The sequence below is a fragment of the Phragmites australis genome, chromosome 2 (genome assembly GCF_958298935.1).
Source record: "Phragmites australis chromosome 2, lpPhrAust1.1, whole genome shotgun sequence".
NCBI classification, from domain to species: Eukaryota; Viridiplantae; Streptophyta; class Magnoliopsida; order Poales; family Poaceae; genus Phragmites; species Phragmites australis.
In genome coordinates, this window is record NC_084922.1 from 19608807 (window position 1) to 19752985 (window position 144179).

Consider the following 144179-nt stretch of genomic DNA (forward strand, 5'->3'; position numbering starts at 1 on the left):
AGGAAGTGACCTACATTTAATGCAACACAAGTGGAGGTCATCCTAACACCCCAGTGCAAGTGGAGGCTGTCAAGACATCTTGTGATAGATGCGCTGGTCCTGAACTTTCGACGAGAGGGGTAGATGTCGATTTAGGTAGAACAGACATTGACGATCTGACTACACCGTCCAAGAACACGGCGCCTTAGCGATCGATACACCAACTCCAGAAGTTGTTCGTGATCTTTCGGAGCACGATCAACCTAACCACGAGGGTATTTGTTCCTGCAAGCAATCAAAGAACAAGCAAGAACAAGATGAACAAGCAACTTAATTGCAAATATAGATGAAGAGCACAGTCTGAAAACAGAAGTGGCAGGGTTCCAAAAACAAGTAATCGGGCGGTCTAGCCGACATGCGCGTTTACAAGGTGAAGTAGCAAAAGCTAGACCTATTCTATCAAAACCCAAACCCTAGAAGAGGGTGCAACTGTCTATTTATGAGATAGAAGAGAAGTTTCGGCCAAAACACAGGAAGCCGAATTGGACTCTAATACAAGGGCCAAGTTTGATTCGGACTGGAAAACAGACGCGACTCTCTTTAACGATTCCTGATAGCTCAGGAGGAATTTCGAGATGAGGCCAGATCCATCTAAAAGTAGACGAAATTATCCAAACCAAACCAAATGCAACCAAACCGAATCTCTAGGTTCAAAAGTTAAAAGCTTCCTCCCTTTACTGCCAGTAAGTTTATACTTAGCATTCATGTGCTCTATGTTTTGTTTAGTGGTTTCATGAATTTTCAACATAAATTCAGCACGTTGTTCTGCATCAAAATTTAGATTTTCTGAAGATGGAAGAGATAACAAATCAATAGGAGCACTAGGAATAAAGCCATAGACAATTTGAAAAGGGCAAAGCTTTGTAGTAGAATGCATTGAACGATTATAAGCAAATTCAATATGAGGCAAGCATTCTTTCCACATCTTTATATTCTGTGTCAAAATAGCCCTAAACATGGTAGACAAAGTTCTATTAACAACTTCAGTTTGCCCATCAGTTTGGGGATGACAAGTAGTCGAGAATAAAAGTTTAGTCCCCAATTTTCCCCATAATGTTCTCCAAAAGTGGCTAAGGAACTTAGTGTCATGATCAGAAACAATTGTGTTTGGAACACCATGCAAGTGAACAATTTGACGAAAAAATAAATCAGCAATATGGGTAGCATCATCACTCTTATGACATGGTATAAAGTGTGCCATCTTAGAGAACCTATCCACAACAACAAAAATGTTGTCCCTCCCCTTCTTTGTCCTAGGTAATTCTAAAACAAAGTCCATAGAAATATCTTCCCAAGGGACATTAGGAACATGTAGGGGCATATACAAACCATGAGGATTAAGTCGTGACTTAGCCTTTTGACATGTAGTGCAGCGAGCAACGAATCGTTCCATATCTCTTCTCATCTTTAGCCAAAAGAAATGACCAGCAAGGATGTCCTCCGTTTTCTTCACACCAAAGTGTCCCATCAGCCCACTTTTGTGCGCTTCCTGTAACAACAACAAACGAACGGAGCTAGCTGGAATGCATAGCTTGTTAGCTCTAAACACAAAACCATCACTGATGACAAATTTATTTCATGTTTTTCCCTCTTTACAATTCAGCAACACATCCTTAAAATCAGCATCATGCTCATATCGCTCTTTAATCGTTTCTAATCCAAAAATTTTGAAGTCAAGTTGTGAAAGCATAGCATGTCGCCTATATAAAGCATCAGCAATAACATTCTCCTTTCCCTTTTTGTGTTTTATGACATAAGGAAAAGACTCAATGAACTCAATCAACTTCGCATGTCTACGGTTCAATTTTCCTTGACTGCGAATATGCTTTAAAGATTCGTGATCAGAGTATATGACAAATTCTTTGGGCCATAAATAATGTTGCCATGTCTCTAAAGTTCAAACTAGAGAATACAATTCCTTATCATAAGTATAATAGTTCAAACTAGACCCACTCAACTTCTCACTAAAATATGCAACATGTTTTCATTCTTGTAACAACACGCCACCCAAACTACTTCCACTAGCATCACATTCTAGTTCGAAAGTCTTTGAAAAATCTGGAAGTTAGAGTAGTGGTGCATGTGTTAACTTATCTTTCAACGTGTTGAAGGCGTTAACCTGTGCATCCCTCCAAGCAAACGGTACACCCTTTTTAGTGAGCTCATTCAATGGTGCAGCGATGGTGCTGAAATCCTTCACAAAGCGGCGATAGAATCCAACAAGTCCTAAAAAACTTCGCACTTGTGTGACTGTTGTAGGAATCGGCCAATTGTGTATTGCTTCAACCTTGGCTTGATCAACTTCAATTCCCTGTGGAGTAACAACATAGCCAAGAAAAGAGACTCGATCCGTGCAAAAGGTGCACTTCTCAAGGTTACCAAATAAGCATGCAACATGTAAAGCATAAAAAACAGCACGTAAATGGCCAAGATGTTCTTCTAATGATCTACTATATATCATAATGTCATCAAAATATACCACCAGGAATTTACCAATGAAAGTGCACAAAACCTCGTTTATTAATCTCATGAATGTGCTAGGAGCATTAGTTAAACCAAACGGCATTACTAACAACTCATATAGCCCAAACTTAGTTTTAAACATTGTTTTCCATTCATCTCCTAACTTCATGCAAATCTGGTAGTATCCACTACGCAAATCAATCTTTGAAAACACAATAGAACCACTTAATTCATCAAGCATATCATCTAACCTAGGGATAGGATGATGATATCTGATGGTAATGTTATTAATCGCTCTACAATCCACACACATGCGCCATGTTCCATCTTTCTTAGGCACTAAAAGGACCGGAACAGTACAAGGACTAAGAGACTCACGCACATACCCTTTATCAAGCAGTTTTTGCACTTGGCGTTGTATCTCCTTTGTTTCTTCCGGGTTTGTTCTGTACAGCACATGATTCGGTAAGGAGGCCCCGGGAATGAGGTCAATTTGATGCTCAATCCCACGGATTGGTGGCAGCCCCGGCGGCACTTCCTTTGGAAAGACGTCAGTGTATTCCTGCAAAAGATTAGCAATAGCAAGAGGCAAAGAAGAAGATATATCCTCAAGTGAAAACAAAGCTTCTTTGTAAACTAATGCATAGCAAACAGAAGTACTAGCATCCAATTCATTCATATCAGACTTGGTAGCAAGAAAACAAGAACCTTTCAATTTAATCTCATTTTTCTTCTCATGAACAGATTTAGGATTTCCCGTTTTATGTTGCTCAAATTCCTTTGCTACAATCTGACTGTCACTCTTAGCATGCTTTTGATTGTTCTCTTTACTAGCTCTAGCAACTTCATCCTTTAAAATAGCACTAGGAGACATAGGATGTAATACAATTTTCTTTTCTTTATGCACGAAAGAATATTGATTAGTTCGACCATGATGCAAAGAATCTTTATCATACTACCAGGGCCTACCTAACAACATAGAACATGCTTGCATAGGCACAACGTCGCAGTCAATAGAATCATGATATGAACCAATAGCAAAGTGTACTCTCACCAACCGTGTTACCTTTGTCTTGCCGTTGTTGTTGAACCATTGAATGTAATATGGTTGCGGGTGCGGTTTGATGTTCAATGTAAGCTTTTCAACCATCTTGGAGCTTGCTAAATTGTTGCAGCTTCCCCCATCAATGATGATGCGACATGAACATTCCTTGATCGCACACTTAGTGTGAAACAAAGTATGTCGCTGATTTTGTTCCGCCTTCTCCATTTGTGCAGTCAACACACGCTGCACAATGAGGCTCTGATAGCGGTCCGCATCTTCAGCACTAATGTGCTCTTCGTCTTGATCATGACTATCTCCACTCCCTGCATGGCCACCTGCAAGCATAGCATATGTATCTTCATCCAAATCACTAGCAGAAGAAAACTCACCATCATCCTGCACAATCAAGAAGCGCTTGCTTGGACATTCCCTCTTCACATGTCCAAAACCCTTGCATTGATCACATTGAATATCCCTCATTCGCCCTGTAGATGCAACAGAAGAAGCGTGCTCTTTGCTGGTGTTGGTGCAGCACTCTTTGTAGCCTCGATTGCCCTAGAGGCATAATTGGTTGTAGAAGAGTGTGGCTTGCTGTTGGTAGGAGAAGGCGTAGAAGCACGGCTGGTTGGAGCAGCACTTATGCGCGGCTGCCATGAACTTGCTCAACCTGCAGAAACATTAGTCCTAGCATTGCTGCGACATCCCTCTTTCAGCCTTACAAGCAAGATGAAATAATCGAGTGGCAGAATTGTATTCCTTGTAAGCTAAAATGTCCTGAATTTCACGATTCAAACCACCCATAAATCTAGACATAGCAGCCTCGTCTCCCTCCTCAAAACCACAATGCAACATACCTATTTGCAACTCTTGATAGTATTCTTCTACACTTTTACTACCTTGTCTCAATTGTTGCAATTTATGTAACAGATCACGCGCATAACATGAAGGAACAAATCTAGCTCGCATGATTCGTTTGAAAGCATCCCAAGTTTGTCATGTATTATTTGGATTCTTTCGACGATATTCACTCCACCAAACAGAAGCAAAATCAGTAAATTCACTAGTGGCAGCCCTAACCCTTTTACCTTCCGGAAAATCATGACAATCAAATTTTTTATCAACAGCTAGTTCCCTTGTGAGGTAAGCATCAGGATCATATTTCCCATCAAAATGTGGCATAGTGAATTTAATCTTTTCTAGTGATTCATCATTGTCACGTACCTCGCAGCATGGGAGTATAGGACCCATGCCGATGCGATAGAAACGTAATCGACGTCGATCACATGCATCCACATCATCATGCTCGGAGTCAGCGGCATAGTTATCATTGTTTGTTGCCATTAGTGGCCGCAATGGTGTCAGCCACTGGAGGGGCACGACCCATCTCTTCTAGGCGCTGCAAAATCCCTGCGAGAGAGGTGTTGATCTCTCCAACAAAAGTCTCCAATGTTGCAAGCTTGTTGTTTGTGTCAATTTGAGCGGCCTCCAACTGACCAAGTCATTCATTGGTCACTTGCACATCCTCATTCAGACCTTCAATATGCAGTCTAAGTTGGTGTTCAAAGTGTTGTATGATGCCTCTGGTACGAGGAGAATGTGGTGGCGTATCATTCTTCGGAGATCCTACCATTGCTAGTGAAAAACCACAAAAATAGCAAAACAATAAAATCACGAGAATATGCCCTATGAACTACTCGAATGTGGGTATGTCAATTCTCTCACTCTCAACCTGTTCAACCAAGCTCTGACTTGTTCTTACCAGCTAAACAGGAGGTGATAGCAGCCGAACAGATACGAACAACCTCCAACGAATGGTTGTATCGATGCTGCAGTCGCTAGTTCTTGTGAAGTAGTAGTCGTATTTGTGGAGCTCTAGGTAGGCTGAAAGTGTAGCAAGGAAAAACTAGAACCACGTAAGTTAAAACAAGTTGAATAGTCATTCAACGACGGTACCGTGCTGGTCCTAGGCTAGACCGTACTAGAGACACGAGCCTAGGCACAAACGAAGTCACCGATCAGTAGCGAAACAGAAAACACAAGCACAAGCTTCTGAATTATTTTTTTTCTTCTTCGTTGTCTTTTCTTTTTTTCACTTTTTTTCTTTCTCAGGAGCTTGAAATCCTCCACTAAGGCAAAAAGAACTCCCAAACAAACAACTCACAGCACAAAACCTTTTTTTTTACCAGGGGTATACTTCTGCTCTCTTTTTTTGTTTTTTCAAGGATCTCATACTTGCGGATTACAACTCAGTTTGTGAGCAGATGATGTAAATAAACACGGCGATGGTTCTGGTGGTGGTGGTGGAGAGGATTGCAGCAACGATGGTTCTGGTGGTGGTGGTTGCAGTGGTGACATAAACGTGACTAGAACTCGAAACTCTAAAGGACTAGACGCTAAGACCAGCAACTCAACATGACGATGCAACCGAAAACTCAACAAGCCTCGACTACGCAGAACTAGTAAAAGGCACAACGTGTTTTGGAACACGGGAAAAAAACTAATCTACTATTTTTTTTTTTTTGGTTTTTATGGACTGTAGGTAAAGCAAAAAGAAAAACTAGAAGTCTCTCACCGATCAACCTGAAATCTGATACCACTTGATAGATGCGCTGGTCCCGAACTTTTGATGAGATGGGTAGATGTCGATTTAGGTGGAATAGACGTTGACGATCTGACTACACCTTCCAAGAACGTTGCGCCTTAGCGATCGATACACCAACTCTAGAAGTTGTTCGTGATCTTTCGGAGCACGATCAACCTAACCACGAGGGTATTTGTTCCTGCAAGCAATAGAAGAACAAGCAAGAACAAGATGAACAAGCAACTTAATTGCGATTATAGATGAAGAGCACAATCTGAAAACAGAATTGGCGGGGTTCCTTCTATCACCTGTTCAGCGTGTTGTGTGGTAGGAGGAATGCGTGTATCCGTGGAAAGTATGTCCTCATCATCTTGGTAGTGTGGCACTGCGGTAAGCAACCGATTGTGCACCACATCCTAGCTACTTGCGATGTTGTATCACCGTAATAGAGAATATCTTCTGATTAGGAGCAAGTGCATCCCACCTAGACCCGTACCGTGTGATCCAACCGATTCTAGGCCGTACGATATTTATACCTCAATCTCTGTAGGGATATACATGGGCATTTTCACACCCTACTGGTGCTATAAATACAGACCCTTGGCCATCAAACCAAGGGACGAATCCTTTTTTACCATCACATATCTGGTGTTCCTCCCTCTCCACTTCTTCTCCAAGCTTGAGCACACTCCTGTGAGTATACTCTCACCGCACTTGTTCGCGCAAGATATATTCTTTCACCAACAAACGCTCTGTGCAGGATTTTGGTACTATTGCTGCCCCATTGAATAAGTTGTCAAAGAAATGAGTGGCGTTTAAATGAGGACATGAACAAGAAAAAGCATTCAAGTTGTTGAACGAGTGGGATTGGAATTAGAGGTGTGCAAATTCAAGAAGGTAAACCTTCTACATATTTCAGTGAGAAATTAAATGGGTCAAGTCTGAATTTTTCTACCTATGATAAAGAATTGTCAGCTTTAGTTCGTGTGCTTGAAACATGGGAATATTATCTATAGCCCAAAGAATTTATTATATATTCTAATAATGAATTATTGAAACATATTAGGAGTCAAGCTAAACTGAATAAATGACATGTTAAATGGGTAGAATTTATTAAGTCATTTCCATATGTCATAAAGCATAAGAAAGGTAAGGACAATGCGATTATTGATGCGCTTTCTAGGCGTTATACCATATTATCTCAACTTGATCATAAGATTTTTTGTTTAGAGACCATTAAGGACTTACATGTTGCTGATTTAGACTTTAAATAAGTGCTTGAACATTGTAAAGATGGGAAATATGGAATAAATATGTGTTGAATGATAGTTTGCTCTATCGTGCTAATAAGCTACGCATTCTAGGTAGCTTCATTCACCTTTTATTGTTGCAGGAGGTGCATGGAAAAGGATTGATGGCACATTTTGGAGCAAAGAATGCTAAAGATGTGCTGGCCGCTCACTTGTTTTGGCCAAAGATGAGATGCGATGGAGAATGTTACGTGTCATGCTACATTCCTTTCAACAAAGCTAAGTCCCACTTAAATCCACATGGTCTTTACATGCCTCTTCCTATTCCTAGAGGATATCTCTATATATTTTGTTTTAGGTTTGCCTAGGACAAAGAAGGGGAGGGATAGCATATTTGTAGTTGTCGAATGATTTTCTAAAATGACGCATTTTATACCTTGTCACAAGAGTGATGATGCTACAAACATAACTGATTTGTTTTTCAGAGAAAACGTTCATGCCACATCCCAAAACGCTAATTACATACTTAAGCATGCATAATCGTCGTGGTGTTATATTTTATGCGATTAATTATTATTTTAAATATTTTTTAGAGTAAAAATAGTTTAGGAAGAGATAAGAAGACCCTAAATACCTTGGAGAAAAGAAGAAAAGAAAGAAGAGAGAAAGGAGGGGCAAATTTAGGAAAACTCAGCAAAGGATCCCTCTTGCGGTCTGACCAACCCTTCCCATAGTCTGACTGCCACAACACAGAGGCTCCATATCACACCTGGTTTTAAGACCAAACCGAATGTAAACTACATGTATGCCAGGATCAAGTTACATATATGTAGTGACATCATTAGTAAGTAGCAGACACAATATCCAATATTACATCAATGACCCAAGGGTCTGAAAGAAGATTAGAAATAATGGAAATAAACTTAGTATGGCACCCAACTCCACAAGCAATCGATCAAAAAGTCGCCTACCTAGAACTCAACTCCATCTTCTATGAATTCCTCGCAGTCTTCACCTTCTGAGTAGCAACAAGATTATGGGGGAGAGAGCAAGTATAAATATATAGAATACTCAAAAAGTGTGGGAAAAATATGACATGTAGGCCAAAAGTCAAGATAGGCTAAACTCAAGGTTTATTTGCATAAATGCTATTTTAGTAGTAAAATAGTTATAAAAGCAACATGTTTCTATATGAATAATTCTTTAAGACAAGAGCCAAGGTTCCGACCACCTTGCTCCACATCCGAGGTTCCAACCACCTCTACACAAAGCTAACTAGAATCACTGTTCCGACCACTGTGATCCACCAGATCCAACCCAAAACCAACCCAACTAATAATGTGAGGAGTCCATGCCGCTCATGACCGTGAGCACGACTGATATATCAATTTTCACTCTACAGAGGTTGTACACTTTAACCACAAGACATGTCCTCCTTTTTGCCCGTGTCGATCAAACACTTGCACACTTCCAAGGTCTACTACAAAGCCTATCCAACGCCTCTCTCAGCACATGTTGACCCGTTGAGGTTTCACCACCGTACGTAAGTGGAGTACACCCTCCACCCCAGAAGCCCCCTCTTGCGCCTTATGGTTCCAAAAAATACACCCTTCCATTCTCGTACCACCAAATAATCTTCACAATGCTGAGAGAAAAGCAAATTACTAAGCTAGGCCTGTCCCATACTAGGCTTGTAGTTGTACTATTTTCATGGGTGGTTGCTCCACGAACCGGTCCTTAACATGGTCTGGGTAAGACCGCCATCATCCAACACAGGGAGATAAACAATTATCCAAAAAGCCAACATTCTTGCCTGGAACATATCGACAGGCCAACCATCATGCCAAACTTGCCAAGACACTACCTTATACTAAGCACATTTACCAAAGTTCACCACTATTATCCAAACATAATTTGCCTATGCTACCCATGAGCCAGCACAACAAGGAAGATTGAGGAAAACTAGTAAACCCTAACAGTGGGATATCATGTTTGACGAGCATGCAATTTGTAAAACAAAACTTTAAAAAAATAGGCTCAAAACATTCAAGGACACTTGCCTTCTCCGTTGAGTTGCTCGAAATCCCTGAAGTCCTGATCCTGGATACTCTCGAACGCCTCCGGAATAAACTCCTCTACAGGCGAGCAAACAAGCACCACTAAAAACAAACACTAAGAAAAGCAAACACATAAAACAAAAACTAGAGAAAGCTAGAGCATGATTTCGGAAAGATTTAGGCGCAAGAACCATCCAAATCGGAGCAACAAAGCAAAAACTACGGCTAACAAAATTTCTAAGCGACTAAAACGACAAAAACTATTTTTTTGGATATAAACCTAATTTTTAAAAGGCCTAAAACATAAACATTTATTCAAAATTTCTAGAATTATTTTATAGCATAAAATTGATTAAAACAATTTTATGAAATTTATTTGCATTTTTTCTGGAAATAAAAGTAATTTTTATATTCATAAAACCAAATTAAAAACATTTATTCTAAGATTAAAACTATTTCAAAAATAAAGAAGAATTAAAAACATATTAAAACATTTATATAAACCATTTTCTATTTTCTGGAATTTTCTAAACATAAAAACCTATTTTTCGAAATATTCGGATTACTGCACAAGCAATGACATCATCAGCTGACTAGGTCGCCGACTCGGAGAGAGAGCACTGACTGGATCTAACATGTTGGACAAAACAACGCCGTGGTTGCACACGAGGCACGCTGACTAGGGCACTTCATTAAATTGGAGCCGTTGATCTCGGATCGGATGGCTGAGATCGCCTAACGCGAAGGCGTATGCTTCCTCTAATCCTTGCTGAACACTTGAGATTGAACTGCGGAGAGACCATCTACCTCGGTTCCGGTTGAACAGAGGCGACGGCGATGGCTTCCATGGTGGTCGACGGCCGAAGAAGACTCGGGGTGGCATTGGGGTGCTCGAGAGGCGACGACGAGGAGTGGAGCATGACCGATTGATGATGGCAAGCTCGTTTGACGAGGTTGCGAGCGTTAGGGAAGACCAAAGAGGCTTAGCGACAATGGGGCTTCAACGGCGAGCTTCGGCGGCCTCTGGAGCTCAGCTATGGCGGCAAAACTTGACAGCGAAGGGTTGTGGATGACGAGGTACAGACGAAGGATGGCGTCGCGCACTCGGACAGCGTCAGGGAGGCTTAGAGAGGTCTGGCGATGATAGCAGGGTGTAGTGGAGCTTCGGCGGAGGCGCGGAAGCTCTCTAATGAGGGGAACTCGACGGGGAAAGGGGCTTTGAGCATGGCACGATGCAAGGAGGGTCGGCCAAGTGTTTGATTTGGGTTTTAAAGAGGGAAGAGGGCGATTCGAGCTGGCCGGTGAGGAATAATGGTAGCAGCGGAAAAATTGGGGCTCGGCTTCCTCTTCTCTCATCGTGCAATTGCTCCCAGCATGATGTTCCTCTTCAATGCGGCATCGGTTGCCATGCATAGGTGTGTCCCCTCCTTAATCGCGTGCGGAAAACGAAGAAAATCGAAACGAGTGTACACAGGAAAGGAAGGGGGAAAATTGGGAGGTGAGAGATGATTCTGATGGTTGGGCCCCACTTGGTAGTGAGAGAGAGATGAGGGAAAATTGAACTGTCACACTCCAGTTAAGGAAATCAGTCAACTCTCTCAAACTCTCACTCTTACTCACTCCTTCACCCACACCAAGAGAGAGAGACACCACCTCGAAGTCCACAATGATCGGAGATCGATGGAGGGAACTTCCTAGAGCTCCTGAAGGCTTCCTCGAGCTCATCCCCTTCATCCTCTTCGTCGGGGGGCTTCCTATTAGCATTTCCTCCACCTCAAGCCCCAAACCTCCCCGGAGCATGATCTCCAAATCAAAGCTTCCCCGAGTGATCCCCTCCAATAGAAGGCTTCCCTACACTAAGGTGGGACGTCCCCTACTATTTTTCCATCATTCTCGAGCTCCAATCGATTCCCATTTCATTTAGACCTAAGCTTAACCCTAGCCTAGGGCTTATCCATGGGGTATTTTGAGTTTAGCTTGGTGAATGTTATCTAAATCACTTTAGAAGCACTCCACTAGTCTCATAGGGCATTTTGGTACACTTCATGGTCGAAGGTTTTGTTGGAGCCTTCGCCAGCGACCTTGCAAAGTGGCGTCGGCAATGTCTCATTGTTTGACTACTACTCAGGTCGACCTGACCACCGGTAAGTTAGTTCAAATCATAGCAAAACCCATTGCCAGACAACAAAACCTTCTGTAGACCGATGGTCAGATCGCCACCTCCACGTCGGTCTAACCACCAGCCATTCAAGGTTGTATGTACTTAAGTTACCTTGTCTGAGGTTTCAAACTTTGAAACCCTAACCATTTGGCGGTCTTTTGCGAATGTTTTCAAACCACAACACTCTATTAATATTCAAGCATGCATCATATGCACATTTTTCCATCATTTTATTATTTATTCAATGCATTATTGATTTGTTTAGAGGGTGTTGTGTCGACAATCCAAGCAAGTGAAGGCACCGCCGAGATACCTGAGTTTTGTGAGTGCTATGCAGGCAATATCAGGCAACTGTCAAAGCAGTAAGGCAATCATCTAAGCATATTGTACCCTTTAGTTTGAATGGAATGGAGTCTAAATTGATAAGTTATCGCTTATGTAGGTTTGCATGTTTAACAATGTCGATATCGGGTTTATATGGGTAGAACCTATATTGATTTTCATTACCTCTACCTTGAGTTGTTTGATTATCCATATCCTTGTAGCCTTGATAACATTGTTGATGTCTAACTTATGAGTTATTCGAAATGCTTAGCAATGCTTAGATCCTCAGTAGAAGACGAGCAATGGTTCAACTATTGTTCGTGAGCTTAGGGCTTACTTATTGTTTACAAAACACAATGGCAATAATGTGGGTTGTATGAGATGTGAGGATGAGGCGAGATATGGGTGGGGCTAGGGGTAGGTCGGGAGAGGAGCTCGGATGCCGTAGACCACTTATATCATTTGAGTATCATTTGTCGGTGTCGTCGACTTTAGCACTTTTTGCACAACTACATATTCGGATAATGGATGAATGAGCTAAGTGTCATACGTCGTGCTGACGCTTGCCTTGCGGCCCTATTAAACGTAAGGAAAATAAAGAAGAAGCAAGGTGGCAGGGAGCCAGAGGTGGCAGGGACACACTCGCGGTAACCCCGGTGCCATAGGGACATGCGCAAGTCAGTAGTTCCGGTATGAGAAAGATTGTCTCGGGGGCCAAAAGGACTTGAGTCATGTGAGTAAAGTTATACCCCTACAAGATGTAAGAACAATTCGGATTGCTACGCTCTCGGTTATGAGCATGCTTCTGTTCATCTGCATCGGTCGTAGAGTTTTCGGATTTTGGTTGATTGGTATGATATGTCGGGTTTGGTTGTTGAGGATTATTGATTACATGAGATGGTTCCTTTTACATTTATGTGCAGGTTGATGTTGCATGGTAGCTATGCCTTGAGTTAAGTATAGATACTCACACATAGAAGTCTAGGTTGCTTACGTATATGAATTTACTTAATCTTGTGGCCTACTCCTTACTAAGGACTTAAATGCATAATTCTTGGAGTTGGGTTATTATATGTACCAATTATGGATTAAATCTTGAGAGTACCTTCGTACTTACACTGCTCTTTTAGGTTCTACCGGTGAGGAGGAGCTCATGTTTGGCTACTTCATGCCTGCCAATGTATGTTGTAGGAATGAGTAGTGCAAACGACTCGTGTGACGAGGCTTTTGGGTGGAGCCTAAGGGCATATGGCTTCACCTAGCTTTTGTTGGTTCATAGATGTTAATCTTCCGCTGCCTAGTTTCTAGTTTTGGTTAGGAGGTGAGCTTTTCTTTAGTCCTCCTAGCTTCTTTTTTATGTAATTTTTTATAAATGGTTAATAACATAGAACTTGTAATATAATTTAATTGCTCGTTCTTTCTTAAGCTTTGCTGTGATATTTACATTGGAAAGGCATGTGTTCTGATCTTGGGCACAAAAAATGTGTCGAGACTATCGGGGTGATATTTTGATAAATCATTGTAGTCATGATTGTGTAAATGACTGAATTAATGATTAATTAAAATATTATTTGGACGGTTCCTCACAGTTTGCCTATATGAAGTGCCTACCGGGGTGATATTGTTTCGGATCATGATGCAAAGTTTTTGAGCCACTTTTGAAGATCACTTTGGAACAAATTGGGAATGAAGCTGTCATTTTCTACTACATGTCATCCCCAAACTTATGGACAAACAAAGGTCATCAACCGCACATGATCCACCATGTTGTGGGCTATTTTAAAGAAAAAATTGAAGATGTGGGAAGAGTGTTTACCGTGTATCGAATTTGCTTACAACAGGTCGGTACACTCTACCCCTAAGGTAAGTCTATTTCAGGTAGTGTATGGACTTAATCCTCATGCTCCTATTGATTTAATACCTGTTGGGGGAAAATACCCTAGCCCGTAGATATTACTAAAAGTTCACCACCAAGAGCTCCATTGGAACCCTTAGGTTTCAACTCCATAGAAGAAAGCTCAGCTTCCAAAGACCGTGGATCCCTCCGAAAGTTATCCCCAAGACGGGAGAAGAAGCCGTCCTCTAGGGGAGAGTGGGGGTCATCTCTAAGGACCCTTATCACCCTCGGAGACACAGCCTCCCAGTGCCCTCAACACCCCCGGAGCCCCTATCTCCTGGAGCCCTCGATGTCCCCAAAGCCACAGCCTCTCGAAGCCCCAGTCTCCTGGAGCCCCTGTCTCCCGGAGCCCTCGACACTCCCGAAGCCATGGTCTTCTAGAGCCCCTGTCTCCTGGAGCCTGGGTAGGCTCCCCTAGTACCCGAAGGGAGGGGCCATTTGATCTTAGAGAAATATCAACTAGAGGGGGCCCACAAGCTGTCCTCCTCTAGTAAGGAAATGATTGGCATTCAATGAGATGCATGTGGGAGCCATCCTGACATCCTAAGTGCGAGTGGGGGCCGAACTAACACCTTGGACAGTTCGGCACCGCAATAGGCGGCCAGTTGGGTCTACATCCCTAGGGCCACTTGCACTATTGTATTGTCATGGTAGATAATATCTTCTGGTTAAGGGTAAAATACATCGTACCTAAACCCATGTCAAGTGATTCGACCAGCCCTAGGTCCCTCTGAGATAGCGATGGTTTGTATCGCTATCTCTGTAAGGGTATATTTATACATTTACACCATGCATGACACTATAAATACAAACTCTTAGCCATCAGACCAAGGGACCAATTCTTCTTGACCACCATATATCTGGTGTTCCTCCCTCTCCACTTCTTCTCCAAGCTTGAGCACACTCCTGTGAGTATACTCTCGCCGCACTTGTTTGTGCAAAACATATTCTTATGCCAAAAATACCTTTGCCTACTTCTAAAAAACTTAATTTTGATGCTAATAAGCATGCTGAATTTATTCTTAAGTTGCATGAAACAAATAGAGAGAATATATGGTGCATGATTGAAAAATATAGGGTTGCTGGAACTAAAGGTATGAAAGAAATGAAATTTGAACTGGGTGATTTAGTTTGATTGCATTTGAGAAATGATAGGTATCCATAATTAAGAAAATCAAAGTTGATACCTAGAGCTGATGGCCCATTTAAGATAATTGAGAAAATAAAAGACAATGCATACAAATACTACCTACCTGCAGATTTTGGGGTTAGTCCCACTTTTAACATTTCATATTTGAAGCCATACATGGGAGAAGAAGACGAGCTTGAGTCGAGGATGACTCCAATTTTAGAGGGGGAGGATGATGAGGACATCACTCCTTTGGATACGTGCAACACTACCCAAGATATACAAGGACCAATTACAAGAGCACGTGCGTGACAATTAAACCACCAGGTGAATTTGTTCCTCGCTATTCATGCTTTCTTGGATGGCTTACTACTAATTTCTTGTGATGTTTTGTTCCTTAGGAACATGGGAGAAGCACCACAACATCATCTTGATGTCACTCTCGAAGGCCAAGTCTACTAGGACTCAAAGTCAAGCTCTAGTCGGACTCCCAATTCTAATCAGAGTCTCAGGACAACATGTCAATAAAACGGGCATCACTTTCGCATGGAGTCCAATTGAGGCGTTCTTTGATTTGCTAAAAAGCTTATGATGAGAACTTTCCAATGGATCTGATCTCACCCTTAGATTCATTAGGATTAATCAGAGTCATTAAAATAAGGTGTTGTGTCATCATTTTTGGCCTTATTAGGACTTGTAAGCGTGTCAGGGTCAGAGTCCAAGTTGTGTACACCTCTCCCCATAGCCGTACAACCCTAGGTCTTCTTCTTCACGTCCCCCATATATATATAGTAGCCATAGGCTCAGGTTTTGCTTTGATTATTCTGTATTAGATAATTTCACTGCATGTTCAGTTTGTGGAACCCCAACACGTGTTCTTCATTGATAATTAGCAATATTTAGATTGTATCTACTGTGTTCTTACTTGTGTTCTCGATTCTCATGTAGGAAATGACTTCTTGGTGAGGTCAACCATGTTTTGGAATGGTTGATAACCACGGAGTAGTGGTGTAATAGTTGTGAGGGTTCTTGCTGTTCTGGTTGGAGCCTTTAGATCATCAACGTCGAAACTCCACCAAATCAATTTATCACATTACCTTTTGAAAAATCGGGAAACACCCCTATCATGAGTGGTGATTGATGAATGATGACCTTTGTTTTGTATTTGCAGCTATCAAACTCGAACCAGGAAGATCAAGAAGAAAATTCATTTGACAAGAACGATGATAGGTCTGATATGTCAATGCCACCAGAGGGAGAATCGATTGATATTTCTGATGAAGGTTCGATCCCTCCAAGACGTAAGAAATAAAGAGGGGTGAAGGTTGGCAAGCAGTCTCTATCTTGTTTAGAAGTTTGGAACAACTTTGAGAAGATCAAATTGCCATCAAAGACGGAGAAAGATGTGTTTGTTCTGAAGGCAAAGTGCTTATTCTGACATAAATTGTATTCTTACTGTGAGGAACCATCCAAATTGTATTTGGATTAATCATTAGGATGATCAATTAATAACATGAGAGGTAGCACACTTTCATCTTTCGACAAGCCACGTGCTAACCCATATTTCACCATTACGATCACGACCAACTACGATACCCGAATCCAATTTTGGTAGTCCTCACATGCCTTTTCTACCCAAGATCGGAACAGACACCTTTACAACAAGCTTCATCACATCAAGGCATAATAAAGAGTAAGTAATGTAAATATATAAAAAGTCTAGTTATTTAAAGTTTAACTATTTATAAAACAATGAACGCTAGGAGTACAAAATATAGCAGTTTCATCTCCTAGCCAGTTAGATTTACTACGCAGTGGAAATAAAGTTTATAAACAACAAAAGATACGTGGCGCCATTTGCCCTGAGGCACCACCGAAAATAACACGAGTAGCCCATACTACTCTTGCCCATCACTGACATCGACAGGCATAAAGTAACCATATACTACTTCTTCCTCACCTGCAAAACTCAACAAAAACAAGGTGAGTACGAATGTACTTGCAGGACTTATTCCATATTAGGTACATATAATAACCTGACTCCAAGGATTATGCATTTGTGATGCAAAGCAAGGAATCGAAAACAAGGTTAAATGAATTTATACACAAAAGTATTTTATCGACTCAAGAGTGTGAGCATTACAACTTAACGACTCGTACCTTACTATCATGAGATCGCAACTATAAACATATCTGTCACCTAATCATACTGTTTTCAACATAACCAACATTAGCCACTTCCCAACATACCACAACTATCCAAACATCAAAACTCTATGATTGATGCAGATTAACATAAGAATGCTCATAACTGAGAGCCCGACAATTCAAATTGATCCTACACCCTGTGGAGGGGTATATCTTTACCCACACGACTTGGGTCCATCCTCTTGACCTCCGAGACAAACTTTCTCATACCCAGAACTACCGACATGCACATGCCCCTATGGCACCAGGTTACCACGAGCATATCCCGGACACCTCTGGCTCTTCGCCACCTTGCTTCTCCTCATCATGAGTGAAAAGTCATTGGTCCTCTCTGAGCTCTAGTAGTCAGACCATGGCTAAGCCCAATCATGCTGCAGCACAATGGTAGTTGGACTGCCATCATGGTGGTTAGACCACCAATCAGACACTGAGTTTTTGGCTCTAGAGGACTCTCACGGTCAGACCGTGAGTCTAAGCGGTTAGACTGCCTAGGAACAAAGACAAAAATTGGTATTGCACGCCTCTGATGGTTAGACCGGTAGGGGTGCAGTAGGATAGCAAGGAGGGTATTTTCCTAGCTGAAATGGTTTATAAGTGTGTTCCTTTGCGAAGAAATCTTTGACTCACAAGATGATGAACTATAAATATGTGATATGTCCAAAATATGCAGAAATGGAATAATACTTACAAGTTGCAAAAAGATCAGGGAATGCAGATTGGATTCAATCCTCACACTCCCAAGTAACTTCATCCTCCATGTGGTTACTCCATTACACCTTGACAAATTTGATGGAATGGGTTCAAATCTTATGCTCAGCTTCATCCAATATCCGAATTGGTTGCTCCCAATAGGATAGGTCAGGTTGCAAGTCTTGGTTTGCAATTTCAATGTCTTTGGTTGGGACTCAAAGGCATTTCTTTAATTGCGAGATATGGAACACATTGTGAACGACGGAGAGGGATGAAGGGCCTACATAGTGAGGTGCTAACTTTCCTTTGGCTTGAAAACATTGTGTTCCCTTGAGAGGAGACACCTTGAGATAGACAAAATCTCTAATGGTGAATACTAGCTCTCGTCGGTGACGATCTGCATAGCTTTTCTGATGGGATTCAGCCGTGAGTAGACACTTGCAAATGGTCTTGACATGCGCTTCTGCCTCTTTGACCAAGTTTGGGCCTAAGAAGGATCGTTCACCAAACTCAGACCAATTCAACAGCATTCAACATCTTTTTCCATAGAGCACTTCGAAAAGAGACATTTGGATGCCAGATTGATAACTGTTGTTATAGGAAAACTCTGCAAATAGTAAGCGAAACTCCTATCTCTTCCCATATGAGCACACAAGCCCTCAACATACCTTCAAGGATCTAATTAACTCTCTCAGTTTGGCCTCTGATTTAGGGATGGAAAGCGGTACTGTGGAACAATTTGGTTCCCATAGCTTCGTGGAGGATTCTCCAAAAATGAGAGGTGAACTGAGTGCCTTAATCAGAGACGATCTTCAGAATTCCATGAAGACAAACAATTTGTGAGAGATATAACTCGGCATAGTCCTTTGCACTATATCGAGTCTTCACAGGGAGAAAGTATGCAGACTTCATAAATTGATCCACAATGACCCAAATGGAGTCATAGCCTTAGGAGGTTTTGGGTAAACCAACAACAAAATCCATGCCGACCTCCTCCCATTTCTGTGAAGGAATAGGCAATGGTTGCAACATACTAGCTAATTTGAGATGACCAATTTTCACCCATTGACAAACATCACATTCCGACACATATCGAGCAATTTCCCACTTCATGCAAAGATTTTGGTGCTTCCGGTGATGAGGACATCACTCTTTCGGATACACACACACTGAGTATTCCTCCAACAATAGGTCCATTGACACGAGCTCGTGCACGTCAACTAAATCATGAGGTGAGCTCGTTCCTTAGTGTTCCTTTATATTTTGATGAGGATGGGATGCTACTGAATAATTGTGATGTATTACTACTTAGGAACACGGGAGAAGAACAGCAAGGACGCCCAAGCCAAGGTGGAGGTCCAATCCAGTTCGAGTCCGTTTCGGAGTCCAGGACCAGTCCGCACTAAAATCGTCACCCAGGACGCATACGGACTCCGTTTCCGACGTTCTACACATGGTTGGAAAGCTAAGGCGATAAGCTTTCCAACGGGACTGGTCCCATATCCAAATTCTTTCTGAGTCAACGGGAATCATCGAAACAAGTGGACGTCCAGAATCTGTCAGGGTGCTGCGCCACCATCTTTTGGGCCGTTGGCCCGTGTATCGTGTTGGAGTCCATTAGGGACGCGTCCAGGGGTCCTTGGCCAACCCTAATCCTTTATATACAGTAGCCGCCGCCCTAATTAGGGTTGGGTTTTGCTTAGATATTGATCTACACACGGTTGTGAGATTTTCGCTCTTGTTCCGGACCGACTAGGCCGTCGCAAGTGTTTGTGGAACCCCAACTTCGAGTGCTTGAATTCAATTCGCAATATTTCAGATTGCATCTTCTACGTTCTTGCTCGTGTTCTCGGTACGCTTGCAGGGATTGAGCCTTCTTGGCGAGGTCAACCGTGCGACACGGTTGATAACCAACGGAGCTGTGTTGTAGTGATTGCAAGGGAGACGATCTGTTCGGGTCGAAGCCTTTGGATCATCAACGTCGAGTTCTCCACCCACCGACTTATCGCTACCTATCGGAAGATCAGGCCAACAATACTCATCAACTGGTATCAGATTTTCAGGTTGCCCGTTAGGTAATTTCGTTATCCCCTTTAGATTAGTCTGTTTTTCATTACCAAGAGTCCAGAAAAAGCCAAAAAATTTCCGTCAATTTCCGCTACCCTAGAACCCTTTGTGCCTTTGCAATTTTTGTTTTCAGTTGCGCGTTGTTGAGTTTGTGTCCGTGGTCGAGTCTTGTTGCTGGTTTTAGAGTCGTGTTCTTGGTTTTTAGTCAACGCTCCGTGCTGTTTTGATCACGCCGCTATCCCATCGCCACCATCCCCACCAACAAGTCGAGCCACCACATTACTCGATTTGCCACCGCGAGCCGCCCTGTGTTACTTTCCGCCACGCCAACCCTAGCTAGGTCTCAAGCCGCCTTGTAACAATTGCCCTGCCACCGCTGCCATCCTTGTTCATCTCGCGATCCTATTGCTTGCAATACCTTAAAGAGGTCAATTTCTGCAAGAGTTGCTTGAAAAAAAAAACCCTAACTCGACAGGGGTTCAGTAAAACGGCCATAACTTTCTCATACGGACTCGGAATCAGGCAAAAAAAAATTTCACGGACATCTACAGAAAAAGTTACATCCGTTGCTCCCCCGCTTTGTCGGGTTCCGCCGATTTTTTTTTCCCAAAATCGGCTCGGAAGATTGAGTATTCGAGCCGCGAAGTTTCCGCACGCTTTTCAGAGAACGTGCTTGATTTTCTATAGGCCACATCTTGCATCTGTTTGAGCTGAAAATTTCTGTGGTTGTTGCTTGTGTGCTCCTAGTTCAGAAAAAAAATATCAGAAAAATACGAAGAAAAAAAATTTCGTGATTCCTACTAGTGCTAAAAGACAAAAAAGAGGAGCACATAGAGAACACCCAGATCATTGTGCTATTTGCTGTGTCTTTCTCTGATCATCCTTTTTAGCTTTGTTTCAGCTGTTGTGCTAGGACTAGGGACACGTGATAGACCAGCAACTGTGATTCATACTTTGGACACTTATTTAGCTTTGCTCTTCTGATTACAATTATTGCTAATCCTTGCTACCATATTGTGCCTTCCAAGCTCCACCTCCTTTGATCCGAACAGGTTCACTCTTGCAATCATCCCACGCTTCCACGGTTGTTCCTCCTTACTGCGTTGGTAAGAACATTTGTAAGACCGTGGTAAGACGCTTGAGTGTGTGTGATTCCACCTTCCACAACCTAGTAGTTGATAGGGATAATATTTGTTGTCCTTTGTTTTCTACTAACCATGTCAGGTGATGGCTCTCCGTCGGATTTTAAGGATTGTGTGTCCAAGGAAGAACTCAACAAAGCCTTGCAGGATCATACTAGGCTATTGACAGACATTAGAACAAGCATTGCTAGCCTCGTCACGCAAGTCAACGACCTTGAGTTGCGACAGCCACCACAGGATGATGACCATTCACATGATGTTGATGATGATGATACTAATGATGGTGACCAAGAAGATGGTGAGGTTTTTGTTGGGCAAGATGCGCGTGCTGAGCAACGTCCTCATGCTGAACAATTACGTCGTGGCCAACAACAACGTCGTCAAGGTAATGGAGGTAATAATGTTAATCGCAACGGTCGCGATGATCCTTATTCTAAGATTAAGTTTTCAATGCCTCCTTTTGATGGTGCATATGATGCTGATGCTTATTTGAATTGGAAAATGACGGTTGATCAAAAGTATAGTTCTCATATGGTTCCTGAAATGCATAGAGTTAGACTAGCCACTTGTGAGTTCACGAATTATGCTATTATTTGGTGGAATGGTCTAGTTTCTAGTGGCTTAGAACCTGAATCATGGCCTAGACTAAAGCGTGCCATGCGCAATAGATTTATTCCTCCTGATTATACACGTGAATTGAAAAAGAAATTGCAGCGCTTAAATCAAGGTTCTAAATCTGTGCATGATTACTATCAAGAGCTTCAAATTGCTATGCTTCGTTGTAGTATACAAGAGGATGATGAGGATACCATGATTCGTTTTTACTCCGGGTTGAGACGTGAAATTCAGGACCTTGTTGATTATAAAGATTACAATACTACCAATAGGTTGTTCCATTTTGCTATCTTGGCAGAAAAAGAACTGCAGGGTCGACAACAGGTGCAGAAATTGCGGAACAATTTTGGGAGTACATCTACTTCACGAGTACCACCGGGACAAGCAACAACATTCCCTTCTACATCTACACGATCTGCTGCCCCCTCCTCCAACACTCGGGCGCGTTCAGCAGGAGCACCACAACCATCACGTGAGGTGAGTAAATCTACTGTTTCGCAGGATCCAATGCCACGCTCTTCTTCAGGTGTAGCTACCACGGGTCGTACAACGGGCATTGTGTGCCGTCGCTGCCAAGGTATTGGCCACGTCATGAAGGATTGCCCAAGCCAGCGAGCATACTCCGCAACAGCAGATGGTGGATATGTTAGTCATAGTGATGTCGAGGAAGAATATGCATTTGAAGCTAATCTTGCAGCCGATCATGACATGGATAGTGAGGGGGAGGAGATTAGTGGTACCGCTGCCACGGAGAGTTATGCAGCACGCACCTTCATTGTGAAGCGAGTTTTGAGTTCTCAAATGGGGCAAGCGGAGCAGCTACAATGCCATAATCTATTCCAGACATTCCTCATTGTCAAAGATGCACGTGTTCGTACCATAATTGATGGCGGGAGTTGCAACAACCTCTTGAGCTCCGATCTTGTGAAGAATCTTTCTTTTCCAACACGTGCACATCCTCATCCATACTACATTCAGTGGTTCAATAACTACGGTAAGGTTAAGGTAACACAATCTGCGAGAGTACATTTTTCTATTGGTTTCTACCATGATTATACTGATTTTGATATAGTGCCTATGTAAGCATGTTCACTTTTGTTAGGCCGTCCTTGGGAATTTGATACCGATGCTACACACCATGGTAGAAGTAATAAATACTCTCTCATGCACAAGGGAAAGAAAATCTCTTTGCTTCCTTTGACACCTGCTGAAATTGTGCAATGTGATAAAGCTTTAGCTGAAAAAGAAAAGAAAGAACGTGTTTTGGAATCTGAAAATCAGCAAGTAGCTCAATCTGTTTTTCCACCTAAGAAAGAGAAGAACACAACTAGGTCCGAAGGCATTAAGTTAAAGGGTGGTGTTATGCTTGCTACTAAATCTGACCTTGCTGAAATTCAAGATAATGATACTTTATGCTATGCTTTCGTATGCAAAGAGGTTTTATTTTCAATTAATGATATACCTAGCTCTTTGCCTGCTACTGTCACTAACCTTTTGCAGGAGTATAAGGATATCTTTCCAGCTGAGATACCCCCGGGGCTACCACCATTGAGAGGGATAGAGCACCAAATAGATTTGATCCCGGGAGCGACTTTGCCAAACCGCGCTGCATATAGGACCAATCCAGAGGAGACTAAGGAAATTCAGCGACAAGTCCAAGACCTTTTGGACCGTGGGTACGTACGAGAGAGCCTTAGTCCTTGTGCTGTTCCTGTTCTTTTGGTTCCTAAGAAAGATGGCACATGGCGCATGTGTGTTGATTGTAGAGCCATTAATAATATCACAATAAGGTATCGTGAACCTATTCCTAGGCTAGACGACATGCTTGATGAGTTGAGTGGTTCTATTATTTTCACAAAGATTGACTTGCGTAGTGGTTATCACCAAATAAGAATAAAATTGGGAGATGAATGGAAAACTGCTTTCAAAACTAAGTTCGGTCTATATGAGTGGTTAGTGATGCCTTTTGGTTTAACTAATGCACCTAGCACTTTCATAAGATTGATGAATGAGGTTTTACGTACTTTCATAGGAAGATTTGTGGTGGTGTACTTTGATGATATTTTAATCTATAGCAAGTCACATAAAGAACACATTGATCATCTACGTGTTGTTTTTACTGCTTTGAGAGAGGCACGTTTGTTTGCTAACCTTGACAAGTGCATCTTTTGCACGAATAGAGTTGCTTTTCTTGGCTATGTTGTTACTCCACAGGGAATTGAAGTGGATGAAGCTAAAATTGAAGCCATCAAGAGCTGGCCGACCCCTGGGACTATCACACAAGTGAGAAGCTTTCATGGCCTTGCAGGGTTCTATCGGCATTTTGTGAGAGATTTCAGCACCATTGCTGCCCCACTCAATGAGTTGACAAAGAAGGGCATTCCGTTCCAATGGGGGCCAGCACAAGAACAAGCTTTTAATACGCTGAAAGATAAGCTTACGCATGCACCTCTACTCCAACTTCCGGACTTTGGTAAGACTTTTGAGTTAGAATGTGATGCTAGCGGCATTGGAATTGGAGGAGTGCTACTACAAGGAGGTAAACCCGTTGCTTATTTTAGTGAGAAATTGAATGGGCCATCTCTTAATTATTCGACTTATGATAAGGAGTTGTATGCTTTAGTGCGAGTTTTAGAAACATGGCAACATTATCTTTGGCCTAAGGAGTTTATTATTCATTCTGATCATGAAGCTTTGAAACATATTAGAAGCCAAGCCAAACTGAACAAACGTCATGCTAAATGGGTTGAATTTATAGAGTCATTTCCTTATATCATTAAACACAAGAAAGGAAAAGACAATGTCATTGCAGATGCGTTATCTAGACATTATACCATGCTGTCCCAACTCGATCATAAGATTTTTGGTTTAGAAACAATTAAAGGATTATATGCTACTGATTTGGACTTTAAAGATGCTTTTGAACATTGTAAAGAAGGAAGAACTTGGAATAAATATGTGCTGAATGATGGATTACTATACCGTGCTAACAGGCTATGCATCCCAGCTAGCTCTATTCGCCTATTGTTCTTGCAGGAAGCGCATGGAGGTGGTTTGATGGGACATTTCGGAGTGAAGAAGACCGAGGATGTACTGGCTACTCACTTCTTTTGGCCTAAGATGAGGCGCGACGTCGAGCGCTACGTGGCACGCTGCACTACTTGCAATAAAGCTAAGTCTCGCTTGAACCCACATGGACTTTATATGCCTCTTCCTGTTCCTAGTGTGCCTTGAGAGGATATTTCTATGGATTTTGTTTTAGGATTGCCTAGGACCAAGAGGGGGAGGGATAGTATATTTGTCGTTGTGGATCGTTTTTCAAAAATGGCACATTTTATACCTTGTCACAAGAGCGATGATGCTACACACATAGCTGATTTGTTTTTCAGGGACATCATTCGCTTACATGGAGTGCCTAACACCATTGTTTCGGATCGTGATGCAAAATTTTTGAGCCACTTCTGGAGGATACTTTGGAATAAACTTGGGAAAAAGCTGTTGTTTTCGACGACATGTCACCCTCAAACCGACGGACAAACGGAGGTTGTGAACCGCACATTATCCACCATGTTGCGGGTTGTTTTGAAGAAAAATTTGAGGATGTGGGAAGAGTGTCTACCCCATATTGAGTTCGCTTACAACAGATCAGTTCACTCCACCACCAAGGTAAGTCCGTTTCAGGTAGTGTATGGTTTTAACCCCCGTGCCCCTATTGATTTACTTCCTTTACCAACATCCGAGAAATTGAATTTTGATGCTAAGACACGTGCTGATTTGATTCTGAAAATGCATGAGTTGACTAAGCAAAATATTGAAAAGATGAATGAGAAGTATAGAACTTATGGTAGCCAAGGTCGGAAACATATTACTTTTGAAATTGGTGATCTTGTGTGGTTACATTTGCGCAAAGATAGGTTTCCTGAATTGAGAAAGTCTAAATTGCTGCCTCGAGCTGATGGTCCTTTTAAAATTGTGGAAAAGATCAATGATAATGCATATAAGCTTGAGTTGTCTGCAGATTATGGGATTAGTCCCACATTTAATATTTCAGATTTAAAGCCTTACTTGGGAGAAGAAGATGACATTGCGTCGAGGATGACTCCAATTCAAAAGGGGAGGATGATGAGGATATCACTCTTTCGGATACACACACATTGAGTATTCCTCCAACAATAGGTCCATTGACACGAGCTCGTGCACGTCAACTAAATCATGAGGTGAGCTCGTTCCTTAGTGTTCTTTTATATTTTGATGAGGATAGGATGCTACTGAATAATTGTGATGTATTGCTACTTAGGAACACGGGAGAAGAACAGCAAGGACGCCCAAGCCAAGGTGGAGGTCCAATCCAGTTCGAGTCCGCTTCGGAGTCCAGGACCAATCCGCACTAAAATCGTCGCCCATGACGCATACGGACTCCGTTTCCGACGTTCTACACATGGTTGGAAAGCTAAGGAGATAAGCTTTCCAACGGGACTGGTCCCATGTCCAAATTCTTTCTGAGTCAACGGGAATCGTCGAAACAAGTGGACATCCAGAATCTGTCAGGGTGCTGCGCCACCATCTTTTGGGCCGTTGGCCCGTGTATCGTGTTGGAGTCCATTAGGGACGCGTTCAGGGGTCCTTGGCCGACCCTAATCCTTTATATATAGTAGCCGCCGCCCTAATTAGGGTTGGGTTTTGCTTAGATACTGATTTACACACGGTTGTGAGATTTTCGCTCTTGTTCCGGACCGACTAGGCCGCCGCAAGTGTTTGTGGAACCCCAACTTCGAGTGCTTGAATTCAATTTGCAATATTTCAGATTGCATCTTCTACGTTCTTGCTCGTGTTCTCGGTACGCTTGCAGGGATTGAGCCTTCTTGGCGAGGTCAACCGCGCGACACGGTTGATAACCAACGGAGCTGTGGTGTAGTGATTGCAAGGGAGACGATCTGTTCGGGTCGAAGTCTTTGGATCATCAACGTCGAGTTCTCCACCCACCGACTTATCGCTACCTATCGGAAGATCAGGCCAACAATACTCATCATCCGGGGTGAATGGACAAAAGAGAATTGTGATTTTTCCTTATCAGCTTTGGGACTTTAGGGACCACTAGTTGTTTTCTGAACCACGAAGTACCTTGATCATCCATGCAAAAACATCTAGCTTGCCCCTCCTTAATCCTGTCATGAATTCTTCTCATGTCGTTGTCCTCTTTCTGGGCTTCCTTAATGTGGTCGAGGAGAGTGGATTTTATTTTAAGGTTGGAAAGAAATCCCTCGAACCATCTCGAGTCCAAGCTTTCAGAAATCATCACAAAGCATGGTAACTCCAGGCTTGAGCGAGAGACAACTACATCAAGTCTTTTGACTCAAGGCATCAACGATGACGTTCGCCTTGTCGGGATGATAATGAACTTCTAATTCATAGTTTTTTTATCATTTCAAGCCATCTCCTCTGTCTCATATTTAGATCGGCTTGGGTGAAAATGTATTTGAGACTTTTATGATCAGTGTAGATACGACAAAGATTGCCTAGGAGATAATGGTGCTAAATTTTTAGAGCGTGCACAACTGCCGCAAGCTCTAAGTCATGAGTTGGATAATTCTCTTTATGCCACTTCAATTAGCATGAAGAGTAGGCAACAACTCAACCTTCTTGCATGAGAACACATCCGAGACCTATGCAGAAAGCATCACAATAAACATCAAAATTGTTGCTCATTTCTGGTTGAGCAAGAACGGGAGTGGTAGTGAGCAGATTCTTCAAAGCTTGGAAATATCCCTCATTTCCATCAGACAACTTGAATTTATTTCTTTTCTTCAATAGCTTAGTCATGGGTTCGAAAATTTTGAAGAAGTTATCGATGAACTGGCAGTAGTAACCCACAAGTCCAAGGAAACTCCGAACGTTGGAGATACTTTTGGATTTAACATAATTGAGAACCTCTCGCACTTGCTTGGGCCAATGGCAACTCTGTTTTTAGAAAGGACATGACCAAGGAAAGCAACTTTTTTGAGCTAAAACTCGTATTTCCTAAACTTAGCATAGAGATGGTGATCTCGAAGTTATCCAAGAACAATTCAAAGATGCTCTGCATGTTCTTCTTTAGTCTTGGAATAGATAAGAATATCATTGATGAAGATTACAACAAAAGAATCTAGCTCTTCCATGAAAACCGTGTTCATCAAGTACATAAAGTAGGCTTGTGCATTGGTTAGACCAAACGACATGATGGTGTACTTGTATAGTCCATAATGAGTAGAGAAAACCATCTTATAAACGTCCTCCAATCGGATCTTGATTTGATGATAACCCAACCTCAAGTCAATCTTGCAGGAGAAACATGCACCGATCAATTGGTCAAACAAGATGTCAATACGAGGAAGGGGATACTTGTTCTTGACAGTGACAGTGTTGAGTGGACGATAGTCAATGCACATCTGTAAGGTGTCATCCTTCTTCTTGATAAAGAGAACCGGGCTTCTCCAAGATGAGGAGCTCAGTCGGGTAAATCCTTTCTCAAGCAATTTCTTCAACTGCTTCTTCAATTCCAGTAACTCATTGGGAGGCATCCGATAAGGTTGCTTGGTTATTAGGGCTATTCTGGGCATGAGCTCAATAACGAATTCAATATCCTGGTCTAGTGGCATTTTTGGCAATTCTTCCGAAAAAAATCAGGGCACTCGTATACTATAGGAATGTTCTGGAGATCCATGGTTGTGACACTTATCAAGGAATATAGATGGGGACCACCCTCTCTAAGGTGAAGGAGGATCTACACACCACTTAGATTTTTTAGAGAGACGACTCTTTTAGCGCAATCAATAAGAGCACTATGTTTGGTTAGCCAATTAATTCCTAAGATGGCATCTACTCCTATAGTATCGATCACGATCAAGTTTGCGGAAAACAAAACGTCTTCAATGAAGATCTTGGCCATAGGAATGACTTGATTGCCTTGTAGCTTGGTACTGGATGCATCGATGTGAAAGAAAGAAGGTAGTGTCTTGGTGATGATGCAAGACATAATCTTCCTTGATGAATAAATGAGATGCTCTAGAATAGAAAAGTACGATCGCATGATGAGAATTCACGAGTAGCGTACTAACGAGCATGCTATCATCATTTCGAGCTTCTTCGGTGATGATGTGGTTCACTCGGCCATACTTGCGAAATTGTGTAGTCTTGGAGACTGGACGAGGGGGTTACATGGGTAGTGGTGGTCTTAGAGTAGTCACCACACCTCCTATCTTCGAGAAATGGTGATCTCACGCGAAGTGTCCGATACGTGCACAATTGAAGCATGGGCCTCCAGGGCCGCCAATCACACTCCCTTAGATTATGGTGTGTCTTCAAGTTTGTCCTTGCGATATGGGGCATGGACATTGCACCACCCACATTAGTCGTGGGGTAGCCAAAGTTGAAACACGTGGAGGAGGATGATTTTTCGTGCGCCGACGTTGAGAGCTCCCACCCACAGAAGGCAACGGGACCTTTTTTCGCTTCTTCTCTGCAATGCTAGACTTGTTATTTTGTTGCTGCAATGCTACTGGAAATTGGAATATGCTCTTGCTTTGGAAGTTTTGTAGCACATGTGTGTATTTATGTATATGTTTGTGTGCAGACTATGTGGAATATGCAATTGCTGGAAATTTCCTTTGCGGGTAGACCAACTGATGTCAGCATGTGGCTCAGCTCACGAGCCAGTTGAGCTGGCTCAAACATTTGACAAGCCCAAACTGAGCCTATTTTTAGCTCGAAATTTTGACGGGCTCGGCTTGCACAAAAGCGAGCTCATGGCTAGACTCGGCTTCTTTCTAGGACGTTGTACAACCGGTTTTAGGAAAAAATCTAAAATTAGACATCATATATAAGCATATTTGCTGAGATGAATAATATATTGTCGTATTTACAAATTTAGTATCCGTATTCGGTGCATCTTTTACCGAAAATAGATTTTTGGTACACCGTACGCTGAAAAACCAGTATTCGGCACACCGTATACCGAATATCAACCTTATTTTGCACACGCACACGGTGTGCTAAATATGGTCGTATGCCGAATTAGTAACCGCACAGCAGGCAAAGACCGTATTCGACATATCGTGTGCCGAATACGGCACTGTAGCCCATATTCGACACACGATGTGCCGAATACGGTTGATATTCAGCGTATGGTGTGCCGAATATGGGCTACAGTGCCATATTCGGCACACGGTATACCGAATATGACTAGGTCCATGGTTTTTCAGTGTACGGTGTATCAAAATTTCATTTTTAGTAAATGATATGCCGAATACGAATGTTAAAATTATAAATACGATAACATGTTATATATTTCAGTAAATACGCTCATATAAATTATCTAATTTTGGATTTTTTTTCCCTGGTTAGATCGAGTGCCACACGAGATTGAGTCGGACATTGTACGATCGGTTATAGAGTCCAAGACCTGGTGGGTACTGTAGCGACAGAGGGAGACACAGTAGCCGCTTGAGATTAGAAGAGAAACTATTGAGAAAAATTAAGATTTTACGAGGAATTTTGAAGACACGTCTTGTAACCTATCCATGCAATAAAGTGTAAATTTCATCTTTTTTTGGTGCTTTCTGTGTTTGTCGTTTTCGTGGTGATTTTCAGTGGATTTCTTGTTGGTTGAGATTTTTCTTGGTTTGATTCATCCAAAATCATCATCAAGTATCATGGTAATACTCTGAGAAATTTGGTTGATTGAATTTTAGTAATTCTTACATTGTTTACGTTTGATCTATATTTTTGTCACAGTCTACTTGCGAATTTCATATCTTTAAATCCATATATCTAATTGATTTGATTTTTATAGTAATAGTTTTGTATGATTATCTAGTTTATACAATAAAAAATTGAGAGCAATCCAACGGTTAGATTTTTCTGGACATCATTTTTATGATATGATTGCTATCTGTCTTGAACTAATTTTTTGAATAAATTGAATATTTAATTAGGGTGATTGAAATTTTAAATTTAACTTTCGCTATCATTCACCCCTCTAATTAGGTATTTTATGCATATTAAATCCTACATACTGCAAGAAAATAATATATCCTAAGGGTGCATTTGCACATATACACGTATTAGACAGCTGTCCTCTCCACTTCTCCAAATGCAAGCAATATATGGGGGTTCATAGGTTCATGAGAACACAAGAAAGAAGAAACGCAAACTAAAATAAAAAACCAACAGCCCTAATTAATTTGCATTAATAGATACACAATGCCTCCTCCTTTGCTCTCAAAAGTATTATCATGGTACACTGCCCATCGCGGACGTCTAGTTAGATTCGAGCTGCGCGTACCAGATCCCCTGGATCTTAACATCCTTGGGCACCTTGGCCCCAAGGTCGGTGTCCGACGGTTGCACGCTCTCGAAGACGCCAATGACCTCGCTGGTGTCCGGATTGCTCTTGATCACGCTCAACGTGATGTTGCCCGTCGACGAGGCGGCGTTCTTGATGTTCTCCTTCACGAGCTCCTCCTCGTCACCTCTGCCTCCGGCGGGGAGCGCCACCGCGTTGTCGTACCCAGTGGAGCCACCACGGCCCTTGGGGTCGAGGAAGGACGACCCACGGTAGCTGGGCACGAGGAAGGACCCGCCAAAGCTCTCCGGCTTGCCGGTGGCGACGAGCTGCTTGACGGTGAAGAGGAACGGCACGCGCTCGCCTCCTGGGAGCTGCACGGTGACGGCGGCGTAGTCGATGCCGTCCTTCTCCTCGAACTTGATGGTGCCGTCGGAGCTGACCTCGAGCTGGCCCTCGATCTCGTCGAGGGTGTAGGTGAGGCGGGTCATGAGCTTGGTCTTCTGGAACTCGGGCGGGGCGTTCTTGGCGATGCCCTCGGCCTTGACGGTGAAGGACGTCGGCTCCAGACAGAACTTCTTCATCTGGTACTTGCCGGGCTTGAAGGGGAAGGAGTCGACGCCGCCGTCGATGGTCGGGCACTGGTTCGCAGTGCCTGTCCCCTTCACCTCTAGATATGTCTTGCTCTGGATCTCTTCGTAGGTCAACCTCTTGGGCGTGCCCTCCGCGCTCGCGCCCTGCACCGCGCACACGTCATCAACTCATCATCACCTTGAGCAGCTAGCAGCAGCTGCGCCGGCTACAAACCGTGCATGCTCGCTTACCGAGACGAGGAGCGCCGAGGTGGCGAGCGCCAAGCCGGCAAGCTTGGCGGCATCGACGCACTTGCTCGCGACCTCCTTGAAGTCGGACTGCAGAGAGCACGTGACCCTGGCCGCGCCGGTGTCGACGCCGAACGCCCTGGAGACATGCGATGACGGGCGGGACGGCATCGAGGCGGAGGAGGCCCGGCCGCCGATCTTGGCAGGCTGCATCAGGGTGGCCGCGGCTTGGAGCGACGCTGCCATTGTCGTCGCTGCGCCTGCGCTCTCCAGGGACCTTGCCTCAGTGGTGTGTGTCGTGAAGGGCGTTTTGTGAGGGCGGGAGAGTGTTATCTATGCGCAGCTAAGGGCCAGTGGAGGATAAGAGGAGTGGATAAGGGGTGGAATCCCATTGGTGGCTTGAGGCTATGGTGATGCCGACGTGGAGGCTCACGTAGCATGGCTAGGTGCCACTCGTTCCAGGGAGTGTGGTGGTGGCTGGTTTTGGTTTGTGGGGACTGGCTCACTCGCAGCGTAAGGATCTTGATTTCAGCCAACGGGCATCATTAGACATAATGGAAGAAACAATGCATCTGTTTCTTGTGTAAACCAGTCCTCAAGGACACCGAAGAGACGATTTCGAATCAATGCAGGGTGATGAAAATAGAAGGAAAAGGACAGAATCTGAACGACAATTAAGTCCATTTGTCAGATCATGGCATCGAAGATTGAATGAACTCGTCGAAATAACGTTGTATACAAATCTTGGAGGGTAAGTGAAAGTATTTATTAAACTTTAGCGCACGGAAATGGAGAAGGTATGAGTTTTCTTTTTTTTTTTTAAACGAGAAAGCAAAAGGTGATAGTAAAACTAAAACCACTACACCTTAGGGTCTATTTATTAGGCTGAGACTTTTTAACTATTGGCTGAAAAGTTATTGTATGATTTTTGACTTCTGTCTTCTAAGTGTTGATTTTTTGTTATTAGCTTTTATAATAAAATTTTATTTTCTCAGCACATCAAAAAACCAAAAAAGTTTATCTCAATCAACTTCTTAGCTTTTAGTTTATCTTCTCATAAGACAGCTTTTCACCTTTCTAAAAATCAACTCAATAGCTGGACTGTTTAGTTCGATGAAGCTAGAAATTAGAAAAGCCGAACTAAACACAATCTTACTAGTGCGCACAATCCTAGTAACAAACATGAGCAGAAGTGCATCTAACCTGAACTATAACTACTTTGACCACTGAGAATCAAGTCTTTGCTAAGATGGCTAGTGAAAATTGTTGTACTCCTATGCACTAAAGATCAAACTCAATATTTGCTCATTGGAATTTTCTTTCAATGATAACCAACGTATCAATTAACAACAAGACGTTTGTAGTAACTTTATCAGTTTATAAGTTCTATATCTCTAATCTTTAATAGGTATTACATAAATAAATACTGAAGTTTACGAATTATACTGTGTTTTAAAAAACTACTCCGACCACTTGTGGCTTCATCACCCCATGGGTCCACTGCCACCTCATAGCCATATAGGCATCTTCTTACATTCCCAACTCAAGTAACCGTGGCACTGACTTGGAGAGAGCTAAAAGAGATGTATTGAGGGGAGAGAAGACGGGCAAGGTGGTTGCGAATGAAATCAATAAATTGGTGGCGAAATAGGAAAGTGAATTCAAACGGGTTTAGGGGATTTAAAGGTTTATCTGAGAGGTGGAAGTTGAAAAAAGATTATTTAGCATTCAAAGTTTACTTCAGTAGAGTCTATCTCAATTAGTTAGGATTCTTATAGTGGAATCTATCCGCTCAAATTTGAGTTATAACTCGATATGGATGCTTACATTTATAAAATAATTATATATGTCATTGATGTTAGGTTGATATAGAGATCGAAAGTTAAACTTTTGTTTCTTACCTGAGTTGTGTCAGTGATGGAGTCGCTAAGGTGGTGACCAGTTTTTTTATGAGAGAGTTTATTTAATACACGCACAACCGATACATACTTGAATCAATACGCGCATACGTGTATGCACTCCTTACATACTTTAAAAATAGATTGAAATACTTTAAACCTTTAACATGTGAAAAATACATAGTACTGCTGAACGCACGCATGTGTCCCGGTAACCTACCCCGATCCAATCCAGCTCTCGCTCGATCTGAAGGCGGCGAGCAGTTGGTACGCGACTGGTATGTCTGTGTGATTTTAAGGCCAGGAACGGGCCGTGCTGATCATGGGCTCAATTTAGGGAACTTTGAGATACAGATACAACCCAACTAAATGGACTCGACCAAAAAAGGCTACGTAGATTTTCGAGTTTTTTTATTTTTATATTTTTTTAGTTAAAATTTAAATAAATAGATTTCCGATGAAATTTTTTGCAAAACTAGGCGCCCGCAGCCCTCTCAGGAGGTTGCAGCCCTCTGGGAGGGCGGCTACGGGTCGTAACCGCCCCCTGAGAGGGCGGTAGGCCTAACCGCCCCCTCAAAGGGCGGCAAGAGGTGCTAACCGCCCTCTCAGGGGGCGGTTAGGCCCTGAGGGGCGGTTAGCCCTAGCCGCCCTCTGGTTAGGGCCATTTTCTCGTGTAAAATTAATTTATTTTCCATTTTATCCTCTAAAAATGTATAATTTTTGTAATTAAAGAAATAAAAAAGGAAAGGGTGTAAGGAAATTAAGAAATTAAATTTGGAGTAGGTTATGTAATAATGGGAGAAAAAAATAAGTAGTTAGTAGTTGCAGCATTTTACGTGGGTATGGGGTGGGAACGAGGACAAACATAGTATTGAACACATGGTGAAAACATTACAAAACACTGTAACCGCGACAACACGATGAGGAAACAAAGGTGACATGTACGGTTCGTACTAAGACCTACTTATTAGTGCGTCGATCCTAATCATAACATACCTTAGGGAAGGAAAGTATGTCGGGTTACATTAGGTACTCTCTACTGCGTGCATCTAGGATACTTTCCCTTTCGGAGGGCATCGGGACCTGCCGCCTTAGCACGGCAGGCTCTCTCCCGCTTCCTTTCCCTCTCAGCCTCTCGAGCTTGAGCCACGGTACGGTCGTGCGCCGCCTTCCTCATACGCTCTTCTTCCTCCCGCTTGAGGCGAAGTTCCTCTTGCTGTTGTTCGTACTCCCAACGTGCGTAGGCTTCCCTTCTCCACCTCATGTTCATGTCGACCCACAGCTTCTGTGAGTCATTTTGCTCATTGTCAAACCACTGAATAAAATCACAGAGCGGTGGAGGGGACTGAACAAATGGAACAAGATGAGCGGTTAGTAAAAGAGGGTGCGTAGTCGGAAGAGATGATGCGGATATTTGTTACCGTACCGGTCGATAACCGGTTGTTGCATGGCGAGGCTTGTCATACTCGTAGTTGGCACACATGAAGAAGCGCAGTCCATAGGTGTATGAGATATCCTGCGACTCGCGAAGCTTACAAAGGTCACCACAGAAGCACATTGGTGGTTCGAGACCTTCAGGTATGGTAGTCCCCCAATGTTTCTTTGGTGGGCTCGATGGAGCTGAGGAAGACATTGCACTTGAGAGATATGAGAAATGAGCGATGCTTCACCGTAAGGAGGTTCGACTATTTATAGTTGGGGGAGGCAGGAGCATTGGATTCGCTCTTGAAGAAAGGAGTGAGGGCATGGGCATAGCTGGTGGGAGGAGCATCGGATTTCATCTTGAAGAATGGGAAAGTTTTGTCATTGTCCATGGTCAGAGATTCCACGTTTATTGGTACCCGTATTGTCATTTACTGATTTGAAAAAGCTGGATAGTGTTGTCACATCTTGTTTAAAGCCTGCGGCAGGAGGCATGTGTTGTCAAGTCATTGTTAAAGTTTAGTGTTGTGGTCACTTCTTCATTGAACGTGTCTGAATATGGAATGCATTTACGAAATGCTAAGTCGACCATACAAAGTAAACATGTCTTAATACATAGGAGTACATCACGAAGCGAATATGCATATGTTAGTTACATAAAATGTAAAATGCTACTCATGCCTCCCTCGTTGCAGTCGCTCGTGCGCCCCATCGTGGTCCCGATGCCGCTGGTTAACCCTCACGTGACCCCTGGAGTAGGTGAGGGGGTCTGGTGGGCCGACGTGTCTGGTAGGCCTAGTAGGGACTACCGGTGTCGAGGGCTCGTCGTGCGTGGGCTGTGTCCGAAGCGGTGCATTGGAAACCTGGGACCGCTGAAGGACGTCGTAGTCAGGTGTGCCCCCGAAGAAGTCACGGACGATGTCGTATGCGGTGTCGGGGCCAGCCTCATCCTCCTGACTAGGGTAGGAGGACTATGAAGGCTCGGCAGGCGTCCATGTGTACTGGCTGGAGGGGCCTGTGAACAACTAATCACATTAGGTACGAACAATATGATTTTGATAGTAGTAAAAAATGTATAATTGTACCTGCGTGGTACGACGGTGCAGCAGAAGAAGGCCACGCTGACGTGCCGTAGTACGTTGCGAGGGGGGGTAGGGCGTGGGGCTGCCGAAGACGGACCGACCTCGTCACCGAAGTAACCTGAGCACAGTACTAACTTATTTTGCTGAAAGTATTAGAAATTAGGAAGAAGAGTTCCCAGAGTACCTGACTGTGGACGCACAGGGCTCGATCTGCGAGGCTGCGTCGAGACTTGTAGTGCTTGGGCCCATGTTGCCACGTAAGGGGCCAAGCGGTCCGCCCAGAGGTTGCCAGCTGACTGGCCTTTCCGCGTGTACCTGCATTCATACCACGGCAAATGTAAGTCAAACTGAAACGAAGGTTGCTCAAACTATAATTTTGCAAGTGTACCTGTGGACTTGCAAGGGGACGGTACGGATGGGGACCAGCGGGAATGCCTGGTGACGGCCAAACTGCCGCATGACGCGGTGCGGTGAGTACTCTTCGACGTAGATGTCGAAGACAAGGGGCGCCTTGGTGAGCCAGTACTCCTCGTCGCGGGTGCACAAGGGGGACAAACCCAACCCTGCCCGTGTATGCACGGACCGAACGCTGTTTGTTTAAGAGTCAGTTCATCAAGTCTTGCCTATAATGCGTTGAACTTACGTTGCTGGTTCTGACTGCACAACTTCTTGAAGAGCTTCAATAATTCTTTGTTTTCAAACTGTCTGTAGAAGTTCGCACCCATATGGCGCATGCACCACCTGCTTTTGAGATCTGGCCACTGTACTGGTACACCCCGTCGCACGCTACCGTGTTGCATATCCAGCAAAGCCTGCAACAATCCTGCATGTCTATCATGAATGAGACACATATCTGGTTGGTCAAGAACAATTGCATGTTTCACCCGCTCTAGGAACCAATACCAGCTGTCCCCGTTCTCACTCTCCACGAACGCAAACTCTAGTGGCAGGACTTGGTTATTACCGTCGACCCCTATTGCAGACAAAATTTGCCCTTTGTACTTCCCAGTCAGGAATGTTCCATCTAGGCATATGATGGGTCAGCAATATCTAAATGCTTTGATAGTTGCACCGAATGCAAAGAAAGTACGCTGCAACACTCTTTTTCCGCTATACTCCACATCAGTAGAGGGGTAATACTTGATATCATAGTAGCTGCCTGGATTTCTTGCACAAATTGTGGCTAATTGACGAGGTAGATTGTGATACAAATCTTCATATGTATCGAACCTCATCTCAATAGCCTTTTGTTTCGCCCTCCATGCCTTCGCATAGTTTATTGTGTACTGGAACTTTTGCTCAATAGCACGGATTATTGATCGTGGCTCATACCTTAGGTTGTCCACAATCTCTTTGTACATAACATTTGCAATGAAAGCAGAAGACAGGTTCCGATGGGCGAACTCTATTTCCTCAATGTGACAATTATGTTCCTTAACTATTGAGCATTGCCAGTAGTCTGCCCATTTCCCTCTGAATGCGTGCACCCGCCAAGGGCACTGAGGAACCAAGCACTTCACATCATACTCTCTTTTACTTGATTTCACAACCTTGAATTGCCTACGAAGAGACAACGACCAGAATTTCACTGCATCAATAACTGCCTCTTTTGTAGGGTACATAGCACCCTGTGACACCTCATTCTCATAGTACTGCCACGGTGTCTGGTCAGCCTCGCTAACCACCAACTTCGAAACTTCTTGATCCCGCCACTCTGCAGGAACTGGAGCATTAGCCTCCTCATCAGACGAATCCCCATCGGCAAGGCCTTCCTCCAACTCTTCAGCCTCCAAATCCATATCTTCAATGATGCTAGGGATGTGCTCCCCTTCATCAGCTACACCCATCGGCTGCAGCTCTGGAACATCACCAACCTCCTCCCTGGACCCTACATTAGCCGTCTCTGACTCATCTTCCACTGCCTCACTTGGTCCTGCTACTGCTTCTGCAGAGTTCACCTCATTTTGATCTTTCAAGTACGCCTCAGCTAATAAAACAAGCCGCAGGCCACGTTCACAGCATATATCTACATACTGCCTCCAAATTGATGTGGCTTCGATGGAAACAAGCTCACCAAAGTATCCCTGACTAGCACAGCTCAGAACAGCTTTTAACTTCAGCTCATATTGCTGCGGATCCAGTTGGAAAAACCGCATGAGCCATTTGCATACACCCACAATAGTCCTCTCATTAGCCTTACTAAGTCCCTTCATGACATGACGAAATCCAGAGAGATCTACACCGTTGGGACCGTACCTAATTTCATCCTCACCATAATATATCTGAAAAATTAATTTATCTGCCATCCCTGGAAACACCCGCAAATATAACCCATGTAAAGACAACAAACTATATTCCTGATTATCGGATAAAATAGTTTTTAAATGCTACACTTTGTTCGCAAATTATTATCTAATGTTGCCTCATACGTCCGCAGGTACAAATAATATACTAAAAACTATATACTACAAGTAACATACTGAAAATAATATACTAAAAATAATATTCTATATTTAACTGCTATCGTACCATTTTCTAACTAAATTTGACAATTTTCTAAACCCTAGGTCATAAATGTCTAAAATTTATGTCATATACTACTACTAAACTAATTAACAAAAATTAAAAGGAAAAAAAAATTACCTGAACTTTTTCTTCAAATCCACAACCCAAATGCAACAGGGCTTCGCCGACCTCTCTTCCTCCCCTCTCCTCTCCTCTCTACTTCCCTCTCTTCTCAAATTTCATTTTTTTTTTCCAAATTTTATGAGTTTTTTTCTCATTTTTTGGGCTATTTATAGCCGAGAGGGCGCGAGGGGCTGGTGCGGCGTGACGGGTAGGCGGAGCCCCTACCGCCCCCTGAGAGGACGGTAAGGAGCTCTACCCGCCCCCTCAGGGGGCGGTAAGCTCGTGGGCTGGGCGGCAAGGCCCCAGCCGCCCTCTGAGGGGGTGGTTAGGCCTACCGCTCTCTCAGGGGGCGGTTAGGACCCGTAACCGTCCCCTCAGAGGGCTGCGGGCGCTTAGTTTTGTAAATATTTTCACCGAGAACCTATTTATTTAAATTTTTTAAAAAATATAAAAAAAAAACTCTAGATTTTCATGGCTGCAACTCGACACCGAAGCGTGTCACTGCACCACACTGCCGCTGCTCACTTGTGTCGTGTCATCGTGTGGCCCTTGTGGCCCTCGAAGCCGCGCAACCACAACACGAGAATTGGCGAGGAGAGCAGCGAAGCGCGACACCAACACCAGCAAACACGCAGCAGCGGACAATTATCATCATCCACCTCCCTGATTCAAGCGAACCTGCGGCAACAAGTAGACGGGGAGTGATGGGAAGCGCGGGGCCCCTGCTCTCGCACCCGCCACCGCAGCTCCAGCTCGGCAGCGTCCTCCTCCGCCGCATCCCCCGCCCGCGCGTCCTGCCGCCGCTCCTCCCCTCAGCTGCCGCGGCTCCCGGGCCCCTCCGCGGCCGCCGCCGGCGCCTCCGTTGCTCCACTTTTGACGGGGACGGCGGGCCCCGCGAGCCGGGGTCGCCGCCGCATAGGGAGGAGTCTCCGTCCAGCGGCATCGGCGCCGCCCTCGAGGACCCGCCTCCTGGACCCGGTACGCGTCTGAGTATGCCTTTTTCGTACCGCTCCTCTAGTGTTTCGCTGGAGCTTGAGAGGTTGTGGTCTCAACTGTTCGCTAAATGTTTAGTCGTGTGCCCAATATGAGCTGAACTCTTGGTCATTGCTTGTCGTCACGACCAATTCCAGTGGGTGCAACCGTGCAACGCTGGGATTTAGTGGTGAATCGCGAAGTTTAAGAGGTTGTCACGATGCTACTTGCTAAACGTTATGAAAAATTGTTCATCTAAAAAACAAATTGACTGTGAAATGTCAAGATTCTGGCATGCAATTAATACAAAGCCACCGATGCCATGCTCATCTACATCTCAATACACTTGCCCACGAGCTGTTATATTAAAAGAAGGGAAATTTGAAACCATTAAATTAAGCTTTAATTATCAATTGTCACCTTGTTGCCTCCGTGTCGAGTGTGAACCATTACTCCATTAGTAAATGCAGACCTCTAAAGTTAGAATTTTATCATAGAAATTTGAAATAACAAAGCTATAAATTTGAATTTTGGAAAGTGCTTCCTTTGTTTCAAATTATAAGGCGCAGTTTGACTCAGGTCAGTCTCCAACACACTTTGATCGTTGTTTTCTCCTACAATATTACATTCATAACAACAAAATTATGATCATGAAGTGTAGTCTCAAATATGAACGGAATGGTACCATTTATGTATGACAAAATCTACATATTGTTAGGCTAATTGTCAGTAAAAAAAAGGAAGCTTCAATTTTGAAATGTGTGCGTGCCTTGTAACAAAAAGCAAAGGGAGTAAATTCAAAGCTCATTAAAAGAAGTGTAGGATGTTCACATTTAAGGTGTTGTTCTGGCTCATTAGTGTTAACTAGTTGAATAAAGGAAATAAATAAGTTAAAGGTCAACTTGCTAGACAAGTACTTTAGCGAATTCCGTTTCATACTTATCGAAGATTAGTTCCTGATAATATATTTGTAATTAAACTGGGGTACCTTCGAGATCAGGGTTGAGCAGGAAACAAGACACACGACGTATAAAATTCGGGCCTCCGATGTGGAGTAATACTCTACATTCTATGTGGATGATGCTATATATAGATTGTCTCCAATACAAGCAAGATGGCTAAACCTATTACAATGAAATAGATCAAATCTAAACTAATTTAGGGTTGAAGTCATCGAGTATCTCCAAAGTTAGGGTCTGGGTGCTTGCATCGAGTTGTTTAGGCGTTGATGTGAGTTGCTCTTTCTCCTCTGTTGGGGTCTAGGTCCCCACCTTATATAGGGGTCTTGGCGCCACCCCTGAGTCCATCGTAGTCGATAGGGAGTCCGTCTTGTCGGCCAAGGCAAGGCAGCCGAATCCAACTTGAATACTAGTATAGGCTTTCGTAATCTGCGAGTATATCAGGTTTCGTAGATTCGGATCCGCAATAACCGGAGTTGTCCATTAGGTGTACGATGTACCCTATCCATGTATGGTATACTCCTTATACGAATATACCTTTTAGTTAGATATTCAACAGTCGCTCCCTAACTCTATTCAGTATGGAGGATTTTCACAAGCGCCTACTCGAGTACCGACAAGTCGAAGCTTGGTCGAGTAAGTTAGATCAAGCTTGCAATCGAAACAATCGAGCAAAGAATATCCTGTTCTGAATATCGAGTGAAAACACTATTAGGTCAAACGCCCTGCTATTGTCCGCATTCGAGACTCAAGAAAGGTTTAAAAGGTTGACTTCTCGACATCCGTATCTGAGTAGAGTTAAAAAGAAATCTCCGAAATTTGAATCGTTGGGTATAGATGCATTTAATGCATTCGAACGGGTGTGCGAAGATTTGCACGATGGAATCATCTCGTCTTACATACCGGACGAGGCGCCATACTAACGGGGGTGATTACAAAAAAGACGTTTAGTACCAGACTATTTATCTGTACCAACCTGTACTTTATGTATTCTTCATCCTCTCACCGCCAATCTCCTGCTTCAAGCTCTCGCCTTTCTCCGTCCAAGCATGCGCAATCGCATAGAAATCTCACCCCATGGTCTCCAGCCCTTCTGTGAATGCCACTTTTCCTTCCTCGCCTGAGAAAGAATCCAACTTGAAGGTTGCCGACATCTCTTCCAAGCAACTGAACGAGATGAAGCTCCTAACCGAGGCCTGGGCGACTCGACGATGCAAGAATCGAAGCTCCAAGAACTTGAATGTGATGGAATCATTCCTCCTTGCTGAAGAGGCGCAACCATGTCCTGTTTGTCCCTACTCCCTCAAGAATCCTTGACCACTGGTGAGAATTTGCTTGGATTAAGAAAATAATACTTATTGCTTGTTTTGATCTGACTCATCTTTTTGATTCCAGGTTACAGCCTTCCATCAAGAGGACACCTCTTCCTCTGGTGCTAGCGACAAGGGGAAGCACCAACTGGTCAAGAGGCTGAAGGGTCTTTTGGATCCAAGAGATCGTCCTCGTCATCCGACCCACTGCCCCTCAAGCGTATGCAGAGAAAAAGTCAATTGATACTGAAATCGAACCTTAGATGATCGTTTATTTAGCTGCCATTCCGATTATCGAGCATATTCCAACTAACGCCTGGTCTGTATGGAGGGCTTTACTATAGGGATCGACTGGTGCATCCCCACAATTGCCTCCTCGAGAAACCACCGCACCTGATGACTCAGTAAGAGACGTAACTTGTATCAAGTTGGCCTCCTTATATTGGTCGTTCCTCTGAGAATTTACTCGATAAGTCCAGAATGATGACAAGTCATCGTGAACTAATTTTCTACACACAATGGCTTCTTTAACTTCATTGGATTCCCTGGTCATCCCTTCAACACAACTAGCTCTAGCTGCTGGTATGATGAAGAAAGTAACCATCAAGAGACAAAAGTCGAACATCGTTTTGTGCATTCCAACGGCCAAGAAGTTTGACTCGAATACTTATCTTGGCTTGTGGCCTTCCTTTTTCTCCTCACCCTATTAATTGTAGACCGTCCTCTCCGAAGAAGTCAAAAGAGTAGACGATGAGCAGTCCAACCAACCAGCTGACTACATCCTCCCTAGTGACGTCGCCTTCACTTTCTCGAATAGAGAAACCTCTCATGGACGCACCTGAAACAAGCATGCAAGCCAACAAAGCTGAGAACCTGGCATCAACCTTAACTGATGATCCTTGTGTGGCATTAGAGGATCTCCTCAAGGCTGCAAGTGTCCAGGTAGCTGCTACCAAGGCTCGGTATTCGAATGTCGACCACAACAACTATAAAAAAGAACAAGATACGTTGCTTGCTGCTAGCTTGGAAAGAATTAACAGTTAGTCCACATAACGATCACTGGTGTGTGTCAAATATCAGACAACTGATGATAATTGACTTTTGTTTGCTTTTCCAGTCCTCGAGTCCTTCCTAACGAGCAAATGAAAACCATTGTGAACAAGGATATATATCTGGAAAAACTCAGAAGTGATTCGAAGAAGGCGAAAGATGACCGGAAAGACATACCTACCGAACGAAACACTACAGCTACCGAATAGGATACCATGGCCACTGCGCTGCAAAAGCTGAAAGACTAGGCCCTCGATTGCATGAACCAGTCGGCCTTTGTAAGCACCGAAACAATGCTTAGTTTCCTCAAAAGCTATAACCCCGACATCGACACATCAGTAGTAACGGACAGGTTCGACTATTCAGAAGAGGAGGCAGCAAATATCGTTTACAGCGTCAAGCCTCTGGTCCCTGCCTTCGTCAAGTCCTCAGGGCTCAGGCTGCCTGATGACAAAAGCGAAGATAGTCTTTCTAGCTGATTGTCCGTGGTCCTTGACTCGAAACACTTTGAACTTGATCCTTGGTTTAGGGATGTTTGTAAACATTACTATTGTTTTGCTTCCCCATTATGCTTTAGCCATTATTTCCTTGTTGATGAAATAGAGTCAGCATAAGTAGATGCAAAAACTGATTAGTACATGCTAAAATCATCCTTAAAACATATTTATCAAATATCCATCGATACATGAAAGCTCAACTAGACATATTATTAGATGCATTGGACTTCGAGTAAGCACTCGAAGTAGCTGAAATAGTAAGGAAAAGAAAACTAGTACGAAACTAAGAAAAAGAAACAACATGATGGTTTTTTGCAAACTTTTAGCCGACTTGCGTATTTGACCAGCGTGTGAACACGAACTTGAAGAGAATACATATGGGACCGACTAGAACATTAGAACCTTGTTGGCTGTTAAGTGTTAGATGGCTAATAATCTCTTGTGCTGTTATGCCTTATGAGGTGTAGTTATTCGTCATCAACCCAACACATGCCTCTATTACGTATAACATCCCTATTATGTATAACATCCTTAAAAAGGTATTTATGCCTTATGGGCAATTCGTCTAGTAGCCTTCCTATTATGTATAATATCCTTCAGTGGATACGTCGTTACAACAATGATCTTGTGCGCTTGAAAATTATGTCGTAGCTTCCGGGAAGTCATCAGGACTGCATACAACAACTTCTGAACTTGGTGGTATCGTAGCTTAGCATCATATAGGACTTTGCCTATGTATAAACCGGCTTCTGGATCTTGGCCTTCTTCTCGGGACATTCCTGCTCGACCATCAGGATCGTGCTCACAACTTTTGAGGTGGCTGCAATGTACAAAAAGAGCTTTTCTTTTTCGTTAGGCGGGGTTAGAATTAATAGAGACAATAAATACCTTTTTAAGTCGTGAAAAGCCTTCTCCGCTTCCTCCGTCTACTCGAATCGGTCTTGTTTCTTTAGCAGCTTGAAGAAGGGCATCTCTCGTTCGCCCATCTTAGAGATGAATCGACTAAGCTCTGCTATGTATCTTGTCAACTTTTGAACTTCCTTCAGTGTCCAAGGTGACCACATCTGATCGAGAGCCTCGATTTTGCCTGGATTAGTCTCAATGCCTCGACTTGACACTAGTAAACCGAGAAGCTTACCGGATGGGACGCCGAACGTGCACTTCTCGGGGTTAAGCATCATACAATCCTTCCTAAGGTTCCAACATTAAGCCTATTCTGGAGGTCCTTCCTAGTGTTCTTTGAGGTCGTCAATCAATGCATTTTGGTTCTAGATTTGACTACAATATCGTCGACACATGCTTCAACATTAAGCCTATTTTAGGGCTGTAAACAATTCTGAATACACCGTTGATACGTAGCACCAACACTCTTCAAACCGAAATGTATCTTTACATAGCAAAATTCCTCAAAGGGAGTAATAAAAGCTATTTTTTCTTCATCCTCTATCTCCATGTTAATTTGGTGATACTCTGAATAGGCATATAAAAAAATAGCAATTCATAACCTATCGTAGAGTCGACTATCTGGTTGATGTGAAGAAGATGAAAAGGATCTTTGGGATAAGCTTTGTTGAGGTTGGTGAAGTCGACACATTCTCCACTTGCCGTTGGTTTTCTTCAAGAGGATTGGATTTGCGAGCCATGTGGCTTGACAAACCTCTCAGATGAAGCCCTCCTTTAGGAGTTTGTCGACCTCCACCTAGATGGGTTGCTTCTTGTCCTCCGCGAATCTTCGCTATTTTTACACCATAGGTTTGGCGCCGAGTTTCACAACTAGTCGATGCTCGATCACCTTCCTAAGAACTCCGGGCATATTTGATGGTTACCATGCAAACACATCTTGGTTTTCCCGGAGAAAAGTAATGAGCTCGAGTTCCTATTTAGGATCAAGGTCGACCCCTATCTTGACTGTCTTGGCCGGTTTAGACGGGTCGAGGGGCACTGCCTTGATGCCACAACTAGCCTTCTTATTCTTAGCACCGTTGTTGTTCTCACCTTTGGCGACGGCATCGGACCTAGAGGTATCAGCAAGGCTCACGAGCTTGGTGTCCTTGACCTTGGTAGTGGCCTATTGCTTCTGGCGCTTAGACTCCACGCCTCTTGAGGTAGTTGCCATTCAGCAGAAGTGTTCAACCATATCTAGGCTTTGCTTGTCACATTTGATCGTTGCACGTTGATCTCCCTTGACGGTTATGATCTCATTAGGGCCTGGGATCTCACTACGTCTATGAACCTGCCTAGCATTGAGCGACCTACGATCACGTTGTAGGCCGTCTCAAAATCCACATCATCGAATGTCAGTTTCTCTGTATGGAAGTTGTCAGGCTCGCCGAAGGTGATAGACAACTCAATCTGGCCAAGGGATATGGTCGATGAGTTTGGAGTTATATCGTGAAAAGGCTCAGTTCCTGTCTTGTGCTTCGACCTTTGGATCCTTATCTTATATAACGTCTTAGCGAAGATGAGGTTGAGCAAGCTACCCCCATCAACCAAGGTCCTAAAGACTTTGATATCGAGGATAGTAGGCTGGACCACAACCGGATACTGACCCGAGTGTAGAACCGCAGCTGGGTGGTCAGCTTGATCGAAGGTGATCGGGACTTCCGACCACTTAAAGTACCTGGGAGGCCCGGCTAGAGCCAGATTGACCTCCCTTTCGACCGCCTTGTACTGCCTTTTGGACTCGTATGAGGCGAACCCTCAGAAGATGTGTGCTAGGCTTTGGTCGGTCCCACGGAATTCGGGCTCATCGTCCTTGATGTCTAACTTGGCCTGTTTGTTATGGTAATCAGCAATAGCAACCTTAATCTTATCGTCGAGCTACTTTTTGATAACATGACATGTCAAAGTCATGATGGTTGGTCCGATGGACAGGACACCATTTCCCACCTCCACGGCTCAGGCCCTTATTATCCCTGGTGTTGTGTGATTGCTCCTATTGACCGCAGCTATGGTCATGTCCGGACCCTTGTGTTTGTTACCAGGTTTGTTCTTCTTCCCCTCATTTTTTTAGGACTTGGGCTTATCCTTGCCAGACTGAGGATTTTTGGCGTGTGCCTGAGCTTCGACACGCTTTGCACACTTATTTGTCACCTCGAAGAGTTCTTTTACTGTATTGATCTTTTGGGTAGCCAACTTCCCGATTAGATCTTTGTCCTTAACGCGTCGCTTAAAGGCGATGATGATCGAGCTTGGTTCAGCTGGTGAAGATCGTCTTCTGTTCCTGGGTGCTCGAACGTTCCTTGAAAGTTGGCAATGAATTGAGCCTTCTGCTCGACCCACGATTGGATCGAGTTGGGCGACATGTTTAGTAACCAAGACCTTGCAGATCCATCGAGGGCGGTCAATAGGTAATTGGCCATTACCCTGTTGTTGCCGCCAGCTGCTCAAATAAAAGTGGTGTAGACCTGCAACCACTTATTGGGATTGAGCTTCCTGTCGTATTTCTTGATCGGATCTGCTTTGAACTTCTCAAGCCATCGTATCAATCGGAGCTTGGGTGCTTCACGGCCTTCGTCGAATTTCTCAGGTGGAGATGGAGGATGACTATCACGCCTGTTCCTTCGAACAGGGGAGTCATGTCAACCATCCCGTCTCGGAGATATGCAATCGTTATAATGATGATCATCTTCACGGTATTCCTCACGGTGGTTGCCTATCACTCTTCGTAGATCGTGCCTGTTGTGAGGGATGCGATTCCTCAGGTTTTCCTGGTTCATGTGTTTATGGATGGGGCAATTACAGTTTGGCCCGCAGGACTGTGCTCAAGCTTGAGCATCCGAGCTTTCCATTTGGGATCCCTTGACTCGGGGATGCTCGCGTTCGTAACTTCTCGAACCAACACCTTGTTAGCTGGGGTGCCTAGAGACGCTAGGGTTATTCACTCAAGCCACCTGGATCTGAGCCGCATCAAGCAGAGTCTTGAGCGGATTGACCATCGGGGTTAGAGGATTCGTCGGATCCAACTCGGGGAAGGATCTCAGAATCATATGAGCACCTTGGACATTAGCTTTCAGAGTACTAAAAACACAGCTACCCAGACTTAGCTGTGGTCGAGCCGATATAGCTCCGTGATCGCTATGTTGAGGTAGTTCGTTCCTCGATCTTGGAATCGTTGTGGGTGGAGGCATTACCTGAACCGTAGGCATACCTAGGACAAGTCGACGTTGAATATCAAGGTTCCTTTGATTTTCCGCCGCCCGTCGATGATGGGCGGCATCGGGGGCCTGCATCGCCCCAGCTGTGGACGCCCCTGGTGGAAATCCCCTAGCAACACCATTGCCTTGGGCGACGGCTACCGCTGTTGGATCGTCAAGGATTCCTTCACCATCATTTATCACGGTGTCCGAATCCTCCATGTTTTGCTCGATGGGTGTGCCGTTAGCTCCGACCATAAACACGAATCAATCTGTTCGGCTACTCTAGCCGTCGATGAAGTCGTCGTCACCACTTTCCTGATTCCCACCTTCTCTGTCGGTGTCCATTAACTGATGAACATTAGGCTCCTTGGGATCCCACTCGAGGTGTCCCATCTCACGGTATGCGTCTAATGGGTTGGACTCGACAATACCGGTGTGGATCTGTTCACCTTGATCGTCCCAGCTGTATGCCATTATTTGAAGGTGAACTCTGAACCGGTAGGAGGCGATGCGACGATGACCGCCGCTGACTCCAAGTGCTCGTAGAAGCCGATGTCAGAGAATCCAACACGAACGCACACTTGAGACATGATTGATCCTGAAAAATAGATAAAGGCCCCTACCTGGTGTGCCAACTGTCGAATGTTAGTTCTTGATAATATATCCATAATTGAATTGGGGTACCTTTGGGACCAGGGGTCGAGCAGGAAATAAGACACGATGTATACAAGTTCGGGTATCCGTTGTGGAGTAATACACTATGTCCTGTGTAGATGATGCTATATATGGATCGTCTCGAATACAAGCAATGTGCCTAAACCTATTAAAATAGAGTAGATCAGATCTAAACTAATCTAGGGTTAAAGTTGCCGAGTTATATAGGGATCCTGGCACTACCTTGAGTCCGCCGTAGTCGATAGGGACTCTTCCGTCCTGTCGGCCAAGACAAAACAGCCAAATCGAACTTGGATACTAGTCATACTCGAGTTGCTTAACTCGATCGAGACCTTCCTAGTATAGGCTTTCATGATCTCCGAGTATATCAGATCCTGCAGATTCGGATTCGCAATATCCGGAGTTATCCATCATATGTACAATGTACCCTATCCATGTACAGTGCCTTATACGTATATACTCTATAGTTAGATATTCGACAATACTTCACCATTTTGTATTCAACAATGCAATGTACCCTATCCATGTACATTTTTTTTTCTTGTTACCTGATGACTTATCATTTTATTTACTTGATTATACGTTCGAGTTTTCTTTCTTTTGTATGTGACATAGCTGCACCAAGAATATTTATTTGACTTGCTTACGGCTCAAATCCCTTATACAGTGGAAAATCGTTCCTTAGGAGGCCTCTCACAGGAAGAACAGAGTGCTCTTTATAATTTTCTTTATCCAAGCAAAGAGTTACTTCCTGATGATAAGGAGATGAGTATATTTGATCACCTAGAGGAACTTCGTGAGAGGATATTCATCTCAGTTTTGGCTGTTGGAGCTGCAATACTTGGCTGTTTTGCTTTCTCCAAAGATTTGATTCTGCTTTTAGAGGCGCCAGTTAGTGTTCAGGGCGTTCGTTTTTTGCAGCTCTCCCCTGGGGAATTTTTCTTTACAACATTAAAGGTGAGTCTCCGGTAATCTGAATGAACACATTCTTCATTTGAAATTTGTCTTACAAGATTCTTATCATTTCTGCTCCCTGTCCTGCCCCTCCCTGTTAGGATAATCATCCGCCGGGAGGATAGCAGGACGACATCGGTTACTTGGAAAGGATTAGATCATAGATTGGAAAGACAGAATATTAGAAGAGACTAGATTAATTCTTCTTTGCTTGATTTGATCCAGACACAATGCCACATATATATATAGCCAGCTAGCGAGTATCCCAGCCGGCCTATAAGTCCCAGTTCAAACTCACTTCTATCTCTGAATCATCAGTCCGGTTTAGAGATAAGAGTCCGGTTTGGTTTAAATCAATTCGGTTAGGAGATAAGATAGGAATAGTTTGTTTAAATCAGGATAAGGATTAGAGATAGAAGTAGGTTTAAATTGGGACTTGTAGGCAGGCTAGGATACTCCCTAGCCAGCTATATATATGTGGCATTGTGCCTGGATCAAATCAAGCAAAAAAAAATAATCTAGTCTCCCCTAATATTCTGTCTCCCTAATCTATGATCTAATTCTTCCCCTAGCAGCTGATACCATCCGGCTATCCTCCCTGTGGATGATTATCCTAACACTTGCCCAATTCTTTGTAGATCAGGTCACCTTTTTTTATTTGAATGTTGTAGCAACATGCAATGCACTGGAACACGCCACCTTTCTTATTTTATGGTTCTAGCAATGTGTTATGCATTCTGGAGTTGATCACGGTCCCACATGGTGCGTAGTGGCTAGTGGGTACACATATCTGAGTCAGGTTGTGTGACTATCACATTTGCACAATCTACATTCTCCAGTAGAATCGTAGAGAACAAACAGATGAAAATTCTTTCACACTGATGGAAAGCTTAAATACAAGTTGCACACCTGGGTGCTCGTTTTCACCTCCCTCCCTACTATTTTAATGCGAAGTTACAGGTACCTAGAATCGCATATGTCCATACACAAAATTTGAGACCATTGCGCATATTAGCGGAGCTAGTGCAGGGAAGTTTCTCGCTACTTAGTGAGGTAGGCAGCAAGGTAAGTGTGCAGGGGAAAGGAATGTAAGGTTAAATTTCTAAAATGAGCATACTAGGCTCATTGGTGCAAATATAATTTTTGAATCAGTTACTCATGTTGTATATGCTTCACTTGTGAACACAGTCACAAAATTAATATCATAAACTAGAGCATCATTTTACTTAGCTTTTGGATGCACGTTAGTTAAATATCTATGGATAGTTCATGCGGAAGTAAATAATATTCAAACTTAATGTTACTTAGCAGCTGTTTGATAACAGATCTGCAGCATATTTGTTCATTGTTCTATGTTTTTATTATTTCATCCATGAAACGTTGGATAACCATGGACACACTGCTCCTTACACTGGTCCACAAAGTGCTCTCAAGACCACTAAATTTCCTCTGCGTTGGTAGTCTATATGAGAAAAGTTTAAAGTGAATGCTGTTTTCATATTATCAGTCTTGTGTGCATGCAATTCCCATAATGTACATCAGTTTTGTTAGAGCTCATTAAGCAATTGAACTGTTGATTATCTCACTATTCTCAATTCCATGCAGGTCTCTGGTTATTGTGGTCTTTTACTTGGAAGTCCTGTCATTTTGTATGAGATCATAGCATTTGTTCTCCCAGGTTTAACAAGGGAGGAGAGGAAATTCCTAGGGCCTATTGTTTTGGGTTCTTCCATTCTATTCTACCTTGGCATTTTCTTCTCCTACACGGTTCTTAGCCCTGCAGCATTGAACTTCTTCGTGAACTATGCAGACGGGGCAGTAGAATCATTGTGGTCAATAGACCAGTACTTTGAATTCATACTTATACTGATGTTCAGCACAGGATTATCCTTTCAGGTAAACAAATGCCCTTGTATGTTTCACTCCTATGTTTTGTAACCGGATATCAGGGTTAGTTGTAGGAATGTGTTTCTTTTTTATTTAATTGTTAGGAAAGTAACCAGACACTGCCAAACTTTTCATGCCAAAGCATGGCTATAGCACCCAGATTGGTCACCACAGCGAAAATAAATTTTATCAAGAGTTTGTGCGTATGACAGGCTTGTCGGAGTGTTGGGGGAAATGGAAATGTGGCACGGCACAATTATGGCTGCAAGCTAAACAGTTGCCAAAAAGCCGAACATCACGACTGATTTAAGTTTTGCAGCTTCATTCCATTGGTGTAGTTTTTGAACCTCATTATAGTGCTCTTGACTCATACCATTAAATATGCAATTATAGTACTCGACTCATACCATTAAATATGCACTAAGTTGGTAAATCTGAAAGGATCTTATCATGTATGTTCCGCACTGAAGCTGATTGGTGATAAGTTTCAGAATTCGAACTTTGTGTGTTTTAGTAAATTATTATGTGAATTATCCCACTGTGGCAGTGTTGATTGCTATCCTTCCGTTTGGTATTTTAACCTAATGATCAAATGACTCATATGAATGCTGCTTTTGATGCTAGTGAGCACCTTTTTGAGTTACCATATGACTGCACCAAAAAACTTATTTCACCATACAAGGGTACAGATCCAGCGAACTATGAGAACTACAGAATCTCATAAAGAAGAGGCATATATTGAATTGTTACAATTTTCATGGTATTCTGTTCCAGGTCCCTGTTATCCAGCTACTGCTCGGACAAATTGGATTAGTTTCTAGTGATCAAATGCTTTCGATCTGGAGATATGTTGTTGTCGGTGCTGTTGTTGCTGCCGCTGTGCTTACACCCTCGACGGATCCTTTCACACAGATGCTCTTGGCGGGTCCATTGCTTGGTTTGTACTTGGGTGGTGCATGGATGGTCAAGCTAATTGGGCGATAACTGGTCTATGTATTTCAGAGAATCCTTTATTAATGAGTGTAGCTGCAGCATAGACAAGGTGGTTGTTCTCCGGAAAGCACAGTCCCCGCTGTAACAATTTTGTATAAAATGAATTCGCTCTCTTTGCTCATCTTAAAATCGTACTGTCACCATTTCAGTTTCTAAAGATCGAATAGCGTGGACGATTGGTTAACCGACCGTCTTATGAATTTATAGAAAGGATATGGATGCTTTAAATAGACAAATTAAAGAAATACATATGGGTTTTTAGATAGGTTCTGACTCCTTTAGAATAATAACCTTATGTCATGTATTGTTCTTTAAGACTATTACAAGGGGTGCATGGCTAGTTTAAATAGATCTAATCTAGTCGAGCAGCTAATAATAATCTGTAATTATCTATCGCTTGTCCCCCTAAGATCCTCAGGTTTCATATATATAGGGGGTATTGTATATCCTTTGAAGTCTTTCTTTTTATTCTTGAAGATAAACATCTTTGTTTATAGGAAACCTTATGTACCAGTTTTCATTTATCCAGGGATCTTATTTTTGAAATAGAGATATGCCCTAATAATTACGGGAAACCCTGAGGTACCCAGATACAGTAGTCACGTCAAGCCTCTGCTAGTATGTGAAATGAGGTTTCGACGGGTCAAACACTTGGTTAGCAACGATAAGCATTTTGACCGACCATATCATCGAGTAAAACTCGAGTCCCCGATTAGGCTGATGCATCCAATCGGGTTCTCGGGGTCCGCAGATCATCTATTCAGGGTTCCGAACGCCTCCAAGTTCTCAAGTGATTCCTTAGGAAGATATTTCATCCAAGTAGGATTTCTGGTTAGCCCAAAAATATCGCCCCATCCCCACGAAAGGACATGGAGAAGACTTGTCACTGGTTGGCTCGAAAGTTGGACCGTCGTAGCGGAGATTTCAGGCAGTGGTGAGAATCTTTTACCTGACAGGAGATCATGATTACGATAGGAAAATGCATGTGCATGACGGCGTGGTGCGCTGGGTTCCCTGGGTTCCTGCTCTCACATGCGTCGAGCATTAAATACGACATGACGGTAAAGTAGGAGATCATGGCCTCGAGTCGTGTCACGGTGTCAATCGAAGAGCTGTTTTTGAGAGCTGCCGCCATGTATAAAAGAAGAAGGGGAGCCAACTTTAACGTTCACCCTTCCGTCATCGTCTACCTCCAGTCATCTCTTCTTGCTTCTTGCACGTTTGCCTCCAAAAACCCTCCTCTAACTCCGCTGACGTCATGGGCTGAAAGAAGATCGAGAAGGTGGAGAGAGCTCCATCGCCTGTGAGATGGTGAGCGTGATTCCGACCTGGTAGGAGTCTGGCATCAAGGAGGAGGTCTTGGACAAGGCAGAGCACGACGACATGATTCCTTCTTAGGCCCTAATCGCCTGCGCACCAGCGGTAGAGCAGACAATCTCAAGTCCAGACACCCCTGGACGGTGATCCACCAAAATTAGGACGTTCCTCTGAAAGTAATGAAGATGTTGTTTACTCTTATGCTTCTGTTCATCTCCTTCTACTTTCCCTTTCTCGGCTCCCATGCCAATTTGCAAGTTTTTCGGTTTTTGTGGTGATTTTTGTTTTTGTTGAAGAGCTGCAATTGTCAATTGTGTTGGAGTTGTTCTTCTTGTTGCTAGAGGGATACAAATCATATTTGAGTTGGTCTTGAACCATCCCTCACCTCTAGAACCATCAACTTAGAGAGTTTCTTCACATAGTGCCTAGATCCTAAGATTTAAGTGTTTCTTCCTCAAGTTGCAAGACTTTGTGAGAATGACATTTGGATTGGCTTTCAATAGAACCTAGTGTTCAGATCCATCAAGTGGAGCAATGTTCTTCTTAGAGATGTTTTAGTGTAACATGGATTCTCTTGAGTTTTTGCTGTATCTTGTGTACATGAATATGAATACCAATTAAACTTAGATGCAATCGGTGTGAAGATTAAATGATTGAGTTTACCTGTTTAGCATGTCGATGAGGTCTTGGTAGGTTTACTTATATATCTGTTGTGAGTCCAAGCCAATAATCTTACTTAAGTCTGGGTGGATGACACTATAGTGATATGTTACCATAGTAAATGAGTACTCGAATCAAGTTGCCCATAAAAGTAGAACGTCCTGGCACGCAAACACGTACTCAAAGCTATAGGGTATGAGTACAAAGGTCTTGTATTGGTGGATCTCAAGGTGGGTCTATTCAACATCATGTTCTCTGATAAAAATGTCCACATTATTGACCTGATCTCTATACCTATGATCCATAAAATGTGATCATCAATCAATACATGTGCTGGTCTTATGTATCATCACAATGATATGCAACTAGGGATCGATTAAGAATAACATCATGATATAAACAAAGAGTTTCATGAATAAGTCACATACTTGCCAATCAATGTAAACGATAATCATTCTTGGAATAACATATTATTCGATAGTAAATGAATATAGACGTGTGATACAATCATCTCTATGATTGCCTCTAGGGCATATCACCTTCAGATAAATATTTCTAAGCGAAGCCATTGCAAAAGTTCACGTTGGACCATAATGTTGAAACAGATAAATATTAGTAAGTCCAGATCATCATAAATTTTTTTTGAAAAGAAACCTCGCTAACAGAAGGATGCAACTATCAAGAGATGTTAGCACGATGTGGCTACTACTCAAGCAGCATTGTCCTCTTCTTGATCCATCTAGCCTCCCCTCTTCTTTGTCACACCCAACATCTCCTCGTCCCCCTTTTAAAATAAAAAATGGACAAAGGCGCTGCCCTAGCAACACTGCCTCTTGCAGACGGCAGCACCACGTTGCTAGACCCTCTTGCCGTCTAGCGGGTCTCCTACCTAGTTCCTATAGCCAAGGGGTGAGAAAACCCACCCCATAACCCTAAAACCTGGCAATCAAAGTCGTCATTCTCCAAGCCACTGGCTCGAAGAAGTTAGCAACTAGTTGTGGAATAAACTCATTGTTAAGAAAAAGAGAAGTTTAAAATGGAAAACAAGCTAGATAAAGAGCGGATGAAATGAAATGAAGGCTAGGCAGATACTGCAGATTTTTTATGTTTATATTTTTAAAATTAAAAGTTAGCAAATTTAGGTACCTAGTTCAAAATTGCATTAATAGCCCTTTCATCGTCTGTTGGAAGGGCAACAACTACCTGTTGCCCATCCATCCAATGGGTGACAGGTGCTGAGGCCCATAGGTCAACAGCCAAATATTAAATATACGCGTTGATGTGGCTACCACGGCAACATGTCACCTATTGTAAGGGCGACAACCCATTTGTTACCCTTCCAACTGGTGATAGGAGTGTTTGTGTGCACCGGGGCCCATTGGAAAATGTGTCATCCGTTGGAAGGGCGATACTTTTTCTTATATAAAGGGCTGCGCTGCCTGGGAGATCTCACACCCCTCATTTTCTTTGCTTGTGCTAGCCACCAAGAGTGAGAGAGAGAGCAAAGAGGAAGGGGAGGAGGAGAGGAGAGGGGAGGGGATGGAAGGGGAGGGGAGGGGAGGGGAGGGAGAAGGAAGCGGCAAAGCCCTACCGAAACCCATATCCCATGAAGCTAATTGTTTTCCTTTGTTTTTTTTTACAAACCACATATGTTAGCCACCAGATTTAGATTTAGACATAGTTTAGCAATCAGATTTAGGTTTAGGCATAGGTTAGCAATTATATCTAGTATTTAGATATAGTTTAGCAATGAGATGTAGTTAGACATAGCTTAGCAATTAGATATAGGATTAGTGATATTAGACGTAGTGTTGCTAGATCTAATTTTTTAGTAATGTACAGAAAATGATAGGCCTAATTTAAGGATTATTGCACATTTAGACGTAGGTTTGCAGAGTAGCATTACATATGTGTATGTTAGATAAATAGCAATTCATGATTTTTTATGGAGAAAGTGACATTTTTTATAGTCTGGAGGGGTAGTTCTATCAGTGTTTGAGTCAATGGAAAAGGGTATATAGAGACCATGTATTAGAGTGTTAGGCATTTGTACAATTGGTTAAAATGGGGTTTCAAAATAGATCCAAGCTTCAAGAGATGACTAGTAGCAGTCAACTGTAGGACTAATGGTGTCTACTCGGAGGTGTACCTGGTTAGGAAAAACTAGGTTTGAAGGAAGTACCTACATGATGTAGTTGATATATGTCACGTCCCAAAATGTTAATTAGGTAATTAGACATGTTGAATCATGATTGCATTATATTTTGTGCGATTGATTATCCATTTGAGTTTAAATGCGTTCCAAAAGTTATGCATTTTGAACCTTCACGTATTTCTCCCACATGCACTTGAGTATTTGAGAGTGAAAATAGCTTAGAAGCTAATTAGGAGAAACCCCATAGATATTAGAAAAGAAAAAGAATAAGAGAAAAGGAAAAAAAAAGATTTTCAGCACCAAACCGCTTCCTCGGCCTGACCGAGCTTCCCATAGTCTGACCATCATACACATAGCGACAATTAAGAGGATTGATCACACTCTCTCACACACTCTCTCACACTCTCTCATTCTCTCCCTCACTCAAGCGCTAGAGAGAGAAGAAGAGATCACCTCGATGGCTTCAACGATCGAAGATCGATAGAGGGGACTCCCTCGAGCTTCCCGGAGGTTTCCTAGAGATCATCCCCTTCATCCTCTTCGTTGGGGAGTCCCTATGCGAGTTGATCCAACCGCAAGCCCATATGCCACCCCAAAGCCTGATCTCCAAATCGAAGCTTCTCCAGAGTGGATTGATCTGCTAGAAAGCTTACCTAGATTAAGGTGAGACATCTCCTACCATTTCCCTGTCATTCCCGAGCTTGAATCGGTCCTAATTCCATTTAGACCTAAGTTTAACCCTAGCCTAGAGCTTCTCCATGGGGTGTTTTGAGTTTAACCTAGCGAATATTGTCCAAATCACCCTAGAAGCACTCCACTAGTCTTGTAGAGTGTTTCGGTACCCTTCATGGTCGAAGGCACCATCGGAACCTTTGCCGGTGACCCCGCATATGTGCTGCCAGTAGGTTCTGATGGTTTACCAACCACGACGGTTGGTGTGACCGCCAGATGCCGAAACCTTCTACAAGTTGCTGGTCAGACCACCACTTTCATGTCGATCTGACCACAAAGCCTCGTGGTCTAACCGTCGGTCGGTCCGGTCTGACCACCAGAGGCTAAAACCTTCTACACGCCGACGATCTGACCACCACTTCAACACCGGTCTGACCGCTAGCCACTTAAAGCTATATGCACTTAGGTTGTCTTATCTAATGTTTCAAACTTTGGAACCCTAATTATTTGGTGGTCCTTTGCAAATGTTTTCGAAACATGATGCTATATTAATATGCAAACATGCATCATATGCATACTTTTCCATTATTTGATTATTTATTCAACGCGTTCTTGATTCGTTTAGAGAGCGTTACGTCGGCAATCCAAGCGAGTGAAGGTGCCACCAATCTACTAGAGTTCTGTGAGTGTTGCGCTGAGAGTATCAGGCAACCATAAGAGCAGCAAAGAAAGCATGTAACCATATTGACCTTTTAGTTGGAATAATGTGGAGTCTAAAATGATGAGTTGATGCTTATATACGTTTGCATGTTTAGCGAGTCGATGTCGGGCTTATATGGGTAGAACCTATGTGAGTGAATTACTCCTACCTTGAGTTGTTGTTTATCTATATCCCTGTAGCCTTGATAACATTGTTGATGTCTAACTTAAAAGCTTTGAAATGCTTATCAATGCTTAGGTCCTCAGTAGAAGATAAGTAATGGTTTGACCATTGTTCGCGAGCTTAGGGCTTACTTATTGTTTACAAACACAATGACAATGATGTGGGTTGTATGAGAGGAGAGAATGAGGCGAGATGTGGGTGGTGTTAGGGGTATCTTCTACACCGGTGGAGTTCCTCGGTGTAGTTCAGGAGAGGAGCCCGGATGCCATAGACCGCTTGCATCATTTAAGCATCGTCCGTTGGTGCAATCGGCTTTAGCACTTTTCGTACTAACGATATGTTGTTCTAATGTTAAGATAAGCTAAATACCTCTGTAGCTATGATCATTTGGGTCTATACATCAACGGTGTGAGCGGACGGGCTTGTAGAAGCACTTGTGGTTGCTCCGGGAGTTAACCTAAGTGGGCTCTGCATTGAGCAATGCCTGATTCAAATGGTTGGGGCTTATTGGAAAAGGTTGACACGAGTACCCCCTTCGGTGGGCTTGTATGGTCACTCAAGCCGTATGGTCCTCAAATCGTGTAGGTAAAGTTGTACCCCTGTAGGGTGTAAAAACAATTTGAATTGCCGTGCTCTCGATCATGAGCATGCTTTTGTCCATTTGCATTGGTTGTAGAGTTACGAATGTGAGATCATATCTTGTGGTATGTTGGTATGGGTTTGAGACGGTTCAACTTATAGTTTTGTTCATGAGATGGTTCCATTTATATTTATATGCAAATTGATGGTTCCATTGATATGTTCCTATATGTTGGAAAGGCATGTGTTCTGATCTTGGGCATAAAATACGTCAGGATTACCGGGATAGTATTCTTGAATCGTCGTGGTAGTGATTAAGCAAATGATCGTCCTTATAATTAATTAGAATACTATTTGGACAGTTCCTCACAACGTTAATATCAGAGCCTAGTTTAATGAAGTAGCCTAAAAATACTTAAGATGTGGGTTAGTAGGGTGTCAACATCATTAAACAACTTACCAGTTTCTTTTGTACCTCCTCTTGCTAATATGCCTAAATTTGCAACCCCTTAGCCTTTAGTCACGGCGAGGCTCTGGAGGTAAGGTCCCTCGGAGTCCTGCGGTAGTTGACAGAGATGGAGCCGACTATGGGGCCGAGGGAGGTGGTATGCAACCTGCTTGGCCTTTAGCCACGGTAAGGCTCCAGAGGCAAGGCCATCCGGAGTCCCAAGGCGGCTGCCAGAGGTCGAGCCGACAATGGGGCCGAGGGAGGTGGTCCGCAATTCGCTTAGCCTTTAGCCGCGGTGAGGCTCTAGAGGCAAGGCCATCTGGAGTGCCGTGGCGCTTACTGGAGGTGAATCTGAAGATGGGGTCGAGGAAGGCGGTCAACGACCCCCTTGGCCATTAGCTGCGGTGAGGCTCCAGAGGCAAGGTCACCTTGAGTTCTGTGGCGGTTGCTAGAGGTGGAGTCGATGATGGGGCCGACGATCACCGCGGTGAGGCTCCGGAGGCAAGGTCATCCGGAGTCCCGTGACAGTTTCCTGAAGAGGCCATGTCTCACTTCGGCATATAGCAATGCCGGAAGAGGTCTGCTCCTCTCCGGGTATGTAGCAATGCCGGAGAGGCAGTGTCACCCCAGCACAAAAATATGCCGGAGGGGGTCCACACCACTCCCGCATGTAGCAATGCCAGAAGAGGTCCGCTCCTCTCTGGGCATGTAGTAGTGCTAGAGAGGCCATGTCACCTCAACATAAAAATATGCAAGAGGCGGTCCACGCCACTCCGGCATGTAGCAATGTCGGAAGGGGTCCGCTCCTCTCCGGGCATATAGCAATGCCGGAGAGGCCGTGTCACCCCAGCATAAAAATATGCCAGAGTGAGTCCACACCACTCCGGCTGTAGCAACATTGGAAGGGGTCCGCTCCTCTCCGGGCATGTAGCAATGCCAGAGAGGCTGTGTTTCCACGGCATAAAAATATACTGGAGGGGGTCCACACCACTCCGGCATGTAGTAATGCCGGAAGGGGTCCGCTCCTCTCCGAGCATGTAGCAATGTCGGAGAGGTTATGTCACCCCAGCATAAAAATATGCCATAGGGAGTCCACACCACTTTGGCGTGTAGCAACACTGGAAGGGGTCCGCTCCTCTCCGGGCATGTAGGAATGCCGGAGAGGTTGTGTCTCCATGGCATAAAAATATATCGGAGGGGGTCCACACCACTCTGCCATATAGCAATGCCAGAAGGGGTCCGCTCCTCTCTGGGCATGTAGCAATATCGGAGAGGCTGTGTCACCCTAGCATAAAAATATGCTGGAGGGGGTCCACACCACTCCGGCATGTAGCAATACCGAAAGGGGTCTGCTCCTCTCTGAGCATGTAGCAGTGCCAGAGAGGCCGTGTCACCCCAGCATAAAAATATACTGGAGGGGGTCCACACCACTCCGGGCATGCAACAGTGCTGGAGAGGCCATGTCTCCTACCTAGACAATGCCTTCATGTGAAAATATATATTTTAAATTCTATCGTCTACTATTTGAATAGAGGTGTAACCCAAGATAGGTCTGGTACCTTACTATTTATCGGCAACTAGCTAATTGGTAGTATAAGTCATGACTTGGTTGAACGGATATTCTTTAGCACATGTCGGACAAAGGCATGGCTTAGGTTCTACTACCTACTACTGGACAGATATATAACCTTAGATTTAAGTTTTTGTAACTTTGGCATCGAGGCTTACATCATCGACCCGCCGGTGGGGTCTTTCCTGCTGCACACTAGATGGTATTTTCGGGCAAGGGTACAACTTTTAAGCTTTTCATAATTTACTGTTGAACTATGATAAAGATTAAGTAAAGCTGCCTACTGCTGGGTAGAGGCGCGACATAGGTTTCATAGTACCTTACTGATGCCTATTAGTTATCTATCGCAAAGACTTCCTAATGCTAGGCTAGCTATTATCAAGGTATGCTGACTTTAATATATAAATATAAACTAGCTGGATAAGCTATTGCTAGGTGCTTGTAGACGGGCGTACCTTCGCAAAAATGGAGCCTCCGCCACAAGGTTGGGGGCTAGGGAGCTCTCGCAGCCTAAAGGCGCTAGAAGGGTTGGCTCCCCTGGCCAGGGTTGTTTGTTGGAAGGTCTGGGCTACACGGGAGTCCCAATTATCTGGATTCCCATTGCCGGAGCTTGGCACTCCTTTGGTATAGGTAACCTCTCAAATGTCAAACCCGTCCCAGGAGGCCAGTGGGGGTCCCCACCCCTCAGGAGGCCCAAGTGGGGCTGCTTATGCGTCTTAGTCCCCATTGCTAGGGAATTGCACCATTGGTGGTGGAGCCGAAGGCGACCTTATGGGCTGAGTTGGGTTTGGTAAGATCCGACCTCTTGCAAGTTGGCCTGCTGCATCTTCATGACCACCGAATCGTCTGTTGCCAGCTTTTCCTTTTCTGGGGTATTGTCGATATTTGTATTGCATACTCGGAAAAAGCTTGCACATGAAGTATAAGATCTTCATTGAGACTACTGTCAAATTGATTTTGTTGCACTAAACTTATCAAAGCAGGTTTGATCTCAAAGTTATTAGCAGTGATCGTAAGATGAGCTATTGTCGATATTTGTGTGGCATTTGGTGGATTAGAGAAAGATCTAAGCTTAGAATTAGCGTCTCCCATCCTAGCTTTCCGCAGCAAACCTTGGGGCAACGTGCTATCAGGTAGACGCGCAGGGCTACGAAGAGTACTCTGGTAGCTAGCTCCTCGCCAGAGATGGCAGGAAGTGGCGACGGGAACTCGCCGTTATTGGGCAGCAGATCTATGTTGCGGGAGGGTTAAAACTCGGGTTTGTGTACGTGAGGCTCGGCGGTGGCCGGAATTAGGGGAGACGAGGATTTCTCCCAGTCTAGGCCATATCGACCGTCGAAATGTGGCTCGGAATGGAGGAAATGGAATAGGAGAGGGAGACAAAGGCTCGGGACTTGATTATATAAAGGGGGAGAGACGGTTTCCATGCGGTGGCTCACCGGCATTGCATTGCCCGGTTTGGGCCCGAGAGAGAGGCTCGAGCAAGTTCAAGAAGGCTCGAAGGCATAACACCGTTGAATTTGTGGCCTATGGTATGGACACGGCATTGATCGAGGGATATGCTCGGTCGTGGGTTGGCGCGCCGGCAGCGCACGGGAGCACTGTGCAGTGAAGGTTTTGTGGCTTGGCACGCCATGGCCGTCAAGGCAAAAGGAGGGCACAGTGTGAACACGAGACGTAGTGAGAGAGCGGGAGCAGAGTGGCGACACGTGGCTCGGGCGTGCAGTTCGGTCACAGGGGCCGGTGCCTGGACGAAGCAGGGTGGCAGGCTGGAGGTGGAAGAAGGGCTGGCAGCCATTGGCTGGGCCGAGATGGGCCAGGGAAAGGAGAGGAGTGGGCCTGCAATAGGAAAAGGATGGGAGTTTTTTATATTTTTTTAATTAAAAATTTAAATAAATAGATTCCTCATGGAAAAAATTGTAAAATTAAGCGCCTGCAGCCCCCTGAGAGGGAGGGCTTCATACCTCTGAGAAGACGATTAGGCCTGCTTACCGCCCCTGGGAGGGCAGGTGGCCTAACCACCCCCCTCAGAGGGCGGCAAGGGTGCTAACTGCCCTCTCAGGGGACGGGTAGAGCCTAGGAGGGCGGTTAGCAGCCTAGCCGCCCTCTGAGGGGGCGGTAATGGCATATTTTTTGCCGAAAATTACAAAATTTTGTGTTTTTCGTCAAAATTTAAAATAGGGGAATTTACAAAATTTGGAATTAAAAAGGTTGAAGAGTAGTGAAAATGGTATACTAAGGAAGCGAGAATTTGGAGTAGGTTACGTAATTATCGGAGAATAAAAAATCAGTATTTGTGAACAAATTGTATATGTGAAGCACTCGCAGCATATTACGCGGGTATGAGGTTGCGAACGGCGACAAACATAATATTAAACATACGGTGGAAAACATTACATGAGACTGTAACCACGACGACACGATGAGGAAAAGAAGGTGGCTTATACGGTTCGCACTAAGACCTACTTATTAGTGCGCCGCTCCTAATCATAACATGCCTTAGGGAGTGGAAGTATGTCGGGTTACATTAGATACTCTCTACTGAGTGCATCTAAGATATTTTTCCTTTTAGAGGGCATCGGGACCTGCTGCCTTAGCACGGCGGGCTCTCTCCCGCTTCCTTACCCTCTTAGCCTCCCGAGCTTGTGCCACGGTATGGTCGTGCGCCTCCTTCCTCATGCTCTCTTCTTCCTACCACTTTAAGCGAAGTTTCTCTTGCTGTTGCTCGTACTCCCGACATGCGTAAGCTTCCCTTCTCCACCTCATGTTCATGTCGACCAGTTTATGTTCCTCATTTTGCTCATTGTCGAGCCATTGAATAAAATTACAGAGCGATGGAGGGGACTGAAGAAATAGAATAAGATGAGCGGTTAGTAAAACAGGGTGCGAAATCGGCAAAGATGTGGCTGATATTTGTTGCTATATCGGTGGATACTCATATGTTCCATGTTGAGGCTTGTCATATTCGTAGTTGGCACACATGAAGAATCGCAGCCCATAGGTGTATGAGATGTCCTGCGACTCGCGGAGCCTGCAACAGTCACCACAGAAGCACATCGGTGGTTTGATACCTTGAGGGATGAAAATCCCCCAATGTTTCTTTGGTGGGTTTGATAGAGCTGAGGAAGACATTACACTTGAGAGATATGAGAAATGAGTGGTGCATCAACGTATGGAGGTTCGGCTATTTATGGTGGGGGAAGTTAGGAGCATTAAATTCGCTCTTGAAGAAATGAGTGAGTGGAAGGGCTCAGATGGTGGCAGGAGCATTGGATTCCATCTTGAAGAATGGGAAAGTTGTGTCATTGATGATGGTAAAAGCTTACCTGTGTTGTCATTTATTGTGTGGTAAAAGCTGTCCGGTGTTGTCACTTCTTGTTTAAAGCCTGCGCAAGGAGACATGTGTTGTTATTTCATGGTTAAAGTTCAGTAGTGTGGTCACTTCATGATTAAAGTTACACTCCCGATAGAGTAAGCGAGCAGTCACTTCGTGTATAAGTAGCTTTGTAAGATATACTTTTCTAGGTCTATCGTGAACGGTTCATACATGGGTGAGGACGATAGAATGTAGCATGTGGTCATGTCGGATTAAGAAATGCAACTAGCATGCCATCACATTGGAATAAGAAATGCAGTTACGACATGCTAAGTGGACCATAAAGATTACACCCGTCTGAATACGTAAGATTACATCACGAATCGAATATGCATATGTAAGTTACAAAAACAAATGTAAAATCCTACTGCTGTCTCCCCCGCTGCCGTTGGCCATACCCCCCATCGTGGTCCCGATGCCGTTGGTTCATCCTCACGTGGCCCCTGGAGTAGGTGAGGGGGTCGGGTGGACTGACCTGTTTGGTCGGCCTAGTAGGGAGCACCGGTGTCAAGGCCTCATCCTGCGTGGGCTGTGTCCAAAGTGGAGCACTGGGTACCTGAGACCGTTGGAGAACGTCGTAGTTAGGTGTGCCCCCAAAGAAGTCCCGAATAAGGTCGTACGTGGGGTCCGGGCTAGCCTCATCCTCCTGACTAGGGTACGAGGACTGTGAAGGATCTGCTGGTGTCTATGTGTATTGGCTGGAGGGGCCTACGAACAAATAATTATATTAGATATGGACAATGTGGAAATGAAAGTAGTAGTAAAAAATGCACAATTGTACCTGCGTGGTATGTCGGTGCAGTAGAAGATGGCCAAGCGGGCGTGGCGTAGTATGGCTCGAACGGTGCTGGTGGGATAGGGCGTGGGGCAGCTGAAGATGGGCCGGCCTCATCACCGAAATAACCCGTGGACAACATTAGATGAATTGCTGAATAAATTGAATACGGGGATGAAGTGGTGCCCAATACCTAAGGGTGGACGCACAGGGCTCGGTCTACGAGGTTGCATCGAGGCTTGTGTAGGTGCACCTAATATTTGTTTAATAATCATTACACCAGTAAGAAACAAATATATTTCAACGCCGTGCGAATTAAAAATGCGTACCTATTTGCTCCGAGCCTGCATGACGTGGTAAAAGGGGTCATGTGGGTGCCGACACCGATGAACGGTGGTGCACATCTGACCTCCGGGACAACTCGGCGTGGACCCCACTAGACCTGGGAGGCGCTCCAGCTACATCTGTGGTGGACCGGCATGAGGTAAGCTTCAAGGCTTGCACGGTCTTGTCGAAAACCCGCTTGACAAAGCCCGCGACATCCGACGCACTGAGGTGCACCCCTTGCCTGAGGCGGTCCATGGTACCAGCTGCATCCTTATGGACATCGTAAATGATATTGGCCTGCAGATACAAACAAGAAAAAAACAATTTAAATCTACAGTTTTTGTTCCTTGAGTATAGACTACTGACTTGTAAGTAAAACATACCGTCAATGTAGCGTCCTCGTCCCAATGGACCGGGTACAGCTCCGTAGTCGACGCGACATGAGGCCGAACACACTCAGGGGTGTAGGTGACCCGTGTGCGTGTACGTGGAATGTACCACCGTAGGTAGTTGTTGAAGCTCCGCTCGTTGAAGGGACGCGTCTCCTCCACGACATCCTGTAGCACTTGGGCCCATGCTGAGACGTATGGGGCCAAGCGATCTACCTAGAGGTTACCAGCCGACTGGCCTTTGCGTGTGTACCTGGAAGTGAACCATGTTAAATATAATTCACAGTAAGATGAATGTTACGAAAATTTTAATTCTACATATGTACATGTGGAAGTGCACGGGAACAATACGAATGTGAACGAGAGGGAATGCCTAGTAACGACCAAACTGCCGCATGACGCGGTGCGGTGAGTACTCCTCGACGTAGATGTCGAAGATAAGCGGTGCCTTCGTAAGCTAGTACTCCTCGTCTCGGGTACACAACGGCAACAAACCCAAACCCGCACGGCTTTGGACAGCCAAGAAGCTGTACGGCTGCCAGACCACGTCGTCCGGATGCAGCTTGTCGAACTGCAACAAAAAATACTCGTAAGCGCGCGAGGCTGCTCATGCGCCCAGTGTGACTGTGTGACAAACATCGTTAGAATTCATTAGAAATAACATGCGTGCCAATGAAAAGTACGTACCCGACGACGACACCAAAGCGAGGCCATGGTAGGCGCGTCCTCCTCGGGCTCGCCGTACCATTCCTCTGGGTACGGGGAGCGGTCCACCACTGGCCAGCCTATGGCGAACCACTCGTAGGACCATAACTGCAGAAGAAGTGGGCACCTAGCAAAAGTGGCAAGTGGCTCCTTCTTTGTGCACGCATCGTAGAGCGCCTGATACGTCGCAGCAAGGACAGTAGATGCCCAATTGAACTGCGGTACCTCCTCGCCATCAACATCCGCTATCAACCTGGCGTACGGCACAATGGTCCTCACAACCAAGTGACCTTGGCTGCTGGTGAACATAACCCACACAAACAGCCAAAGTAGATAGGCCTCCAAATACCTGGAAACCGAGTTTGCGTTGGCCTGCAGGTGCATGTACGTCGGCTGCAAATATGACAGGTGCCAATAATGATCATAACTAGATACTCAAATAGTAAATGAGAGGTATTGTACTGAACCTGGAACTGTAGGATCCACTTCTTCGTTGGCCCTCATGCATCGGACAAGAACTCAGGCACGTAGGGGGGTGCGTCGGCCTTCTGCTACACTGGGCCAAAGCTCTGATGCATGACGTTGATCCAGTGAGCATCCATATCGATGACCCCAACTGCAGCTCCCGCGCAAGGTAAGCCTAAGAGGTAGGCTACGTCCTGCAAGGTATATAGGGGAGGTGGAACGTATGTGTCTCCGGCCTCCATCGGTCAACCAGTGCTGCTATCAGCAACCGGTCAAAATAGAAACGACGCGCCGCTACCTCAGGGTTCTCCGTCGATCGGGCCTCAACGAAATGGCAAAGTGGTAGAAGTCCCGCCGCTACCAACCTGAAAGTATCGAAGTACATCAATGATATGGCAATACATCAATGATATGGCAATTTCGTATGAAAGTATTGAAGTATATGTGCTTCCACCGATCATCGATCGTAAGAAGCTCTCCAGGACCACGTGGTCGGAACACTCCTAACTCTGTCTGGTGCTCGACGGACAAGAAGTTGTGGTGCCTCTTGTCCACTGCAGGGTCCAGAAGCTCGGGGGTCGCAGGGTCCACCATATCTGCATTTGAAAGACATATACATTAATACATTAATACATTGCAACATGTAGACAGGAACAATATACATTGAATGCAAATTCACTTTACAACTATATGCAACATGAATATATTGCGACATGTACTTAAAAATGAAGGTTCAAATGCTAGAAAGCGAAGTACAATTAAGACAGCAAGCTACGCTAAATACAATCACACTAGAACATGTCATAATACTCACCTAGACAACAGGTGCATTTTTAGGATAATACTTGTACGTGTGACCTGTTTCATTGCACTGACTGCATCGCTTGACCCTAGGACCCGCCTCGGATTCATCCATATCGTTGCGAATCCGGCGAGTTTGTCGGCCGCCAGGTGCGTTCTTCATCTTTTCCAAATCAGGTACATAGATTCGTGAAGGCCCTGGATTACTTGTAAAAGTGTCAACAATGCCGTAACCATACAACTCATAGTTCCAGGTGTTCAGTATTTGATCCTTCATGAAGTACTTTGAAACATATTGTCTGGGAAGCATATTGTGCTCCACACATGCAGCTATGATGTATGTACAAGGTTTGTGGAGTAATTGTGGCTTCTAGCAAGTACAAATGCATGTTCCACTCCTTAGCATGCACTCTTGAACATGCCGCTCACGTCTTCCACCCCTCCGACCCTTATCCTGGCACAGGACACTGAACCTGTGCTCTGCAGTCCCCTCTTGATTTGCGCGATGCATGTGGGCCTTCTCCATATACTCACATAGCATCCGTCCATACAGCATATGATTGTCCTCCATTACATTTTTAGCAGCTGCGTACCGATCAATAAAGTACTTATAAGTCCCATGCAAAATGCCTTCTACAATTCCAACAAGTGGGAGTGACCTCATTCCTCGTATGACCTAGTTATAAACCTCAGCAAGATTTGTTGTCATTACTTCATACCTTGCCCCACCGTACAGCAAAGCCTATTTTTCATTTGGCTCATTACGTATCCACTGTGAAAAGCTCCTAATAGCTGACCCTGACCTCCTTACTATCTGCGGAGTATCTATTGGGAGAGGTCCAAGAGCTATCGGTTCATCACCAGTTGGTGCAGCCTCAGTTGTTTGTTTTAGAGTTAGCTCGTCCAGTCTTGCCCATAGGGCATTGAACTTCCGTTGCTGGTTTTGACTGCACAACTTTTTGAAAATCTTCATCAACTCTTTCTTTTTAAACTGTCTATAGAAGTTCGCACCCATATGGCGCATGCACCACCTGCTCTTCAGGTCGGGCTACTGTGCTACTACACCCCGTCGAACACTACCATGTTGCATATCCAGCAAAGCCTGCAACAACCTTGCATGTCTATCATGAATCAGACACACATCTGGCTGGTCAAGAACAATAGCATGTTTCACCTGCTCAAGGAACCAATACCAGCTGTCCCCGTTCTCACTCTCCATGAAAGCAAACCCCAGTGGCAAGACTTGGTTGTTACCGTCGACCCCAATTGCAGACAATATCTGTCCTTTGTACTTCCCAGTCAAGAATGTTCCATCCAGGCATATGATGGGTCGACAATACCGAAATGCTTTGATGGTTGCAGCGAATGCAAAGAAAGCACGCTGCAATACTCATTTCCCGCTATACTCCGCATCAGTCGAGGGGTAATGCTTGATATCATAGTAGCTGCATGGGTTCCTTCCACAAATTGTGGCTAATTGACGAGGTAGATTGTGATATGAATCTTCATATGTTCCGAACCTCATCTCAATAGCCTTCTGTTTCGCCCTCGATGCCTTCGCACAGTTTATTGTGTACTGGAACCTTTGCTCAATAGCACGGATTATTGATCGTGACTCATACCTTAGGTTGTCCACAATCTCCCCGTACATAACATTAACAATAAAGGCAGATGACAGATTCCGGTGGGCGAACTCTGTTTCCTCAATGTGAAAATTATGTTCCTTGACTATTGAGCACTGCCAGTAGTCTACCCATTTCCCTCTGAATGCGTGCACCCGCCAAGGACATTGATGCACCAAACACTTCACATCATACTCCATTTTACTGGATTTAACAACCTTGAACTGCCTCCGAAGAGACAACGACTAGAATTTAACTGCATCAATAACTGCTTTCTTTGTAGGGTACATAGCACCCTGAGACACCTCGTTCTCATGGTACTGCCACGGTGTCCGATCAGCCTCGCTAACCACCAGCTTTGAAAATTCATAATCTCTCCACTCTACAGGCACTGGAGCATTACCCTCCTCGTCAGATGAATCCTCATCGGCAAGGTCTTCCTCCAACTCTTGATCCTCTAACTCCATCTCTTTAATGATACTAGGGATATGCTCCCGTTCATCGGCTACACCCATCGGTTGCATCTCAGGAATATCTCCAACATCTGCCCTGGTCCCGACATTAACCAGGTCTAATTCATCTTCTACTGCCTCACTTGGTCCCGCTACTGCTTCCGCAGAGTTTACCTCCGTTTGATCTTTCAGGTATGCCTCAGCTAACAAAACCAGAGGCAGGCCACGTTCACAAAATATATCTATATACTGCCGCCAAGTTGATGTGGCTTCGATCAGAACAAGCTCGTCAAAGTATCCATGACTAGCACGACTGAGGACAGCTTTCAGCTTCAGCTCATGTTGCTGCGGATCCAGTTGGAAAAACCGCATGAGCCATTTCCACACACCCGCAATGGTCCTCTCGTTAGCTTTACTAAGACTATTCATGACATGACGAAATCCAGACAGATCTACACCGTTAGGACCGTACCTAATTTCACCCTCACCATAATATATCTGAAAAATTAATTTATCTGTTATCCCTGGAAACATCCACAAATATAACCAATGTTAAGACCGACGAACTATATTTCTCAGTATCAGAGATAAAAAATTTACCGACACCGATTCATACATAACAATAGGTTTTCAATAATACCCCTACCCAAACTTACCTACAAATATTACTCTATACAATCTACATTTAATAGCTATCCTACCATGTCAGAATTAATATTCACAGTATACTACCATTTTCTAAACGCTACATCCTAGGTTATACTATTATCATACAGTGCTAGCTCCTCTATCACACAATACTACCCTACAATTATTACTCTATACAATCTACATATTCAAAACTAACATACTACAAATAATATTCTATATTTCACTGCTATCCTACCATGTCTTAAGTAAAATTGACAATTTTCTACTAAACATAGCATTTTCTAAACACTAGGTCATACATATCTAAAACCTGTGTCATATACTACTACTGTACTAATTAACAACAATAAAAATATAGAGAAATTTACCGAAAAGTGATCTTCAAATCCGCGGATCAAATACAGTAGGGCTCACCGCGCTCTCTTCCTCTCCTCTCCTCTCCTCCCTCTTCAGAGTTTTTTATTTTTTTGGAATAAAATATGAATTTTACCTCATTTTAGGGTTTTTTATAGAAGAGGGAGCAAGGGGTGGAGGCGAGCGAGCGCGGGCGGCCAGCCCCCTCACCGCCCCCTAAGAGGGCGGCAAGGAGCCATACCCGTCCTCTTAGGGAGCGGTAAGGCGTTAGCTCGGGCGAGCACCCCTTTGCCGCCCTCTGAGAGGGCAGTTAGGCCTGCTTACCGTCTCGCCCTCTCAGAGGGCTGCAACTCTTTCAAGGGGCTGCAGGCGCCTAGTTTTGTAATTTTTTTCACGAGAAATCTATTTATTTAAATTTTTAATCGAAAAAATATAAAAATAAAAATAAAAACTCAAAAGGATGGACTGGCAGAATGGAATAAGAAAGTGATCTCAGGCCAAATTAAAAAAGGTTTAGGCCCACGAAGCAATATACTGTTTTCCAATTTCTAGAAAACGGAGGCAAAAAAGGAATTTTCTACCCGAGCCGGTGTGCTCCAAATTTTATGAACTTTTTATAGAGTACTAGAGGCTATGTAGACGTTATGATAAATTTTTGGGAATTTTTGGCTTAGAAATTCCCCTGAATAATTAATAGCATATGCTATGCACATGAAATGATATGACATGCATGATTTTTCAGATTATAAGCAAGCACAATTAGGGTTTTAACTACATTATTATTAGCCTCTAATTTTTCAGGATGTCACGGGAACACTGGCCAAATCAAACTTAAAAGTTAAAATGTTGGAAAATTGCATATGGCCCCTTAAAAGTTAGTTTTAGCAGTCAATATTTACGTATAAGTTAAATAGTTGCATGTAGCACCCTTTCACTTCTCACGGTGGATAATGCGGATATGGCTTGCTCATCAGTTACAGGAATGGCTAGGATGGTCCCACTGCCACGCTTTGACGTTGATTTCTCAAGTTAGTGATAGGGTATTATGGGTTTTGCATTATGCAGGATGAGCTTTAAAGCAACGGAAATTGTGAAAAAATTTATATGTTATCAAGTGCAATGTTGGTGATTTAGGTTAATTTGAGTAGAGTACGCTTTGCACAAACTTGTTTGTTGTTTGATTTTGATTTTGCTGACTAGGAGCGATATTTCTTAAAATGCACGATCTTTCACATGTTCTCAGTTTAACATGACGCAATGTGTCATCAAATACACCTAGGAATAATTTACAATGAGAAAAGCGATACACCGTGCTAAATGTAAATGTGAGAAAAACCGACTAAACTTAATTAACTAATCCAAATAATTGAAATTCCCGTATTATATTTAGCAACTATTTAACTGGCCCAATTAATTTTCCAGTTTACTATAAACTCCAAACGAAGCAAATACAATTACAGAAAATAAGGAAAATGCAATACGACAATGCAAAATTTACGGCTAACTTGTTTCCAGTAACATGGCATAGAACTATAAGACTAACAAAAGTTCAGAAAAAAAAAAAACGAAAATGGATCAAATCACCTGGTCGAATGTGATGAAAAGCTACGTCAGTGAGCATCAGGTATAAAAAGGGTACTCTCGAAAAATGTCGTATAAAACCGGTAAAGCAAACAAAAAATATCCATACAAGCGACTTAAATCCCAACTTCAGTCGGTCTTCTGGCGCGGGGAAGTGAGCAACGAGCCTGTCCGGTACATATGGATTCCCGTGACACCAAATACCTATGTCAACACATTCCAACTATGCAAAATAATGTGCACAACCAGAGGCCACAAAAATTGCAAGTCCGAAGTAGCATTTCTTGCTACGTTTACTGATAATCACCCGTCCTAACATATGTTTTAGCCAGAATCGATCACAATAAGTTTACATATACATACACCTGTGACCACATTAACGAGCATTCTAGCTGAAAGGCTGGTGTTTACAATGACCTTTTCTCAAATGATAAAGAAATCTTACTATTGTACAAGATTGTATAAAAATAGATGCTGTAAATATGACTTAAATCATTGCCCCTCCAGCACCCCTGAGAAACGCCTACTCAAAAGAAAGCAAATGTCTAAGAACCAATAACAAGGGATTAGCTAAGACATGTAGACTATTTGAGTTCTATAAACAGTGATTTACCATCTTAGTTGCTTTGACAGACTGACTCTGCCTCTCCATCTTTTCGCGCTGGCACTCACCACACCAGCTAGAAAAATCCTTCTGGTATTTCTTCATCTCCCTGAACACAGAGCTGTAAATAGGAAGCACACACTTAGTTGCAGCATTTGACAGGCCCTTATTAGTGACAACTCAAACCAGAGTAAATTTACATGTCAAAGATACTTCACACACAACACTACAAATTATCAGGGTTCCCATTCCAACAAACATCTGGGGATGCACTAGATCAGCAACTATTTTAAAACAATCAAAGATGCAGAACCAGAATGGACAAATAACACACTAATGCAGCATGTAACAGAGCACCAACAGCAAGGTCCCAATAATGGCATAGAAAACATAACAAGCCAAAGCCATGTAATATTATCACTTGCCAAGTTAAACAGTACTGCCTCTGATCTTATTTACTTGTTTGGACATGTAGACCGTCTCCTACTTGTTCCTTTGACCATTACTTTCTAAGTATATATTAACAGAAGCTAATAAATCTATAATGATATAAAAGAACTTTTTCTATGACATATATCAGCTCATTTGGCAATCAAAATTTGATGCATGATAATTACATAGCATCAGCATGATTTGAGATGCATCATTTAGCATAAATAAAACAGTAATGGTTAGGTACTTGCACTAGGCTAACATTTCCATCACTTCTACCGAGTAATGGATGCGAAAATACACAGGTATTTAGAAGTCTTTCATGAGAATAATTTCTTTTTCACTGATGACATTCTTTTACTCGAACCACAGACGTATATGTTCATTTACATGTCACAAGTGGAGTTTCCAGGCACTGTGGAGATGATTTCAGAAAATTCAAGTCTACATCTTCAGCACTAGGCAAAGCCAAGCTAATTCGACTTGTGTGGAATGTTTTCATGAATTTTTGAACCATGGTATGCACAATTAACTGGAGTATAATGTGCAAAATATAGGACATACAAAACTATATAAAGATTTATGAACTGAGTACCTAAATGTATATCAACATTTACTGATTAGGGACATACCAATATTTACTGAATTTTCACACATACATATCAAAATTTATTGTATGTATTGCAACATGTATGTATACTATGTTACAGAGAAAGAATAGGAAATTCTGCACTCATGTTTGTCCTGGCTTCAGCTTCACCTTACAGGATTACAAGCTGAAGTGAAGGCAATCAGGTGGGGCCGTGTGTGTTTCTTCAGATTATCTCATAAAAGCATGACAAATAAATGTATATCGTACAAGTGCCAAATAAGCTAGGGCAAGAAGGGACATCGAGGGCTTATAAGCTTAAGCACCAATAATCTGGCTAATTGAGGCTTAGGGCCTATTTGTTTCAGCTGGAGATTGTGAAAAGCTGAGGGTTGTTTGGCTATCTAGATTGTGAGAGGGTTGGAGGTCTGGTGGGGCCCATTTGTCATTAGCTCTCTCCACTCTCTCTACCTCCAGCTCTCTCTCGCCCGTGCCGCCCGACCTCCGCCGCTCGCTGCCCACCCAACCTCCACCGCTCGCTGCCTGCTCGAGCTCCGCCACCAGCCGCCCGCAGAGCCACCATGATGCCCCGGCCTACTCCACCTCCTCCACCACGGTAGCTCACCGCCTCGCCCAGGGCCCTCTTTCTCCCGGTTTATCTAGCCCAACTCTTGACCAAGAAACTCACAGGCGCCGTTCTATCCCCCCGAGATGGCTGTCATGGTAAGGCCTTGCTAGATTCCTCCTGGCCGTGCGTCCTATACTCCCTGGCGCATCTAACCGTGGCCTTGTCTCCCTTTTTCTTCCTCTGTGCAGCGCTACCAAACCCATCTCCTCTCCACCTATCACCACTACCTAGCATGGCTGCCGTGGCTGAGCCACTACAGGCCAGGACCGATTTGGCCCGGCTATGGCTCATGACAGCCTCACCCCACCTCTCTTGTGCTGATGCACGCGTCCATCCTTCCTCCCTCGGTCTCCAGCCTCGCCGGTGCTTGGACCGAACCATCGCCACTGCCATGCACGCTGGCGAGTTCCCTCGGAGGAAGAGACTTGGAAAAAATAGTTCGTTGAGATTGTAATGGCGATGGTGGATAAATTCCACCCAACGTGGATGGGTAATTTGGTCTTTTTGCAAATCAAAAGTTGAGAAAAGCTGGTGGAGTGTGGATTGTGGATTTGTGACAATCTAGCAACCAGATTGTGGAATCCAGCTTATAAAAGCTGCTGTTTGTTTCCACTTCAGCTTATAAAAGCTGCTTTCCACAATCTGTAGTGGAAACAAATAGGCCCTTAAGATCAAATGGTCCTAGATCCTAATAAAAAGAACTAAAATTGTGTCCGGTAAGTATTTCCTCGAGCCTCAAACGGGCTATGAATAAGACTCTTCCTGGACTCAACAAAAAACGGAAAGAACAGAATGGGATAAGTCAAACAACGACCAACGCATGGATAAAAAAGGAAAATTACTACAACTAGTCCACAACTATAAGAATGTCTATACCTAATTCAACATTTTCAATAGTCGACGATTAAATGATCAGTAAGTATGAAAACACATTTACACATGAATATATCAATGAATGTCAAACCTAAAGAATCACTGAGATATATTGTACAAGTGCTATAAACCCTGCAAATACATATTGATTGCGATTCACTAAGGAATCAATAATAAAAGATGAAATTGTAGGGAAACATCTGCATACCTCCTGCACCACAGAAGCAGATTGATTCTGAGTCCAGATGATGTAGCTCGAGCACCATGCCTATGACGACCATGGTGAAGTACAGCTCGTCCAGGAACATGAGAGTAATCATACATTTCCTGCACCAATGGTCAAATGAAGAAACAAATATAGGAAGCATGACATTGAAGATAACTTGAACTGTGCACCAACTAGAAAGAAGCAACATGAATAATAGCTTTATTAGAGATAAGAATGTTTCTGATAGCACTCCTGAAACACATATGTTGACCACTCTAAACTCAGAAATGCTACAGCAGATATAACAATGTTACAGAATCATAGGCAAACACCTGACATCACTCCGGAGTCCTGAAACACAAGCTGACTACTAAAAAGAATATATGTCAGCACAACAGCACATGACGCAATTCTAGCTTACAAAACACAACTGCACTGCTGATAAATGCCCAAGAATAGTGGAACACTGTCTAAAATCACTCCTGAAGCGCATAGGCTGAATAGAACAAAATACTTCAGACAACAGCACCATAAGCAAATGCAGCTTGCCATTTATGGTACTCTTTATAGAACTAGATATGCACGTGTTAGTGTAAACAGTAAACACCCGCCGGGAGGATAGCCGGGCGACGTCGGCTGCTAGGAGAGGGATTGGACTCTAGATTGGGAAGACTTAGAACTATAGGGAAGACATAGAAGAAAGGGACATGAACTAGATTGATTTCTCTTCTTCATTGATTAATCATAGCTAGCGCCATGTATATATAGCCAGCCAGCCGGCCTACAAAGACTCGATTCAAACCAACTCTATCTCTAATCTTATATCTAGTTTAAATCCAACTCTATCTCTTAATATTATCTCTAATTCTCTTCTGATTAAAACTGACCAAACTCTATCTTATCTCCTAAACCGAATCTGATCCAAACTAACAAACCAATCACGTGCTACAATGAACAGGGAGAGGCAACTCAGCATCCCGTAATAATGAGCTAACAACATAAGAATACACCAACTTCTTTGTTCTTGTTACTTCTGAGACTCCTCAATTTTTCTCTTTCACATCAAGAGACTATTATTACCTCAACTCTATTCATGCTCAACTAAATTATCTTGTTGTTTACATAACATTCCATTGAACAGCTTCACAACTCTCTATGTAGCCAATAGCTGATGCCAAAATCAGCATTCCGGAATACAAATTAAGAATTAACTGAGTTCCAGCAACACATTCTAAATCGAATGCCTCGGAAGTATAATTCACCACCAGAAAATTGTGCAGGTAAAATAGAAACAAAAATCATAGACATTCAAATAGATGGGTAGTTTAAACAAGTCGCAACATACCTCATGCTGTGTCTCTGAATTCACATGATTCTCACATCGAATGCCTCGGAAGTATAATTCACCACCAGAAAATTGTTTGCCAAGGCAAACATTTAATGTAACCTCTGAATCATCAACATGGAAACCTACAATAGAGAACTTTAACAGTTCAGAACCAAAAACGAAATATCCAGTTTTTTTACATATCTTTACGCAATAAAAAAGTAATTATATATATAGTTAGCTACTATAAATTGGCACTAAGAAAAAAATTAAAAAATTAAGTATTTGAAATATGGAAAACAAGGGTATCAAAGTTTCCTTGTAGTAGTGTTGGGGATGATCTCCCCCCCCCCCCCCACTCGAAGGGAACCGCGAAGTCTACTGGAAATGCTGCGTGATAGCCTTTGTGGTTTTGTTACAGGAAGTTCATCTGCTAGCGGCGAAGATCGTAGAGCTACGTTGGTCGAAGGGTGTAGGCGCGCTCGCATCTTCGACCTCCCATACCGGCGAAGACAAAGGAGAACTTCGACTGAAGAGCGAAGCCCGGACCCGCAGTCTGCAGCGTTCGCAGCGGACGAAGACGCAAGCTGACCTTCGCCGGGGGACGAAGGCTATCCGACGAGCATCTGAGCGGAGGAGGCTTTGATGCCCGTCGGAGAGATGAATCACCTCGACACAGTGGGCCCGATTTCGATCGCCCAGGGTACTGTTGTAATTATGTGATTATGCTCATTTGTACCATAATGCCCCAGATATTCCGAGAATGTAGCAGGTAAAGGGGTAGGATTTGTAAACAGCACCTGTAGTTGCCGGGTACGGGCTATAAATAGAGCCACAATGCAACCGGAAGAGGTATCAAAGAACTGTTCCGTCTCCAACACGTGTCGCTCTGAGTGCCCTTCGATATCTCCGTATCCGAAGGCTCACCTTGTCTAGGAACCGAGTCCCAACAGTTGGCGCCGTCCGCGAGATCGAACCCACGAAGACATGCCACCCAAGAAGAAATCGAAGCCAGCCGGAACAGTGAAGGCGTTGCCGGAACCTCCAGCCGTGGCTGGGCCTTTGGCCAATAGACCCCCTTCGACCATACCAGGATCAAGTAATGCTTCGGCCGGAGGAACTTCGGCCGGACGAGAACAACACTGCGAAGTTGAAATAGCACCACAAGGACCCAGTGATGGCCGCCAGGTCGAAGCAGTCCGGGTTAATGCGAAGCAAATGCAGGTGATGGAACCAATAGATCACACGCACTTTGATCCTCCAGAAAAAGAAGGCGGAAGGGTGCGAAATGAAGAATGGGAAGAACTCGACGACTTCGCAGAGTTTGACCACGAGGAAGAAACAAATGAAGAAAGAACAGCAAGGCTAGAAGCCGAAGAGTTGGAAAGGCAGCTAGCGCAGAAGAAGCGCATGTTGGATGACCTAGCAGCAAGTCGGAAAGACGTAGAGTACCGCAGGCAGGCGGATGAAGCTAGGAAAACATTGGAGAAAATCCAGGAAGAAATCAATATGCTCCACCAAGCGGAGGGCATGTCTCGTCGGCCAACACCGCCGGGAGACTTGATACGAACTTCGCAGGAGCCTCGGCGAAGGTCGTCCACGGGAGACCCGGGGTCCCCTCTGGCCATGGATCTGCAAAATCAGCCATGGCCGCCAGGATTCAAGATGCCCAGAGTGGTTATGTTTGACGGGGAGTAAGACCCGAGAGAATTTGTGATGAGTTTCGAAGCAGCTGTGCAGTCTGCCGGAGGGGATGGTACAACCTTGGCGAAGGCCTTCGTATTGGCCATAGAAGGGATAGCAAAGTCCTGGTACTCCGCGTTGCCTCTGGGATCCATATATTCATGGGAGCAGTTGCGTAGTGCACTATACAGCAACTTCCAGGGGAATCGGGCAGACAAAATCACTGCAACTGACCTCTTCGCGCTGAAACAGCAACCAACAGAAACCTTGCAGAGCTACATGCGCCGCTTCGTACACATACGTTGTCAGGCGAAGGGGCTGAGCGAAGATACAATCATCAATGCCGCAATACAGGGCATCAGAGGCGGGCTATTAGCAGGAAAGCTCACGAAAAAGACCTGGATGCGTCCAAGAGCTGCTCAACAAGATGGAAGAGTACTCAAGATCTAAGCTCGATGATCTCTGAAGGAAAAACGAAATGGCAGCTTCCAAAGTAAAACATGCACCAGCTAGAGAGGCAGGCAGCAGCATATCTAGAGACAAGCTGCACTGTCCAAGAAAGCCCAAAGGCTCTGACTATCCAAGGCAAAAAGAAGTCAATCAGATTAATCCCAGCCCGCTCGAAGCCGTTCAAGAAGCATGCGAAGCTTACAGTGTGGCTAGTTGGGGAGGCCGAGCCGGTAGAGGAAGAGGTCGCGGAGGCCGAGGAGGACGGGTTCCGCAAGACTCAGCAACCTTTTACTGCGAACTGCATGACGAAGGAGCTGGCCACCGGACCAAACAGTGCCCGCAGGTGGTGCCTACGAAAGAAAGCTTGGCGAAGCAGCGTGTTGATCACGCAAGGACAGTGCACCATGCAACAAGCTTCGGAAGAAGCGAAGGGTGGCAGAACCACAATCAGAACACGACGTTTCCGAACCAATGGCAACAAATTCCTACACCACAGTTTGCACCTGCAACTTCAGCTCAGTTTGATCAAACTAGGCAAATGAACCTTCAGGGGGAGCTACCTCCGCCACCACTGAGACCCGCAATCGAAGCGCCATGAGAAAATAGCAAATCGGTTAACACGATAAATCGTGGGTACAACGTGGTGTTGGCCATCTCATTGGGATCTAACTAGCAGACGGAATCTAAGAGACAACGAAAAGAATATGTGTGAAGGGTCAACCACGTCGGAGTGGGACCAACGTACATTAATTCAAGATGGTTAAACGTTCCTATTACATTCTCGCAAGAGGATATGAGGGTCTTAGACTATCCACACACAGATGCATTCATCATTACTGCAAACATCTCGGGCAATGAAGTACACAGGATCTTGATCGACGTTGGAAGCTCAGCGGACATCATCTTCGCTGATGCCTTCAACAAAATGGGGCTGCGACAAAGTGACTTCAAGCAAGCTGGATCGCCATTGCTAGGCTTCGGCAGAAACACAATCAACGCTCTGGGAAAAATAGCAATCCTAGTGTCGTTTGGCGAAGAGATGAATTCCGCACAAAAGACATTACCTTCGATGTGGTGGACAATGATTACCCGTACAATGCGATATTTGGGAGGGGAGTCCTCAATACATTCAGAGCAATACCGCACCATGCATACTTGTGCATGAAGATGCCTGGCCCGAAAGGAGTCATAAAGGTATTGGGAGACCAGCGAGTGGCTAGACGAATCGAAGTCGGAATAGCTCTAGGAAGACGAAATGTCCACATGATAACAGACCCTTCAACGGGTCGGGAAGAAAGTTGCAACCAGCCGAAAATAGGCAAGGCAGCGAAGGCTGCACCAGAAAGAGCGACCAGAATAGTACAGCTACATCAAAAAAAGAAGATAAAAAGGTCACTCTAGGAGCGGAGGCTCCGGCAGAGGATCAGCAGCAACTCATAATGTTCCTCCGCGGTAACGACGATGTCTTTGCTTGGTCTCCTAGAGACTTGCAAGGAGTAAGTCAGAAAATCATTCAGCACAACCTCCGCGGTAACGACGATGTCTTTGCTTGGTCTCCTAGAGACCTGCAAGGAGTAAGTCAGAAAATCATTCAGCACAACCTAAATGTGGACCCTAAAGCGAAGCCAAGGAAGCAGAAGCTTAGGAAAGCTTAAGGTGAAAGAGAAGAAGCAGCGACGGCTGAAGTGGAAAAACTGCTCGATGCCGGAGTCATACGTGAAGTAATGCACTCAAAGTGGCTGGCCAACCCAGTGTTAGTAAGGAAAAGCAACGAAAAATGGAGAATGTGCATCGACTTCACAGACTTAAACAAAGCTTGTCCCAAGGATGACTTCCCATTGCCTAGAATTGATCAGCTGGTAGACTCCGCGGCTGTTTGCGAGATGCTAAGCTTCCTAGATGCATATGCAGGATACCATCAGATATGGATGGCGAAGGAAGACGAGGACAAAACGAGTTTCAGGACCTCCTTCGGCACATACTGCTTCATGAGGATGCCCTTCGGACACCGAAACGCTGGCGCTACCTTCACCAGGTTGGTGCAGACAGTATTAAGATCACAGCTAGGACGAAATGTCTTGGCCTATGTTGATGACATAGTGGTCAAAAGTACCAGAAGGCGCCAACACCTCGAAGACCTGCGGGAAACCTTCGAAAATCTGCGAAGAGCAGGCTTAAAGTTAAACCCAGAAAAATGTGTCTTCGGAGTACAATCCGGAAGACTACTAGGGTTTTTGGTGTCGAAGAGAGGCATCGAAGTGGATCCTCAGAAGATACAAGCAATTTTGGATATGAAACCCCACAGAACAGAAAGCAAGCTCAACGCTTGGCAGGAAGGTTAGCGACACTAAACAGGTTCATTGCAAAATCTGCAGAGCGAAGTTTACCATTCTTCAAAGTGTTAAAAAGCTCTGACCCTTTCAAATGGGATGCGGAGCAGTAAGCAGCCTTCGATGAGTTAAAAAGCTACTTGACAAAGCTTACAGCACTGACCAGCCCGGATCCAGGCGCGGATGTTGTTATACATAGCGGCATCCACTTCGGCAGTCAGCGCTGTACTTGTGCAGGAAAATCTGAAGACAATAAACTGTGCCAAGTACCAATATATTATGTATCGGAAGCTCTAGCAGGCCCAAAAAAGTCGTACACAGAGTTGGAAAAAGTAGCGTATGGACTAGTAATGGCATCCCGCAAGCTTCGCCACTACTTCACGTCTCACAGGATTACAGTAACAACTTCCTTACCCTTTCGCGACATGTTTGAAAACAAAGAAGCCATTGGAAGAATAGCGAAGTGGGCAACGGAGATCGCTCCATTCATGATCGTTTTTGTGACAAGAACATCATTGAAATCGCAAGTACTGGCAGACTTCGTGGCGGAATGGACGCCCTTAACCGAAGCCCCAGATGATGAACCGCCAGAACCTGTCTGGACCGCATATTGCGACGGAGCTTGGGGAGCTACGGGAGCAGAAGTTTCGGCAATATTATTCTCACCTTCGGGGACGAAGCTAAGATACGCCGCCAGATTAGAGTTCCGCTCTACAAACAATACGACGGAGTACGAAGCAGCCCTCCTGGTACATCGCAAGGCGAAGGCTTTGGGTGCCCGAAGAGTGCTTGTTAAGACAGACTCGAATGTCATAGCAAGTCAAATTGACAAGACATTCCAGGCAAAAGAACCAAAGCTGATTAAGTACAGAACAGCGGTGCGAAGAATGGAAAAATACTTCCTCGGATTTACAGTCAAGAGTATATCAAGAAATGATAACTCCGAAGCAGATGAGCTAGCGAAAGCAGCTTCGCAGAACCTGCCTATGCCTTCAGACGTTTTCTATCAGAAGCTAAGTGAACCAGCCCCCGAAGACACTTTGAACCAAACACGTCTCGTTGCAACAATCGAAAGCGAAGACTGGCGTTCTCCAATACTGGCTTATCTTCGCGGTCAGAGAAACATCGAAGATCATGTCGGGGCAAAGCGCATGGCCCAGAGGGCCAGAAATTACAAAGTTATGAAAAATAATTTGTACAAAGCCAGGGTCTGTGCACCGTTCCTACGATGCATATCCCAGAAAGGACAGAACCTGTTTAAAGAAATTCACAGCGGGTTATACAGCGCTCATATCGGCACAAGGGCTCTAGTCGGAAAAGCATACAGACAGGGCTTCTATTGGCCGACGGCTGTAAACGATGCGGATCAAATGGTCCGAAGTTGTCAGCAGTGTCAATTCTGGGCGAAGGGGTCAAACAGACCCACAAAGACACAGCTCATTCCGCCGATTTGGCCACTCAGGCGGTGGGGAATCGACATTGTTGGATAGCTGCCGCCAGCTCCAGGAAATTTGCGATATGCTGTAGTTGCGGTAGAGTACTTCTTAAAATGGGTGGAGGCAATGCCACTCGTGAGCATAACATCAAGAAACATACAGAAATTCCTATGGCGGAATATTTGTATGCCACTTCGGAGTCCCAAGCGAAGTAACCGTGGACAATGACAGTTAATTCGATAGTGCAGGTTTCAGAGAATTCTGCAATAGCCTGGGGATAAAAGTAATTTTTGCATCCGTATACCACCCACAATCTAATGGGGCAGTTGAGAGAGCGAATGGCATCATCTTCGCTGGTGTCGCGAAGCGTCTTCAAGGGTTGCCACAAGGGAAGTGGGTCGAAGAATTGCCCAAGGTGCTATGGTCATTAAGAACAACGGTTGCAAGACCGACCAAGTACACGTCATTTTGCCTCCTCTTCAGCGAAGAGGCCATGACCCAAGAGGAATGCAAAACCAAATCATTCAGGGTCGGGAACGAACCAGAGCAATGCGAAGAATTATCATCGAAAGATACCCTTGAAGAAGTAAGATTCCAAGCTGCACAAAATCTGGCCAATTATCAACAGGAGACAAGAAAATGGAGAGATAGGAATGTATCCGAAAAAAATCTTCGCCCCTGGAGATCTGGTGCTGCGAAGATTCAGTACTCAACAACACCGGTGGGAAAACTTCAGAGTAAATGGGATGGCCCTTTCTTAGTCAAAAGATCGTCAAGACTTGACTCATATCATCTAGCTAATATGGAAGGTGAGGAGCTTCCGCACACCTGGAACGCAGACAATCTTCGCAAGTTCTACGCCTGAAAGCCGGCGACCAAGTCGAAGACTTCTATGTAATTTTTCTTTCGCAATATTTCTTGTAATCAATTTGTAAGGGTACTGCACTCTTTTTCTCACAGGGGGACCCCTTTGTTAGGGGGTGAGGTTTTTAACGAGGCAGGAACCCATGTAAACATTGATATAGTAGTACCCCAAAAAATACTGCTTATCTCAGATACTAATATTTTATCATCAAAGTGCGCCAAACTAGGGGTAGATTGGCGCACCAATCGACGACGCGAGGGCGGTGCGAAGTGTAAGCAAAAAGACGTACACTTTCGACCTTTAAAAATATATAAAAAAAAAGAGAGAACGAGAGTACAAAAATCATATGGGGGCTAAGAGTGCCTGCCCCTGCACCGAAGGAAAAACAAACCTTTGGAAGAAAAACCGAAGTGTCGCTTGACCTACGAAAAGGCGGCGCACTTCAACCAAAAGTCGGGGGCTAAAAGTGCATGCCCCCGCACTGAAGGAAAAATAAACCTTCGGAAGAAAAACCGAAGTGTCGCTTGACCTACGAAAAGGCGGCGCACTTCGACCAAAAGTCAAGGACTAAGAGTGCTTGTCCCCACACCGAAGGAAAAACAAACATTTGGAAGAAAAACCGAAGTGTCGCTTGACCTACGAAAAGGCGGCGCACTTCAACCAAAAGTCAGGGGCTAAGAGTGCCTGCCCCCGCACTGAAGGAAAAACAAACCTTCGAAAGAAAAACCGAAGTATCGCTTGACCTACGAAAAGGCGGCGCACTTCGACCAAAAGTCAAGGACTAAGAGTGCTTGTCCCCACACCAAAGGAAAAACAAACCTTCGGAAGAAAAACCGAAGTGTCGCTTGACTTACGAAAAGGCGACGCACTTCGACCAAAAGTCGGGGGCTAAGAGTGCTTGTCCCCGCACCGAAGGAAAAACAAACTTTCGGAAGAAAAACCGAACTGCGACGTAACCTGCGAAAAGACGGCGCACTTCAGGCGGAAATCGAGGGCTAAAAACGCTCGCCGTCGCACCGAAGAAAAAGCAAACCTTCGGAGGATAAGTCGAAGAGTCATCCAACCTAACAAAAGGCGAACTAAACGACTAACGCAAAATCGTTCGACCAACGGCATAAATCTCTACAGGCCGAAGTTACCTGCGACTAAAAATCGGAGGGGGCGGGGGGGGGGGGGGGGGACGGCGTCGGCGTTTTAGAAAAAAAAAATAACAACACAAGAAGTATTGTGCAATCGCAGGAAACTACGGCAAAAATCAGGGGGACGGCGTCACTCGGTACGTCGAGTCCGAAGCCCCTCCCTTCCATAAGATTTGGAATGTCTCAAATCGCAAACAACGCTTCGAGCGCGATGCCGCCGAAGTGTAACAAAAGAAAACAAAGTCGTAATGCAAACACAATTTATTCCGCAGAGTGATCAATATCTGGATCAACAAAATCCTTATACCAACGGCTGAAAGCAAATTGAAAAGCATCACCTTCGCTGGCGTGAAAATGCATTGTTAGGGCCAGTGGGGCCCCAACATGAATCGAATATGATGGGGATGCCCGAACATTATCTTCGCCGCCGTGGTGCTTTACTACTTGCGAAGAAGGGCCACGGCGATAGCAAAGTTGCGGCCGGCGCAGAAGTGGCTCTTCGTCTTGGGGCTCAACCTTTGGCTCAAGGAGCACGGACGAGCCTTCGACATCTCCCCTCGTTATACGACGCAGATCGCGTTCAGCTCGACGACTAGCTAGCGTCAAAGGACTAAGGGATTTCCAAAACACTTTCGTCCTAGCATTCATATCATCATACGATCTACACTTCGCATGCCAATACCGCTCTAACTCGATATCGGCATAACGACGGTGAAAAGATTCCCAGCAAGACCAAGACACATAAAAATTATCCCTCATCATGGTCAAGGGGACAGCTTCTTCGACTACCTGCGCAGTGTCCGAAGGAAGGACCTGCGCAGGGAGCGGAACAAGTCAAAAACACTTTGATGTAAATATAAGATATATTACGCCACCAATGTGTTACATCGTCAATCACAAAAGCGAAACCAAAAGCAAAACGACGCTTCGCGCTGAATCAGCCCACCTTTCCAGTATCTTCGGCCGTTGCGGTTGTCGCTTTCGACGAGGAATCATCCCTCTCCTTCGCCTGGAAAAAAGATGTTTGATTACAAATAATTTATTTATAACCTTCGACTAGATAACAGAATATGTAACTCAGCGTACCCGTTGTCGGTTCATCTCCGCTTCTCGAAGAGCGAGCTCGCGACCGTGCTTGCACCAGTAGTTGGTGGTAAATGATCGAGCGGTGCTCTTCGACGCTTTCGTAACAGCTGAGGTAGACAGATCCACCAGATACTGGAAGGAAGGCTTCTGAAGAGCAGTATGATGATCACAACCTGTCATCTCAATAGACTGCACGAGATTTCGGGCAGCAACCATTGCGCAGAAGTCGCCATAAAGTTGAGCGACAGGCAAAAGGCTTCCGCTGGTTTCGTTGATCCAACCTATAAGTCCCCCCAGCCTGACAAGTTCTATTGTTGGGGGAGTCGCCGAGACACCAATACCTTCGAAGGTATGGCTGATGGCTTCGCATGCGGCAACTGCCTTCGGCTCGAGCTCCCTAATGAAAAAGCCTTCGCCTCGCACAATTCGGATTGCAGCCGTTGCGTTTTTGCCTTCTCCGATGCACAAAGTGCCTGCAGGTCACACACTTGCGCCTCAGAGGACTGCAGGTTTTGGCGAAGGCAGTTTACTTCGTTTTCGGCAATTTGCTTCTCCGAGCGAAGGGTGCTGAGCTCTTTTTCAAGCTGTTCCAGGCGCGATTCAGCATTCTTCGCTCGACGCGACAACTCGCGTTTTTGGCCGTCAGCTTTCTCTACCCGTTTTTGCAGCATATCAATCTGTGCGTGTGCGCTCCGTGCCCGGGCTTCAGATTTCCCAACATGCTTACGCTGAGCCCGCGATAGAAGCAAAACCTGCAATGTCGAACACAAGTAAGCAAAATACTAAGTATAATAATGTAAGAAAATAACAATATACCTTCGCAATGACCACGTCGGAGGCATCGAGCAGCTCGTTAGTGGACTTCTGGCCGAGAGGGATTTCGAGTTCGGGGAGGACGAAGGTACCAAAAATCTTCTTCGCGTCACCAACCTCCTCGGCGCTTGGCTCAAAAGAGGCACGCCTCAACGCCTCAGACGCAATGGCCTTCGCGTCAAGCAGCCCGCCGAGGCCCATTAATCCCTTCCCGCCGCGGCAGGGCGCACTTGGTGTCGATGCTTCGGTCTCAAAGGACGAGCTCGAAGGCGAAGAGGGCGAGGAGTACGCCACCACTTCAACGTTGTCGGTACCCTCGGCTTCGGGCTCCTGAGTGGTGGCCTCGGGTAACGTCCCCGCCTCTGTCAACTCCTCATCATCGATCAGGATCAGTGTTGGAAGATCGATGCGGGAGCAAAACAATGACTTCGAGGCCTGGCCCTCCTGCGCGCCTTCGGAAGTTTCCCGCCGGGGCATATCGCGCGACGCAGCGAAACCCTCTGGAGATGTTTCTGCATGAGTAACTTCGGGTGCAACTTCGCGTGGCCTCTTCCGAAGGGCGAGAGCTTTCTTAGTCCGACCTCCCTTCGGCGATTGCTCAGGTTTCTTTCTCTTCGTTGAAGGGCCAACGGCGGCCTCTTCGCCCGCGTCTGCTGCCGGAGAACCTTCCATGCCACCCTGTAGCACGGTGGCGATCTTTGGCCGTTCAAGATAGGATAGGCCACGATATTCAAAGACTATTCAGTCTTCGAATGAGACCTTGTTCGGCACAGAGTTGTGCTTCGCCTGGTGTGAACTTGCCGACCTGCATTACAGCCCTAGCCTCTACTTCAGCCACCGACAAATCTGGAAAATATCAAAACCGTTAAGCAAGGACAGACATAAATTGTATGAGCAACTACGGATAAGAGAGTACCTGCGAAGCCATGTACAGCAGGGTGGGGCCGGCAAAGCCCCTCGGGCCCTTTTTCCCCGAACTCCGGAATAGCCCAATCCCGTCTCAGGGGCCAAACTCCGACAGCTATGAACTCCTCCACCAGGTCACGAGTTGAAAGATATTTTGCGCACCTGACGAAGGCCTCAAGAGCCGTCTGTTGCGACTACTTCAGTCGCACATCTGGTGCACGGTTTCCCTTCACCTCTTCGCATTTGATACGAGATACTCCTCGGTGTCCACCTTGTGGTAGAACCACCATTGGGTCCAGTCACTAGACCATTTGTTCTTATACACCACGACGGGCGTAGATAGTCCAGCGCGATACGCGAAATTCAAGCACCCATAGTGAGCCTCGCTCTGAACTCCACGAGTGAAGACTGACTAGGGTTGGTGGTGAAGTCGGTGTGCGGCAGCGAAGGCCCTGGCGGATGCTTTCACACCTTCCGAACGAGCTACCCAGGCGAAGAGCCCCATCCTCACTATTGCGTTGGGGGTCAGTTGATGGAGATAGACTTCGAACAATTTCAGTACTTCAACGACCATCTTATCGCACGGGAGGCGAAGACCCGCTCGGAAGTAATGCACAAACACAACAGCCTCGTCATCAGTCAGCTCCGGTGTCTCCTGTTCGCCGGGTAGCCGGACCTTCGAAACATCGCTATTTAAACCTTCCCTCACAAGGCCGGCCAACACTTCGCTGTCCACCTTGGACTGCCCGATCTAGTAAGTCTTCGGGCGAGAAGATTGAAACTTCGGCGCCATCTGGTCCAAAGAGAGTGACTCGAACAACAGATTGCGCGAGGAGTTGAAAACCGAGGGCTTCCTCCGAAAGGCTCGAGAAAGTTTAGTCGACTTTGTACGAGAGCGACGGCTTCAGCAAAGGTGTGGTAAAAAATATTGACAGCGGCATGATATTTATAGTGCAAGGCGGTGGCGGTTACAATTGCCCGCATCGAAAATTGAACCGGCGCCGAAAACCATGCTTTGATATACATCAAGAACATTAAATGCGGGCAGTTACTGAGACCTTTCGGAAGTTACCAAGGGGCCGTCTGTCAATCAATTAAAAAAAACCTTATACACAACAATAAAACTCAACGACATGCATTGACCCCAGTAGACTTCGACAGGCCGAAGGGGACGGCATTGAGATATCTCGCAAGCTACAGGCTCGGTCTAACGAAGATAAACCTTACCAGTAGGGGGCTACTGTTGGGGATGATCCCCCCCCCCTACTTCGAAGGGAACCGCGAAGTCTACTCGAAATGCTGCGTGATAGCCTTTGTGGTTTTGTTACAGGAAGTTCATCTGCTAGCGGCGAAGATCGTAGAGCGACGTTGGTCGAATGTTGTAGCTGCGCTCGCATCTTCGACCTCCCATACCGGCGAAGACAAAGGAGACCTTCGACTGAAGAGCGAAGCCCGGACCCGCAGTCTGCAGCGTTCGCAGCGGACGAAGACGCAAGCTGACCTTCGCCGGGGGACGAAGGCTATCCGACGAGCATCTGAGCGGAGGAGGCTTCGATGCCCGTCGGAGAGATGAATCACCTCGACACAGTGGGCCCGATTTCGGCCGCCCAGGGTACTGCTGTAATTATGTGATTATACTCATTTATACCATAATGCCCTCGGATATTCCGGGAATATAGCAGGTAAGGGGGTAGGATTTGTAAACAGCACCTATAGTTGCCGAGTACGGGCTATAAATAGAGCCACAGTGCAACCGAAAAGGGTATCAAAAAACTGTTCCGTCTCCAACACGTGTCGCTCTAAGTGCCCTTCGATATCTCCATATCCGAAAACTCACCTTGTCTAGGAACCGAGTTCCAACAAGTAGAAAAAACATATAATAGTTGATTTGGAAAATATAAAAGAACAAAGAGTACAATATTGGATCTTAAAAGTGACTAGTCACATGTCACACATATGTACAGCTACAAGAATAAACATATGTTCGCATCCTATAATTCTATCCTGAAAAGCATTAAAACAGGGCACAATCTTCTACTAATGTCATAAGGTGGCATCCCTTCTCACAGAACGCAAATTGGGCTTCTTACCCTCCAAGGATGTTCAGAATTTAAGAGGCTAACACTTGAAGTGGGAAAAAGAATCTAATTGTCATTAGTTGGATACTAAAGGCTTGTACGCCTGCCAAGAAGATATTTTAAACAGTAGTTCTAAAACATGTTGGATTTGATCCTACAAGAGGTGGGTTGTATAAAAACACAAGCGAGCACACACTGGACACAGGAGTTTTCTTGCTACGAGTAACTTCTGATGTTTATTTAAACATCCAAAAACCTATAGCCGCTAACAGCCTCTGTTGAATTGAAACTCATCCAAATGTGTTTTACAGGGGGGAGGGGGTCAGCCCAATACGTAAGGGAAAAAAACCAACCTACTGCCACTACAGTAACCGACCTACTGCCACTACAGTAACCGCCCTACTGTAGCCGTCTTACTGTTGCAGAAAGATTACAATTACTTTTCTTTAACAAAACAGACATCCGTTTCATAATCATTCACCGCTCACATAGCAGTGAAATTCTTACCGTCAAGATTAAAATTACTTTTCTTTTCATCAATTCTCATATAACAAATAAGGATAGTGCAATTAGCAAAAAAACAAAATTGAAAAAAGAAACATCTATTTGGCACCAAACCTTTGTATACTGGGTATGTAGATAATGAAACTATATTGATTTCTAAATTTATTTAATTTCTTCTGGCACAAATCTCTAAGAGGTAATGAGAAGTGAGGACTATAGATGATGCTTGTCAGGGCATAATCATATTTTCACCCTAGGTCCTCAGATATTTAAATTTATTATCTGTGGACAGATACTAGCTTTATTTGTTCATGCAGTTTTAAGTTGAAAGGTCTAAAACAGTTCGCTCCAGAGCTGATACAGACAGATATCCCATTTGCTATCCTGAAAACCAAGGGGGGAATGCAAAACTGTGAATAGGCTGTATGCCTCTTTTGCAGGTATTCCTTCAACAAAGAAAAGTACAATTTTAACTTCCGTGCAAACCAAAAATATAAAAAGCGTGAGAAATAGTTATGATGAATGACTGCATTCAGACATGGGCACTTCAAGAAAGGACTTTCTTCAATGAATTTTGTGGCGTTTCTTGAATATGATATTGGAACATACCTAGTTCAAGATCCCTGTCTTTACCATATTCAACAACAAAAGCATGATGTAAGTCCAATGTTCCTCCACCAACCTCAGGATAAAAAACTGAAGATCAACCCAGAACATAATATCAACATGGGAAACACGAGCTGAAACAACTTAGTGTTTCCTCTCTACAATAATATAGCAGTCAATCAGATAACCTTTAGAAATCGGAACTATGAACTGTTCCATGAACTGGTTCAGCATAGCTTCCAGGCCAAAATCATCAAGGACGGCGCCATACTTGTTCATTGTGTTTGGCCTCATTATCTTAAATTTCATTGCATGGACCCATTTTTCGAAGTTCTCTACCTACGAAGGTGCAAAAAATTATTTATTGAGAGCAAGCCTGGAACCAAAGCTTAACTGTTTGGTCTTACTTTAGCATACCTCCTCCAATAACATCTCACAAAAAGTAGGCTGCAACATAGCAAACGAATAAACACCAGGAATCGGCACTGTCATTATACTTCCAATGCTTTCTTCTGAATTGCTCCTAACTGCTTCAAGGAATGTTGGTAAAAAGAACGCTGAAGGATGCATATTGTATAATTCTTGATGAAGAGGCTGCGATAAAAAAAATAAGAAGTGAATTACTAACAAGTAAAAGAGGAGCAAACAGAGTTAAGAAAATTAACATAGCCATATAATGTCGACACTTTCAGCAGGGTTCTAAGATAAATTGTAAAATTAGTCCCAACAGACACTACCATCATATAGACAAATTCATATCATGTTTCAGATACCCAGTGCTCTCAGTGCGAGCAATTGCCCCATTTGGACATAAATGACATTTTAATTTATCAAAATAGAGAATTGGCAAATAAGGCTTTGTTCTTGGCCCGCATTCTATCCATAACACTATGCAGGCAGTGAGGGGGTGCCAAACACCTAGCCCGCATAGGTGCCTCATAGATGGCCGAGCTGGAAATATGATGGAGCGGAGGATGGGAGGAGGACCAGGTGTCAACGAATGGGAAGGGAGAGGAACCCGCAGATAACAGCAGCTGGAGCGTGTAATAATGGGAGCAACTGTCCTGAATGAGGGGATCAGGGCAGGGAGCAAGCCACTAATCGGGAGGAAGTGCCATCAAGGGAAGTTAGCCCATTTTATCAGCCCTCTCAGCCCAATAAAACAGCAGCCAATTCTTCCTCTACTGCCACCACTACCGACTGCCATCACCGCTTCACATCCCGCCTAGCCCAGTGAGGAACCCCCACACAGAAGTGGCTATTTATGACACTGATTAGGGCGAAATCATGGTGGTGGGCGTTGCTGAGTGCCTAGGCTAGGCTGATTTTTAAAAAACTAAGATTGAGTCCCATTTATTAATAACACCAGGAAGTTGACATTGCAGCTTGTCCTCGCACCCACTGGCAGCCAAGATTACAATTTGCCCGTCACCATGAAGCTTGTTGACTAAATTACAACTTTGCCATGGTTGTGCTGTTTTGCTGTAGTCATCAAGAAAGGAGCCAGCCCAGCAACGCAGCTTCCTCTCTGTATCTGCATGCCAACGTGCACTGCTATTACCAACATCAGGCACTTTTTAGTTAGATTGGATCTGCAACTAGTTTCCTGCCACCAATGCCAGTACATCCATTATGATTTGTTTGATAAGTGACATGTGATTGATCAAAGAATCGTAGGATGTTTACTTCTTGTTTTGCTTAGAGATGTATAAACTTAATTTTGATAGGACCAATATCTTCTCAAACAGTTTATAACATTATTACATAAGATCACTAATAAGACTAAAGATGGTTTTCCGAATAACCTAGGCTCAGACAACAGGTTGATGAACTGCACCTCCCTGCATCAGGCTTTCAAGCTTATCGTACCCTTGACCCATATCCTTAACACTCTGCTCTCCTGCAAAAAAATTGCCATCCTATCAGGCCTCTCCCTCTGCTCGACATCCCTCACCATGCTCAGCACCTCTTCTCAAAAACTGTCTGTTGGCGAACCACTGCCCAAGGTTTTAAGGAGAGAAATTCTATGTAAAAAGATGTGTGAACACAAGGGCACATTCTTTTCCAAACAAGGATGGATGATGTGAAACTATTCGGACCAGAATATACTATGAAATATCAATTGTAACAATCTCATGGCATGTTTCAGTAGGATTCTATTTTCTGAGCCACCTCTCCTACTTTTTCTAATGGAGAATGTTGGCAAATTTTGCTACAAGAGACCCATCAAGTGCCAAATGGGGGCATGGCCCCTCGTCTCTCTACAATTCCTTAAGACATCACTTGTTATCATCATTTTTATACTAACAAAAAGCACCAAGTATGTTTCTCTAACACTGGTCCCCTCTACAACTCACTTCAAGCTCTGCCACTGCTCTTTGTACCCTTTTCTCACATAAGGAGGTCCTATGGCCTTCTTGCGATAGAGTTAACAAGCACAAAAAACATTGTCAATTGCACCCAATGACCCAAATCCTTAGACCTATGCTTATAAGAAGCATGCAATCTATAATGTCTCCCCATTTTATCAATCTGCTTGTTGTAAAAAAACAACTATTATGGCATGCTGGGTTGAAAGAACATTCACGCAACTTGCAATGCATAGCATGCTGGATTTGAAGTCTTTATCTCTGTAATTTCCAATATCCTATGTGCCGGAGAAGCCTAATCCAATCAAGCGCACTGCATGACAACATACTTTACATACAAAATAACCTCTCATTAGCAGATCGGATATGAACAATGAGATTGCATAATGCATGTCCCATGACACATCCCATGGCACAGCCAATGTGATTGCACAATGTACGTCCCATGGCACAGCCAATGTGATTGCACAAAATGTGTCCTATGGCACAGTCTGCTCTCCACAAAGCTCAAAATAAATCCTAGTGTTTCAAAACATGATAAATCGACCATAGCTCGGATATTTCTACATGTAAATCTAGCTGTACACATGAATAATAGTGGTAGTTTCCATTTCAAAACGTTTTAGATAGAAAGAGACTAAGGCAATGCTAAAGACCTAAAGTGCAAACCTTGTAAAGGTGGAGTATCCTCTGCCTGTACTCTTTGTGCCTTTGAACCTGCAATACAAAGAATACTTGACATGAGAGCCTGACTGGCACGCTAATTTATCATACAGTAATAGGAGTAAAGGAAAATGATCTTGCTAGAAAATTCGGTGAGGTTGAAATGCTTGCAAACTAAAACTAAAGGTAAAACTTTGTTCATCAGTAGGACTAGAGGGAGAATTCAATTTGTGTGCTTGTTTCAATTATGACATTTTCAAAACATTCAAAATATGCCTCCGGCATGACCACCACGGTCCTTGGTCACCACTAGCCTCTCCCAACATGCCTGCCGGCACGCACCAGAGCTGCCCATCCCACCCCCACCCCACCATAAATAAAATAAAATAAAACCCAGCACCGACCCCATGCCGACAACCGCTGTCCCCTAACTCTCCGATTCCTACCCGACAACCCTGCCCACCGCTGCTCTCAGAATCCATCGCCAAACCATCTCCACAGCCACACACCGCCAGACCACCGCCAGCCATCAAATTCCAGGGCTGTGGGCCGGTGAAACCCAATCCTAACCCGACCCCGTAGCCACATCCGCAGCCATTCCCGGACCCAAAGCTGCCCCCACTGGACGGGCACTTATCTTGAAGCGAAATCCAAAGTAAGAAAATGGAGTGATTTGCCAAAAAAAAAAATCGCTTGAGTACCAGGATCCTAAACAAAAAATCTACCAATGAAGATAACACAAGAAACCATCCATCCACATGAATCGGAGCAATGCCCATACATATAACCATCAAGTGCCTAGGGATCGAAAGGCGGACCTTGTTGCGCTCGCCCTGGGGCCAGTAGCGCGCGAGGATGTCCCGCATGAAGTGCAGCTTGACGTCGCGGTCGGCCTCGAGGAGACTGGGCGGGAGGTGACGCTCGAGGGCGCTGTATACGGCCGGCGCGTACTCGCCGCGCACGTCGCTGTAATCCTGCGGCTTGTACTCCGTGTTCGGGTTCAGCCGCAGCCGCCGCTCCGCGTATGCCGCCATCGCCGCCAAAGGCCGGCCAGCCGATCGCGACGGCGGCGGCGCCACGCTGTTCCCATTCCCCATCGCCGCCTGCTGGATCTCGTCCCGTCGCTCCACCGGACCGTCCAGAGCCATGGGCAAGGTGGGCGGTATCACAGCATCGAGCCGATTAGGGTTAGGGTTTGGGAGAACAATTTGGGAGGTAGGGTTAGGGTTTCGGAACGAATGGGTTATTGCATTTTCACGGAGGCAAATCACATCGGATTGGCCACCGCCGGTTTGGGGGTGGACGACAACGAGGACTCCGGATGGGTTTAGGGTTTTGGTTTATTATTCAAAACCTACTTGTTTCAGCTGAATGTTTTGAAAAACGATTTGTAAATGATAGATTATAAAAGTTAGATTGTGAAAAGCTTGTAGATCACTGTCTCTGATTAAACTCGAGTCGCCGCCACCGCTATGCATAGTTATCGATAGTGTTCTTAACCTAACAGCACAGCCTGCGGCCATTTGATCTATCATGAGCGGTCAAGACTAGACCACAACATACCTCTTCTTTAATCCAAGTCGGCATCTGTATGGCATATCAAGTCAGCATTATATCATCCTCCTTAGTCTAGTCAGCCTTATATTTTTTGACCTTACACAATGATGTTATCAAGTCTGATGCAATGACTGTACAATAAAGTTTTTCCCTATAGGAAGATAATTCTGGTAAATCAATTTTTCCTTTTCAGCCTAATCCATCTCCTAAAAGCCCGTTCTCATTCATCCTAATTCTAATTTAGGCAATTCTTGCATCTAAATTATTTTAAAATCATAATATATCCAACTATAGTATTTCTAAAGTGTTCTGTTAATGTTTGTTATGCAGTTCTTAGTGTTTCATTTGTGTTGTTTATCAGTAGTTCCCGCGATATCAATAATGTTCCAGAATAATTTGAGGGATTTTAAGACCCAGATTTCAACAACATTAAGCAGCACATTGGAAGAAGGTAAGTGTCCTTAATAGTTTACGCAAATTTTTACAAAGTTTTATTTTACAAATTGCATGTTGGTCAAATGTGATATCCTATAATTATGGTTTACTAGTTTTTCAAAATATTTCTTGTAGCTGTAGCTTTGGTTACAGTGTTATATGTAGATTATACTTAGTGCTACTTATTGATCGGTAGCATAGGAAATGATGACTTTTGATTAATAATGTGAATCATGATGATATCTTTGATAAAAAATATTTAGTCTTGGAAAGTAGAGTCTGGGTAAGATGGCATGTTAGTTGGCTTGTGGATGTATTCTAGGCAAGACTGTTGGCTATTCGAATAATTGGTATCTCTCTGTGTTGGAAGATGGTAGTATTTCCCGGACCATGTTAAGGATCAGTTTGTGGAGCGACCACCCATGACAACAGTACAACCACGGAGCCTATATGGAACTTGACTGAGTAACTAGCTATTCTTCCAGTGGTGTATGAGCCTTTGTAAAAGCCTCGTAGTGTTATCCCTGGCCACACACCTCAGAAGTGTGTAAGTGCTGGCAGGCACAAGCAAGACGGATAAACACGACTTGTGGGTAAAGTGTACAACATCTGCAAAGTAAAAAATTGATATATAAGCCGCGCTCATGGCCATGAGCGGCATGGATTCTCACATGATTAGTTGAGTGGTTTCGGATGATTTGGTTTGGTTCTGCTGGATCACACTGGTGGGAACTGTGATTCGAGATTTTTTTGGTTAAGAGGTGGTTGGAACCTCGGATGTAGCTCAGGTTTTAAAGATCTTTCACGTAGTAAATAGGTTGCTTTCATAATTATTTTACTATTAAAATAGCATTTATGCAAATAAACCCCGGAGTTAAGCCATTCTTGATATTAGCTCACATGTCATACTTTTTTACACTTACTGAGTATTCTATGTACTCACACTTGCTATATCCAAACAATATTTCTCAGTCGAGGAAGATTTTGAAGACTTCGCAGAAGATGGCATGTTCTAGGGTGTGTTCTCCGTCGATTGCATGTGGAGTCGCCCAGTTAAAGATGGAGGCTACGCTTAGCTCTGCTGCAGTGTATTTGCTGTTTGACCCTCGTTGGTCCTTTTTGTAAGATCAAAGGTATGTTTAAGTTAAGGATATAGTTATGTTATTTCATTGTTGACATCACTATATATATGTGCAAAGCGATCCTAACATACATATAAGCTATATTCGGTTTGGTCTTAAAATAAGGTGTCACACAAATAAAGCATCTTAATGATTCAACTATGCATTATGTTGGCTTCAAGTTCCAAACATGCATTCATGAGCTTTGTTGAATGTGTTTGTATATGGTAATATGGCTAAAACATCTTGATAAATTTACCTTAAGAATACATATGGCTAGTATTAGTTTGCAGTCACAATATGTGAAACTTTTTAATCATCGTTATCTCTTTTGAACTTGTGAAAGTTGCATTAAAGCTCAACATGGCATGAAACAAGCACAAGAAGCCCACGAGTCTATGATGTAATCAAATAGCACTAATAGCCGTTGGGATTATCTCCAAAACAAGTGAAAATAAAAAAAAGAATGACAAGAGATGAAGAAGGAAGAGGAGGAAGAAATCTGTTGTAGTCGTATTCCTTTAAATTGCATAAAGACTTATTCCAAACTAATCATTCGTTCGGGCAAGAAAATGGCTACATGGATTTGTTGGGCTGTGCATATAGGGTAGTAATTAGCAATGACCAAGTTAAGTGAACAGGTGTCGCTGGCAATGGGAATCATCATGCATGGAAATAGAAGAGAAAAAGATTATGCGTACTCAAATGAGAAAACATTAGATGATAAAAGACGGGTAATTGTGCACATGCAATGTAATACACATTTTAGCTAGGGGATTTTATGATGATTGGTAGCCATATTAATGATGCTAGTTAGTTTGTAATTAGTAAGTGCAATCCATGTCACCAAAACAATAGAAAGATTAAATAGTAGCTAAGAACTTTTCATTTTGCACCCAATAGTAGCTAAGAACTTAAGATGGTATCCAAATAGTTGATCAAAGAAGTAAAATTATTCTATTTTATCCCCTTCAAATATATTAACTCTTTAGTATGTTCCATTCCAATTAAACATTGATTTTGATGATTTGCCATTCTCAATGCATGAAATAATAGTCTTCTACCACTCTCTGAGTGTTTCAACTGTTCTCCTTTTTTAAATTCACAATACACCAAGTGAAATGACCATCCTTCCTCTTTTCCAAATTCCAATCAATGGAACCAGATCCTATCTCCCGGTCCAACTCCACTCTAGCCCATCTCCGAGTTCATCTCCCTTCGTCATGTGCATGGCCCATCATTACTATAGAACGCCATAAAAGGTGATATAATATCACAGTCGGCTCCTAAATCCGACTGTGATTAAGGTATCATGGACGGTCCTCCTAGTGAACCATATGTTGGTTACGCAAGAGGGATAAATTGTTTGTAATATATATACATCATGGTTAGTTCTTAAATAGAACCATCTATCTATGATGTGATCCTATATGGCTCTTTTAGAAAATTGAATATGATGACTTATCACAAATATTTTTTTTATTAAGAACGGCATGTGATGTGATACATATGGTTTCTAAAGGAAGGAAGTTGTACGTGGTAGTTTCATGATCTCATACGGGTTTCTTACGAAACTGTCTAGAAAACGATAGGTCTGGAAGATGAGCTGTGTGCAAGTGATGCTTCGCTCACTTTATATTTCACCTTGAGCTAGCTCTTTTGTCATGTTAGGGTTTTCTCTTCTCTCTTTGCACCATGGAAGCATCTTCATCCTCATCGACACCATCCTCACCACCCCTCTCCGTCGCCCCCAACAACCCTCTCTGCTACCCTTACCACTCTCTCCACCATATTTGCCATCCTCTCCACCACCCCCTCCATGGATGCCATCGATTGAGTGGTCATCACCAACTTTCTCTGATGGCTAGCTGATGTCTCTATTCACAAAGGCTAGCATCAATGATGAGAGGCTAGAGTTCGAGGAGGAGGTGCTTAAGGTGCATCCCGAGGAGGAGGGGCTAAGACCCCAGAGGTGCCCGAGAAGGAGGAGGAGGGCAATGAAGGCAACAAGGTGTTGGTGGAGGAGGAGGAGGAGAATAGGACAGAGAGCTCACCAATGTAGAGGAGTCTCAGATGGTGGAGGGGTCCGAGGAGTAGGTGGTAGGGCTTGAGAAGAAGGAGGAGGATGTGGACAGAGGCGACGATGATGAGAGCTCGAGAAAGATGAGAAGGAGCCCAAGAAGGAGGATCCTGAGAAGGAGCAAGACGATGCCTTGGCCTCGAAGAGAAGGAAGATAAAGTAGATCAGTAGAGTAGTAGCAGCGTAGTATCTAGCTCTAGCTAGAAAATGTAGAGTAGTTAGCTAGCTAGTTATGCACTGGCATCGACGACGACAATGCCTCGAGTTCTTTTTGGCTTCATGGGGGTGCCATATATTTTTACTTCATACTTTGTGGTGCGTCCATTTTGTGCACCTAAATATTATTTGTTTTGTTGCATTTAGTATTTTATTTGCTTTGTGGTTCAAAGGGTTTTGCAAATGAAACATAACACCAGTTGCCGCTTCGGGTTCTTCTTTCTCCATAGCCACCATAGTCATTCCATCGCCATTTCCCACCAATCCATACATAGGGAGTAGTAATAAAGATTGTATCTTTGATCTGGAGTTTGTAATCTTCAAGATTGTTGCAATAGGTTCCTCTATAATCCATATATTGTTTATTTCTCCATTTATTCAGATCATGATTACATTTTATTTCCCCATGTGTGTGTATGTTCTGTTATGCATGAGTAGTTGATTTAGTTTTTGACATTAGGGGATGTAGGGTAACGTGATGTAGATCAGGGATCCACTGGAAAGTTGGTTATATTTGTATGATGATTCTTCTTTATGTTGTCAGACCCGGTTTTATAAAGGAACAAAATCAGATGTAAACTACATGTATGCCAGGATCAAGTTTCATAAATGCAGCAACTTCATCAGTGTATCACACAGTGCCATTATTACAATGTTTAACTTAAATAAATAGAAATAACCTCAAGATCTTAACCAAAGCACACAAGCAAAACATAGCAAAACTCCCATCTTCCACAGGCAATCGACTAGGGGTCCACTAGTCTAGTAGTCTTTATTTTCGTCCGTGAAGTAGTCTGGTTCTCCTTCATTGTTCGAGCAACGTTTTGAAGTATATTTGTATAAAAATAGCAAGTGTGAGTACATGTCGTACTCCGCAGGTGTGGAAAAAAATAACATGCAAGTTTGAATAAAGGAACAGGCTATAGCGGATACAATTTGCATAAATACCAACTACGCTAATGCAAAAGTTATAAAAGCATCCTATTTAACTAGGTGAATTATCATTAAACTTCCACTTCTAGAAACATCTACACATGTTTCCGAGCCACTTGAAATCCGCATCAGGCTCCTAAACCAACCAACTTGATATCCATCGCAGGTAACCAAGAAACATCCACTATTACCCATCACAAGTAACCAACCATTCAACTGCTACCCATCATAGTTGATCAATCACCAACCAAACTAACTAATCATGTGAAGGGGCCATATCACTCTTAACCGCGAGCATGACTGATATATCAGTTTATACTCTACAGAGGTCGTCTAACTTTACCCACGAGTTGTGATTCCCATATGCCTATACCATCATAGCATTTACACACTTCCAAGGTGTGCGGCTAGGTTTCACTACCGTCAAAGTGGCATCGCACCACCTAGAAGCCCCCTCTTGCGCCTTGTAGCTCCAGAAAGAATCACTCTTTCCTCCCTACATCACCATTAGCTTATACTATGTTTAGGATCTACTAATTAATTGGTCAGACCATACCCATATAAGCCTCATGGTTGAACTGTTAAATGGGGTTACCCGTTCCATGAGCCGGTCCTTAGGATACCGAGTAGACACTGCCACCAACCATAGTGCTTTCACGCACATGTGCATTCCTGCACCACCATCATCTAACCTTTTGCTCAACATCCCTATGTTCCAAATTACTACAACAGTTACCAATATTTTCAACTCATAGTTACATAGACCATTAGTCATATTTAACCAACAACCTAACCATACCCTTGTGCAAAAATAAGCATAACCTACCTAACATAACAACTACTGACAACTAGGGCGACAAGGAATATATAGAATAAGATACTATAAGTAAATGAGATTCAGAATTAATAGCATGTATATTTGAAATAAAGAATGCATTTGAAAAACTAGGATCAGAATGTTCAAGAACACTTGCCTCTTCCAACTTATTGCTCAGACTCTTCAAAGACTTGGTCCTAGAGATTCACGAACTACTCCTTGTCTACTCTCAATACACACCGGAAAACACACAATAAATCTAACTAATAACAGTACACCAAACAATAGCTAACATCTATGAAAAATGTACTAAACGATAGTATCCATTGCTATGAGCACGAGAGTATGAAAATAGTCTAAATCGGAGCTAGAACCAGAAAACTACGTTAAAAACAATTTAGGGTTAAATTTAAAAAATAAAAGGACCTATTTTGAATAAAACAGAGAGGGGTAGAGACCTTTTAAAAAAATAGAGGGACCTATTTGTAAATATAAAAAAATTAGGGACCAAACTATAAAAAGATAGGGGCTTTTTGGTAAATACAAAAAAATTCAAGTGCTCAAGTGCAAAATTGCCAATTTTCCTGAATGAAAAAAATTCTAGCTGACTGGGTAAAGGTTCTACTAACGTGGCTTCATGTCGGCATTGCTACTGATGTGGCTGATGACTGGGCAATGATGTGGTGTTCAGGTGGCGGCTGACTAGGTTTATGAGCTAACTGGGATTATGCATGACACGTGGCGCTGTTGGATTGGTTGTCAAAGGGGTATATTTTAGATCTAATCTTTGTCATGCATCTTAGGTCCAACGGCCAAGGGCTAGGGACAATTGGTCGACAATGGCAGAGCACGGCGGCGGCATGGCACGACGGCGCATCACTGGAGCTTGGTGGATCTCAGGCTCTGGTGGGTCCCGATCATCGACGAGCGGTAGAGGACCAAGAGATGGGGTTGGCAAACTCACCTAGGTTCACAGGGAGCTCGGATGCGTGACAAGATGAGCCGGTGGCGCTAGAAGGCGGCAGTGGCTCTCAGGACTCGGTGGCAGTAGTGCTCCGACAGCCGAGGAGCGAAAGCGAGGGCACCAGTGCATTCAGGAGGCGGCGGCGAAGCTCGAGGGTGGATCGATGCAAATTGCGATGGAATTGGTGTAACGTCAAGTTCGGCCGAGGGCTGCAATGGCGGCGAGGCAAAGCTAGGGTTTTGGGCGTAGGTGCAAAATGACATGTAGCTAGATGGGAAAACGAGGCGAGGTATGCACTCGATTGCCTTATAAGGCGGCAACCCTAGGACTTCATGGTGCGCACGCCAAGGAGGGCGGCAGTGCTCTCAGGCTCGGACTCGGGTAGCTTGGGCTCGGTCTCCAGGTCGGAGACAAGTCCGACGGTAGGCCCGCACGTCAGCGGCACAAGGAGGTAGCAGGCACGTGAAAGCTGGGTCGAGCGCGGCTTCAGCCCACATGGGCGACCGGGAGAGAAACTGGAGGGAAGAAGAAATGGGCTTGGCCGGGGAGGGAAGGAAGGGATGAGCCTCAAGGAAAAGGAAAGAAAATGAAAAAAAAGGAGGAGTGATTCGACCTAGGTAGAAAAATTTTGATTTTTCTTTTATGGAAGCATTTTCAAACTTTTCCAAAATTTAAGCGGCGCGCCTCGATGTTTTCAAAACGTAATTTCCATACCAAAAACCCTAATGCTACTACACCAGCATGAATGCGACACAAAAATAAATATTAACCTAAATTAATTATTTGATTTAGAAAGTAAATTTCCACCTAGGGTTTTAAGGCAAAGAAATAACACCCTAAATCTAAGGAAAGAATATTTTATTACTATTTCAAAAAGTTGGAAAATTTAGGGTGTTACACATGTGGATTGCTCAAATGTCGACTGCGCATTCCTTTTCCCTTGAGGACTCGGAGGAAATAGCATGATAGATGTGATGGGATGATAGGCAAACGTGCGACAGCCCTAGCCTTGACATCCTGGATCACTAATTCGGGGGACAAAATGAGACCCACAACTTAATGCTATAGTTTGGTATATCCCTTAAATTCATTTGTGCAACCATGTTACGACCGTGAACGAGGACTATAAGGAGTGGATAACCTAGAATAGGCCCACTCACCAAAGGCTCTGCCCTCATATCGATATTCCAATTGTTTTTTAAGGGGAAACAGTAGGGGAAGCCCTTATTGTGGTAAATATTTATTAAATAAGCAAAAAAGAATAAAAAAGACTTTACTAAGGGGACAAGGGGGAAGGAGAAGAAGAGCCAGGGGTTATAGAAGCGAAGAGCCAGGAAGAGACCAGAGATCTCAATTGCTCATTTATCCTATGCGATTGGAGGTACCGTTCTTCCACAAAGCTATCCTTCCAACCTATAAAGGTAGGAGGGCTGTTTCTAAAGATGAAGTTATTTCTTTGTTTCCAGATACTCCAAGTGACATTGATGAAGACATCCATGAAGAAATGCCTCTAAAAATCCGTTCCTGCCTTCTACATCATCATGAAGAACTGAAGATTGTGACCCTAATTTACCCTAACCAAGGACCAACAACTGGTAGCAACTGGTACCCAATTTACCAAAGAAAAGGTAAAAGGCAGTTTCTTTAGTGGAACCTATCTAGAAAACACAATTGTAGTTGTTGCCTTCAATCTTTAGACGCTGCCTTCTCAGGATGTTCCTAGTGTTTAGTTTGGCCATCAGAAGGAGCTAGACAAACACTTTGAATTTTCTGCTATATTTAGATTTCCAAATCCATCATAGGGGAGCAGGTGGATGTATTTCCTTGAAAGGGATATTGTAGAACCTTTTTGCTTTGTAAACACTAGGTCCCCAAATATAATGCCATTCATCAGCTTGGTCTGAATGATTTTGTCTAGAACTTAGATTTGAATGCAGCACGGTAAGCTCTTGAAAAGCTTGTTCAAAGAGCTGGATGTGGAAATGCTTCTGGATAGACATGTCCTCTCTGAACTCCGCAATAGATATATTTTCATTCTTAGTGAAGGATAATAGCCTAGGAAGCTAGTCTCTGAGCAAAGAATCACTTCATATGTCATTTTAGAGTAAAACTGAGTAACCCTTTCCCGATTGACATGGGTAATTCCCCTAAAATGATCAACAAAATTGAAGATACCCCGCCACCAGAAAGAGCCCTTGTCATTGGCCATATGAGGAGCTAAATTGTTTGGGTAATAAGATTGCCAAACTAAATGCACCCAAGGAAGATCAAGCCTGTTGTAGAACTTGTGAAGGTGCTTCAACAAAAGAGCCTGTTTCTGTAATTTTAGATTAATAACTCATAAGCCTCCTTTTGCTTTCGACCGATAGACTTTTTCCCAAGCAACCATAGGCTTCTTAGAGGAATTTATGTCAGACCCATGCCATGGACATAGCCTCCTTGCCTTGTCAATGCTCTGGACCACCCCAAATGGGAGCTTAAGGGTGCACATAGTGTATGTAGGAAGAGCAGAAAGCACTGAGTTCACCATTTCCAATCTACCTGCCGTTGTGAGAAGCTCAAGATAGCAAAGAGCCTTATTCCACATTGTTCATCAATGGTGTATGATCCTCAATCCTAGGTCTAGTGGTACCTAGAGGTAGGCTAAGGTAGGTGAAAGGAAACTTTCCAATAGAGCAACCAAATACTCTTGCTAGTTGGGAGGCATTAACTCGATCAATATTGATGGGAACTAGGCAGGATTTATCATAATTAACCTTGAGCCCAATAGAAGCAGAGAAGGAGTTGAGAATCCCCTTCAAGCAAAACAACTCCTTTTGACAACCTTTCATGAACAACAAAGTGTCATCAACATACTGAACAATAGGGAGGTCATGTTCTATTGAATTCTGAAGGGCTTAGACAGAATGTCATTCATGTGGGCCTTGTTGATGATGTACTGAAGAAGGTCTACCGCAAGCACAAAGGGAAGGGCGGAGAGGGGATCTACTTGTCTCACACCCCTCCTACACCTGAAGGATTTCCCTTGGACACCATTTAGTAGGAAAGAAGAGGACCTAGAGCTCAGAGGCATTCTAGCCACTTTATCCATTTCTAGGAAAAACCAAGATGCCTCAACATAAGAAGGATGACACTATGCTCCATTGTGTCAAAGGCTTTCTTAAAGTCCAGCTTCAAAATGACCAACTCCTTCTTTGAATGATGGCATTGGAAGATGTATTTATAAGTTCAAGTAAGACAGTCTTGTATGGTTCTAGTCTTGACGAAGCCGTATTGATTTCTATGAACAATGGGGATGATAACTCTTGGCAACCTGTTAGCTAGGAGCTTAGTGATCAGCTTAAGACCAATGTTCAGAAGAGAAATGGGTCTATAGTCCTTCATGGCCACTGGGTTGTTATTTCTTGGAACCAAGGTGATGAAGGAGCTATTATAGCCTGCAAGTCAGTTGAGACCTGTTGTGGGTAAATCCCTGACAGTGATTCCGGGGTGTATCGGACGATGGGTGCGTGATCCTTGTTCGAGAATAGTATGTTGGATCCGGCTGTGTGTGTGGCGCAAGAACACCGGGGTTTATCCAGGTTTAGGCCCCCCTTAGAGTAATAGGCCTACATCATGTGTATTATTCTTCCTGTGGTCTAAGCCATTTACCCATGATCTTCTTGCCCAGCCTTCTACTTATTGGGCCCCGAAAAAACCTCTTTCCACAGGCCTGGTACTCCTCCCTTTATATATAAGAGGGAGAGAGTATTTACACGTGAACCAAGACATAGACTCAGGCCTAGCCCGAGCTTCTCACCTAGACCTATCATTACTAAGGGCCGACATATCCCATTTGCTCTACGGCGCCAAAGAGCCCGTCCCATCGCTCCATTGCCCGCGTCATCCCGGTCTCCCAAACTGTCCTATCCCGTCCCCACGCGCCGCCTGTGCACCTGCAAAAGAACTCCTGCCATGCCTGTCAGGCCATCCCGTAGTGTTTAATGCTATGGGATGGGTCACGGCCGCTCTGCGCCAATCACGCTGTGGATGACCAGAAAGGGGACCTGGGGAAGGGAACTACTCAAGTGAACAAACATTTATTGTGATTAGACTGATTAGACAAATACCAGCCCCGCGACCAGAGGAGACTGGTTGCAGGGTTTGCTCCTGCGACCTGGGGACTGATCGCGAAGCCCGGTCGGAGAGTCGGGTTGTGTGGTCGCTGGCTGGCCTCGCGGTTGCAAACTGGTTGTGTGGGAGGACCACGGTTCTGGACAAAACGTGGCATACGGTATCTACTGATATCTTACCGGCGTGAGTCTGCCCGCAAGGGACCCCACTATGCTTTACATCGATAGTAGCCTCCAAGCTCCCTAGCGAATGTGGTAGACTTAGCAGTTTGTCAGATGACCATGACTGGATTTGGTCGAAACACTTGGGCCCTAGGTGAACATGAGTTCACTCGAGGGGTGGTCATCGATACGGTCCAATCTCGTGGTCACCCTAGAAAACTGCATCCCGAGGGGAGGTTAACCGTCCCTAGAAAATGGATAGTGGGAAAGAGAAACCATAATAGGCGCTGGATTATGAGGGAATTTTGGTTCCCCAGACAGATCCTTGGGAGCCGGAGCGATGAAACCGAGTCGATCCTATAAATGGGATGACGGAAAGCCCCAAAAATCTCTCTGCCACTTGAGCTCTTGCGCTAGAGACCTTCGCCTCCAGCCCCCACCAGAGCCTTTCAAACAACCACCACTCCACCCTCATGATGCCGCGCACCGGAAAGGAGGCCGATTTCCCCAAGTCCAAATGCACTGCTGCGAAGTTGAAGTAGATGTAAGAGAATCGTCTGCTTCTGCGCCGTTTGTCTTCCAGGTACCGCCCTGGGGAATATGTTCCTGCTCCCCGCCAGGGGGATATCATAATCTTTGCTTCATTTTTCTTGGCCGATCTTGTCCCCTCTTTCTCCGAGTTCTTCTGCACCGTCATCTCCTTCTACGATATCTACCATCTTCATCTAAATCCCAACTCCATCATCATGTTGAGCATCTTTGCTCATACGTGCGAGAACTTCATAGGGGTCGAGCCATGTCTCGATCTCTTCAGATTTTTCTATGTGGCCTGGCTCCAGCTAGGGCCAGCCACCGGGACCTATGGTTTTCGTCTTCGAGACGGTGTCGCCAGCTCCTACTTGGACATGAACCTAAAATCGTCGTGGTCGGGCTGGAGGGAGGAGTGATTCTACCTTACGACTGAAGACTCCCTCGACCGAGGAGTGTCGGCACGTCTTGCAGAGAGTTGGGCGAGCTCTCCCACGCCGACCACCGAGCTACTATCCCTCGCCGATCGGGTTAGGGGGCTAGGACAAGCCAGTCTATCAGGGTTGGATGTCGTGCGCGACTTCATCAAGCGTCGGCTCTGCCCCTTACGGCGAAGGGCGCACCCGGCCTACCTGTACACTAGGTGCGATGATGATACCTGAGAGAGTGCCGTAGGTAAGGCTTCAATCGTCTCCTTTCCTCGAGAAGCCCGATCAAGCGGTGTTTTACCATTATTGTTTTCTGATCTTTTTGACGAGGTCATCGATCTGTGGGTCAAATCGTTGATGGCGGCTGCCGCCAAGAAAGGAGGCCCTCTGTGCATCCCTCTATACGAGCTCCCTCCCGGCGATAGGGCACGAGTTAGGCTGGTATGTTCGATATTTTCCCTAAATTCCCTACGACAAGTTTTTTCGTTGTCCAGAGTTTTATTTCTTCCGTTATCTTCACCATCTTCCCGAGGTCGATGCCCTGAGGTCAATAATCGATGAGGTCGATGAGGCCCTTCGGGAGATCGATCGGGAAGCATCTGTCCCCGCCCCGGACGTCCCTCATCCTGGTTGTGCTTTGCACCCAACTGAGCTGGGGGGCAGCCAACCTCCGCAGAGTTCGGTGGTGGTTGAGGGTGGCGGTGCCGTAAGTGGTGCCGGTCAGTAGGAGGCCGACCAGGTGCTCCACAACCGGTCCAGAACCAACCCGACATCCTGCGACCCGACCGGGATCGACCCAGCGCCCTGCGGCTGGTCCGGGATCGACCTGGCTTCCCGCAACTAGTCCGGGACCGACCCAGCACCCCGCGATTGGTTCAGAGCTGACCCGGCACCCAGCGACTTGCCCGGGACTGACCCAGCGCCCCGCGACTAGATCCATCCTAGCTAAGCTGGTCGAAGAGAAGGAGACGACGACCAACAGCTGCGCCGAGCTGGAGAAGCAGCTGGCTGACATGCGGAGGAGGTGCGGCATGCTCTCCCAAGAGAAGGCTGTGTCGCTCCCGGCTCAAGGATGAAGAGCGCACTACCCTCACCATCCTCCGGGAAGCCTTCGGAGAGCTGGCGGATCCGCCGAGTAGCCTCAGGCTGGCGATGATCAAGCCAAAGGATGGCCGTACCGCCCAAGCTTGGGCCTACGCCCTCTGGGTCCTTGCGGAGCACTTCTCTGAGCTCCCTACCACCCTAGTGTTGAGGGGGCGGAGGACCTTTTGAATGCGGTGAGGGCAACTGCGGAGTACATCTTCCAGTGCTACCGTAGCTGTGGCCATAACTCCAACTTGGACTTGGTCCGGGAAGGGGCCATGGTTGCTGGTCCAAAAGCTGATGAGAGACTTCAGCGAGAGTGCCTAGGGGTGGTGGACCACGTGAAATCCATCTTCTGGGTGGAGGTCACCGAGGAGTAAAAAACTCGATTGTAACCTTTGTTATGTAACATTTTTTGAATGGAGCCCACACGCCTTTGTTTCCTGACAAGATTATGTCGTTGTGGTTGTAGAGTTCCCAGGGTGTCCGAGCCTCCCGCCCGAACCGATCCGCCGCCCACTCCGATTGGCCCTACAACCCTCATTGAATCCCCGACCATATTCGTCGACCACCCTTCCAACCGATAATCCTTGGAGGTGGTGGCCAGACGTGTGCGGGGGTCTGTGGCCGAGCGGGCGAGTACTTTGAGCGACCTTCAAGGTGTGTTGCACTGACCACTCGCACCGTGTGATGGTCCTAGGTTACGCTAGTAGGGTTCGTCCGGCTGACACCGGTGTGGCTTGCGCTTTATTTTTTTGACTAGCCTGCCGGGAGGAGTTGCTCGGGGTGAAGAGGGATCTGGAACGGTCAACCAGGGAAAGCGCCCAGCGGAGGAAGGAATTCTACGACAGCCTTTGCCGCTGTCGGGAAGATTTCTATGTGGCGCGAAAGGAACACGAGCGACTAACCAAGGAGAGCGACGAGCGGCGAGTGGCGTTCTACAACCCAACCGAGCTTTCACCCCCTTCGAGTCGTTGCTTCGGTCTGTCGGCATCCAGGTCCGTTCGACCCTTGGGAACACTGTGTTCAGTCATGTTGAGTTGTTCCTGGTGGCATCCGAGGAGGCAGGTGGCCTTAAGCAGAGGATTCGTGAGACCGTCGGAGACCATCTTTTTGAGCTCGGAGTCTCTGGCGCCTGCTAGGCCCTCTCCTGCGTAAGCGACCACTTCCCCAACCTGGACCTCTTATCGGCAGTCGGCGCCGATTTTGAAGGTACTTGGATGACCACAGAGGAACTCAGCGCCTGAGCTGATTTATTTTTGTATGCCGTTCGTTCCTGTCTGTGGACCGTCCGGTTTAACCTCCTTAGGGTTATTTTTGGGTCCTAAGAGGAATGTCGTAGGCTTATCTGGAACCAGCCCCCGGGCTTTGTAATGATGGGCATTTGACCCTTATGTGTTTTTTCTCCGTGTTTGGATGACGAATAGTCTTCGGAGTGCCTGCACCGCTCAGGGAGGATCGCATTAAGCCGCTTGCGAGCAACATTGCTGACGCTGAGGGAAACCCTTAGCACGATGAGCCTTTTGGTGGAGACCAGTGCTGGACCCGATTTAGGACTTGCGGCAATGTGGCGGGAAACCGCGTTCGTCCATAGAGTCGTACAACATAAAGGGTTTGATTACTTTTGGAAAAAAGTGCAAGTCATGTCCATGCTCGTCTGGAAGGTCCTGCAAAATAGTCAAACAGGCTTATCTCCAAGCAGCCTCATACGTAGAGCTGGTGTTCCACGAGCTGTATGATCGGCTGCCGACCACCCCGATCAACCTAACTGCGCGAGGCCGAGAAACTAGAGGTCGTTAGTGACCCGCGACCAGTTCTGCGTGCGGTGGTCACGGCCGTGCCTGAGGTTAGGAATTTATGGCTGCTTGGGCTTTATAGAATGGTCCCACGGCGTCTAGCCCCCAGACAGCGACAAGCCACGAGAGTGGTATGGTTTGTAGTGCCCGGACTGGTAGGTAGGTATTCCGGTCATGGTGCTGGCACGACTCGCACCCTTTCACCTGCTCGCGAGCACCCTAGCAGGCGGTGGGAGGTCCGGCCTCCACGTCTGCCTCCGAGGGTGTTATGGAGCGCTGTGCTCCCCCATCCTAAGCGATGTACTTCAGTAAAAGGTCATTGTTCCCTTAGTGGTAGAGGCATCCCTCTACCAAGGAGCATCTCTTCCGCTCCGGTCCGAGACCGCAGCGGGTGGCCGTGTGAGTCTTTTTCTCAAAGACTCTAACTAGGGTAGGTTCACAAGAAGAGGGTAGACGGGCCAGCCCATTGGTTAGGGAAGAAATCCTTGCGAGGGACGTGTGTAACTTCCCAGCTGATGGAGCGTTGCTCTAGCTTTATCACCTCGGAGAGGTATATCGCCATCTTTCGGTCCGAGCACTGAAGACTCCTTGGCGATGGGGTTTCACCTAGTAGCGAGTCCCTCATCGCTAGTAGGTGTTTCTCCCCGCGTGCGCGATGCTCATGTTTTCGGTTAAGAGGCCCTCATACTCCACTTCGGATTTAACAACTGGAAAAAATGGAATTGAATCATGTACCTGACGATGCATGGTCCTGTGCCTGCTCCTTCCTGGTCGGGTGGAAGCATGCCCCGCTTAGTGACCAGTACTGCGTCCATGACCCTTTGAAATCCTACAAGGTAGAATACGAATTCCCCCTTCATATGGGGAGTGGTCGTTACTCATGCTCGAAGTTCGAGATGTAGACCTTTCTGTTCGTCCTAGGGTTGAGCCTGCCCGATGGTTTTGGTTCGAGGTGTAGACCCTTCTGTTCGTCCTGGGGTTGAGCCTGCTCAGAGAAATGACACACACTATTAGTTCCCCGATATTTTTTTGTTGGATCAAATCATACCTGCCCGATGGTTTTGTCTCACGTCACGGGGCTGGGGTTGGTAGTCCTTGCGCGATGAGTGATCCTCCGGGTGGGGCTTGCACCGAAGAAACCAGTTCCCCCAGAGCTTGCAGTCCGTGAGCTCTCCTTGGTGCCGGGAGCATGGATGCCTCAGCAGCCTCCTGGAGCCCTCGGATCCTAATCGACATCCTAAGTTTGGGACATATCGGCTCTGTCTGGGTCGTACCCAACAAAGAACACCTTACAACAATTTGAATCCCGAACTCGGAAATGTGCCCCCCTACCTGGTGTGCCAAATGTCGAGGGCAAATCCCTGACAGTGATTCCGGGGTGTATCAGATGATGGGTGCGTGATCCTTGTTCGGGAAGCGTATGCTGGATCTGGCTGTGTGTGTGTGGTGCAAGAACACCGGAGTTTATCCAGGTTCAAGCCCCCCTCCGGGTAATAGCCCTACATCCTGTGTATTCTTCTTCCTGTGGTCTAAGCCAGTTACCCATGATCTTCTTGCCCAGCCTTCTACTTGTTGGGCTCCTAAAAAACCTCCCTCCACAAGCCTAATACTCCTCTCTTTATATATCAGAGGGAGAGAGTACTTACACGTGAACCAAGACACAGACTTAGGCCTAGCCTGAGCTTCTCACCTAGGCCTATCATTACTAAGGGCGAACGTATCCCATTTGCTCTACGGCGCTACAAAGCCCGTCCCATCGCTCCACTGCCTGCGTCATCCTGGTCGCCCGAACTGTCATGTCCCGTCCCCACGCACCGCCTGTGCACCTACAAGAACTCCTACCACGCATGTCAGGTCATCCTGTTGTGATTAATGCTACGGGATGAGTCACGACAGCTCTGCGCCGACCACGCCGTGGACGACCAGAAAGTGGACCTGGGGAAGGGAACTACTAAAGTGAAAAAGTATTTATTGTGATTAGACTGCTTGGTCACATACCTGCCCCGCGACCAGAGGAGACTGGTTGCGGGGTTTGCTCCCGTGACCTAGGGACTGGTTGCGGAGCCCGGTCGGAGAGTTGGGTTGCGTGGTCGCTGGCTGGCCGTGCAGTTGCTAACTAGTCGTGCAGGAGGACCACGGTTCCGGACAAAATGTGGCATACGGTATCTGCTGATATCTTACCGGCGTGGGTCCGCCCGCGAGGGACCCCACTATTCTTAACACTGACAAGACCTGAAAGAAATCATCACAAAGAGTGTAGAAATCATCTTTGATAATTGACCAACATTTTTTTTTTGAAGAAAAGCCCATTGAAGCCATCTAGACCAGGAGACTTGTCAGAAGGCATTTGGTTGACTACACTGTCAGTTTCCTCCTTTGTAAAAGGCTCAGAGAGACCTCCCAGATGTTCAAGAGATTGAACCAAATCCTCTAGTTTGAACAGCATCTTAGGATTATCCGAGTTGCCCATCCTATTCTTAAAAGTAGTAAAGAGGACAACTGCCTTTCCATCATGACTACTTACCAATCTTCCCTCATTGGTATCAAGGAAGGTGATGGTGTTCTTTCTAAACCTTTCAGTTGCATCTGCATGAAAGAATTTGGTATTTTCATCACCAAACTTAACCCATCTGATTGTACATCTTTTTTCCATTATTCCTTTTTGCAGTGAAGAAGTTCGTTAATGTGTCTCCTTAAGATAAGCTTGAAATTTTGCTCTTGAGTGAAAAGAGACTGTAGCTCTTCAATTCTGTTTAGCACTTGAAGAACTTCATTACATGTTTTGATCACGTTATTCAGTTGTGATAAACCTTCACTCCATCTCTTGAGGAACCTTCTAAGCAGCTTGAGCTTAGCATAAATTCTTTTTGCACTATTACATTCTCTGACCAGAACCTTCCAAGATCCTTCCGATGTTACAGTTGTACCCGGTTGAATTCATACGCTCTACGGATATGTGAACCAGTGTCTTCAGAACACCTTCCCTATATATTTTCTCTTGATATTTAATTTTAGCGCATTTGTTTTATTGTTATTTTCTTATTCTATATCTATTTACTGTCTTATTTTAATTCAACATTATTGTTTATTCAAACACCATTTCTACATTCATTTGCTTCTTATTATTACAAAATACCAAAAACATAGATTAGTGCATTCACGAGAACCTTTTGCTCCTCGTAGATACAATCCTTTTATTACTCGAAATAAGCTAATGACAACGACCAATGCTCCTACAGGGCTTCCAGCCATCATTTGCATGCATTGATTTTGGTTGTGGCTTTAAGTGCTAATTATATAATTGAATGTAGCTAAAAAATTTAGCCATTTTTCTTCTATTAAATTTAGGTTGTACGAGATGAATTAGAATGACAATGAATATTAAAAAGCACATACAATTTTTTGTCTAAAACTTTCAGAGATGCTCAATACCAGAAAAGTTTGCAATTAAAACCATCGATGATATTAGTTCAAACCCTAATATAAAAGGCCTGATAGAGTCTGCACAATACCGGCCCTCCACCCTCTTCCATAATATCATCATCCTCGGTGCCCTGGCATTGTCCATGGACACCTCGTCCTTGGTGTCTGACGATGCCAAAATAGAATCATGCTAATATACTTTCAATGTAAAATGCTTCAATTCATCCACTCCATCTATGCTTTATAGTGTTAAGATTGCATAAAGCTTGATATTCTTGTTTTATACTTGTGCATAGTATATTTCATAATTACATCATATTTGAAATAGTTTTATTTATTTTTATACATAATAAAGGTGCTATGAAACTCCCATGGGTGAACCATGATAAAAGGAGTCAAGTTGAAGCGAAGTTGGAGGAGTTACGAGTGTCCAAAATGCTATCTAGATATTATTTCATTTATTTGGGCACCTTAACAACTTCAAATGGAAAACGACACCACATAAAAGTTGTAGATCTCGTTGAGAACGACAATTTTCATAGAAGGGATGTCTCCATTCGAATCCGTATGAATTTTCTTCGATTTTCCAAACATGAGCTACATGTGGTGCAAAACCAGGCAATATTGAGGGGTGCGGTATTGACTGTATCGTGACTGTATCAGCCCATACCAGGGGTCGGGAGCAACTACAAAAAGCCCATGCCTTTGTCGTTTCAAAGCCGATTCACACGGGGCTTGTGTTGGGAGTTCCCTTATAATTTAAGAAACAAATTATTTAGAGGGTGAAATCACCCATCAGCTATTGGATTGGAAGGACATCTCATAGGAAGGACGGGACGGCTCTCACATGTCATTATAAGGGCCTCCAACCCTAGCTAGGTGCCACCACACATAGGAGATAAGCTCACCCACCCCACATAGAGGGAAGCCGCCCCTAGAGTGCCTGCACTACATTTCCACGCAGCCACCAGTGCTCTCCAACATTCCAAGCCCTAGGGGCTTGCCCTGGACACCATCATCACTGTTGATCACCGTCTCCACCTTGGTGTTGATCTCCATCACAACAAAGATCTTCAATTGTATTATGGAGTCTTTGGGTAGCACTTGTATCATATTTGCATATTTAATCATTTGTCATTTGGGTCTTGTGTTTGAGTCTCAGATTGTATAAACCTTACACAATCTATTTGTGTTTGCCTTGTGTTTTTATTCATTTTACCATGGCTTTCCGAACCTAGGATGAGTATTTAGGTTGTTCTTAGGCCTAGGAAATCTCTCTATGTATTACGGTTATTTAATTATTGTTGATATATATCGATCCTCTTAGTGCCGATTACGGGTGCACACTTATATTGGGTTATCATGGTGTGACGACTGATAGGTGTGATGGGATGAGAGGGTAGAAGGCTGACAGGCTATGCCCTTGATTTCGTTGATCATCGATGCGGGGAAATCATGAAGCACCACCACTCAAGGCTATAGCCTGGGGGTTTTCTTGACCCCGCCACCTCTATTTCCTTACTCCCGTGCGTGAACATCTCACCAACAACCTCTTCATTTGCTACCTTTGATGCCCTTTCCTAGTCAGTTGTAGCCATCTCCCCAATCCCATGCCCATGGTGGTGGAGTTTCTGTTGGGAAAGGAGGGATGAGGAAAAAGAGGGAGCCCTAACTTGTGGAACCATTGTAATTCTTATAGTTGAGTGGCCCATGTCAGTCGATGATTTGTCAAAACCGTTCCATACAAGCCCTCATGTAGATGATAATCGATGTGCATCAGGCGCAGAGGGTAGTGTGTGTGTTATGGGCTGGCAGCAGGAGAACCGGTAGGAGATCAAGACTTGCCATTTAAATTGTTAGAGATAAGTTTGGTAAGAGCTAGATTTGATTTAATTAGGAGATAAATTTGTTAAGTTAGGATTTGGATTTGGATTGCTTAGGGATAAGTTTGCTTAGGGATTTGGATTTGGATTAGAATTGTAATCACCCTCCTCTGTATAAGGAGAGGTAACCTTGAGAATAAAGGCAAGTAAAGAGTATTCTCCTATGTCGCTCTAATCTATTCTATCTCCATCTCCTTGCTGCTGACTGAACCTCCTCCTCTCTCAACCTATTCCTCCACCACAATGACGGGTAGGTGAGAGTAGCGACCTCGCCCTCCCATCAACCACAACTACTACCTATGAAACCTTCCACCAAACACAAGCCACAACATCTTGGTATCAAGATCAGACCTTCCTGTGATATCCACCATGCCTAGTTCAGGTGATGAAATCCTTCACACCGATCAAACAACCTTGGACATTATCCTAGAGAAGCTGATGAAGCTGGATCGCCTCGATATCTGGAAGCTACGCTGCGCGACATTGACCACTAGTAGTGGGCACACCACATCTCCATCATGTGACTGGAGGTAAACCGAGACTCCTCTTCATTGACACATGGCGGCGGCCTACTGGTTAATCCACACACCGGCAAGCACCCATCGGAAGACTATGCCAATGATCACTTGTCTCGTCTGCACAAGCTCGACTTTCCTAAATATGATAGTAAGGTCGACCCATGTTATACTTTAATAGGTGCAAGCAGTTCTTCCAAGGGATGCACACCGATAAGAACATCATTTCTTCGGATACGTGCAACACTAATGCACATTAAGACATACAAGGGCCAATTACAAAAGCATGTGCGAGATAATTAAACCACCCGGTGGACTCATTCCGCGCTGTTCATGCTTTCTTGGTAAATATTTTTCTAGTGATGTTTTGTTGCTTAGAAATATAGGAGAAAAGCCACAACATTATCTGGGCATCACTCCTTGAAGGCCAAGTCTACATTGCAATTTACTCAACTAATTGCCCATAGAATATCGGCATATCATTGAAGTGATATTGATGTTTTACGCTGTGCAAGAACTTTAATTCTTGACAAATAGACACAAACTTATCAATTACAAGATAAAATTGATAGGTTACACTTTATACAAGCGAAATCATACAAGAGAAGATTTGAAACTATTCTTATATGAGAGATAGCCAATAAGTCGACATGATTAAATACATGCGTATGGCAAGCACACCTCCAACATACACAACTGAAGTTTGAAGCCGTTGAAGCAATGCACATATATACCCACATATAATAGACATCGTCAAGAACCTTGATATGACTTATTCTTCCATGTAGTTCTCCCTCTCACAATCTCCTCATACTTATTGTCACCTGCTTTCAGTTGCAGAAGATGCGTGTACTTCATTGGCCATTGTTGGAGCGCACCTACCAAGCTGTGGTGTCCATTGATGATCTCTGGCAAAAGTGAAGGTTCAATGACCATGCTGACATTTTCTTTTGGTGGAACCGAGTCTATATCAGGTTGGCAAATGGACTGCACAACATCTGAGCTCCCACATTCCTTCCTGTACTCCAGTATGATGCTGCTAAGCTGGTGCTGCTGCAGGAAGTGATCAGGAAGAGTCTGCAAAGCACACACAAAAAGGGTATTTAGAGATATTTTTGTGCTTATGCTTCAGAATTGATAGAAACAATTGTGACAGGCTGCAGCAGGTGATTGCCACTTCTTTGGCTCAGTCACTTAGTCTACAAACATGGGATTTCCATCTTGCTTCAACAATCAGTAAAACTTTGAGCTACAACCGAGACGGTTTTACCTCAAGCATCCACCTCACATATTTGACATTGTTGACGTGGTGGTTCATATCCAGATCACTTCGCTTTGGCTACAAAAAATGTTCAATACATAATGTGAGATATCATGAGCCTGTGTTAAATTATTCCACATATGAGATTGTGACAGGCCGAAGAAATTGTTGGATTTAATCTTGTTGTTTAGGTGTTTTGCATATGCATCGAGTCCTAGTAGTGCGATGCGTCAAAGTTAGCTAGCTCATGGCATGGCTTAGGGAGTTGATTAGCTGTAAGTGATGCACAAAATATGTGTGCATGGTGAGCGGATCAGCAGGCCAGTAGTCGAGCGTATGTAGTAGGTTAGTTGGAGTCAGTTATATGTGCGTGTATAGGAGAGCAAGGCAGCAGGTGCATGTGTGAATTAGTGGCACTAGAGGAGGTCGTTGCCTGCATGTAAGTGCTGGCATGCAGGGAGTCTTTGCAGGTGATAGTGGCATGGACCAGAAGATGTGGCCAAGTCTAAGAGGAGGTGGACGTTGTGGCTTGAAAAGTGGAGTTAGTTCACCCGTGTGTGTGCATATCTCCATGCAGTGATGTTAGTGGCGTGAGTTAAGGGCTAGAGTTAGTGGCTTGATGTCCTTAAATATGAGTCTATGCAATCAGTGTTTGGAGTGTTGTGTGGTGAAGTGAATAGAGAAGGAAAGGCACTGGTGTGTAGTGCTGCAACACAAAAATTCTCTTTGCTCTGCATTTATGTATCTTTCTTCTCCAGTGAGTGAAACACCGTGAGGGTATGTGTGCGCGTGTGTGAAGCTGCACCAACAGAAATATGACCCAAAAAACAAAAGAAGCACAGAAGAAAACGGTCAACTGCCGACAAAACAATTGTCACATGCATTAAATTTACAACTTGTCAGTCCAACTTTGGACATACCCTACTTGCAGCATTGTACAGGTCGATAGATCTACATACGTCCTTAGGAAACTAAGATGGAGCAAACTAACTTTAGTAAGAGTAAGACAAGTTTTGTACCTAGTGAATTAGTAAGCAAATTAAGCAAACCTTGAGGTCGGAGTCAAAATATTTGGCATTGCTGTCGAGCTTGATGATCTTCTCTGTGGCTTCCTCCTCGATGGCGTGCCGGTCGATGAACCATGGCGAGATCTCGCCCCTGACCTCCTCCGGCATCTTTGACAGCCTCCGCGTCACCTTGTTCATCATCACCCACGTACTGCAAGGAAAAAAAACGTTAGAGCTCTTGTCACATTTGGGCAAGTGGACATGAGCGAGCGAGATGTGCTCATTTACTGAGTGTGGCCTCAAGAGCCATGCCTGGATGCTCGGACGAAGATGTCGCCGGAGTTTCGGCTGCGGATGAGCCAGTCACGCCGCATTCCGTTCTTTCCCGACGAGCCGACCCACGTATCGATCTCCAGCACCTCTCCCCTGCAAGCATCGAAGGCTGTCAATTGAGTTCGCGACATCTCTGCGGCCTAAAGGGTGAAATGAGGCTGGTAATAGCTAGCTGAATTAGTTACCAGATCGGGTAGTGGTCGACCTTGACGTGCATCCTGGAGACGACCCAGATGAGGTTGTTCTTGATCATGCCGTGCGTCGCACCGAAGCCGTCGCCGAGCAGACCCGACATCCAGACGTGGTTCAGTGCTGTCTCCTGCGTTCGCGCACATTGGTCTCTTCATCAGCGAAAAGCACCATGTTTTTGGATGGGACTGGGAAGTTTTCTAGTATCTTTGGCAAAGGTACTGTTAAAGATCAGTACATATACGGACAAGAAAAATACGCAACATATTACAAATGACTTTTTGTGCAACGCTTCTGTATGTCTAGTGTCCTGTGTAAGGCGAGTATAAGTTTTTTTTAGTTTTGGTAAACAATGAAGCAGGAGCCCTGCCGTCTCATTCATAAGAAATTCTAGTGGGGAAATTAGTCTTAAGCTCATAATCGCACTTAATTTGGTACCTGGAGAAGGTTGAGTACGGTCTCCAGGGTGGCCGTCTTGTCGGGACCAACCTCGTACGAGCGCACCACCAGGGTCTGCTGATACCGCACTCCGCCCTCGACAATCAGCGCCTGCCGGAATGGGTCCACCGTCTGCTTCTCCGTCGGGATGTTCTGCCGGCAGCGCTCCTCGCCGCCAGCGTCGTCCCTGTCCTCGGTGCCCCCGGTGGGCAGAGGCGCCAGCACCGGCGCGCTCAGCTCGGCCAGCGACTTGTTGATGGACGTCTCCAGCGCCACCCCCACCTGCAGCGGAGCGCCGTTAACCCTGACGGCATTGCTATTCCGGTGCTGCCCGTGCCCGCCGCCGCCGCCGCCCTCCGAGGCCAAGCACCTGATGAGCACGCGGGAGTTGTAGATGGTACACGGCGAGGCGCTGGCCATGCAGCTGCAGTTGCACTCCGTGACTAGACGGACTTCGTTGCTTTCGACTCGACTAGCTAGGAGAGGAAATTAACAACCAATTGAAATCGCCTGCGTTAATGATTGGGATCTGGAACACGGCGATCTTCGGGCGCTGCGTCTTATACACGAGCAACGGCGGACACGCCAACAGGGCCATTGTTTAGCAAACATTCCAGACGACAAGGAGCTAGAAAGCAACATTCTTGTACTATGTAGCGAACCATCGAAAGAAACAATGCAACAAGGGAATGGCAAGAGTGCTTGTAACACGAGGAAATCGCATAAATTAGAGAGCACAAATGGGGAAGGTGAAAATGTGGACAAAAATGGTGGGCTCGCTAGCACTTGTTTTTGGAGTTGTTGGAACTATGTTTTTGATGCGGCGGTCATCATCTTTGGTGCCTATGTTGCAAAGCGCCTCGGTGTTTTCGTAGTATAATTGACAGCTTAGATTCGTTGGAATAGAACAGAATGGAATATACTAGGAACTAGAAAAATAACGGGCCGTTGGCACGCCATGTAACCTGTTAGCAACACAGTATGATCTTCTTTAGGTAATGTTAAATACATTATCTTTGTTTGGTAAGTGAAACCCATTTCGAAGAAACAGGGACCTATCCATAAGTAATGTTGGTTGCATTGAAATTCATGAAATATGAAGGTGTATCGGCAAAGTTTCCTTGTTTTGTTTGGATTGCTGGGCAATTTACATGAGGTAGACAGTGTGGTATTTCATTATTAATAAATCATAGGCCGAAACATAATAATGCATTGCAGATTTTGGGCTGCTGGACTTTTGGCAAATTTCAATTAAGCGCGAGGGGCTTTTTGGAAACGTTCGGTGCCTTGCGCCAGTGGGTCTAATGGGCTTTCCCAACCTGGGCTGGGGCCCATTTGGCCTTTCGGCAGGTTCAGCCCAGGCGGGTCGACCACTTTGAATAAAACCGATGACAGTGTGGTGGTTCTAGGGTTAGGGTTTCCCTAGGCATTCCCATCGCAGCCGCCACTCCAAACGTGTTAGTCGCCGCCACAAAAGAGAGAGAGTAACAAGGAGATAGAGCAAGATCCTGTGTCTAATGGAGGAGGCACGGCCGCAGCCGCCGTCGCTGCTGGTGCCCTACTTCACCAGCACCGCAACGGTGTTGTGCGGTGCCCTACTTCAGCAGCGACCAGGGCGCAGCGCGGTTCGCGGCCATCCACTATGTGTTCAGCGCCAGCAACACCTCCAAGCTGCTCTTCCACCTCCCCGTTACCGACCGTTGCGAGGCCGTCTTTACTATCACATACAAGGCGTAGGCCTCCGCGACCCTGTCTACAGATGCGTCGTGTAAATCTTCGCCCTCCAGCAGCAGGTCACCACCATGTTCGATAACGTCTTGCTTCTTCACAAATGCATGCTGATACACTGATGACATCCTAATAAAATGAGTTCTTTGTTGCTGCTATCAAATTTTATAACATTGATGCAGGTCGCGATCCTGCAAGCGCAGCGGATGCAGGCCAATGTGTAGCTCGTGTGCGGCGTTCAGGACAGCGCGCACTCGCCGGTGAGCCACCACCAGTGGCCAGATCACAACAACATCAGGCTCTGCTTTGGCAGGACAACCGCGCCGATTGCTTTCCCAGTGGCGCGCTCTTGCCAGAGCTCATGGCTAGCTTCAAGGATGGGCAAGAAGCGGAGGGCCGACGTGTCAAGACCAAACGAGAATTCGAACACGACAAGAACAATTTGGGCGAAATCGAATGGAAATTGGGGAAGAACGGATGAACTGGGACCGCTCACCCCGGACTCTCCATTCCTTTTCTGTGGGTTCCTTTTACAACAACGTGATGGTCTTTTCTCCTAGCAACCGGTACTTATCTGGTCTGGTACAAGTCCATATTACCAACTAAACTTCAAGTAATTAACAAAAAGTAAACAAGCTTAACGATAACTAAACTCAACTAACTGTTCCTAATCTGGCACTAATGAGTGTGTGGAGGGAACGAGCTGGCGTAGAGCAGTGGCTGTAGATCTTCACTTGAAGGGGTATCCACCAATCCTAGCCGTCCAGATGGTCCGCGTTAGCTGAGGTTGTGACAATTCCCCTTCCTTGAGATGGCACTCGACCTCAAGCGCCATTTTCAGCTTCAAGCGCCTGCAGAGACCCCTGAGAAGCATTATCTAGCCACCATTCCTGCATAACCTGCTTGTAAAAGATAGGAAAAGATGATTTGATGAAGGTCATATCCTCCCAAGTGGCATCTTCAGGTGGTGCACTCTCCCATTGGATCAACCATTGTGTTATGAGGTTGTCATTACGCGGCAAGGCTCTAGTGTCAAGAATAGCTGCAGGAGCAAACTTGACTCTGCCATGAATATCAGCCAAGGGTAATTGATCACAAGGAACAACATGTGTGCCAATGTGCTTTTTGAGCTGGCTAACATGGAAGACTGGGTGGATTTGTGCAGTAGTTGACAATTGAAGTTTGTAAGCAACTTTACCAATCTTTTGGAGTACTAAGAATGGTCCATAGTACTTAGTAGAGAGCTTCAAGAAATTTCTAAGGCCAAAAGCAGTATGCCGGTAAGGTTGCATTTTCATGTATACGAAGTCTCCAACCTGAAACTCCCTGTCAGATCATTGAAGATCAGTAAATTTTTTCATTTTGGACTGAGCTACAACTAAATTTTGCTTTAGCTGCTCAATCATCACTTGCTTCTCCCTAATGAAATCCCGAGTACGAGATTCTGGGCCAGGTACTGTCACCTCAATGATTTGTGGAGGAGGATAGCCATATAATGCTTGGAAGGGTGTACATTTGAGGGATGTATGGAAATTGGTGTTATACCACCATTCAGCCAAAGGCAACCAATAATATCACCTCTTTGGCTCATTGAAAACCATGTGTCTTAGGTAATTCTCAAGACATTGGTTTACTCTCTTGGTCTACCCGTCGCTTTGAGGATGATAAGCCGAGCTGAAACTGAGAGAAACTTTTAGTGCTTTGAATAAAGCTTGCCATAGGTCACTTGTGAAGATCCGATCCCTATCAGAGATAATAGCAATCGGCATGCCATGAAGCCTGAAGATGTGGTCCATGAATGTACCAGCCACTAAACTTGCACTAAATGGATGTGGAAGAGGGATGAAATGGGAGTATTTTGTGAGTTTGTCTACAACCACTAAGATAATGTCTTTGCCATTTGATTTTGGCAATCCTTCCACGAAATCCATTAAAATGTGTGACCAAGCCATGTCTGGAATGGGAAGAGGGTCAAGTAGTCCTGGATAATGACATGTTTCTCCTTTTGCTCTCTGACAAACAGAACAGGTAGTCACAAACTCTTCAATAGTTTTCTTGAGTCCAACCCAATGGAAAAGCCTTTTTACTCTTTGGTAAGTTGTTGCAACTCCAGAGTGGCCCCCAAGAGCTGATGCATGTAATGCTGAAATGATGTTAGACTGGATGGTACATTCTTTGCCAATGTGGATCCTCCCCTTTACCTTAAGACATTAACATGTAAGGTGTAATGAGAAGTAGAATCAGGAGCAATTGCTAGCTGAGCAAGCAATTGTTGGCATTGTTCATCAGACTCATAGCTTTTTAGAACTTCAGTTACCCACAGTGGCTGCACTACTAATATAGCATAACATGTTTGGTCAACTCAAGACAATGCATCTGCAGCTTGATTCTCTCTGGCCTTTTTGTACTCAATTGCATAATCCAGCTGTAATAATTTGAGCATAAGCTTGTGCTGAACGCCCCCTGTGATTTTTTGGTTCGTGAGGTACTTGAGACTCTGCTGGTCTGTTCTGATCATAAGTTTAGAGCCCATAAAGTAGTGCTTCCATTTTTTTACAGCTTCCAGAATTGCTAGTGCTTCCTTATCGTAGGTAGACATGGCTTGAGCTTTGTTGCTGAGAGACTTGCTGAAATAAGCTATGGGCTGACCCTTTTGCATCAAAACAGCTCCAATTCCAGATCCACTTGCATCAGTTTCCAATGTAAATGGCAGCTCATAGTTGGGCAGAGTAAATACTGGTGCAAAAACTAACCTCTTCTTTATCTCCTCAAATGCTTTGGTTTGGTCAGGACCCCATGAGAAAGCATTTTTCTTCAACATGTCATGAAGTGGTCTACATATGATTCCAAAGTGCTGGACAAATCTTCTATAATATCTTGCCAGACCCAGGAATCCTCTAAGTTGTGTGATGGTTTTGGGGATTGGCCAATTTTGTACTGCTTCCACCTTTTCCTCATCAGCTGATAGTCCATTTCATCAATAATATGGCCTAGGTAACCAATCTGGTGACTGCAAAGACACACTTGCTCATTTTGGCTGATAGCTTGTTGTCTAACAGGACTTGTAAAACTGTTTTCAAATGTTGCTCATGTTCTTCCATGGACCAACTGAAGATTAAGATGTCATCAAAAAATATGAGGACAAATTTTCTGAGATAAGGAGAAAACACTGAGTTCATCATGGCTTGAAAAGTGGTAGGTGCATTAGTTAACCCGAACAACATAACTAGGAACTCATAATGGCCAAAGTGAGTACTAAAGGTCTTTTTTTTCAATATCCTTTTCATCCATAATAATTTGATGAAAACCAGACCTCAAGTCCAATTTGGAGAAAATTTTTGCTCCATGAAGTTCATCAAAAAGATCTACTACTACTAGAATAGGATATTTGTTTTTGATTGTTTGGTCATTGAGCTTCCTGTAGTCAATGCAAAACCTCCAATAGAGACATCTTTCTTCCTAGCAAGGATTATTGGAGAAGAATAAGGGCTTTCACTGGGCCTTGTCAACCCTTGCTGCAACATGAGCTTTACAAGCTTCTCCACTTCATTTTTCTGAAAATGTGGCAATCTGTAAGATCTTGTATTAGGAGAAGTGCTTCCTAGTTTCAAATGAATTGAGTGTGAACAATCCCTTTTTGGTGGCAAGCAGCTAGGCTCCATGAATACCTCTAAAAATTGTGCTAATAGTTCCTGAATGGCAGTTCCCAAATTCTAGATAGTTGTGTGCACATGTATCTCCAACTACATCTGTAGGATATATCCAGTGGCTCCCTTGGATAGAAACTTATCCGGTTTTTGAGCTGACAATAGGCTTGGAGAATATGCTGTATTATAATCCAAAAAGCTGACCTGTCCCTTCCCATCATGAGTTATGTTCAGTTTCCTTGTTTTCAAATCAATAGCAATGGGGCTGTGTTTGTATATCCATTCACACCCCAAGATGATATCATAGCTGTGCAAATCCAACAATTGGAAGGAGTCAGTGAAATGAGTCTTGTCAATCTAATATGCACACTGTTCAGTGTGTCCTCCAGTTTGCAGTTGTCCCTCTCCTTCCACTTTCATTGTCTATAGCTGAGTGAGTTGTATTGGACAATTAGCTTTACTAGCAAATGTGACATCAATGAAATTGTGGGTGCTATCATTGTCAATCAAGGCTATAGCCCTTTCCCCCCAATTATGACTAGTAGACAGAATGTAGATAGGGTCCTTGATCCATTTACAGCCTGCTTTGAAATTTGCATAAGTTGGAGAGCTTGCTGAGTGAGGGGTTCAGATTCTGTATGAAACTGCTCTTCATGCTCCTCAGTGTGACAATCCACTTCTTCCAGATCTAGGTTCATGGCATGACTGGATGCCTGAATTTTTTTGCATTTAAGCTTATGTTTAGGTGTCCATGGGGCTGAACAATTCCAACAAGTTTCAGGTTCTCTTGGATTCACATTAATACTTGGGAGTTTGTCAAACTTTTGGACTCCTTCAATCTTCCCTACTGAAGTATTGATGCTAGCTGATTTCTTAAAAGTAGGTGTGTGGTTGGGAACCCTGTTAGCAGAAAAACTGGGTGCTTGTGCTTGCTTCCTACTCAAGGTAGCCCTTTCAAGATCCTTGGAAATAACATATGCCTCACCCAGGGTATTTGGCCTGTGAGGTTTAAGATAATGCTTGATTTGATCTTTCAAGCCCTCGATGAAACACCGAATATAATAATCTTCCATTAAACTAGGATATTGTCTCTACATGATGCCTATGAGCTCCTCAAACCGATCAATGTAGTTCTAGCATAGGGTGGGATGTAAGTTGGGTGGGAATTAATTCTTCCTTGATTTTGCTGGTGTAAGTGGGAAGTCCTATCCATTACAAACTCATTGTCTAGGAAGTGGGAGTTGTGCTTGACTGGTAATTCCGTGTAAACCATGCCTAAAGCAGTATTGCAAAGAGGATCTGTCTGGCTGAGAAATTCAGGATTACCTTCAGGGAGTTTGTCATTCTTCACTTTCGGGATTGCCTTGTGCAGATCCTTTCCTGCTTCTTCACCCAACACCCCAACCACATCTTGTCCAGAAGCCTGAGTCGCAGCACGAGGTCCGCGGTTCATCACCAGCAGGGAGTGAATGGCGCTGAGCTGGTCCTCCATACGAGACATGCTCATCTCAACGCCACCCATGCGAGAACGTAGATCCAACACTTCTTCTTGGATTGTTTCTACCAACCCAACACTCAATCCTTCCATATCCTCCACGCTAGAAGCCGATGTTGCTGCAAGCGCAGCAGCCGACGTCGCCGCCGCCGCTGTCTTGGTGTTGCGGGTCATCACCACCAGATCGGGTGAATTAGTTTGGAGTAAGCGCCTCCCCCACAAGTTCACCCCAAGAGATCTACTGCTCCCTGGATTGATGATCGACCGAGGGATTTTACGCCTGTATGAAACGAACAACCCAAGTCTGAACTCAATCCGTCGCCGTCACCACCATGAACTCCAACCCGTCCCGGTTCCTGGGATTTTACGCTCAAACGATGTTGAGCAACCTTCACTAGAGATGAATTTGTCACTGATTTGCCGAGAGACGCGAGCTCTGATACTAAGTCAATACCAAATGGGAATTCGAACGCGACAAGAACAATTTGGCCAAAATCGAATGAAAATTGGGGAAGAACGGATGAATTGGGACCGTTCACCCCAGACTCTCCATTCCTTTTATGTAGGTTCCTTTTACAACAACGTGATGGTCTTTCCCCCCAGCAGCTGATACTTATCCAGTCTGGTACAAGTCCATATTACCAACTAAACTTCAAGTAATTAACAAAAAGTAAACAAGCTTAACGATCTCTAAACTCAATTAACTGTTCCTAATCCGGCACTAATGAATGTGTGGAGGGAACGAGCTGGCGCAGGGCAGTGGCTGTAGATCTTCGCTTGAAGGGGTATCCATTGATCCTAGCCGTCCAGATGGTCCGCGTGGGTTGAGGTTGTGACACGACGACTTAGCCGGATCTCGCAAGCCTGGAGGCCCTCTGAGCGCCGCTACATCACCATTGTCGCCGTAGCGGGAGCAGGCGTAGGCATGCCGGAGGGCCTCCGAGCTTCCATGTAAGGAGCACCAGGCCAGGGCGCCGCCATCCACAGCAGATGGGTGCCACGACGGCGCGGTGGCACGGAGTGCGCGGAGGCACGGTTCTGCGCCCTAGTCGCTGCCTCGGAGGATGGGGTGTCGACCAGATCTAGCCGAGGGAGGGTGGATACGACCACCTCTGTGCGTGAGGCAAGTCGAGCGAGGCCGGGTAGATCCAGCTGTAATAGAGGACTACACTCGTGTGGAAGGTTCTAGAGTAGTAGATTTGTTAAACTGTACGTTGTAACTTTGGACATCGTTTTTACCGTTTGTTTGACTATGCCTGGCTGAGAATGCGACCGCGTTTAGATTGTCAGGAGATGAGCAATGCTTGGACGTGAAGATTCACAGATGGATGAAAACAGACGGCGGGATGAAAACTAACTGGAACGGTTGGAAAAACTCTTTAATTATTTTTATTTTCATATTTTTTTTGAAAATAGAATTAAAAACATGAAAGTTAGGAACATGTGTGAATTTAGGAATGTTGGGTTTTTCATATCCCGACATATTAGAACCGATAATTTAAATCGGGATCATAGATTCATGTGTAGAATTATGACTTCAAATATGATACATAATTAATTTATGTTAACAAAAGTAATTCATAGTATACATATACGTAGATAGGATAATGTAATGATATTAGTTTTAACTGAAAAATAATCATGTTGTAACTTGAGTATTTAATATAATATATAGTTACATAAATATTAGGGTTGAAGATGGCGATATTGGTAGGTATGTAATTGACTGAGACTTGGTTAATGAGGTCTAGGTAATGTTTAGGCTAGCTCACTAAGCTTGTGAGTTATATTATGATTTGTGAAAGTCTTAATTAAAAAGCTGGAAATTTATGATTATAAACGGGATATTAACAATACTATCAGAAAAACAATAAAATCATTTTCATTTCCACGTAAATCCTAAAAATCCAAAAACTATTAGGAAAAATATAGAAAACAGATTGGAATGGACATCCCGTCCGTTTTCACCATAGGCACGTATACAGTTCTAGAATACAATTGCTACTAGGGGTTGAACATTTTTTTTATGTGGGAACATGAAGATCCATTGACACGCAAATTTCGACTCGCAGATCTGTTGGTGATTAGTCAGTAACAAAGTGACCAATCACTATCGCACCACCAAATTAGGAAGTTGCATGGCGTGCTTATGCGGAAGGTTATTTCAAATCCTAATATGCCCACTATCTCAGAACGGACTGTGACACACGGTTGTTAAACCTTGTTATAGATGGGTTTGGTTGTTGTCTGTGCAAAAGTGTTTGTGTTTTCGCATTTGTCACAGATGTGTATCACTTCATTTGTAATATTACTAGATACACACGGATCTGATTAACAACTGTGTCTGTAATATAGCTGCATAAATGTATTTTTTCAAGTCTCATAAACAAATTTACTTTAGTAATAGTCTATGTGTATGTAGTGTCACTGGTGATTTTTGTGCAAAACCGTCTGTGCCTCTCAGATGGTTTCAGACGGAGATTTTAGAAATACTCTGCGTGTTTAATGGTTTCAGATAGAGTTCTTAAGAAACTGTCTATGTCCTGTGACACAGATTGCCTTTCTGATCAAATATCACAAACGTGTTACTTTAGAAACCGTTTGTGTGTATATATTTGTATGTAGGAGTCTGACCATCGTTAGGGTCAATTTGACCACTAGTATGTCGGTTCAAAATATCTGTATTTAAGAGTCAGACCGTCTTTAGGGCCGGTCTGACCGTTGGTCGACGGTCTGATCGCCATCATGCCTTTGATCTGACCGTTAGAGGCCAAAACCTTTAGCATACTGGTGATCTGACTACCACTTCAACACTGATCTGACCGCCAGCCACTTAAAGCTATATGCACTTAGGTTGTCTTATCCGGGGTTTTAAACTTCGGAATCCTAATCATTTAGTGGTCTTTTGCAGATATTTTCGAAACACGATGCTTTATTAATATGCAAACATGCATCATATGCACAATTTTCCATCATGTAATTATTTATGCAGTGCATTCTTAATTTGTTTAGATAGCGTTACGCTGGACATCTAAGCGAGTGAAGGCGCCGCCAATCTATCGAAGTTCTGTTAGTATTGCGCCGGGAGTATCTGGCAACCGCTAGAGCAGCAAGGCAAGCATATAAGCATATTGCACCTTTGTTAAATTGAATGGAGTCTAAATTGATAAGTCATTACTTAGGTATGTTTGCATGTTTAGCAAGTTATTATCGAGCTTATATGGGTAGAACCTATGTTGATTGCATTACCTCTATCTTGAGTTATTGATTATCCATATCCTTGTAGCATTAATAACATTATTGATGTCTAACTTAAGAGTTGTTCAAAATGCTTAGCAATGCTTAGATTCTCGGTAGAAGTTGAGCGATGGTTTAACCATTGTTCGCGAGCTTAGAGCTTACTTACTATTCACAATTACAATGATAATGATGTGAGATCTATGAGATGTGTGAATGAAGTGAGATGTGGGCGGTGCTAGGGGTATCTTCTGCACCGGAGGAGTTCCTCGGTGTAGTTCAGGAGAGGAACCTGGATGTCATATACTGCTTGCATCGTTTAATCATCGTCCATCAGTGTAGTTGGTTTTAGTACTTCCCGTACTTACTACATGTCGCATATGAGAATGATAAGCCGAATACTTTTATAATTGTGACTTTTTGGCATGCGAGTCGATGATGTCTTGGGTATAATATGCTTGTAGGGATATTTAGTTTGCTCCGGGAGTAGTTCTGGATGGTCCCTGTACCTATCAGTGCATGGTCAAACAGTTGGGGCTTATTGGGAAAGGTTGATATGAGTACCTCCTTACGTGAGCCTGTGTGGACAGTGAGCCAAATGTTCCTCGAGTCGTATAGGTAAAAGAATACCCCTACAGGGTGTGAAAGCAATTCGAATTGCCGCACTCTCAGTCATGAGCATGCTTCTGTCCACTTGCATCGGTCATAGAGTTCATGAGATGGTTCAATTTACATTTATATGCAAGTTGGTGGTTACAGGATAGAAAGATATATGTGGTTAAGTATATGTGCTCACACATAAATGTCAGGTTGCTTACGCATATGAATTTACAAAACCTTGTGGCTTACTCTTTGCTAATGACTCAATTGCATAATTATTGGAGTTGGATTATTATATGTGCCCATTATGCATTAAGTCTTGCGAGTACCTTCATACTCACATTGCTCTTTCAGGTTCTATCAGTGAGGAGAAGCTCGTGTTTGGTTATTTCACACCTGTTGATGTAGGTGGAGAGAACGAGTAGTGCAAACTACTCGTGTGGCGTGCTTTTGAGTGGAGTCTAACGGCATATGGCTTCACCTAGCTTTTGGTGTTCATAGATATTAATCTTCCGTTGCGTAGTTTCTAATTTGGTTAGGAGGTAATCTATTCTTTATCCTCCTAACTTCCTTTTATTGTAAATTGTTGTAAATGGTTGAATGCTTAAGAACTTATAATACAAATTAATGATTCGCTCTTTTTTAATCTGTGTTGTGATGCTATATGTTGGAAAGATATGTATTTCGATCTTGGGCACAAAACACGTGCCAGGACTATCAGGATGATATTTTAGTTAATCATGTTCCTTTTATTGTAAATTGTTATCAATGTTTGAATGCTTAAGGACTTATAATATAATTTAATTATTCGCTCTTTCTTAAGCTGTGTTGTGATGCTATATGTTTGAAAGACATGTGTTTCGATCTTGGGTACAAAACACATGTTAGGACTACTGGGATGGTATTTTAGTTAATCATCATGGTCATGATTAAGCAAATTATTATCCTAATGATTAATTGAAATACTATTTAGTTGGTTTCTCACATCATCATCCCAACTTCTCATTCTTTTGTAACAGTAATTGAAAGTCTTGTAGCTCGCGAACAACGGTGACCTCCATCACTCGACTTCTACCAGTGACCTATACATTGCTAAGTATTCCAAACTTCTTTTAAGTTGAACGTTAACATGGCTATACCCAGGTTGCAAGGATGGATATCATCAATATATCAAGGTAGAGACACATGCATCAAAATAGGTTTTACTCGATTCCTGACGTAGACTCGCTAAAATATGCATATATGACTCATAGCAATATCTAGCAAATTGACTAAATATTCACCAAAAATATAACAGAAATATGATAGATTCTTGCCTAGTGCTTCCTGACCTTCACTCATGAACTCCTCTGGTTCGTATTCAAGTTCGATTATGAGATTCTTTGAAATATCATTTTCTAAATAAAGGAACGATGAATCTCAATGACTATGGATGACATGTGATAAAAGAGGCTCCACATTACATGACAACAGTGAAGATGCAAAGCATTATTTCATGAGTTTATATCATCAATGATTTCTTAATTTGGATTATTGTTAATTGTTTAACATTTTTTAGGATTTAATTAAGCTTAAGCCAAAACTTAGTCCTAAATAGAAAATTAATTAAGTATAACATGACGGTGAGTATTTTAAATAAATAGGGCAAATTATAACAAGATTTACAAAATTATTTTCACCAATTTTGGACTTACCAATAATTAATTATCAATTATTAAAGTTTAAACACGTTTCATTAACTAAGATAATTTCAGTATATATTTCATGGCTCCCAGTATTTTAAACATGTAGAGAATGATCATACAAAGTTAGCAAAACTGGTTTCATGATTATTGGAGCAATATTTAATTAACTGCCCTTTTTACAAGGTTTAGCTAAATTAACAATGTAATAATAAATTCTATTTCTCATTTTCCTGGATTATCTGAATATTAAGATGACTAAAACCTTTTTCTACCCTGGCTCAACTAGCCATAACCACAACCACCGATAGTGGGGCCAGCATAGTGCCATGCCTAACTAGTGACTCGGTCCAATTCGACCTTAAGCCTCGGCTGCATAGTGCCATGCCTAGCTAGTGGCTCGGCCTAGCGTCATTGGCGGCGAATGACATGATGGCACAGATCGGGAAAAGCAGCAAGGAGTCAGTGCAAGCATGTAGTTCTATTTGAGGCACACATGGATGACGTCGATGACCTGAAGGTGTCCGACGACGGCACACGACAGCGTTTGCACTATGGCAGCGGCGCTCGCCTGGGGACATGGCAGAGGAGCAAGGCTATCGGTTAGTTGAAAGCATAAGGAGCTGCAGTGTGCTAAGAGGAAGCTTCTTGGGCAATCGTTGGTTGGTGAGCTCAGCCGGAGCATGGCCAGCCACGAAGCATATAGGGGCGGCAGGTGGCTCACGTGGAAGCCTGCATCGGTGTTAGGCCGAGGCAAAATGGTGCACACACAAGACTCAGCAGGGGACAGGGGAGCTCACCGTGTGGTTAGTCGATGCGAAGAGGCAACGGTGAGGTGGTTCGATGGAGAGGGGCGAAAAAAGTTGGCCGGTGCCAAGTAAAAAGGGGCAGCGCACCAAATATGACGAAGAAACCGATGGGCTCGCATGGGATTTGACAGTGGGATTGTGGGAGATCTTCTTGCTTGCTTCTCTAAGCTCAGGCTTGAGGGACCTCATTGGGGCATGGTGGATTTTTCTCAGCGGCGTCATGCTGTGCTCTGCTCTCTCTGTGCTTGTGCTCGATAGAGAGAAGGGAGTGAGGGAGTGAGAGAGAAAGACCGAGGGAGGAGAGGGTAAGGTGGCAGCCGAATTCACTGTAAGGGCTTGGTGGCCGGTGATGTGGCTCAGTGGCCAGCCTCATAGTCAACAATGGCGACGGCCAACACAAAGACAGAGAGAGGAGGTCGCTGGAGGGAATGACTGATGGGCCCTTTAACAATGGTAGACATGAAACAAAATCTTCTTTCTTCTTCTCTGAACCAAAACAAGATCTTCCGAAGCTCCAAAAATTCTAAGACCAATTTTATTGGATATTATAATTCATGTGCTACCCATTTTAACTGGGTTGACCTAAAAGTCTGAGCCAAATTCAAATTAAAATTCTTCAAAGTTGCAACCTTTTCTAATTTGCTTCAACTTTTAAGGCTCCAAAAAATTTGAGAAAATTCACTAATATTCTTCATATTCCATGAACTAATTTTTAAAATTATTTTAAGCCCTAAGTTACATATTAAATTTGTGAGTTCCTGCACAAAGCATCACTTATTATTGAATTTAACAATTCATGTTTAATTTTAAATGCAATTAATTACTTGCTCGAAACTTCAATTATGATGCTAATAATGCTCATGAATGCGTAATGACATGTTTAAGAATTTTGGGTTGTTACAAATCTCCCACCCCTAAAGGAATCTCATCCTGAGATTCAGGCGAGGTTCGGAAAGAGTTGCGTGTAGTTTAGGAGTATCAGGAATGGAGCGGTAACGGTAGTGATTAGATGCCATGATGGTGCTGCAAGGATGTATTTCTTGGGCCTTAGAGAAACTTCCAAGTTTCTTAGTGCCATATTCACCTAGACAGGTTGATCCTTCAACAAGGATTCTACAAGATAACAAGTGGGTGTTGTGTGAGTGCTAGTGATGTCATCATCTTTTCTCATCTCTGTTCACTGACATGACAAAGTACTAAGTTCTACTCATATCCATGAGAAGAAAAAAAGTGAGGGTGGTCTCCTTGGTTACTTGATGGTGATTGCATGCATATCTAAGGAATTTAGGAATACTAGATTCCTATAAGAAAAAGGGGGTGGTAAGGTCATGATGCCTGATGTAATCTTTCTTGATAAAAGAATGAGATGCACCATAATCAAATGTACGGTTGCAAAAAGAGAGTTCATGAGCAACGTACCAAAAATAATGCCGTCATCCTCTCGAGCTTCTTTGGCGGTGATGTGATCAACATAATTGCGCTTTGGGACCAGAGTGTTCCTCAGGGCTTGGTGTTGGGGTTGTACTGGAGGTGGTGGTGGCTGATGTGGAACATTCACCACATTGCCCTGCTCGAGGAAGTGGTAATCGTGGGCAAAGTGCATGGTACGACCACAATTCAAGCACTGGCCCCTTGGGACACTGCTCGGGTTGACTTGATTCTCAGCGCGCCCTTGTGGTTGTCCTTGATGAGGAGGAGGAGCAGGACGGTTTTTAACCATCCACATAGGCGATGGAGGAGCCTGAGACGACGCATAGGATGGAGGAGGAAGTTCCAGAAGAGGACGTTGCGAGCTACTACCTGCTGGAGGCAGCGAAGCTCTCTTGCGTTTCTTCTCCTCTTGGTGTGACTTCATCTTGTGTTCTGCTGTGATAGTCATGTTCACCATTTTATTGAAATTGATGAACTCAGAGCCGCAAGTCTATCGCGCATCTTACTTGACAACCCATGCAAAGGCTTTGTTTAAGATCCACGAACCCCCGCCTCTTGATATCCATCACACCGTTGGGGATGTTGTAGGCGTAGAAAGCTTCATGAAACTATGTCCAAGAAATGTGATGATTGGCTCCAAGAAATGTGATGATTGGCTGGTTGAAGGACGAGAAAATTCATCCACCATGCCCTGGCTGCTCCTTGAAGTTGGTGTGTGGCATATAGGGTCTTCTCATGATCCTCACATTGAATAAGAGTAAGCTTTTGCTCGATGGTGCAAAGCCAGTCATCAACATCGAGGGGGTCCTCAGTGTGAGTGAAGATGGGCGAATGAGTACGAAGAAAGTCAGACTAGTTGTCGTGATGATTTGTCCCACCTCCACCATGAGGAGCCATATTCCAGACTAGAACCTTGAGGAGTTGGGTTTTGTCTTAATGGTCCTACTCAATTCGCATCAGCATCTCTGCCATGGTCGGCGGCGGGGGTAGGTTCCATTCACCTGATCCTTCTGGGATATCGCTCTCAGAATGGTTGCGGGTCCTCATCCTACCATCCATCCAAGGTTTAGTGACGATGAAGATGCTCTAAAGAGTCAGATAGCTAAAGAATTCTAGATGTCTGGAGAGTTAAAACTAGTAACCAACAAGTGGAAGAATCATTCCAACTTGATAGTCATGCTTTCACAAAGAAAGACATGAAGATGCTTATGATCCTAATCGACATGTCGCTCGCATTTTAGCAATCACATTTCAGCAATCACTACAAAACCTAATAAGCCTTAGATCATCAAATATAGGGCATAATATAGTAGAGCAATGTTCTACAAGTTTAAGTCCACTTAGCTATTTCCTAATTCATGTCCCGCAAGTTCGACTAGCTTCACTGATCGGTCCAATTTCCTTAATGCGGAAGATAGGCTCACATGCTTATAACCATCCTCAACTAATGAAAGAAATGAGGCAAGTTAAAGAGCAAATTTTCTCCAATTTTTAAGGGTTTATTAGCAAGACGAGAATAACTCTAGGATAGAGGAGGAATAAAATAGAGCAACCATGCTAAATTTTGAATTTTAGCTTTGATTAGTGAATTAACTAATGAAGTTATCAAAATGTTAACCCACTTACTACCTAAGCTATGGTTAACTCTATCAACCTTGGCTCCGATACCATGCTGTTAGACCCATCCAAATCACACTTGACTTAATCGACAGTGCCGACTGTATATAAAGATAAGAGCTAGCACGCACCCGTCATTTGACGTGTTGAGGGCTAACAATTATCTAAAAACATCCATTTTAGCACTTTTTCGATTAAAATGAGAGCAATTTCGGCAGTTTTGATATATGCTCAACAAGGCCCAAGATCACGGCATATACCGTCTACAACATAGTTTCATCATAAGATATGAATAGAGGGCGAAGACTTCAACTTATATTACATACCTTGTTGACGATTCTAGTTTCTACTTACTATTAGAGTTTTCATAGGCACTTGAAAGATATTAATAAAACAAAAGGCCAGTGACACCTTTGCCCATAAGGTACCACCGGATTAGCTCAGATATTCCTCCTCTACTCATGCCCATCACCGTCATTGGTGAGATAGAATTATATATAAACTAGCTCATCGCTACCTGCATCAATTTAAGGGCAGCACCCTAAATACGAAGGTACTCGTAAGACTTATACAATATAAGTATATATATTTCTGACTCCAAGGATAATACATTTGGTTGAATAGTAAGGAAATGACTACAAAGTTAAGTTGATTCAGCGAAAAGCACTTTGATCAATATAATGACATGAACAACTAATATTGATCGACAATAATCAAAACCTCTAAAAATGTAATCTTTCTCAACTCAAATAAGCATCAGTAGATGCTTCTCTTAAAAGCCCACATACTTTCATTTTCCCAAAATTGAACAAAACTCTACAATTGATGTCCAATGAAACTTAAGCATGTTCATGACTGAGAGCGCGATAATTAAAATTATTTTTACACCCTGCAGGGGGTACATCTTTACTCAAATGACTCAGGTCCACCCTCTTGGTCCCCAAGATAACCTTTCTCATACCCAGAACTACCCACCTGCACATGCCCCTATAGTACCGGGGTTACCACGAGTGTGTTCCAGACACCTCCGGTTCCCCGTCACCATGCTTCTCCTCATCAATTTTCTCTTACGTGTTGTGAGCAATTATCCAAATAGTATTCTAATTGATCATCAGGATGATCATTTGCTTAATCATGACCACGATAATTAACCGAAATACCATCCCGGTAGTCCCGGCACTTGTTTTGTACCTAAGATCAGAACACATGTCTTTCCAACATATAGCATCACAACAAAACTTAAGAAAGAGCAAGTACTTAAATTATATTGCAAGTTCTTAAGCATTCAATCATTTACAACAATTTACATCAAAAGGAAGCTAGGAGGATAAAGAATAGATCACCTCCTAACCAAAATTAGAAACTATGTAGCGGAAGATTAACATCTATGAACACCAAAAGCAACCTAATATCTATGTGTCAGCATCTATATTTAACTCAAGGCGCATCTAACCCTGCAACATCAACCTGCACATAAATGTAAAAGGAACCATCTCATGTAATCAATAATTGTCAACAACCAAACCTAACATACCATGCTGTATTCCCAAATTCGGAAACTCTACGACTGATGCGGATGGATAGAAGCATGTTCATGACCGAGAGCGCGACAATTCAAATTGTTCTTACACCCTGTAGGGGTACAACTTTACCCACACAACTCGGGTCCATCCTCTTGGCCTCCGAGACAACCTTTCTCATACATATAACTACCCACTTATACATGCCCCTATGGCACCAGGGTTACCGCGAGCGTGTCTCAGACACCTCCTGCTCCGCGCCACCTTGCTTCTCCTTTATTTTTCTTACACGTCATAAGACCGCATGGCAAGCGTCAACATGGCGTATGATACTCAGCTCATTCATCCATTATTTGAATATGTGGTTGTATGGAAAGTGTTAAACCCAACAGCATCGACAGACGGTGCTTAAACAATGCAAGCGGTCTATGGCATCTGGGCTCCTTTCTCGAACTACATAGAGGAAGTCTAGTGAAGAAAATACCCCTAGCACCGCTCATATCTCGCCTCATACTCTCATCTCATACCACCCACATCATTGTCATTATGTTTGTAAACAATAAGTAAGCTCTAAGCTCATGAACAATGGTTGAACCATTACTTGTCTTCTACCGAGGACTTAAGCATTTCTAAGCATTTTGAATAACTCTTAAGTTACACACCAACAAAGTTATCAAGGCTACAAGGATATGGATAATCAACAACTGAAGATAGAGGGATGCAATGAACATATGTTCTACCCACATAAGCCCGACAATAACTCGCTAAACATGCAAACATACCTAAGCAATGACTTATCAATTTAGACTCCATTCAATTCAACCAAAAGGGTGCAATATGCTTAGATGCTTGCCTTGTTGCTTTAGCGGATGCCTGATACCGCTGGCGTAATACTCATAGAACTCTACTAGATTGGCATTGCCTTCACTTGCTTGGATCACCGGCAAAAGTCTCTCTAAACGAATCAAGAATGTATTGCATAAATAATCAAATGATGCATAAGTGTGCATACGATGCATGCTTGAATACTGGTAGAGTGTCGTGTTTTTAAAATGTTTGCAAAAGACCGCCAAATGTTGAAGTGGCAGTCAGACCACTGACTTGGAGAAGGTTTTGGCCTCTGTCAGTTGGACCGATGGTATGTCAGTGGTCAGACCACCATCTGCCAGTCAGACCGACCATAGTGGCGGTCAGACCGCTAGAACCTGTCAGCAAAACTCTTATGGGGTCACCGGCGAGGACTCTGGCAAAATCTTCAGCGATGAAGGGCACTAAAGTACTCCACAAGACTAGGAAAATGTTTTACGTGGTCATTCGGATCACATGCATGTTCCGAACACGTAAAACCCCCAAAATGAGATCTAGACTTAGCTTTCCTAGGGCTTTATGACAAAAATCAAAATGGCGATCACCTAGGGCTAGGGAACGATGGGAAAATAGTAGAGGGATGTTTACCTTGGTGTAGAGGAATTTTGTATTGGATCAAAATCATCCAGGGAACCTTCGATCCATCAATTGGACTCCCAGAGGGTGAATGAGCTCGCGGAGGAAGAAACAATAAGGAAACCCTTCCGGTGGGAGGAAAAGGGGAGGGAACTCGGGTAAGTCCTTCAGAGAGCTCATGAGAGTTTCGACCATCAATCTCTAGTCATCGAACGTGTCGAGTGGATCTCACCTTCTTTCTTAGGGTTTGGCGAGGGAGAGAGTGAAATGAGAGAGTGATGGGGGAGAGAGACCGGTCACCACTTAAGGGGCGCCTTTGCTGCGTTCTGGCAGTAAGATCGCGAGGTGCATCGGTCAGACCGCAGGATACCCACGTGGCAATCCCACGTGGATGCTCCTAGGAGGTCAGACCATGGTGAGACCTGTTTACACCACGGGAAGGGTTCTTTGGCTAAAATTTTCTAACTTACCCATCTTTTCATTCTTCTTTCTTTTCTCCTTCTCTCCAAAGTATTTAGGGTCTTCCTAAAGAGCTCTAGGTCAACTCCAAGTATTTTGAACACGTTTAAAACTCAAATTATCAAACAAACACGCATAAACATAACGTTATGATGATTATGAATGCTTAATTACGTAATTAATGTTTAAGAACATGACACGTGTCATAGGGTCGGAGGGCAAGCGTTAGCACGATGTATGATAATCGGCTCATTCATAAATTTATTGAATATGTGGAAGTATGAAAAGTGCTTAAACCAACGACACCAATGATCGGTGCTTAATCGATGTAAGCGATCTATGGAATCGGTGCTCGACTTCCACCGGTGACCTATGCATTGCTAAGCATTTTGAGCTTCTTTTAAGTTGGACATTAACATGGCTATACCTAGGTTACAAGGATGGAGATCATCAATAGATCAAGGTAGGGACACATGCATCAAAATAGGTTCTACGCGATTCCAGACATCAACTCGCTAAAACATGCATATACAACTCATAGCAATATCTAGCCAATTGACCAACAATTCACCAAAATATAGGAGAAATATGATATATTCTGCCTAGCACTTCCTGACCTTCACTCATGAACTCCTCAGGCTTGTCTTCAAGTTCAATTAGGAGATTATCTGAAATACCATTTTCTAAATAAAGGAATGATGCATCACAACGAGTATAGATGACATGCGATGAAATAGATCCACATTACGTGACAATAGTGGAGATGCAAAGCATTATTTCATGAGTTTATATCATCAACAATTTCTTAATTTGGATTATTGTTAATTGTTTAACATTTTTAGGATTTAATTAAGATTAAGCCAAAGCTTAATCCTAAATAGAAAATTAATTAAGTATAACATGAGGGTGAGTATTTTAAATAAACATGGCAAATTGTAACAAGATTAACAAAATTAGTCTCACCAATTTTGGACTTACCAATAATTAATTATGCATTATTAAAGTTTAAATACATTTCATTAACTAAAATATATTCACTACATATTTCATGGCTCCTAGTTTTTTTAATATGTAGAGAATGATCTTACAAAGCTAACAAAACTGGTTTCATGATATTTGGATCAATATTTAATTTACTGCACATTTTACAAGGTTCAACTGAATTAATAATGTAACAATAAATTCTTTCGCATTTTCCTAGATTATCCGAATATTAAAATTCCTAAAACCTTTATCTACCCGGGGTCAACTAGCCATAGCCAGCCACCGATAGTGGGGCTGGCCTATTGACTCGGTCCGATTCGACCTTAAGCCTCGGCTGGCCGGCGGCTTAGCCTGGTGTCGCTGGCGGCAAACGGCATGACGGCGTGCACTGGGAAAAGAAGTAGGGCATCAACGCAAGCACATGGTTCTATCTGAGGCACATGTGGATGAGGTTGACGACCAAAAGGTGGCCAGCGACGGCACACGGTGTCTGCACTATGGCGGCGGTTCTCGCATGTGTACAGGGCAGAGGAGCATGGCTATCGGTCAACTGAAAGCATGTGGAGCTGCGGTGCGCTAAGGGAAAGCTCCTTGGGCAAGCGCCAGCTGGTGACCTTGGCTAGAGCACGGCTGGTGGCGAAGCACAGAGGGGTAGCGGCAGGTGGCTCGCACGGAAACCCACACCAGAGTCAGGTCGAGGCTAAAACAGAGCACGCACAAGACTCAGCAGAGGACAGGGGAGCTCACTGTAGAGGCAACAATGAGGCAGCTCAACGGAGAGGAGTGGAAAAAGTTTGCCAGTGCCGAGAAAGAATGGGAAGTGCGCCAATTTCGACTGAGAAACCGAGGGGGCTCATGTGGGATTCGACGACGGGATGGTGGGAGACCTTCTTGCTCACTTCTTCGGGCTCGAGCTCGAGGGACCTCATTGGGGCATGGTGGATTTTGCTCAGTAGCACCTTGCTATGCTCTACTCTCTCCATGCTCGTGCTCGGTAGAGAGAAGTAAGTGAGGGAGTGAGAGAGAAAGACTGAGGGAGGAGAGGGTAAAGGTAGTGGCCGAATTCACTGGAAGGGCTTGGTAGCCGGCGACGTGGCTCAGTGGCCGACCTCATAGTCAACAATGGCGGCGGCCAACATAGAGACAAAGAGAGGAGGTCAGTGGAGGGAATGACAGGTGGGCCCTTTAACAGTGGTAGACATGAAACAAAATCTTCTTTCTTCTTCTCTGTACCAAAATAGGATCTACCCAAGCTCCAAAAATTATAGGATTAATTTTGTTGGATACTACAATGCATGTGTGTCGGGACCCTGACCACAGGTTCCCCTATGCCACTTCTATCAGCCCCTAGATGAAGTAGCTGCTTCACATATAATTCAATAGAACAGTATCAAATACATACTTCGAATACAATAATTACTAAAAGGGGCAAAATATGGTCTCATGGACTAGGATCCATGGCGGACCAGCCAGGCAGAAGAGCCTACACTGGAGCAGATCAAAACAGCGAAACAACCCAATGCCACAGGAAATCGAGTGTGGATGCGACATTAGACTTCTTCTATTTAACTTCATCTGGGTTGATGTTGATCTCCTCAACAAATCGAAAGCAGCAAGATTGAGCAAGACTCAATAAGTCCTCTACTACTTCAAGGGTTTGATAGATGCATAATGGGTAAACCAAGGATAAGGCTTTACGATTTAGTTTTAAACATAAAGCAATATTATGCAGTATAAAGTTATATCCTCTACTGTTAACTTTAAAATAGTTTGATCCAGAGAACAAGGTTAAAAGTTATATCTGGGAGGTTTTTGGTACTAGGCGGGGCTACACCTCACTCCGTAATTCTTGTCATTGTGTTTGGTGTACCTCTAGTACCACGTAGCTCCTGACGGATTGAGCTAGCAACCTCATCACATGGACATCTAGTCCACACACTCACTCGTCAAAAATACACACACCCTTTAGTCTAATCAAGTGAGGTCATGCTTTACATGTCCATAACCGTGGACACGACTATTCGAATAGATTTACACTCTGCAGAGGTTGTATACTGTACCCACATGATATGCTCAGCCTCCAACCATTGCAAGTGGAGGAGCGAATCATACCGAGACACTCCAATTGCCTTTCCTTACCGGGCTTTTCTATGAGACACTCTAAGGACCAGAGGCCTTGTATTGAATACCAAATTGTCTTTTCACCGTCTCTAAAACCATTCAAACAAAGGACCAAATAGTCATTGACTCCTCATTGCTCTTAGCCTCCTAGTATGATGCCCATCGCGATTGGGAGAAGAAAAGTCAAGTGCTGCACATTCGGGATGCATGGTTGCACTGGGGTAGCTTAAGTGGCAAGGGTTGGTATCTACTTGGCAATGAATACCATAGAGGTAACTCAAGCCCCTAAGAGCATCCTTAACCGGAGGACTACAACTACTTGCTCCTGCCAAAATAGTTTTCACCCATTTTACGCAGCCCCTGCCATATCCCACATGAAATCAAGGATTCATGGTATATGATTTAAATTGATAAACAGTGAAGTGACATCTTCGAAGAGATGGATTCCAATGCTCCAAAGAGGTGTATTCCATCCTAAGCATATTAGATATCAAGGCATCATCCGACGTTAATATAGATAGCGACAAGTAAATCCTAGGGTGATATGTGTTCTAGATAAGATAGTAAGGCATGCCAATTGTTTGATAGGATTTAACTGCTTCATGTAGTTTGAAAAGCGCAATACATAGCACATGCGATAACAAGTCATGTTTTAAGTTGATCAATTAAGTTATTGAAAAACATAGGCTCAGAATGATCATGGAGATAGGACTTTCCTTGACAAAGGTCCATTCAGGATTGGTCATGTCGTCGAATCTACCGGGTTCTTCATCATCGGGCCCCGCCTTCAGTTCCTTCCTTGCATCATTGCTTAGATTCTTGGCTTTGAGCTTACACAGATTAATGATGAAATGAGCACAACGACTAAGCAACAGAACACCATGACCAAATCAAAGGAAACACCAAAGTGAAAGAAGAATGACTGGGTAAACGATGAAAGCAAACTTAGCGGAAAAGATGATCGGCAACTCTTACCTATGTGAAATTGACGCATGAAGCCTAGTGAGGTTATCTAGCAAAGCTAGGTCAATTTTTTAAACCTAGTTATTTTATTAACTGAAGAGAAAGACTAAACAAGTTAATCTACTTCTAAACATTTAATTAGAAGATTAATTCTTTAATTATTCTAAAAACAATTATTTAATGAACATAAGGATTAAACCTTCACTTAAGATAGATTAGCATAAGCGACTAATCTAGGATTATAACCTATGCATGGTTATTAAATTAACTAACCCAACTTTATTTGATAAAAGATGAAGCTATTTCTATTTAAATGTGGCAACATGGAAATAAATACTGGCCGAGAAAAGTAAATGAACTCCAAAATTTACAAGATTTGGTAGGAAGATAGATTATGATTTTAGAGGCATATTGGTGAAAGAATCACCAAAATTGGAGTTGAAACAGAGGAGTTATGATCGTCGAAAGATTTACTAGAAAAAATACAGGAAAATGGAAAAGGTACAATGTGCTATGAAACTTGGTCCGCGGATTTATGAACTGGAGTGACGTTGTGAGGGGGTTCACGGTGCACCAGATTTGGTAGACTTGGTCTACAATTTGGTGGACCGAGGTTGGCTCGAGTGGATGGTCCACCATGGACCAAGGAAGGTGGGACCCATGTGCTAGAGAGGGGGATAGAGGATAAGGCCAGTGGTTTGTTTCGCTCGTGTGGCTTGCATAGGGAGGGAGGGAGGGACAAGAGAGAGGAGGAGCCAGTCGGGGAGAGGTTCAACGGTGGCGGCCTGTCGGCTCAAGGGAGATGGGGCGACGGTGGCATAAACTGGGACGGCGCGCGGGCAGGGTCAATGGTGGTGCATGTGGGCGAAGTGGAGTGGGTGGGTGAGCGGTGGCACGCATGTGCAACGTGGCGGTGTAGGCCAGTAGTGCAACTATAGATACGGTGGCATGGAGACACGGCAGCTTGTGGCCGGGTAGGGCTGGGCAACACGTAGGAGGAGAGGAGGGCAGTTTGGGTTAGAGGAGCAGAGCGGAAGGGTCCACGCTGGTGGCGGTGGCTCGAGGCGTGAGCCAGTGGCACAGGAGGATGCAGACTAGTGTAGGGAGGAAGAAGAGCAGTGGCGCGGCACATGGTAGCAGCTGAGGCGAAGGCTGGCATTTTGTGATGTGCTCACGTAGGTGGGGGAAGAGGAGCAGAGTGGAGGGAGGAGATGGTGCTCACCGAGAATGGATGGCGTGGGCAGAGATGGCACGCTCGGTTGTGGCGCGTATGTCAACGGTCTTGTGTCACGATGAAGCGACATAGCGATGCAGGAGGGCAGAGCATGGCAGCGGCGGCCGAGTGCATGGCAATGGCTACTGCACGCTAAAACGACGTGCGCGATTGGAGCAGAGGGAGGCCGACTTGGCGTGCTGGCCAAAACTGTGCCATGGGCCAGGGTGGCGCACGCGCGGGTGGTGGCAGCCTCGCGGTTACAGTGGATGGCAACGCTCGCAAGCTTGGATTACGAAGAATC

General features: G+C 44.3%; 5 protein-coding genes across 7 annotated transcripts; 1 reads left to right on the top strand and 4 right to left on the bottom strand.

The window, feature by feature from the left end:
* Positions 1-30787: 30787 nt before the first annotated feature.
* Positions 30788-32129, bottom strand: LOC133902124 (oxygen-evolving enhancer protein 1, chloroplastic-like). The gene is made up of 2 exons (XM_062343715.1): positions 31812-32129; positions 30788-31724 (listed from the first exon to the last, which is right to left on the bottom strand). Exons 1-2 carry the CDS (start codon positions 32052-32054, stop codon positions 30963-30965), a joined length of 1005 nt encoding a protein of 334 aa, XP_062199699.1. The 5' UTR covers positions 32055-32129; the 3' UTR covers positions 30788-30962.
* A 7257-nt stretch (positions 32130-39386) lies between these two features.
* On the top strand, positions 39387-52395 carry LOC133902142 (sec-independent protein translocase protein TATC, chloroplastic-like). The gene is made up of 4 exons (XM_062343739.1): positions 39387-39816; positions 49108-49397; positions 51000-51290; positions 52056-52395. Exons 1-4 carry the CDS (start codon positions 39543-39545, stop codon positions 52263-52265), a joined length of 1065 nt encoding a protein of 354 aa, XP_062199723.1. The 5' UTR covers positions 39387-39542; the 3' UTR covers positions 52266-52395.
* A 13284-nt stretch (positions 52396-65679) lies between these two features.
* Positions 65680-66459, bottom strand: LOC133909922 (uncharacterized). Its single transcript, XM_062352453.1, has 2 exons — positions 66113-66459; positions 65680-65996 (listed from the first exon to the last, which is right to left on the bottom strand). The coding sequence occupies exons 1-2, from the start codon at positions 66437-66439 to the stop codon at positions 65883-65885; spliced, it is 441 nt and encodes a 146-aa protein (XP_062208437.1). The 5' UTR covers positions 66440-66459; the 3' UTR covers positions 65680-65882.
* A 5858-nt stretch (positions 66460-72317) lies between these two features.
* On the bottom strand, positions 72318-94966 carry LOC133902186 (2-oxoglutarate and iron-dependent oxygenase domain-containing protein CP2-like). 3 transcript variants are annotated; one of them, XM_062343786.1, is made up of 9 exons: positions 94464-94966; positions 93652-93699; positions 91031-91207; positions 90802-90952; positions 90617-90703; positions 76736-76860; positions 75391-75509; positions 72670-72781; positions 72318-72579 (listed from the first exon to the last, which is right to left on the bottom strand). In XM_062343786.1, exons 1-9 carry the CDS (start codon positions 94791-94793, stop codon positions 72544-72546), a joined length of 1185 nt encoding a protein of 394 aa, XP_062199770.1. In that variant the 5' UTR covers positions 94794-94966; the 3' UTR covers positions 72318-72543. The 3 variants fall into 3 exon arrangements, 1 of the variants encoding a protein (XP_062199770.1); XR_009906844.1 differs by lacking the exons at positions 72318-72579; positions 72670-72781; positions 90617-90703; ... (2 more) ...; positions 93652-93699; positions 94464-94966 and adding exons at positions 85567-85629; positions 85707-86458; positions 86523-87365; positions 87436-90390 and having other exon boundaries at positions 75495-75509; XR_009906843.1 differs by lacking the exons at positions 72318-72579; positions 72670-72781; positions 90617-90703; ... (2 more) ...; positions 93652-93699; positions 94464-94966 and adding exons at positions 85567-85629; positions 85707-86458; positions 86523-90390 and having other exon boundaries at positions 75495-75509.
* A 21485-nt stretch (positions 94967-116451) lies between these two features.
* On the bottom strand, positions 116452-119346 carry LOC133903477 (palmitoyl-acyl carrier protein thioesterase, chloroplastic-like). The gene is made up of 6 exons (XM_062344877.1): positions 118927-119346; positions 118485-118618; positions 118279-118392; positions 118009-118177; positions 116969-117037; positions 116452-116775 (listed from the first exon to the last, which is right to left on the bottom strand). The coding sequence occupies exons 1-6, from the start codon at positions 119344-119346 to the stop codon at positions 116452-116454; spliced, it is 1230 nt and encodes a 409-aa protein (XP_062200861.1).
* Between the last annotated feature and the right edge of the window lie 24833 nt (positions 119347-144179).

What these genes read in the sequence shown, in the direction of transcription:
- LOC133902124 (XM_062343715.1), bottom strand. Translation starts at nt 32,054, where the DNA reads ATGGCAGCGTCGCTCCAAGCCGCGGCCACCCTGATGCAGCCTGCCAAG. An exon ending in CCTCGGCGCTCCTCGTCTCG is followed by an intron (nt 31,725 to 31,811) that starts GTAAGCGAGCAT and finishes TGCGCGGTGCAG; the next exon opens with GGCGCGAGCGCGGAGGGCAC.
- LOC133902142 (XM_062343739.1), top strand. Translation starts at nt 39,543, where the DNA reads ATGGGAAGCGCGGGGCCCCTGCTCTCGCACCCGCCACCGCAGCTCCAG. An exon ending in GGACCCGCCTCCTGGACCCG is followed by an intron (nt 39,817 to 49,107) that starts GTACGCGTCTGA and finishes TCCCTTATACAG; the next exon opens with TGGAAAATCGTTCCTTAGGA. An exon ending in GCACAGGATTATCCTTTCAG is followed by an intron (nt 51,291 to 52,055) that starts GTAAACAAATGC and finishes ATTCTGTTCCAG; the next exon opens with GTCCCTGTTATCCAGCTACT.
- LOC133909922 (XM_062352453.1), bottom strand. Translation starts at nt 66,439, where the DNA reads ATGTTCACCAGCAGCCAAGGTCACTTGGTTGTGAGGACCATTGTGCCG. An exon ending in CGCTTTGGTGTCGTCGTCGG is followed by an intron (nt 65,997 to 66,112) that starts GTACGTACTTTT and finishes TTTTTGTTGCAG; the next exon opens with TTCGACAAGCTGCATCCGGA.
- LOC133902186 (XM_062343786.1), bottom strand. Translation starts at nt 94,793, where the DNA reads ATGGCTCTGGACGGTCCGGTGGAGCGACGGGACGAGATCCAGCAGGCG. An exon ending in CATAGTTCCGATTTCTAAAG is followed by an intron (nt 90,704 to 90,801) that starts GTTATCTGATTG and finishes GTTGATCTTCAG; the next exon opens with TTTTTTATCCTGAGGTTGGT. An exon ending in ATTCAGAGACACAGCATGAG is followed by an intron (nt 75,510 to 76,735) that starts GTATGTTGCGAC and finishes CCATTGGTGCAG; the next exon opens with GAAATGTATGATTACTCTCA.
- LOC133903477 (XM_062344877.1), bottom strand. Translation starts at nt 119,346, where the DNA reads ATGGCCAGCGCCTCGCCGTGTACCATCTACAACTCCCGCGTGCTCATC. An exon ending in GTCGACCACTACCCGATCTG is followed by an intron (nt 118,393 to 118,484) that starts GTAACTAATTCA and finishes CGATGCTTGCAG; the next exon opens with GGGAGAGGTGCTGGAGATCG. An exon ending in ATTTTGACTCCGACCTCAAG is followed by an intron (nt 117,038 to 118,008) that starts GTTTGCTTAATT and finishes CATTTTTTGTAG; the next exon opens with CCAAAGCGAAGTGATCTGGA.